General features: G+C 41.5%; 6 protein-coding genes and 1 non-coding gene across 68 annotated transcripts in view; 4 read left to right on the top strand and 3 right to left on the bottom strand.

The window, feature by feature from the left end:
* Tpm3 (tropomyosin 3) overlaps positions 1-1,165 on the bottom strand; it is a 27,674-nt gene extending 26,509 nt beyond the window's left edge. For 7 of the 8 annotated variants that reach the window (XM_075978320.1, XM_075978324.1, XM_075978326.1 and 4 more), the window contains exons 1-2: positions 960-1,150; positions 1-124 (exon numbers count right to left, since the gene is read on the bottom strand). The exon at positions 1-124 is cut by the window's left edge and continues 2 nt beyond it. In XM_075978320.1, coding sequence (XP_075834435.1) covers positions 1-124; positions 960-1,073 — 238 coding nt within the window. In that variant the 5' untranslated portion in view covers positions 1,074-1,150. Of the gene's footprint in view, positions 125-959 lie in introns of all 8 variants that reach the window. The other variant, XM_075978323.1, reaches the window with a different exon arrangement.
* A 7,247-nt stretch (positions 1,166-8,412) lies between these two features.
* Cfap141 (cilia and flagella associated protein 141) lies at positions 8,413-12,300 on the bottom strand. The gene is made up of 4 exons (XM_075979114.1): positions 12,224-12,300; positions 11,640-11,680; positions 10,326-10,455; positions 8,413-8,719 (listed from the first exon to the last, which is right to left on the bottom strand). The coding sequence occupies exons 1-4, from the start codon at positions 12,254-12,256 to the stop codon at positions 8,618-8,620; spliced, it is 306 nt and encodes a 101-aa protein (XP_075835229.1). The 5' UTR covers positions 12,257-12,300; the 3' UTR covers positions 8,413-8,617.
* A 572-nt stretch (positions 12,301-12,872) lies between these two features.
* On the bottom strand, positions 12,873-23,748 carry Ltap1 (lipid transport auxiliary protein 1). 6 transcript variants are annotated; one of them, XM_075978339.1, is made up of 7 exons: positions 23,479-23,748; positions 23,038-23,139; positions 19,861-19,978; positions 19,616-19,672; positions 17,029-17,195; positions 16,887-16,945; positions 12,873-13,937 (listed from the first exon to the last, which is right to left on the bottom strand). In XM_075978339.1, the coding sequence occupies exons 1-7, from the start codon at positions 23,542-23,544 to the stop codon at positions 13,742-13,744; spliced, it is 765 nt and encodes a 254-aa protein (XP_075834454.1). In that variant the 5' UTR covers positions 23,545-23,748; the 3' UTR covers positions 12,873-13,741. The 6 variants fall into 6 exon arrangements, with proteins under 6 accessions (XP_075834454.1, XP_075834455.1, XP_075834457.1 ...); XM_075978340.1 differs by having other exon boundaries at positions 19,616-19,669; positions 23,479-23,722; XM_075978342.1 differs by lacking the exon at positions 23,038-23,139 and having other exon boundaries at positions 23,479-23,699.
* A 226-nt stretch (positions 23,749-23,974) lies between these two features.
* Ubap2l (ubiquitin associated protein 2 like) lies at positions 23,975-81,517 on the top strand. Of its 49 annotated transcripts, none has more exons than XM_075978346.1 (29): positions 24,033-24,109; positions 28,546-28,675; positions 31,682-31,759; positions 32,754-32,864; positions 36,545-36,746; positions 37,111-37,206; positions 41,311-41,356; positions 41,810-41,922; positions 44,921-44,980; positions 47,574-47,626; positions 49,407-49,492; positions 51,996-52,167; positions 57,745-57,943; positions 59,748-60,025; positions 60,194-60,366; positions 61,930-62,119; positions 62,750-62,804; positions 64,306-64,480; positions 64,887-64,959; positions 66,254-66,449; positions 66,534-66,622; positions 69,407-69,460; positions 71,476-71,557; positions 71,989-72,206; positions 72,886-72,991; positions 78,032-78,099; positions 79,279-79,476; positions 79,888-79,938; positions 80,728-81,255. In XM_075978346.1, the coding sequence occupies exons 2-29, from the start codon at positions 28,586-28,588 to the stop codon at positions 80,821-80,823; spliced, it is 3,408 nt and encodes a 1,135-aa protein (XP_075834461.1). In that variant the 5' UTR covers positions 24,033-24,109; positions 28,546-28,585; the 3' UTR covers positions 80,824-81,255. The 49 variants fall into 49 exon arrangements, with proteins under 49 accessions (XP_075834487.1, XP_075834486.1, XP_075834461.1 ...); XM_075978351.1 differs by having other exon boundaries at positions 36,545-36,713; XM_075978362.1 differs by lacking the exon at positions 80,728-81,255 and adding an exon at positions 81,401-81,511 and having other exon boundaries at positions 24,057-24,109; positions 36,545-36,713.
* On the top strand, positions 71,266-71,401 carry LOC142855191 (small nucleolar RNA SNORA58). Its single transcript, XR_012911454.1, has one exon. It is a non-coding gene; the product is annotated as a small nucleolar RNA SNORA58 (small nucleolar RNA).
* A 1,351-nt stretch (positions 81,518-82,868) lies between the features above and the next one.
* Positions 82,869-86,635, top strand: Hax1 (HCLS1 associated protein X-1). 2 transcript variants are annotated; one of them, XM_075978399.1, is made up of 7 exons: positions 82,869-83,023; positions 83,547-83,803; positions 83,962-84,149; positions 85,797-85,848; positions 85,953-86,059; positions 86,154-86,244; positions 86,366-86,635. In XM_075978399.1, exons 1-7 carry the CDS (start codon positions 82,971-82,973, stop codon positions 86,449-86,451), a joined length of 834 nt encoding a protein of 277 aa, XP_075834514.1. In that variant the 5' UTR covers positions 82,869-82,970; the 3' UTR covers positions 86,452-86,635. The 2 variants fall into 2 exon arrangements, with proteins under 2 accessions (XP_075834514.1, XP_075834515.1); XM_075978400.1 differs by having other exon boundaries at positions 82,869-82,967.
* A 53,736-nt stretch (positions 86,636-140,371) lies between these two features.
* The window catches only part of Aqp10 (aquaporin 10), a 3,642-nt gene continuing 2,096 nt past the window's right edge, over positions 140,372-141,917 (top strand). The window contains exons 1-2 of the mRNA XM_075979208.1: positions 140,372-140,470; positions 141,257-141,383. Of these exons, the coding sequence (XP_075835323.1) occupies positions 140,372-140,470; positions 141,257-141,383 (226 nt within the window). The remainder of the gene's footprint in view (positions 140,471-141,256; positions 141,384-141,917) is intronic.

The raw sequence follows: 141,917 nt of genomic DNA on the forward strand, positions 1-141,917 counted from the left end.
CAGCCGCCTTCTTCTCTGCTAGCTCCAGCTTCTCCTGGGCATCTTTCAAAGCTTCAGAATACTTGTCCAGCTCATCTTCTGTTCCTTTCAGCTTCTTCTGCATGGTTGCTAATTCATCCTCTAGCTGCAGCAGCCCGAACAGTAACAGAGACATAAACATAACCACGCATGCTTGGACTCTTAAGACCTCTGAGCTCAGCCTCCACGTTATCATTCCCCCCAGAGAGACACACTTTCTGCAGCCACTGTTCCGTGTGTTAGGCTGTGGCCTGACGTCAGACCCTGACCCTAAGATGACCAAGTCTGTTGGATGGTAAACATCTAGCAGGGAAGATGTCAGTGATGCTAATGAAGAGAGGCCAAAAAAAAAAAAAAAAGGAACGTGGTCTTACCTTTCGCTCTAGAAGTCACACTTTCTTCATGGTCTACTTCCGCTTAAGTCAGCAGACACACTGTGTGGCACCAAAGAGGCCACCGGCTTTCTCAAGGTCATGTGGACAGTCTAAGGTGGATACCCTAGAGTAGTGGTTCTCAACCTTCAATGCAATTCCTCATATCATGGTGACCCTCAACCATAAAATTATTTTATTGCAACTTCATAACCATAAATTTTTCTGCTGCTGTTATGAATGGTAATGTGTTTTCTGATGGTCTTAGGCAGCCCCTCTGAAATCCAGCAGGGTCGTGAGCCACTGCTGGCTGAGAACTGGTGCCCTAGATGTTTTCTGCCCCTCCATTTTCCCATGAAAACAAACCACTTTCTCTCTCTCTCTCTCTCTCTCTCTCTCTCTCTCTCTCTCTCTCTCTCTCTCTCTCTCCCTTTCTCGCTCTCGGTCTTTCTCTCTCTGGCTGTCCTGGAATTTGCTATGTAGATTAGGCTGGTCTCTGCCTCCTGAGTGCGGGGTTAAATGCTCACCTCTGGTTTGTAACCAGTGAGAAAGGACCATGCCAGTGCCCACCTGTTTGCTTCTTTCTTCTGCTTGCTTTTGCTCAGCTTCAGCTTGCTCAGCCCGGTCCAGAACATTCTCCTTGTCTAACTTGAGCATCTGCATCTTCTTCTTGATGGCCTCCATCCTGAGCTGTGGCTGTTGTAGGCTCACCTGTGAGCACTGAAGGATGGAGGGGCTGCCACCCGAGTGACGAGATGCTCCCCGAGTTTGGACATTTATCTGTCGTCATGGCTCCACCTCCAGTTCCTAACATGGTCTTTCTAGCTCCCTCCTGCCCCATTGTTGTTCTCGTGGGGGAGCCCAGGGTCACACGCATTGATAGACTGACATCACCAGCAAGAAAAAAATATTGAGGGACAGCTGGGGCTGATTTTAGACAATGGAAAGTGGGGGTGGTGGGAGGCTGACCTTGAAACTTTCCACTCATTCTTGGCAGCTCTGTGGGACTTTCAAAAGCGGAGGGACAGGAGGAGAGAATGCTGAATGAAAGAATTCTTAGGCAGCACTAGCCATCAGAGGGTCCTAGCTGTCTTCAGCTCTCTCTTCCTGCCCTGGACTGTATTGGATATGGACCAGACTCTACTGGTTGAGCTTCATCTTTTGATTCCTGGTATTTTAGGAGTGTGAGCAACAGTGAAGAGAGGAGGTCACTCATGGGCCTTGACAATTCCCCTAGATTGCCAGTTGGAATTGCTGTGCTATTTTGGGATTCTCTAATTGGTGGGGAAACATCAGCCTGTACGAGCCATAGGACAGTGCAGAAGGCTTAGGATCTGAAAGGCTCTCCTAGGGCTTCGAGTGGGATGAGAAATAAGGAGGGTCACGGTACAAGATCACAACTTCTGTTTTCTCATAATGCTCTTAAACATGCCTCAAAGTCTGTGCTGCTTTCTGCTCCTTGTTTTCAACTGCTGCCTTTGTAAAGGCCTGCCCAGCCTACTGCTCACCATGCCATTATAATCATCCCCACCAGCTCTATTTTCCCAAGTGTAGTGCCAGCCATGTTCATAATTCCACTTGGACTCTTGTTATCGACAGGTGGCAATTGATCCCATACACAGTTGCCATATACCCAGATATGCCAGAGAAGTGGACACTGTTCAAGGTGACCAGAGCTAGCGAGGGGAAAATAGAAATGGTTCTTTCTAATTAGCTCATAATGTCAAGGACAGTTAGTGTCAAGGTTAAACCGCAGCCACATGGTAACTGAGTTAAGCATCAGGGGGGCAGGGCAGAGCTGTCTCACTCCAGGGAGCCTCCTCATGAGGAGCAGACTGCTCCATAGAGCATCTACTAACTGTTGGAGAAAAGCAAGGAAGCTAAGGGGCTGGAGAGATGGCTCAGTGGTTAAGAGCACTGGCTGCTCTTCCAGAGGTCGTGAGTTCAATTCCCAGCAACCACATGGTGGCTCACAACCATCTGTAATGAGACCTCTGGTGTGGGGGCATACATGGAGGCAGAATATTGTATACATAATAAATAAATTAAAAAAAGCAAGGAAGCTAAGCACTCCTACTTCCGAGGCCAATCAAGGAAAGGGGATAGGGGGAAAAAAAGAACCAGGGAGGGGCTGGAGAGATGGCTCAGAGGTTAAGAGCACTGGCTGCTCTTCCAAAGGTCCTGAGTTCAATTCCCAGCAACCACGTGGTGGCTCACAACCATCTGTAATGAGGTCTGGTGTCCTCGTCTGGCCTTCAGACAGAATATTGTATACATAATAAATAAATAAATATTTAAAAAAAAAAAGAACCAGGGAAAGATTAACATGGGCACCAGTTATTTCTCTTCCAGGGGAATTGTGGAGAGAAATTCGGTAAACAGACAGACAGCTAGTGGTAGAGCACTTGTCTGGACTCTGTGGGGCCTCAGGCTCAATTGCCAACATTTCAAGAAGCAAAACAGGGGCTGCAGAGATGGCTCAGAGGTTAAGAGCACTGGCTGCTCTTCCAGAGGTCCTGAGTTCAATTCCCAGCAACCACATGGTGGCTCACAACCACCTGTAATGAGATCTGGCGCCCTCCTCTGGTGTGAAAGTGACCATGCAGGCAAAACACTGTATATATAATAAATAAATCTTAAAAAAAAAAAAGAAACAAAACAACCCAAAAAACAAAAGACAACAGACACAGGGCATGGTAGCACATGCCTTTATACCTGGAAGCAGAGGCAGGAGAATCTCTGTGAGTTCAAGGCCATCCTGGTCTACATAATGAGTTCTAGGACAGCCAGAGCTACATAGAGACCCTGTCTAAAGGAGAAGGAGGAGGAGGAGGAGGAGGAGGAGGAGGAGGAGGAGGAGGAGGAGGAGGAGGAGGAGGAGGAGGAGAAGGAGAAGGAGAAGAAGAAGAAGAAGAAGAAGAAGAAGAAGAAGAAGAAGAAGAAAGGCAAACGTCTGAGAACCCCAGGGACTGAAGTAGAGGGGGTGGTGCCACGTCTCCTCACTGCTGTGAGAATATGTTTGACATTTAGTTGGTTCCTGATTTAACAACCCAATATCAAACATATCACACAGAAGCAGGTAGGTGAGCTTCCATAGTGATTCACCTTTCTCCCCGCTGTGAAGAAAGGTCAGGGAAGACAAACCAGAGCCCAGTCATGTACGGATGGGAGCCCATCTTCTTCAAGGGCACCCTCGCTCTTTCCCTCCCAGAACACGTTCTCGCTCCTCCGTCCTTCATGCCATTCCTGCCACGACCCCTCTTCCACCGTGTCTGGTGTCTGCTGGATCATGTTTGCCTACAGCAAGAACACTGGGCACAGACTCACATCTGGGCACTCACCACTTCCTTAAGCTCCCATATGAAGCTTCACGCTGTTCTGTGACAGCACCAGCTTCCAGAGGATCACCAGTGTCAACAGCTCCTCAGCGGCTCTGCCACCTGCCCCTCGGTGCCATCTGAGCTGCCCAGGACCTTCCGGGGGTAGGGTTAGGGGTTTGCAAAATGCTATTTTCTCCCTTTCCAAGCAAACTTCTAACCGCCCCAGATCTCTCCCACGAGACTGCTCAGTCTTCTCAGGGGACTCCGACTGCACAGCTTCTAGTACTGTGAGCAGTAGCCACGGGGAACTTCTGAAAGTCTGTGCTGCTACTTTTCCATCTCTCGTGCCTTGTCTCCTTCTCATGTCCTTTAGGCAACCTTCTTCAAGTTATCATTGGGTGTCCAGAATAGAAAAGCCGCTTCACTTGCAGGTTTCAATCTGGGCTCCGCACAAGAAGACTAACAGCTTCTCTTGCCTGGTTAAATTGAAACTAAGGCTTTTAGATCGAGAGCAAGAGGGAGTTGCTTCTGCCAGGAAGTGGCCTGCATCCCTCAGGAGCCCCTTTTTTCTGCCGTTTCTTTCTTTCTTTTTTCTTTCTTCCTTCCTTTCTTTCTTCCTCCTTTCTTTTTTTTTATCACCAGAACTCTTGGGCTGGTTTCTTCAAGGCTATTCCTTCACAGGAATTCAACCTGATTTTCTCTCTCTCTCTCTTTTTTTCTTTTGGAGAGAATTGGGTCTATGCAGCATCATTTGGCAGGCAGATGTTTCATTCACTGTGGTAGAAACTAGCCCAAGTTACAGCTGTATGGAGGGTGGGGGATTTGTATGGAAGTGTAGGGAGGGTGGGAGGACAGTTTCTATCAGTCCCCAGGCATGTTCCGTGTGTCCTTGCTCCAATCGATCCTGACATCTCCCTCCCACACACACGCACTCCACAGTGACTTTGATCTAGATCGATAGCTTGTCCCATCACCAAGTCAATTCCTATCGTGTGGAACTTGCCTTCCAGGGAAAGACTAACAAATGGGCCTAAGGCCCCATAGGCACGTGTGGCCATTTTTTCTCTTTGGTGTCCCCACGTTTGTGTGGTGAATACAGAGTATTTCCGTCCTTGCCCTCTACTCACTCAGCTCTCACCTTCCAAGTTCTGTTTTTTTTTTTTGTTTTTTTCTGAAGCCTTGGTCACAATGGGAAAACAGGAGGAAGGAAAGAGCTGGACAGGGACTAGAAAGAATGGAAGACTTGCCAAAAGCGGAGGTGATTCACATCTTTAATCCCAGTACTCATTCTTTTTATTTATTTATTTATTTATTATGTATACAATATTCCATCTGCGTGTATTCCTACAGGCCAGAAGAGGGCACCAGACCTCATTACAGATGGTTGTGAGCCACCATGTGGTTGCTGGGAATTGAACTCAGGACCTTTGGAAGAGCAGGCAATGCTCTTAACCGCTGAGCCATCTCTCCAGCCCCCTAATCCCAGTACTCAGGAAGCAGAGGCAGGTGGGTCTTTGAGTTTGAGGTATCCTGGTCTACATAGTGAGCTCCAGCGCAGTAGGACTACACAGAGGCTCTGTCTCAAAAAAAAAACAAAAATCAATAAGAATTGAAAACACTAGTGTTTAGGGTATAGAGGAGCAAAGAAGCCTGGGAAGACACAGCAAGCCTGATAAAGTCATTTTAGTGTTCCCTTTTTTAAAAACTACACTTATATATATATATTATTTTTTAAAGATTTATTTATTTATTATATATAGTGTTCTGCCTGCATGTATGCCTGCAAGCAAGAAGAGGGCACCAGATCTCATCATAGATGGTTGTGAGCCACTATGTGGTTGCTAGGAATTAAACTCGGGCCCTTTTGATGTAGGAGGGTCTTCTATCTGTCTGTTGTTTCATTGATTAATAAAGAAAACTTCTTGGCCTGATAGGTCAGAATATAGGTAGGTGGGGAAGACAGAAAAGAATGCTGGGAGAAAGAAGGCAGTGAGGCAGCCGCCATGGAGCCAGCCGCCAGGTCAGACATGCTGAATCTTTCCTGGCAAGCCACCAGCTCGTGGTGCTACACAGATTATTAGAAATGGGTTAATCAAGATGTGAGAATTAGCCAATAAGAGGCTAGAACTAATGGGCTAGGCAGTGTTTAAAAGAATACAGTTTGTGTGTTGTTATTTCGGGTGTAAAGCTAACCATGTAGGAGCAGGGTGGGACGAAAAGCAGGTCTGCCTGCAGCTCCTTCTACACTCTTTGGAAGAACAGGCAGTGTTTTTAACCTCTGAGTTAAATCTCTTCAGCCCACACTTTATATTTTTGTGTGTGGTTGTGTCATTGTGCCTCTGTGAAGGTCTTTCCCCTCCTTTAAGTATGTGGAATTTAGCTTCAAGCTCAGGTCATCAGGCAAGTACCTTTACCCACTGAGCCATCTCACTGAGCTCTGGGTGTGGGTGGTTTTTTTTTTCTTCATCTATTTCAAATAGATCTAAGTTCGTCTAAGCCGCAAGAGCAGAGTATAACATCAGTTATAGCAGCATCTGGCTGGAGGGGCACAATTGAGTGATGTCATCAGAGCACACAGCATCGGCAGGGAGGGTCAGGGAACATGGGTGCTATCGTGGGCCAACCTGCCAATAATAGAGCCAGCCCGGCATTGACGAGCCCTGAGGTAATAGGCCAAGGTCAGAGATCCATGCAGAGGGGATAGGGCATCCAGCGAGTCCAAATGAACAGAGAAACCAAAGAGGTTGGTTACAGAGAGTAGTGGGTGTGGAAGTAAGGGAGAAAGTATCCTGGAGCAGCAAGACAGCATCATGGCTTCCTGTTTACATTACATATTAAGTGTGATTTCTTCTAAGTGACTTATTTAATTCCCACAGCAACCCGATAAGGTAGAGATTGTTTTCATTTTATAAATAGGCAACCAAAACTCAGACTTAGATATTTTATGTGCATAGGCGTTTTGTTCTGCGTGTCTGTCTATGTACCATGTGCATGCCTGGTACCTGCAGAGGATCCTCTGGAACTAGACAATCGTGAGATGCCATATGGATGCTAGGATTCCAGTCTGGGTTCTCAGCAGGAGTAGCCAGTGTTCTTAACCATGAGCCATGTCTCCAGCAAACCACCCGCCCCAGCCCCCAATATTAAATGTGCACTTGGCCAAACACCCAGGAAGTGGCAGGACGAAGACAGAACCAGACCTGTGCACTGTTCTCTACTCCAGGCCATAGTACCTGTGAAGGAAGGAAGCTGGGAGAGATGTGGGTGACAGAAGAAATGGAAATTCAGTCTTGTTTGGTGTCAAATCCCAGTGAGGTGTTTGTGGCTTCATCTCCTACAGAACTCACACTGCACCTTGAATTACTGTTCGCAGCCTGTTTTCCCCACCAGCCTGGGAGCATCATTTCATCTGAAGTGAGTATTCATGGCTGGTTACTAATGACGAGGGCGGGCGAAGAGGGAACTGTGTGTGGGTTAGCTACAGGACACCAAGACAGGGCTATTTTAGGCCAGTCTCTGGGCTTGTGCTCTCCTGACAACAGCCGGTGTGTCAGTCCTCTCCAGAAGAGGGTCCGATACTGTGACCCCATACCTGGCCCTCAAGCCTGTGCTGTCCTCTTTGTACTTGCTGCCTCTCCAAGGTCTTCCTGGGTGGGATGTGGAGGGGCTGGAGGTAGCAGCTTCCGGAGGCTAAATAAAAATGCAGGCTTTGGCAAGAGACTAAGGATAGAGATGGGCTGGAGGGGAGACAACGAGAGTTCTGCAGCAGGAAACGATCCCGTGGCACAGATGAGGGGCCAGTGGCTGCTGCTGAAAGGTGAGCATGTAGGGGAAAGTGTTAGAAATCACATCAGAGCACATATTCTCCTGGCAGCTTCTGTGAATGGGGATCTCTAGATGACATGTTTTCCTGAGGCCTACAGATGCACATGCTGTTACTTTCTAGAATTTATAGTGTCCAGTACCTTGAGAGCGGGCATGCTTTCTGAGCCCCTCAAACCCACCATTTGATACTTCACACCCACTGCAGTGCACACCCAGTGCCCGGAGGAATGGAAGTCTGGAATCTCTGTTTTGTAGAGTAGCAACTCAGGCCTAGAACAAGCCAATCCATGTTTTCACAATAATGAGATAGCTTCCAAACATTAAATCAGCCCCTGACACCCAAGCACCACAGTGCCTATCCATTAATAACCATGTTTAATGCTGTTTGTCCACAAACTCAGGAAAGACCAGTGAAACCGAGGTCCGAGGCTGTCTTACTTAGCATTTCTTTTGCTGGGACCAAACACCATGGCCAAAAAGCAAGTAGGAGAGGAAAGGGTTTATCCAGCTTACACTTCAGCATTGCTGTTCATCACAAAGGAAGTCAGCACAGGCACTCCAACAGGGCAGGAGCTGATGCTGAGGCCATGGAAGGTGCTGCTCCCTATGCTTTCTCATAGAACCCAGGACCACCCACCATGGGCTGGGCCCTTCCCCGGGGATCACTAGTTGAGAAAATGTCTTACAGCTGGATCTCATGGGGGCATTTCCTCACCTGAGGCTCCTTCCTCTCTGATAACTATAGCTTGTGTCAAGTTGACACACAAAACCAGCCAGAAGAGAAACAGTGCTCAGAATCTAGGAAGTAAAATTAAGGCAGCCAAGAACAAACCAAGACTCAGGGCTGATACTAAACCCTGTGGTCTAAATCTAAATCTTTATTTGTTAAACCAAATCAGGATTTCTTTAAACCAGACATTGTGCATTCGCTCCTCTTACAACGCTGCATATCCCACCCTGACCACAAGGTGTCGCTCTTGTTTTCAGAAGCAACAGTCCCAGCTCCAGGCGTGTTTTGGGAAGCTTGTGGTAGAGACTAGAGGCGGGTTGGCAGGCATGACGAAGAGCAGTGTCTGGGCAGCGTCACAGTCTCTCCTCATAAAAAGCTTTGCCCAGCTGACTGAGCTCCTGCTGGTACTGCTGATGCTCCTTTGCAAACAGTTGGTGTAAGGCATCTTGACGGACCTGGCAGGGAAGGCGGTAAAGTGTGGTATTGGGTGGTTAATGCTCCTTCTCAGTCTCGGGTTGCCTTCCCCGTCCCTGGGTTCCCTTGGACCTAGCCTTAGTAGGGACATAAAAAGGAGGTAGAAGAGAATAAGTCAGCGGAGGGAAGCCTATCTAATTTCCCCACCCTTGGGCCAAGACTCATTGTTAACAAATATTTTGCCGAGAATGCACCATGAACTAAGACATCTGCCAGGTACACAGCAATTGGCACCTCAGGTGGAGAAGGGTCTCACCTGGATGAAAAGAACAAAGTAATGCATTGGGAACCGGAAATGTGTCAGCTGCAGCTGGGTGATGGGACATGGCTATAATTTCAGCATAAAGGAAGCAAAGACAGAATGTTTGCAAGTTCCAGGCCATCTTGTGATGTAGAGCAAGACTTCGTTTCAAAAATAAACACATATGAGTGAGTACATGTGATAATTGTCTTTCTGGGTATGGGTTACCTCACTCAATATGATTTTTTTTAAAAAATATATTTATTTATTTATTATGTATGCATTTTTCTGTCTGTGTGTATGCCTGAAGGCCAGAAGAGGGCACCAGACCTCTTTACAGATGGTTGTGAGCCACCATGTGGTTGCTGGGAATCGAACTCGGGTCCTTTGAAGAGCAGGCAATGCTCTTAACCACTGAGCCATCTCTCCAGCCCCAATATGATGTTTTCTAGCTCCATCCATTTGCCTGCAAATTTCAAGATGTCATTATTTTTCTCTGCTGTGTAGTACTCCATTGTGTAAATGTACCACATTTTCCTTTCCATTCTTCAGTCGAGGGGCATTTAGGTTGTTTCCAGGTTCTGGCTATGACAAACAATGCTGCTATGAACATAGTTGAGACATGTCCTTGTGGCATGATTGAGCATCCTTTGGATATATACCCCAAAGTGGTATTGCTGGGTCTTAAGGAAGGTATATGTGGTTTTTAAACATAAAGCAAAGAAAACCAGCCTACAAATCACAATCCCAGAGAACCTAGACAACAATGAGGACCCTAAGAGAGACATACATGGATCTAATCTACATGGGAAGTAGTAAGTATAAGATCTTCGAGTAAATTGGGAGCATGGGCACCTTGGGAGAGGATTGAAGGGGGAGGTGAGAGGCAGGGAGGGGAGCAGAGAAAAATGTATAGCTCAATAAAATAAAAATAAATTAAAAAATAAGATGCCAAAAAAATTAAACATAAAATAACCCCCTGGCTGGGGGTGGTGGTGGTGTACTATAATCCCAGCATGTGGGAGGCAGAGGCAGGTAGATCTCTGAGTTCAGGGAAGCCAACCTGGTCTACATAGCAAGTTCCAGGTCATCTAGGGGTACAAAGTGAGACTCTGTTTCAAACAAAATCCAACCCAACCCAAGGAACCCAAGACAACAAAACTTTGTTAAACCCTATCTAAACAATGCAAACAGTGTGAAAATTTACAAAACTCACTTCCTGAAAAAGAGCTTTGACATTTGATATGTTCTGATGAAAATCTCAGATGTAAACAATATGGTTAAGTCGTGACAGAGCAGGGACACAGCAGGAAGGGGAGACTCCAGGCTGCCCTCCTAGAACTCACCGTCAGCAGCTGCTTGTTGGACAGGGCTAACTCCTGTTCCATATCGCCCTGCATCCTTAGCGTAGCATACAGGTTCCTCCGCTGGCTTAATGTCATCTGCCACATGCAGTGAGTATGTGAATTCTGCCACCTGTCCCAGGTTTAGGGTGGGGATTAAGCAGGTGAGAGTCAGGAGGAGAGGTAAATCTGTACTAAAGCAGTTCCTTTGTGACCAGAACCTCTGTCACTGTCAGAAGACTGCAGTTCTTGAAAGGGTGGCCAGAACACACGCAGAATCGAGGGTGTTAAGTGCACTGTTACCAACAGAGGCAGAGCTGCTGGCTGTTTCAGCACACACACTGCTGACAAAAATAGAAGAGGTGTGCAGTCGGGAGTGGGGGTCTCAGTTCACTGTTCCTAACCAGTGCCTTTTCCCCCTTTTCCCTTTGTTTCTCTGTGTAGCTCTGGCTGGCCTCGTACTCAGAGATCTGCCTGCCTCTGCCTCCTGAGTGCTGAGATTAAAAGTGTGCCCCACCGCCCAGCTACCTTTCTTAAAAGACAGTTTCATATGGCATAGGCTGGTCTCCAACTCACTTGGATGCTCCTGTCTGTATCCCCTGAATGCTGGGAAATAAACCCAAGCTCTGTGCATCTAGACAGTCTACCAGAGAGCTACCTTTGCCAGCTCCCTTCAATAATGTCTTACTATATAACCCTGTGGAAGTATGCAGACTAGCCTGGGCTCAAACTCAAGAGATCCACTTGTCTCTGCTCTCTCTAGTGAAGCATATGTACCATATTGGGTCTCCCTCTGGGAGTTTTAAAGAGTGCACCAATCATACCTGTAACCTAGGCTGGCCTTAGACTCATGCTCATTCGAGTACTGGGATTATAGGTGTGAGCCCCCATGCCCTGCTTCTGCCAGAATTTAGAAAAAAAGCTTAGGGTTGGAGGTATAACTGGTGGTGGAGCACCTCCGTGCACAAAGCCCTGGATTCAACACCCCAGTGCCCAGAATGAAACTCTCAGCAGGTGAAATGCGCAGTCCAGTCTTGTGGGTAACCTGTCACTCGTTCACCAAATACCTGCTATGTAATTAGTACAGAGGCAGGCAGGAACAGAGCCTGGGAAGCAGTCAGAGAGAAACAGGCCCATCTACTAGGCACTGGCACAACTCCTTTTGGAGCACGGATTGCTCCACAGCAAGGCTGCCCCGTCTGCTCCATTTCTTTCTTTCTTGGAGTGAGTCCCCAAAGGAGAGCTGATCTGGGCGGTGGTTCTGGAGAGGAGAGCCGAAAAGACCAACGGATGGGAGAAGATGGAAACACAGATTACCTGTTGACCATCTTCTTAAGTGCCACGGCTCTTTGCAAATTCTGCAAGAAAAGGAGTTCCGTTGATTTGCCTTGATTACTAGAATCTGACCGTCAGCACCTACTCTGAGGAATGAAGAAGTTTCCTATGGGAAAGTGAGAAAGTTCTTCATTTCTCAGAATAAACTGAGAAAATATAGAGGCCAGAGTGGGACATATGTGAACAGCTACTGTTTGAGACGTGGTTCCCTGTCTTTGCCTACTCTCCTGTCCTCTTCCAAGGGCCTCTCTCAGGTAAACTTTGGGTAAACCCACCTGGAAACCACATCAAGGGAAACTCCTCCCACTCCTGACTGCACACCTCTCCTGCACCCCCACTCCTAACTGCTCCTTTCCCGCCCCCCCCACTCCCGACCGCACACCTCTCCCGCCCCCCACTCCCGACCACACACCTCTCCCGCCCCCCACTCCCGACTACACACCTCTCCCGCCCCCCACTCCCGACCACACACCTCTCCCGCCCCCCCCACTCCCGACCGCACACCTCTCCGCCCCCCCCCACTCCCGACCGCACACCTCTCCCGCCCCCCACTCCCGACTGCACACCTCTTCTATTTCTGTCATCTTTTCCGCAGACATATCTACAGACGTTTGGTGTTTCTGAGGCTACTGGGAAGGCTCTCCTTTCTGTTTAGTTTGGTCACCAAGGTTTCAGTAGTTATAGCAACATTTAGGCGTCCAACAATGACCCTGGTCCTGGTCACTTGGCCTGTTGCCCTAGTGACCTAAAGGGAATCCTGGTTCTCCAGCATTCTATTAGGAACCAGGTCAGGCTATGAGCATGAACTACACAGTCCCTATTTCTGTTAGGATTTCTGCTGCAAATGCTTACTGTTCTAAAGTTCACTCTAAAGAGATGACTCACGGCCGGGAGGGGGTGGCACATGCCTTTAATTGCAGCACTGGATGCAGAAGCAGGTGGATGTCCATGAGTTCAGGCCAACCTGGTCGACAAAGCACATTCCAGGCCAGCCAGTCTCTACAAAGAGAAACCCTCCAGCCGGGCAGTGGTGGCGCACGCCTTTAATCCCACACTCGGGAGGTAGAAGCAGGCAGATCTCTGTGAGTTCAAGACCAGCCTGGTCTACAAGGGCTAGTTCCAGGACAGGCTCCAAAACCACAGAGAAACCCCGTCTCGAAAAACCAAAAAAACAAAAAACCCAGAGAAACCCACAACAGAATAATAATAATAAAATCACATTTAGTAGTTAATTTTATTAATTTGTGAACTGAGACTAATACACTGACATTAGAAGAAACCACTTCACATCTCACCAACTTGGTTATGCCAAGTGCCAGAATGTTCCTATTTATTCATCATAATAGTATTAGGTGACGGCGGGACAGATCCCTCCACTTCAAGAAAGTCGTGTTCATGTCTTAATACATCTGTTTAAATGGAGCACCAAAATTCCAGAGGACATTCTACCCACTTTCTCATTCCCTTTTTCTCATGAGGTCCTGCCTGACTTCCACCAATCAAATCTGAGATGCTCTAAACCCAAATATTTCTATTCAACTGAGTGCAATAGGCTAGACCTCAGTTTACATGTTTGGGACTAAACAGCATTGAACAGCGTAGGTGAATTATAGCCAAAAACAAGTGGAGGGGCTGGAGAGGTGGCTCAGAGGTTAAGAGCACTCTGGCTGATCTTCTGGAGGTCCTGAGTTCATTCAATTCCCAGCAACCACACGGTGGCTCACAACCATCTGTAATGAGATCTGGTGCCCTCTTCTGGCCTGCAGGCATACAAGGAGGCTGAACACTGTGTACACAATAAATAAATAAATAAATCTTTAAAAAAAAAAAAAACAAGTGGAGATTTTCAAGGAAGCTTTGACAGAAACATTAATGACATCTGAATTCAAATCCAGAAAAAGTGCTTTTGGGAAATACCGGGGTCTTAGCCAGTATTTGAAAATGCCTCTAAGAAAGGACTGGGGAATGACCCTTCATACACAGTTCTGAAGGAGCTCTGGCCTCAACAGAAGCTTTGGCTGGCAAAGTCTGGGCCTGCTGAGCCAGACGGCATGAAGGCTGCACAGGTGGCGTCTGCAGCTCCATCACAGAGTACTCTCCAGCGTGTTGTAGTTGTCTTTAAAGCTCTTCAGTTCGAGGAAGTGCTTAGGACGTTTGCTCTTCTGACTGGAGGGGAGGTATGTGACCTGGATGGTTGTTGGCGACATTTCAGGTGACTGAGTTAGGTCTTTGGCTGCCGATTGGTGTTGTTTCTGAGAGCTCCCAATTCGTGCTTTGACCCTGAAGAACACACAGAAGACATGGACAGAATGAGAGCTAGCAGAAAGGGGCTGGAGAGATGACTCAGTGGTTAAGAGCATATACTGCTCTTCTAGAACCCAGAGTTCAATTCCTGGCAACCATGTCAGGTGCCTATAACTCTAGCTCTAGGCCAGTGTACACATAATTAAAACTAATAAAACTAATCTTTAAAACAGAATACAATACAGAAATTATCCCACCCAAAACATGCAGCTACAATGGTCTCTGATGTATTTTACCAGTTACTAAACCAGGCATGGAGGCATACACTTGCAATTCCAAGAGGCAGGATTATTATAAATTCAAGGTCAGTCTAGCCTAATGATGTTTGTCCGTCTGTTATACGCCCCCCATGACCCACCTTCACCGCCAAACAAACTAAAACCACAACAAAAACCCAAACAACTCATTACTAAAATCATTTGATGATTTAGGTATGACAGGAAAAACAAATTTTAAGTCCTTATTTCCATTATAATCTTTTCTTTTTTGAAGTGTGTGGAGGAAGAGGGGACAGAAAAGGTCTTCACTATTATACAGGCTAGGCTGGCCTTACAGGAAAGTAGGCCATCACACCCAGCTTCAACAACAAAATATCAAATGAAACACACAGGAAACATTTCCCATACAGGGTTTCTCTATGTAGCCCTGGCTGTTTTGAAACTCATTCCACAGACCAAGCTGGCCTTGAATTCACAGGTCTGCCTGCCTCTGCCTCCTGAGTGCTGGGATTAAATATGTGCTCTCCCACGATGGCTGGAGAAACAGGTGGACTATTTTAAACTATAAGCTTTGAACTGTTAAGTACAATCACAATGTTGGACTGCCAACCTTCAAAATGTTTTGCATTTCCCATAACTAATGTTTTTTTTTTTTTTTTTTTTGGTTTTTCGAGACAGGGTTTCTCTGCGGCTTTGGAGCCTGTCCTGGCACTAGCTCTTGTAGACCAGGCTGGCCTCGAACTCAGAGATCCGCCTGCCTCTGCCCCCCCGAGTGTTGGGATTAAAGGCATGCACCACCACCACCCGGCCAGCTACACATAACTAATGTTTATGTTGATTAAATAAGGCTTATCTTCTCAGGTCCTAGCAACTACCATTTTACATCCTGAGTCTTGTAGTATGGAAGAGCAGGCTGCATCCCGCTGCCCGGCTAGCCTAACCCCCAAAATAACCACAAAGAAATTATATTAACTTAATTACTGCCTGGCCCATTATATCTAACCACTTCTTGGCCAACTCTCACATCTTGATTAACCCATTTCTATTAAATCTGTATGTCACCACGAGGTCGGGGCTTACCGGGAAAGATTCAGCCTGTCTAACCTGGTGGCTGGCTCCATGGCGGCAATCTCTGACCCTGCTTTCTTCCTCCCAGAATTCAGTTGTCTATCCCGCCTACCTATGTTCTGACCTATCAGGCCAAGCAGTTTTCTTTATTAATTAACCAATAAAAGCAACACAGATAGAAGAACCTCCTACACCAGAGTCTGACTACTTAGACCATGTAAGTGAAATCAGCATCTTTCTTTCTTTCTTTCTTTCTTTCTTTCTTTCTTTCTTTCTTCCTTCCTTCCTTCCTTCCTTTCCTCCCTCCCCTTCCCTTTCTTCCTTCCTTTCTTTCTTTTTTGAGACAAAGTTTCTCTGTGTAGCTTTGGCTATCCCAAAGCTTTACTCTGTAGATCAGGCTAGCTCAAACTAACAGATCTGCCTGTCTCTGCCTCCTGAGTGGTGGGATTACAGCATATACCAACTCACCCGACCCAAGTGAAATTTTATCAGGTTTCCTTCCTAGCTTCTTTCAAGACTTTTCATTTGTGTGTATGTGCACCACACATGTACAGGAGCCCAAAGACATTAGAAGTTGGCATTGTATCCCCTGGATTGGTCACTGTGAGCCACCCGATGTGAGTGATAGAAAACAAGCCAGGCACTCCAGAAGAGAAGTTCTCTATCGCTAAACATCCCTCCAGCTCCTAAAGGTTTATTTTAAATTTTGCTTTATGTGTGTACATCTATGTGAATGTAGGCTACCCGTGTGTAGGCCAGAATAGGTGTTGGATCCTCTGGAGCTTAAGTTACAGGAAGTTATGACTATCTAACATGGATGCTGGAAACTAAACTCTGGGCCTCTAGAAGAGTAGCAAGCACTCTTATAAATGCTGAGCCATCTCTCCAGACTCCTTGCCTAAACCAAATGTTCTTTTCTAGGCTTTTTTTTTTAAGACTTATTTATTTATTATGTATACAGTATTCTCGGTATTCTGTCTGCGTGTAGAAAGGTGCTGGAGGGCTGGAGAGATGGCTCAGTGGTTAAGAGCATTGCCTGCTCTTCCAAAGGTCCTGAGTTCAATTCCCAGCAACCATATGGTAGCTCACAACCATCTGTAATGAGATCTGGTGCCCTCTTCTGGCCTGCAGGCATACACACAGACAGAATATTGTATACATAATAAATAAATAAATAAATATTAAAAAAAAAAGTGCTGGAAATCTTCATTCCTTTGCTAGCTATACCATTTTTTTTAAGGTTTATTTTTATGTAGTGTGTATGGATGTCTGTGCTCTACATAAATGCTAGGTTCCTATGGAGGCCAGAAGAGAGCTTCAGCTCCCACTGGAACAGGAGCGGCAAATGGTTGTGAGGTCTCATGTTGATGCTGGGGATTGAACCCTGGTCAACTGCAGGAGCAGCTGGTTTTCTTAACCTCTGAGTCATCTCTTCAGACCTTTTGTTTTTGAGAATGAGTTTCTTCTATGTAGCCCTGCGTGTCAAGAAATTAGCTATGCAGACCAGGTTTCTATCCAACCTACAGAGATTTGCTAAGTGCAGGTGTTAAAGGCCTGCACCACCATGATCAGATCATTTTGACATTTTAGTGGGTTATACAAAAAAACAAAACATGACATGCCCCACCGTACTACTCACACAGTGGCTAGCTCACTCAAGGCCTCCTGATACCGCAAATACTCACTCTGGCCAAAGACCTTAGGAAAGAGAAAGGAAAAATCAGTATCTGTCTGGAGCATTCCATCCTTTAGTTCTCTGGAGGAAAAACTGTCCAACTTACCCCTGTCCCATAACGCGCGGTCTCATATCCATCCAGGAGGGTATCAATAAGGGTCTTGCGGACACCCTTGAAAGGAGTGCTAGTGTTTCGCAGATCCAGCAAGTAGGAGCGGAAATTCTTACCCATTAAAGAACAGGGGTGCCGGCCTTCAGCATGAAATGGGATCTCTGAGAAGACAACAGCATTAGGATACCTCTTCTTCCTTTCTTTTTTTTCTAGTTAATTTTCCAAACTTAGAAATAACTTTTATTAGCCAGGCGGTGGTGGCACATGCCTTTAATCCCAGCACTCGGGAGGCAGAGGCAGGCGGATCTCTGTGAGTTCGAGACCAGCCTGGTCTACAAGAGCTAGTTCCAGGACAGGCTCCAAAACCACAGAGAAACCCTGTCTCGAAAAACAAAACAAAACAACAACAACAAAAAAAAACAAACAAAACCTTTTATTAAGTCTGGTGTGAAGGCGCACACATTTAATCCTAGCACTCTGGAGGCAGAGGCAGACAGATCTGAGTTCAAAGCCTGCTTGGTTCAAGTTCCAGAACACTCAGAGCTATAGAGAAACCCTGTCTCAAAAAAACAAAAAATAGCTGGGTGGTGGAGGCACATGTCTTTAATCCCAGCACTTGGGAGGCAGAGGCAGGTGGATCTCTGAGTCCGAGGCCAGCCTGGTCTACAGAGTGAGTTCCAGGACAGACTCCAAAGTTACACAGTGAAACCCTGTCTTGAAAGAAAAAGAAAAATGACAACAAAAACAAAAAACTCGAACTAACTGAACTAAAAACCAACCCCCCCCAAAATTCCCAAAACCACCCCACAAAGTTGAAAAACAAAAATATCTTCAATTTATCATCATGAAACCTTTCTTTTTTTAAAAAAAAGATTTACTTATTTATTTGGTATAAAGTGTTTTATCTGCATGTATGCCTGCAGGCCAGAAGAGGGCACCAGATTTCATTACAGATGGTTGTGAGCCACCATGTGGTTGCTGGGAATCCAACTCAGGACCTCTGGAAAAGTAGCCAGTGCTCTTAACCTCTGAACCATCTCTCCAGCCCTATCATGAAACCTATCAAGCAAAGTTTATATACACTAATAAAAAGACAACATCTAATGACATGAATGAGTTGAAAAAGTTTCTAATAGAATTAAGATCTGAGGAACACAGCTATGTTCAAATGGTCATTTGGTAGTGGCTACACAATTCTAAGCTCTATGCATTGACATTCTTTTATACGGTTCTACTTGGCCACCTGGCTTTAAGATATTAAGATATAAACTTTAAGACAAGAACATGCAGGTAGTCACATAATGTGAAAAAACCCTTTAACTATCTCTTGTGGACTTAGTGAGAAAGCAGATTCTTTTGTGAGAAAACAATTATCATCACTCAATTCATGAAACTTGAGATCTCAGTAAAAAAAACTTAAAAGCATAAATGCTAGGTGTAGTATATTGGCACATACTGATAACCCCAGCATATGGGAGGCTAAGGCAGGAGGATGCTGAGTTCAAGGCCAATCTGAGCTACAACCTGTCTCAAACAAACACAAACAAACCTCAAGCCCACAACCATACGCCGGGGGGTTAGAGAGATGATAGCTCAGCACCTAACAGCCTGACTATGACTGTAGCAGAGCTGAGTTTCGAGGCTTACAACCACCCGTAATTCTAGTTTCAGGACATCTGATGCCCTCTTTGGTCCCCCGCGCACACAGTACATATAAACTCACGCAGGCACATAATACACAGCATAACATAGTAATTAAGGGCAGATGTGGTGTGTGTGCCTTTGTCCAGTTCTGGGGAGACAGAGGTAGGGGGATTCTGTGAGTTGGAGGCCTCCCAGGGCTAATATTGAGATCCTGTCTTAAAAATCCAAACAAACTAACAGTTCCCCCAAACACACAAAAACTAAAATGAAAGAAAGAAACCATAAACTGATCCGGGGATGTAGTTCAATTGTTTGCTTAGTTAGCATACCAGAAGCTCTGGCTTGGGTCCTCAGCACCAAATAAACTGGGAGTGGCAGCAAAATGCCCACAATCTAGCCCTGGGAAGTGGAAGCAGGAGACTCAGAAGTTCAAGGTGGAAACACAGTAAGTTTGCAACTATCTCCAACTTAAAAAAAAATTAACCAAAAACCCAAACCAAAATAAGTCAGACTCTTGGGAGAAGAAATAATTTACCACTGGGTGGTGGTGGCGGCACGCCCCTTTCATGCCAGCATCTGGGAGACAGAGGTAGGTGGATCTCTGAGTTTGAGGCCAGCCTGGTCTACAGAATGAGTTCCAGGTCAGCCAGGGCCACTAAGAGGAACCCTGTCTTGAAAAATCATAATTAACTATCCAAGGTGATTTATCTCTTTTGAAACACTGTCTCTCTTTGTGGCTATCCCTGGATGTCCTGGAACTCTGTTGTAGACCAGGCTAGTCTTTAACTCACAGAGCTCTGCTTGTCTCTGTCTCCTGAGTTATGATGAGATTAGAGGTGTGCACCACCACTCCTGGATAAATGTGCACATCTTAATAAGGTGGCTCATTACTGTTTCCTAGTTTAGATTCTAGAGTATGCCTTATCAGCTAACTTACCCGAGGCACGAATGGCATCTAGAGCTTTCATCCTGTACAGATAGTTGTAGCAACCTGCTGGGGAAAAAAAAAAAGACCAGTGTCAGCTATTACTCTCAAAACACCCCAGATTATAGTAAATTAGCAAACTGTCTCCTTGTATCTGGCACATATTTGATAACTGAGGTGCTGAGGGCTCTAACAGTAGAGGGTCTAAAGCTGTGGATATCTCTGCACTGAAAACCCACCAGGAGCTTGTCACATACTTTGATTCCCCTGGGATTCCAGCTGCAGTAGTCTTGTATCATCATCTGCAAGGAGCTGGGGTTCATACTTGATGTCCTGAACCCTGGATAGTCTAATATCGATCTCCTCTTTTAAGTCCTGTGCATTCAGAAGAAACAAGACAGCATCATTACCTTGTATTCTGCTTCCTAACAATCTGTAACAGATCCAGAGCATGTAAACTAAGATGAAGCGAAGAAATCTAAGAATAGCTTTGAGATCCTCTGACATACAGCTCCAAGCAAATCTCAATCTCTTGATTTTTGAGATATGGTCTATGTAGCTTGGTTGCCCTGAAGCCCATTATGTAGACCAGGTTGACCTCAAATTCACAAAGAATCATCTGCCTCTGGAGTTCTGGGATTAAAGAAATGTGCCACCTCACCTGGCTCGTCTCTTTTGAAGACTTGTGTGTCTGTGTATGTGTGTGAGTTGTACATGCACCTGAATGGTTATGCATGTATCGTGTTCTCCTCTATCACTCTCCCCAGCCCAAGGGTTTGGGTTTTCTCACGGAGGCGGAAAGTCAGCAAGCCCCAGCAATCCTTTAAGTCTCTGCCACCTTCAGAGCTGGGGTTACAAGGGTACAGGGACCCCTGGTTTCTAACATATGTGTTGGGCCAAAACTCCAGCAAGAGGTCTTAACCAGTGAGCACCTCATCGGCTTCTAAGCCAGACCTTTTTTTAACTTGTCAGAATTTCTTTAGGCTGAACACCAACGTGATTTCTGATTTTAAGTCAGACTAAGAGGAATCTTGTTGTAAAGAACTTTATCCCACATGGTGTGCCAGAAAAACTTTGAGAGCTAAAGTGGGAGGGCTGCTCCAAGTTCAAGGTCAGTGTGGCCTAGGTCCAGTTCCAATCTGGGCTACAGCATAAGACCTTGTCAAGAAAAAGGAAAAAAAGTACTAAAAATTACTTAATGTGGCAGTTCTCACACATTTAGAAGTAACCACCATTATCAGTTTTGAACCTATCTAACCTTAGGGGATGCCAGAGTCCAAAGAAATTTGTTCTATTCTAGGACAGAATCTTAGGCCAAGGATTAGACAGCTATATGTACATTCTGGTTTTGTCTTTTGAGACAGGGTTTCTCTGTAGCTTTGGAGCCTGTCCTGGAACTAACTCTTGTAGACCAGGTTGGCCTCGAACTCAGAGATCTGCCTGCCTCTGCCCCCGAGTGCTGGGATTAAAGGTGTGTGCCTCTTCCACCTGGCATATATGTACATTCTTATTACATCATGCCCAACCATTTCCCCAAGTGATTTTATTAATCTATGCTTTCAATACCAGTAGATAAAAACTTAGATTTTCTTTTTTATTCTCTCTCTATATTTACCTATACATACATGAATAAGTTAAAAGAATGTTGACATTACATAGTCTAGAGGTTACTAAATAGCTAAGTTTTAACTGGTCATCATGTGCTAGAAACCAACCCCTGTGCTCTTTCATATGGCCAAGTGGAAAGAGTCCTGTTGACATTGCAGTCCACTGCATCTTTCTTCAGACTTTCCACTGTGCCAGAATAAGCACATGGGAAATAGTATTGTTAAGGAATGAACACACTCTAGGATTAAAGGAATCATGTGTTAGTATTAGTTCTACTATTACCCATTTTTTTATTAAATAAAAATTTGACTACCTCCTATTTATAGAACCTAGTGTGATTGAGATACACCTCCAATGTGTCAGAAACCTTGAGATTTATATCAACAAAGAAAGCACGTTTTAACCAACATAAAGGGCAAGCTGGTATAAGAAATTCAAAGTACCATAAGAATACAAAGAAGCTTGCATTAAAATATGTAATGTGTTGGTTGTGGTATTTCAGGCCCTTAAACTCAGCACTTTGGGAGGTAGAGGTAGGTGGATCTCTTCCAAGTTCAAGGCTGGTCTGGTCAATATAAAGCAAGTTCCAGGATAGCCAAGGCTATTACACAGAGAAACCCCGGCTCAGAAAAACAAAAATAAAATAAAAAATATACAATATGCATTTTTCTTTTGAGTAAATAACTTTTAAACTGAGATCTAACCTAAGGAGTTGGGTAGTGCCATGCAGGCCTGTAATTCCAGCACTCAGGACTTCAAGGCAACCTTGACTACACAGTGAGTTCTGGAGGTCAGCCTGGCCTACAAGAGACCCTAGTCTCCAAATAATCACAAAGGAGTGAATGGGCAGCCAAGTGAAGACATTTCAGGTCAGTGACAGTGTGTGCAAAGTTATGAGATTCAGGAAGTAGAGCTTGATGCTGGTAATGGGGAGAGTCAGAGAAGGAAGCTGGTAAAGTCAGCTGTCTCGACTACAAAGTGAAAGACTGAAAAGTACGAGGATGCCAACGGGGTACCAGGGATTCTGGTTTAGAGCTGGGGATGTTAGCTCAGTTGGGAGAGGGCACTTGTCAATCATGCGCCAGGTCCTGGGTTCAACCTCCAGCACCACCTAAACCGGGAGTGGTGGTGGCCATCTATATAATATCTGCACTTGGTGGCTGGAAGCAGGAGGATCAGGAGTTCAATGTCACGTTTACTTAGCTCTAGACCACCAAGAAAAAGACTTCAGAGGAGATGGGGGGTTATTAATGTTTTCCCTCTTCCTTTTTCTAGTGTCAGGGATCAAACCCAGAGACTTATGTGTTCTAGGCAAGCACAATGGGCATTTTTTTTTTTTTTCGAGACAGGGTTTCTTTGTAGCTTTGGAGCCTGTCCTGGAACTCCCTTTGTAGACCAGGCTGGCCTCGAACTCACAGAGATCCACCTGCCTCTGCCTTCCGAGTGCTGGGATTACAGGCGTGCGCCACCACCGCCCGGCACAATGGCCATCTTTCAGATTCTGCAAAGGCAATAACGATTCCACAGCAGCAGTGAACTGTAACCATTCCCAACATCACGCTAAAGGAAAGCAGCACGAAACACTTGGTGACTTAAGATGGGCATGAGATACATTTTACAGATGAATTGGCTTAGCTCTTTGACATGTGCAGCAGCAGTGAGCAAGGGAGCCAAGCCCGCAGTTAGTTTTGCTTAGTTTGTGAAGGGGAAAATGAATTGGACATAAAAATATATGAATTAAGTCATCTCTTAAAGTCAGAGCAAGTCTCCTTGTGCCTAAATAGCAAAAGAAAGAATCAGGTTTACCTTGTGCCCCAAGGACCTACCTTGGGAGCATTGTGTCCCACAGGGACATGCGGTCCCCTTCTAGATTTCATTGCAAAGCGCATGATTTGTCTCTTCACAAAAATAAACAGTAATACAAAAACCTGCCCAAAAAGATTAGAATCATCTTTAATAACAACATAATTAAGTGAAAAAACATTCCAAATGCCTGGGCTCAGGCTCTCAGAGCAGAATGCTGTGGGATAAAACTTAGGGCAAAGCCAGGTCGCTGAGGATAGGGTGGGTGTAAGGCTAATAGCAGGGAGGCGTGATAGCTGGCCCTAGAATTTAAGAGGGTTTTCAGTCCGGGGCGGGCAGTCTAAGGACACCAGGCAAAAGCCTAGATACCGAGCAAGTGGCTGAGGAATGGAACCAAGGAACAGCTCCCGAGGGTCTCGGCTGGGACAGACGCCACAGCAGGAATGGAATGGGGATCTCCTCACCAGGCTCCCGTATGCCATCACAAGCACAACATTCACTCCGGACAGCCAGTTACTGCTAGACGCCATCGTCTCTCTCCGCGAAGACCTGCTAGTATATTCCCGCCGCGCTTGCGCGTTAGCCCAGCCTCAGCCAGGGCGCCTATGATCCTTGGAGTTCCCGGCCATTTCCATTTGGTTTTGGGGACAAATCAAACTAGAAACGGCCAGAAAACATGGTGGATGGGGGGCGCTAGTTAAGCACAACGCCTTTCCGCCCCACCCCCGTCACGTGACCCCCGTCCGCAAGGAAACCTGGGAGTACCGGGTGGAGAGACGCGGAATTACGCCAGTAAGAGGAAGCCGAGGCCGTCCGGGAGTCACGTGATGCAGGAGGAGCCGTCCAGGGCGGGGGCGGGGGCGGGCCGGGCGCGCGGAACTCCGGAGCTGTGTTTCGTGGCGTGGCGGCGCGCGCACGCTGACGTGCACGGTCCTTTCGCGTCACGTGCTGAGGGACGCAGGAAGGCAAGTGGGAGGGGGGAAGGCGCGAGAGCGAGCGCGAGAGGGAAAAGGAGGGAGGGGGTGGGGAGGAGGGAATCTTCGATCACGTGACAGGGGCGGCGCGGCCCGGGGTGTCAGTGTGGAGGAGACTGAGGTAAAGTTGGGAGCGCAGCGGCGTTGGCGGCGGCGGCGGCGGCAGCGGCAACGCGGCGGGGCCGGGTATTGTCCGCGGCCCCTTTAAATCCGCGATCCCCTTCTCCCCTCCCTCCCTCGGCCCTGTCCCCTCCGTACCCCCTCCCGCGGTAGGCCCCCCCACGCCGTGTGTCTCCCCGCTGTACACCCTTCTAGTTTTGCGAACCCGGGCTCCAGCCTCCCCCCACCCCCCGTGTTGGCCGCCGGAGGTTTTGTTTATAGTTGGGTTCGCGGCCTACTGGGCCGCGCCAGAGCCGGGGCCTCGATTTGGGAGCGTGGCCGGGGCGGGGCTTGGGGCAGCCGGAGGGGGGGGCATGCGGCTAGAGCCTGAAGGGGGAGAGCGAGAAAGAGCGCGGGCGAGCGAGGCCCGGGCCCGGCCTGAGGTAGGGTTCTCTACTAGGGCCAGTGTCTGCGGAGAAAGCCTCCTCCCTTCCCAGTCCTCTACGGGCCTCTGATCCGGATCCGGCCTGGTCTGGGGGCGCGGAGGGGGGGCGATGGGGTGGAGCTGCCCTAAACTCCCCCATGTGGCCCTCAGTTTGGAGTGCGGAGGATTAATTTGTTCCGGGTGGGAGGTAGAGAGGCGAATGGCCCCATGGGCTCTTGATGTGGCGCGGAGGGGGGTGAGGCTCCCATCCTCCGCGCGTGGGCTTCTGTCCTGTTCGTTTCCAGCCTCTTTGTCAGCTCCTCTTCCTCCCCTGCCTTCTTTCTTACCGACCCTCACCATGGAATATATGTTTAGCGGCTGTCTTTAGCTCCCTGTTGTCTTTAGTGTAGTTTTGGGTACCCCAGCCATTATATTATTTGGGAAGCTGGGCATAGAGGCCCCCATGGGTTGTATTCCGCCCGAGGGACGTCACTAAGTCACTGGGCATTTGTTCATCCTTCTCATAATGGGAATGGAATTCCAGATTTCTTGAGACCCTTCACCTGCTGGACAGCCCCTAAATTGTTGTGCAAAGTGATGTCACAAACAAGAGACTGCTTTTCCACGATTCTTAAAATTTAGCCACCTCTGGTGTTGTGGAAAGACACCACAGTAAAAGGCGATTTTGTTGTTAACGTTTTTTGTCTTTTGCCTTTGACTCGCTGTGATTATTAATTGGAGAAATCCCTTTTTGTCTCCACCTCCCATATTCTGCGTTGGGGATATCTGATGTGATTGCTGGGAGGGGATGTGGGTCAGTTTGACAACCAGCATTACTAGAGATTAAAACATTTTGGATGTGTATCTGTTGATAAAACTGTGTTGTGGTCCTACACCGTTGTTTTTAATTATTAGATTATCCCAATGATTGTTTCTGTTGAGAATGGGAGACACTGCTGTCGTGTAAAATAGTGACTAAGGGCCAAATGTACTGCTCCCCGCCCCCAAGTGTTTCTAACTCCCGGAGGCTCCTTATTAGAGTGAAGGTGGTTGGGGAATGGGACACAAGTCTTTGCAACTAAGCATCTAGGGATTAGTTGCTCTGTTAGAGGTGGTAAGCCTAACCATCCCAGTCCAACTTTAGAATGTCTGAACTGTTTCTCAAATTAGATTGTAAGCTCCCTGAGAGCAGCAACTAAGTCACAATGCTTTTGTATTTCTTGAAGTATTGGACACATAGTAGATACTCAATAAATACTTATTGTTTATTTTTTTCAGTAAAATTTCTCTGGCTATTTTTTCAAGTAGCTGGCTTTCAAAATATAGTCAAGGGCACTTCTTTGTTGAATCCTGTACTTGTTCCTGTAGCGTTCTCTTGGTTTCCAATACTTCTTTCTTATCCTATTTCCCTTAAGTACTTTTTTTTTTTTAGGAGTTAACAAACATGGTCATTCACTCCCACTGTGTAACTCTGGGTAATTTGTCTTTGTTTGTTATTAAAAAGCTATTAATTCTGTGCCCTTAAGTGGTCTGCCCAGATGATTTACTTTTGACCTGTTGCTCATTGTTACTAATACGGAGGTAAAATATTCTTAGTTTCACATTTCGGTGTATTACCAAAGAGGGAAATGAAAATTAAAAGCAAGAATGATAAGGATTTTTTTTCCTGCTTAGTTACGTATTTTTTAGTATGACTTTGTAATATATTTCCATCTAGCTTATAATGTGCAGTGGTTTATACAGCTAGTCTTACAGCTTGTATTTATGGTGTAATTCTCAAAAATTGATATTATACATGGAGTAGAAATCATTCAACATTTTTAAGCTACAGGAGTAGGTTGGCATTATCTTACGGCCAATTTTAAAATATAATAGTTAAAAAGCCCTATGTTGATGATAAGGAATGTAGTAGAAATCTTTGTTCTTGATCACATAAAAAACAAAGATCTGTGCAATCTATTGACACTACTTGGTGAAGGATTTATCCTCAGGAAAGTCCTCTTTCTCTGTGTTATCCAAAAATAGGTGAAGTTCATGTTCCTAATATTTAGTCTTTGTATACTTCTTTAGAACTTTCATGACTTCAAAATCTTGTGTCATCTAGGCAGCCTGAAATTACCCTGAGTAGTGTTTTCGCTAGTGAAAAAAATGTAGAGCAGGAAAGTATAAATTTGTCTCCTTTCAAAAGGAATAAAACAATGAAAAGTAACCTGATTTTGAGCCCTTTATCATGGTGATGAATGTTTTCTTTGTTTACTCAAAGCAGCCGCTGAGATTACATTATAAAACTATATGAACAAAGGGAACTTGAATTTAGTAGACCACTTAACTTGATAGAAACGACAGAAATTTATGTCTAGTTTTGGGAAGGTTCTTGTGTTCTATGTTTCTTTAAAGAGTGAGATGAGTCTGCAAATAGTAACTCAAGTCATTTCCTAGAAGCCCTTTCTGATAAAACTTGGTGATAGGAGCATTTGATTGGGGGCAGATTTGGGATTCTCTTTGTATTAAGGTGAATGGTGGAGAGTAATTGTCATTCTGTTTACTTGAAAGTGTACGGGAGACCAACTGAAGCGGCTGCAAAGGCATGTGTTGGAATTATCTAGAAAATGGATTCTGGGTAGTCAGTAGGACTAACACATGCCCTAGTAGAGTCATGAAGAGCTGAAACTGGAAAGAAAAGGCTAGTTATGAATTTGACTTTTCCCAAGTAGTAGAAGTCACACATAACAGTTGTAGGCTATGTAAGGCTATGGCTTTTAATGTATGCTGGGTATATTGTTTTTCTCCTAGCTCCCTGTTAACGGTTATAAACCAAGGTCCTTAACTGAGTCATGCCCACAGCTCCTAAAATATTTTAAATTGTAATTACTTTGACTTATAGACTAACCTAGAAGGCTTCCCTTTCTTTTCTTCCTCCCTCCCTTTTCCTCCTTCCTTCCCTAGCCCCGTTTCTCCCTTCCTCCCACCATTCCCTCTTTTATGTCTGTCTTGTCTTTTGTGACAGGATCTTACTGTGTTGCCCAGGCTGGCCTCAAATTTGCAATCCTCTCTGGTCAGCTTTCCAAGTGCTGGGATTACAGGTATGTACTGTGCCCAACTCCTGGAAGGCATTTATTTTCTACGGTTCGTTAATTATTTTTTTTGTCAAAGACACTTCAGTTACTTTCATATGTATGGAAAGCTTTTTAATATTGATGTTTTTGCTAATTTGCAAGATAACAGTAACCAAATTATGTTCTTAATATCTTTTTAAAAATAGTGACACAGAGCCGGGCGGTGGTGGCGCACGCCTTTAATCCCAGCACTTGGGAGGCAGAGGCAGGCGGATCTCTGTGAGTTCGAGACCAGCCTGGTCTACAAGAGCTAGTTCCAGGACAGGCTCCAAAACCACAGAGAAACCCTGTCTCGAAAACAAACAAACAAACAAACAAAAGATAGTGACACAGTCCAGCACCTGGGAGGCAGAGGCAGGAGGATTGCCTTGAGTTTGAGGCCAGCCAAGGCTACATAGTGAGACTGTCATTGAACAAACATTACACATGCTTTATATACATTTTTGGATTCAGGATTTGTTGATCTAACCTTAGACCTTATGTATGCAAAGCATATGTTTTATCACTGAGGCACACAAAAAAAATGGATTAACAGCCATATTTAAACAGCAACATAAAATGTCTCAGTGGTACTCACCTGTAGTTACAGCACTTGGAAAGTAAAGATTAGGTTTTCAAGGTCAGCATTGCTACATAGTGTTTGAGACCAGATCAAACTAAAACCTGAATGTATCTCAAGAAGGGAAATCTTGAGTTGAGAATGTAGCTGAGTGGTAGAGAGCTTGCCTAGCATATAAAAAGGCCTGATTCTGATTTCTCAGCACCAATAGAACTGAAATTCAGAGTGGGTGAAAAAAAAAAAGTGAATTTCCTTCGTTTGTTCCTTTGAGAAAAATAAAGTGATTGGTGGTAAAGTTCTGATAAAACAGAATTAAAAACATTTTACCTACATTTAACCATCTCTTTTTTCTTCTTCAGTATTCTTCCTTGTAAATACTGTTATTTGTATATACTGTAAATGATGACGTCGGTGGGCACTAACCGAGCCCGGGGAAACTGGGAACAACCTCAAAACCAAAACCAGACACAGCACAAGCAGCGGCCACAGGTAATGAACCCAAGGATGTGAGTCCCTGAATACTAGCTAGCTGTTGGTTTCCATGAAATGTAGCATCATTCTGAACTCTGGACTGGTTATTTAGGTCCCTTAATCTTGTTATCTATTCCTTGGCTCTTTTAGTTTCAGGCCTGTGACATACTAAGATATAGCACATTTACTTTTTCGTTGCTTAATATTGTGTGGCTTAGGGCTTCATTTTGAGTACTGTGTTAGGTATGTCTAACAGTGTTTTTCATTTGGTATCTGAGCTAATTAAGTAGTACATTACTTATTACTTACTTTTTAGTCCTATGTTGTGATTTCTAAAGTATCTATTATGATATCATGATATATATATATATATTTTGTAAATTTAATTTTATTATTTCTTAAGGTTATTTATTTATTTATTATGTATTCAGTGTTCTGCCTGCATGTATGCCTGCAGGCCATTACAGATGGTTATGAGCCACCATGTGGTTGCTGGGAATTGAACTCAGGACCTTTGGAAGAGCAGGCAAAGTTCTTAACCACTGAGCCATCTCTCCAGCCCCCATGATATATTTTTTTTTTGGGTGGTTTTCTTTTTCTTTTTTTTCTTTTTGGTTTTTTGAGACAGGGTTTCTCTGTGTAATAGCCCTAGCTGTCCTGGAACTAGTTCTTGTAGACCAGGCTAGCCTCGAACTCACAGAGATCCGCCTGCCTCTGCCTCCCGAGTGCTGGGATTAAAGGCGTGCGCCACCACTGCCCAGCCAATACCTTTTACCTCAAAGATTTTGACTTATGCTCTTATTTTCTCCTAAGGTCTTGAGACCCTACCTGAGTTTTCCTTTTCCATGAGAAGCTAGGACTTTCACTATAACCTTCTAAATTAACAAATGAGACACCATAGAGCAGTGGGTTTTTTTTTGTTTTGTTTTCTGTTTTTTTTTTTTTTTTTTTTTAGTAATTTACTTTTATTTCATTTGCCTGCATGTATGTCTGTGTGAGAGTGTCAGATCTTGGAATTAGAGATAGTTGTGAGCTGCCATGTTGTGGGGACCTAACCATAAAAATATTCATTGCTATTTCATAACTAATTTTGCTGCTGTTATGAATTGTAATGTAAATATCTGATATGCAAGATATCTGGTATTCAACCACTGTGAAAGGGGCATTCTATACCCAAAGGGGCAGGACCCACAGGTTAAGAACCACTACCATAGACCATAGTAAGTCTTAGAAAAATAAATTAACCTTGGGTATTAAGTTTGATTTAGATGTGCTATAAATCACAAAATCCATAATTAGTGTTATGTGTGTTGGTACCAATGTGAGTTAATTACTTGAATTGAGCTATTTTCCAAATATATTGAATACATAAGACAAGATTGAAGGTTTCTCCATATGTTCCTTGACTTTATTTTTCCCCTGTCCCTTTTCTGTTTCCTGGCTTCCTTCCAGTCTTGCTATGTAACCTTGACTGTCTTGGGACTCAACTATGTATTCCAGGGACCTCAAACTTGGAATCTCTTGTGTCTCAGCTTAGACATGTGCCGTCATCACGATCTGCTCCCTTTTTTCTCCTTTTTTTCTTTTTCAGAGGCTGGGTTTCTCTGTGTTGCCCTGTATGGCCTTGAACTGACGGAGGCAGGCAGATCTCTGAGTTTGAGGCCCTCCTAGTCTACAAGAGTTTTAGGACTGCTAGGACTGTTACACAGAGAAGCCCTACTTCAAAAAACAACAACAAAAAAGCTGGGTGGTTGTGGTACACACTTTTAATCCCAGCACTTGGGAGGTGAGGCAGGTGGATCTCAATGAGTTTGAGGCTAGCCTGGCTTACCAAGCGATTTCCAGGACAGCTAGGGCTGTTACACAGAGAAACCCTGTCTTGAAAAACCAAAAAGTAAAAATTAGAGTAGAAAAGAGAAACCCAAATACTTTAATGTGAATTAATGTCCAGGTATTTCAAAGTGATAATGTAATTTCAAGATATAACTTGTCAAGATATAACCAGTTCATTGCCTTTCGAGTTATAAAATAGTACTTCACTCTGTATTTGCCATTCTTTTTAAGTATCTTAAACATTACTTTATTATTTTGGTTTTTTTAGGTAGGGTTCTCTATCCTGGCTGTCCTGGAACACACTTTGTAGACTAGGCTGGCCATAGTCTCAGATCAGTCTGTTTCTGCCTCCTGAGTGCTGGGATTAAAGGTGTGCACCATCACTGATCTTTGTTTAGTTTTTTGTTTTTGGAGATAGGGTTTCTCATTTGTAGACTAGGCTGGTCTTGAACTCATCGAGGTCAGCCTGCCTCTTCCTCTCAAGTATTGGGATTAAAGGTGTATGTCACTACTACCCTGCCTTGTTTAATTTTTTATGTAAGTTTTTGTGGTGCTGAGAATTGATCCTACAGCTTTGAGTAGTCTGGGTGAAGAGATTCATTGGACTGTCTCCCCAGCCTTGTTTTTATTTACTGTTTTTGAACTTTGAGACAGGATCTCATAAAGTTGTCTAGACTGGCCTAGAACTCATTCTGTAGTCCAGGTCAGCCCTGAGCTCTTATTTTCTTGCCTTCACCTCTCAAGTAACTGGGATTACAGACTTGAATCAACAGACCACCTTTTTTTGCAGGGGAACTTGCATTGCTGAGGATTGAACCCAGAGCTACCAGTTGAACCTAGCTACTTGCTAGGCAAGTGCTTTACTGCCGAGCTACATCTACAGTTTACTGCTTTTTGGCGGGGTGTGGGGAGGTTTGAGACAGGGTTTCTCAGTGTTTACAGTTCTAACTGTCCTGGAATTCAATCTGTAGACCAGGCTGGCCTCAAACTCACAGAGATCCAACTGCCTCTGCCTCTGGGATTAAAGATGTGCTACCACTGCCTGGCTCTTTTATTTATTTCATTTCCTTTTCTTTTATTATAAGAAAAAAGAAACTAGGATGCTAGAGAGTAAAAATTTACTACTTAGGTCCCTCTTAGTTAATTTCTTATCTTTTAATTAAAGTTTCTTGATTCTATCTCAATTCCTAGGCTACTGCAGAGCAAATTCGGCTTGCACAGATGATTTCGGACCATAATGATGCTGACTTTGAGGAGAAGGTGAAACAAGTGAGTATCCAACTAGTTTTCTTTAAGCTAAGAAAATATCAGAATGGAAGTAGTATTAAATGTCATTGATGCTTACATTGAATAAGTATATATACATTGAGTATAATTATCCTGGGTAGGGAGATGGCTCAGTGGGGAAAGTGCTTGAGAACCAGGCTTTGAATCCCATAAAACCTGGTAAACCATTTATAGGAGCACACATCTGTAATCCCAGTGCTTTACTGTGAGATGGGAAGTGGAGACAGGAAAATCTGAGCTTTTTATACAGTGGTGAACAACCAAAGACAGGCTGTCCTCTAACCTCCACATATGGACTGTGAAGAACATATTCCTGCTACATACATAGAAATTTAAGTACATATGCACACACGGAAAAATAATTACATTCAGTGTTAGCTTAGACCATTAAATAATGGTTTTCATTGCTTATATACTGCATCCCTTTGAATAATTAATCTTGTCCAAAAAGTTTTATCTTAACAGTTTTATTCTGTGTGTGTATTCTGATATACACAGAATCTTGTGAATACTAAATTGAATCTATAAATTCAATTTAGAAAATGATATCTAGAATAGAAGCTCGTATGTTATAGCTTGATTCTCCATTTGATGTTTAATTACTTTGAATATTTTTTACCTCATCCCTAAGCCACGAGTTTTAAAATTTTGCTTTTCATAACATTTGGATATGTTTGTAGGTTTCATGTTATGATACTCAGTGTGGAGGCAATATGATAATTTGTGGGGGTTGGTTTTCTCTTCCTATCTGTAGGTCCTAGGGATTGAACTCCAGTTGTCTGACTTAGTTGGAAGTACCCTTACCTGCTTAGCCATCTCTTAGACCTTAAAAGTTTTTCTTTGGAAAGTATAATTATGTTTTACATATGTTGCTTTTTAATCTTGTTTCTTTAAATTGTAGCTGGTGTCTTCTCCCTTCATCTGGTTTCTTTTATGGAGTATAACTTGCTTATGGTTACTGATTTTTCTCTTTCAGTTGATTGATATCACAGGCAAAAACCAGGATGAATGTGTGATTGCTTTACATGACTGCAATGGAGATGTCAATAGAGCCATCAATGTTCTTCTGGAAGGAAATCCAGATACGGTAGAGTGCTAATACAGTGTTTAGAGGGGGTCCTGGGTTGGGAATCTAGTAATTCTACAAACATCCAGTGGGCAGATGATCTTAAACCAACATATCCTTTCGCTAAATAGAATAAGAAACTTCCATGGAGATTGTGGTAGATTACAAATATTATACTTTATATATACATATACATATCCTCTTCATGAGAATCATAGGAAAGCAAGTGAAGTCTGGAATAAGTTGTTCATTCCACAAGACTGATTTCAAGGCTTATAAGGCTTGGGTTGCTTTGAATTAGATGTATTACTTACAGTCTTGATTACTAATCATGGAAGATTTCTGTTTATTTTAGTTGCTGATAAAGAGTCACAAATTGCTAGATTCTAAATAGAGGACAAGCATGACTTGTGTTGGAATTTAGACAAACTGCTCTCATATCTCCTTCCCACCTAATAAGACTTTTTCTTTTTGTGTTTGTCATGTTTTTAACAACAGAACACTATCACATTTGTGATATTGCTACAGCACTAGAGAACTTTTATGTGAGAAGATCATTTTGAAACATTTTCACTATATTGGTCTTACATTGAGTATTTTTATTGGGATAGATTTCATCCCTTAATATATCATTTAAAGATGTTCATTTGTTTTTCTGAGATAGGGTTTCTCTATTCCTGGTTGTCCTGGAACTCATTCTGTCGACCAGGCTGGCCTTGAACTCAGAGATTCACTTGCCTCTGCCTCTAGAATGCTGGGATTAAAGGCATGCATCACCACCACCCGACTCAACTGTTTAAAGATATCAACTGTCAGCAAGCCACTAAAAAATTATTAATTTCTTTGGGTAAAAGCAAGTAGTAGGAAATGGGTTTACTTTTATTTTTAATTTTTACTTACTGTCTCACAATTTCTTTACATATAGTATATTTGATCATATTTCCCCCATTAGCCTTTCTTAGCTTCTTCTGCCTCCTGCCAAATTTCTTTCCAACATGTCTTGCTCCTATTTTACTGCTTATGTGTGTACCTTTAATTAGACTTGGGTGTGTGAAAATGGGTTGGGAGTTGCTTACTTGAGCAAGGGTAATTTTTCAGTGCTACATCACTGAGTAATATGATTCTCCCTCTTCCAGCAACCATTAACTGCCTGTATCTCCTTAGGCAGGGGTGGGGCCTTTTGAGCCCTTCTCCCATCCATGATGGAATGTTGATGGACCTAGTCTTATGCCAAGTCACCACTGCTGATAGGAGTTAATGGTTACTTGCCATGTCATATCCAGAAGATGCTTTTCACAGCACTCTGTCCTATCCTCTTTGGCTTTTACATTCTTTCAGCCATGTTCTGACATGCTCCCCCAGTCTTGGGAGGGGTGCTGTAGATACCCTACTTGGGCTGAGTATTCAGCATTTACTTATTCTCACCACTGTGATCAATTAATGAGTCTATCAAATAATGCTCACAACAAAAAGAAAAAAGAATTTGTTTAGAGCTTAATGTGATGCATGCTTTAATCCCAGTACTGGGTAGACAGAGGCAGACAGGTATCTGTAGGTTCTAGGCCAGTTTGGTCTACATAGTGAGTTAAAAAATAGGGCTGGGGCTGGAGAGATGGCTCATCGGTTAAGGGCATTGCCTGCTTTTCCAAAGGTCCTGAGTTCAATTCCCAGCAACCACATGGTGGCTCACAACCATCTGTAATGAGGTCTGGTGCCCTCTTCTGGCCCACAGGCACACATGCAGACAGAATATTGTATACATAATAAATAAAAAAAATATTTAAAAAAAATAGCTAGGGTTGTGTAAATCTTGTCATGAAAAAGGAAAAGTAAATATTTAGAACTCAGTTTAATACCCTGTTCATTTAGTTGCTTTCTCCTTCCTTCCTTCCTTCCTTCCTTCCTTCCTTCCTTCCTTCCTTCCTTCCTTCCTTCCTTCCTTTGTGTATGTAAGAGGGTTTTAGCGTGTGTGTGTGTAACGGTTTTAGCCTTAAATCAATCTTCTGCCGTAGTCTCCTGAGTATTAGTGTTTTCAGTGTGTGTTCATATGTGTGGTGGGGCAGGTACAAGTGTGTGAGACTAGAGAGTATCCTCCAGTGTTGTTCCTCAGCCATTTATTTTGTATTATTAAGATTATTAAGACAGGGTTTCTCTGTAGCTTTGGAGTCTGTCCTGGAACTCTGTGTAGACCATGATGTAATTAAACTCATCGAGATCCACCTTTCTCTGCCTCCCAAGTGCTGTGATTAAGGGCGCCACTACCTCCCGACTGTTGTATTTTTTGAGACAAGGGGCTCTCTCAGAAGATCTGGAACTCAATTAGACAAGCACCAGGGATTATAAGTATATGCTACCATGTTGGACTTTTAATGTGAATATTATGGCTCAAACTCAGGTTCTCATACTTGTGTGGTCCAGCACTTTAACTACTTGCTGTAAATGGAGATTGCTTGCTCCCGGCCGCCCAGACCTGAATAATCACACAGAAGCTATATTAATTACAACACAGTTTGACCTATTAGCTCAGGCTTCTTATTGCCTGCTCTTAAATATTAAAATAACCCATTTCTATTATTCTGTGTATCATCATGAGGCTGTGACTTACCAAGTAAGATTCCCATGGCCATCTCCTTTGGCAGCTACATGGTGTCTTCTTGACTGTACCTACTCTCTCTCTCTGTCTTTGTTTGGATTTCCCACTTGGCTTTACTCTGCTAAGCCATTGGCCAGAACAACTTCTTTATTACCAACGGTAATAAAACATACTCACAGCATTACAAAGGTGAATCGCACATCAACTTGCTATCTCTCGAGCCCTGTACATTTACAGGAGTGAAATGTAAACCTCAAACTTGATACACTCCTGCTTCAGTTCCCACCGCCATCACTCCCTGGTGCTGGGATTACAAGTGTAGACCACCATGCACCATGTCTGGCTTAAAATATTTATTTTTGTTTATGGGTAGTCTTGTTTTACTATTATTTTATATTTTTAAAAAATTTACTGATTTTTTTTTTTGGTTGTGTGATATGTGTAGGGGTATATGCATATGGAAGTCTAGCAGTTGGGTTGGTTTTCAAGGCAAGTCTTCTTACCTGGGAGCTTTCTCACTGGTTGTCCTCATACCTTTTAAAAGTTCTTACATTTTTTTTTTATAGAAATTATATTTTGTTTATTTTGTCTCACCTTGTGGCTTTTGTCTAGTGCTGTAAATCTGATCTCACTATATCAAAAAGGGGAAAAAAGCTACAGAATATAAGCTTAGGGCATATTTAAATAGCTACAATAATAAATCAAATGGGGAGTCAGTGCTGGTGGTGTTGAATAGTTTTTAGTGGACGAGATCATAAAAACCAGTGTCTAAAGATGATCAGAGTAGTAATGAGTAGTTCTTTTTCCTTCCAGAACTCAGCCTGGTGCCTGAAGCTAATAGACACACAGATTTTTTTTTTCAAGACAGGGTTTCTCTTGTGTAGCCCTGGATGTTCTGGAACTCACAATGTAGACCAGTCTGGCCTTGAACTCAGAGCTCTGCCTTCACCTGCCTCCTGAGTTCTGGGATTAAAGGTGTGGGCCACTACTGCCCAGCTCAAAATTTCTTAAGCTGTTGATCCTGAGAAAATAATTTTACCAGCTTTCACCTCTGGTGTACTACTTGTAGTCCATATCGATCAGTCACGAGTGCTCTACCTTTCTTTAGCATTCCTGGGAGATGGTTGGGAAGAAGAAAGGAGTCTCAGGACAGAAGGATGGTGGACAAACTGAATCAAATGAAGAAGGAAAAGAAAATCGAGACCGTGACAGAGACTATAGTCGGCGACGTGGTGGGCCACCAAGACGGGGGAGAGGTGCCAGCCGTGGACGAGAGTGTATGCATGGGGCTTTATCAAAACCAGCTGTGGGTCAGTAATGTCTAGACTCCAGGGATGTGTCAGGCCCCTGCTAGGCAGGACCCTGGAACTGTTATGTCACCTGTTTGCTTTTCTTGCCACCCATCTGTTAAGGTCTTGACATCTTTTGCATGTAGCCTTTCCTATAACAGTCACTAATACATCCCTAAAAAACCATGTAGTCATTAGTAAAAGTTACTTGACTCAGCTCTCTGTGTGTCTCATCACTATTTCTTTAGTAACCTTCATGTTCCATCCTACCAAGTCATGTTCTCTTAGTTTTGTCTCCTTGACACTATTCAGTATTATGTATATATCAATATAAAGCGTGTATCTTCATTGACCTTGTTCTGGCTATGTATGTTTTATATTTCAGTTCGGGGCCAGGAAAATGGATTGGATGGCACCAAGAGTGGAGGACCTTCTGGAAGAGGCACAGACAGAGGCAGAAGAGGCCGTGGCCGAGGCAGAGGTGACAGTTTGGTGGGGAGGTGATAAATAGGCATTTACCTTAGTATGGTTAACAGGCAGATATGTACTAGTGTATATATTTGTGCTGGGTAGGATGGGAAAGAAAGTAGTTAGTCTTGCTATGTAATACACTTGTTTGAAGATTCAGCAGTGTGTGTGAGCATATTGTGTGTGTGTTTGTTGGTGGATGGGGAACCAGAGGTCAACCTTAAGTGACAGTGTTCCCCAAGTACTTTTTATTTTCTAGTTTTTCATTTTTTTAGTGTTACTCTATTTATTGTTTTTAAATGAGCTATGCATTTTTCCCTACTCCCTTCATTCTTCCCTCTCCTCTTACATTCTCCCTCCTGCTCCCCACACTCCCAATTTACTCAGGAGGTCTTGTCTTTCAACTTAGGCCTTTATTAAACCTTTCTCCCCCCTCCCCAAGAAAGATTATATTTGCATGATGATAAACAGTGCGTTCAGGGATTCTAAATTTCTTTTTTCACTCTACTTCTTTCTCCTACCCATTTCCTTGACTCTGTTCAAAGTTTCTGAGAGATGACTAAAGGGTTTTTTGTTTGTTTTTTCTGTTTTTTTATTTTGCTTGTATATGCTGAGCAAGAACTCTAACCTTGAGTTATAACCACAGTAGAGGGCGTCAGATCTAGATTTAGAATTACAGACTGATAGGAACTACTGTAGGTTCTGGAAACCAAACCCAGATCTTCTATAAAGGCAGGAAGCATTCTTAACCACACTGAACAATTTCCATTTAATGTTAAAAGTAGCATTATTTTGTCTTTATTTACTTGGTTTTTCGAGGCAGGATTTCTCTGTAGCTTTGAATTTACTTTGTAGATCAAGCTGGTCTTGAACTCAGAGATCTGTCTGCCTTTCCCTCCTGAGTGTTGAGATTAAAGGCATGCACCATCAGTGCCTGGCCTTCAAAGTACCATTGTAACCAATCCATAAATTTTAAATGAATGATTATTTATTTATTTAGGATAGTGTTGAAAAAGTGACTTAAAATGCATATGGCTTTAAGACCTTTTTTCCTTGTGGCTGGGAACTGCTGGTAAATGTCACTCCATTACTTCCCAGCTCAAGGTCTGCCCCACCATCTTACTCCATGTTAAGTAATATGAAATCACTCAATTACATTTTTATTTATTTTGTGTGCATATATGTGTGACACATAGGTGGATGGCAGAGGAACTCTCTTTCCACAATTGAGTCCTGAGGATTAAATGCAACTCATTAGATTTGGCAACAAATATTTCTACTGCATTGAGCCATCTCACTATTCCTGTTTGTTTGTTTGTTTTGTTTTTTTTTTCGGACATGGGTTCTCTTTAGTTTTGGAACCTGTCCTAGAACTATCTCTTGTAGACCAGGCTGGCCTCAAAGTCACAGAGATTCACCTGCTTCTGCCTCCCCAGTGCTGGATTAAAGACGTGAGCTACCACCACCCAACCCTTTTCTGCTTTTAAGACTTGTATGCTCTAGTAAGTTTTTTCTTTTTTCTTTCTTTTTTTTTTTGTTTGTTTGTTTTTGAGACTAGGTCTCACTATGCAGCCCCTGGCTATATAGACCAGGCTGGGGCCTGAAACCCACAGAGATTACCCTGTTTCTGCTTCCTGAGTGTTAGAACTGCAGATGGTGTGCCGCCTGCCTTGATGTGTTCAGACTTTTAATGTCCTTTACTAAGTAATTATTGTAATAGTTTAGGCAGACTTACCAATTATTCCACTCCAATTATATCAACACAGTTGACTTGGTTGTTAAAGATGAAACAAATTATTATGGACCATAAACTATTAGATTCTTAACACATTTCAGAAATACCACATTAAAGAAATAAGGAGACATAGTACTGGTAAGGAAAGAAAAATTAAAATTCTAAAAAGAAAAAGAAAAGCCCCTCAGCTTTTTATCAGTAAGCATCAGAAATGCTTCCTGTAAAAAGTCAAAAAAAACCCAAAACAAAACTGGTGTTGAAGAGCGTTTGCTGTTCTTGCATGGTGTAACATGAAGGCTGCTTTTTTTGTCCTGGCCACCCAGCCCCAAAATAATTACACAGAAACTAAACTGTATTCATTAAATCACTGCTTGGTTGGTCCATTAGCTCTCGCTTTTTTTTTTTTTTTTTTTAATTTATTTTCGAGACAGGGTTTCTCTGTGGTTTTGGTTCCTGTCCTGGCACTAGCTCTTGTAGACCAGGCTGGCCTTGAACTCACAGAGATCCGCCTGCCTCTGCCTCTCAAGTGCTGGGATTAAAGGCGTGCGCCACCACCGCCTGACTATTAGCTCTCGCTTCTTAATGGCTAACTCTTACATCTTAATTTAACCCATTTCTATTAATGTGTATATCACCACGAGGTCATGGTCTACCAGCAAAGTTTCAGCGCATCTACTTCCTGCCACAGATCCATGGTGTCTCTTGACTCTGCCTTCTTCCTCCCAGCATTCCATTGAGTTTTCCCCTCCTAGCTCTGTTTCCCTATAGCTCTGCTATAGGCCAAAACCTTTATTCGTTAGCCAATCAAAGAAACACATAGAAGAACCTCCCACACCACCAGAGAACTTGGGTTCTGGTCCCAGCATCTAGGTAGTGCCTCACAACCATTTGTAACTCCTGTTTTAGGAGATCTCATGCTTGCTTTCACCTTCTCAAGCTCTTCTCGCACATGCGTGATGCACATATAAAAACTTTGGAATGGTGTTCCATTTACATAGCATGTTCAGTTCTGGCAAGGCTGTATGTATATAGTGAGACCATGTTTCTGAAGAATAATCAAATAAAAATAAATATTTTTTTTAAGCAGTCAAAAAAGTCACCTGGATGGTTGGTCATTCGGCTTAATGGCAAGGCTGGCCTAGCATGCATTAGGTTTGATACCTTGCACTGAGGTGGGAAAGTGCAGTATTTATATAAAACAAAGAGTTTGACTAAATTCACATTCATGGATAAGCATGGCAGTCTGCTTATTTTACCAGATTTTGACCAAAACACCACCACCAACAAAAAGCCCTAAATGCTTTGTACAGAACAGCGACAGTGCCAAGGGAAAGGGTAGTCTACACTTTTTACTAAGAGTCTTTCTCTCTGGCCGGGTCAGAGGGGGTTTCAAAATTGCTTCTCTAAGGTCTTCAGTGCTGTTGTCAGCCACCTCTGGCCATTTTTTTCTGAATAACATCAATTACGTTATCTGTTAATGAGACATTGGAGGAGAAAATTTGCACAAAAAACAACGAACAGAAAACCAAAACAACTTTGGGTTCAAGATTAATTTCAAAACTTGTAAAGATGATACACTTTTGTTACGTATGTATTTGTTCTGAGTTTGGCTCTAGTAAGCTTTGGTAGAAAGCTCTGGTTTTAATTGGCCTCTTTCTCCCTTTTGTTTCTCTTCACTTGCTGTTCCTTCATCTTAAACAGTCCTACTTTGTATTTTGGGTGAATTTTCTACTTTTGAAAAGTTTGCAGAGTTATTTGGGAAATTGATCTCTATGTACACTTCACAACATATGTACACAGCATATATTTATTCTTAGTGCTTCGTTGATAATGGAGCACTAATGATAATTGATCATTGATAAAGGACTCAAGGTGGTAGGGTGATTAGCACTGTTTCTCATCTCTCCTGTACATTCAGACCCACTGATTCAGAATTGTCAGTTGCAATTTCATAAACCCAGTTAAAGGAACAGCTTCTATCAGCCAAAAGTGACACAGAATTTTTCTTGCTTTCTTGCTGGACCAATCGAAGCACCTTGGTCTTTTTTTTTTTTTTTTTTGGAGACAGGTTTTTATTGGCCTGGAGCTCACTAGTAGTCTGTTTGACTGGTCAGTGAATCCCAGGGATCCATCAGATTGAGGTTCTTATGCGTGGATGTCAAACACTTTGTTAGGTCTCCCTAGCCTAAGACTCAGCAGTCAAAGACTTTTAAGCAGCAAATAAACAGCTGTTGACAGTAATAATTGTCCTGGGTTAAATTAACTGGTGTGTTCCATAGGACTGAATGAAAGAAAATTTGGTAGCAATCACTTGCTATTTTTGTTTCTGGGCTGGTTAGGTGTTCAGTGTCAACTTTTAAAATATGCCTATTTTTTCTGCAGGTAGCTCTGGTAGGAGAGGGGGAAGGTTTTCTGCTCAAGGAATGGGGTAAGTTTCATTGATTTCTAATTTTTCACCCTAAGAATCTTAGCCAGAATAAGATCAGAATGTTTGTAGACTTGCTTTTTGAAGAGAGCTCTGCTTTCTTACTAACCTGAGCTGGCTTTAAGCTCACAGTCCTCTTTGCCTCAGCCTCCCAAATGGTGGTATTATAGAGGTGTACTATGATACCTGGTTGATTTGTAGATGAATAAAAAAGTGTAGATTTGTGCTCTTTTCTCAGATTCAGGCATTTACCATCTGAGTCACTTATGTATAGCTTAGCTTTGTTATTTTGCATTGGCTGATAAGAAAAACAAGCATGTGAGATTATAGAAGGGGCAGTGAGTAACTCATCTCCCTTAGGAAGGAAATAGTTTTATTCTGATTGTTTTATTTGAGTTAACATTTGTTGAATCTGCTAATGCAGTTAGAAATTCAAAAGCTTTTTTTCCCCCCCAGAACCTTTAACCCAGCTGATTACGCAGAGCCAACCAATACTGATGATAACTATGGCAATAGTAGTGGCAATACGTGGAACAACACTGGCCACTTTGAACCAGATGATGGAACAAGTGAGTGACTTTTCTGTCTTTGGGATTTTTTGGCATGGTGCTGTGGATTCAAAAATCAGGGGCTGTGCATAATAGGTAAATGCTCTACCATGGAGATGTACTCAGTCCTGGAAATAACTTTGTTTGAATCATTTCTGTTATTTTAAGGTTATACTTAGATTTAAAGGCAGAGAGCACCCAGACAGTGGTGGTACACACCCCTTTAATTCCAGCACTCTAGAGGCAGGAGCAGGTAGATCTCTTGAGTTTAAGGCCAGCCTGGTCCACATAACGATTACCAGCACAGCCAGGGATGAACAGAGAAACTGTGTCTCAAAAAGCAAAATAGAAAAAACAAGACCAAAAAACTCAAAGTGTAATTTTTAAGACCTGAAATAGAGATGATGATATAGGGATGAAGAGTTATATAAATGTTAATGTGTATATTTTTGCTTAGCCATGGTTTTGTTAACATATCTTGATCACTGTTTTATGAAGTAGCCTGCATGGTGTTGTGCTTCCTCTTCCCCCTTATTATTGTTTTGTTTTTAATATACTTGCAAGCTGGCCTGGAACTCATTTTTTTGATTTCGCTTCCTAAGTGCTGGCATGATAGAGGTGTGTCAATCAATACACCTGACCTGATATCAGTCCTCGCTTAAGAAAATTTTGTGCATTTTGTTATTGACAAGACTAGATCTCCTGCTATAAACTGTGTAACTGAGGATGCTTTGAATGAATTCCTGGTCTTCCTGCCTCCACCTGTCTAGGAATTATATATAGGTGCATACACTATAACTGGCTTTAAAAGAGACTTTATCATCACCATCTTAATGATAAAGCTTAAGACTGAAAAAGAGATTATGAATTTACTTGTATTTGAATTCAGAACTATTTGACTCTAAAACCTTATATTCTTTGCATTATTTCATATGGCTACTTCTATCTCTGAATGTATTTCTTTTAGTGTTCTTTGTTAGAGTAGTTTCATCTTTTGTGTATAATTAAACCAATTAAGTTACTTATTGTCAAGATCAACAGGGCTCAGAATCAAAGTCAACACTATTGATTTGTTTTCTGATAATAAAATAGAAATATTTCCTTATTTCCCCTAAGGTTTTATTTATTTGTTTTTTGTTTTTTGAGACAGGTTCTCTATGTAGCCTTGGCTGTCCTGGCACTCACCCTGTAGACTAGTCTCGTCTCACAGAGATCTGCCTGTCTCTGCCTCCAGAGTGCTAGGATTAAAAGTGTGTACCACAACATCCAGTTTGGAATGTCCTTTTTTTTAAAAAAAAATAAATTTCATTTTTTGATGTATCTTAGTATCATATCAAGAAGAGTACTTCTGGTTTTCCATTAAGTGGTCACTTGTTAGAGTATTTATAGGATTTGAATAAAACCACATTTTCTGGCTGACTTTTGTACCTCCTCTAGGTATCATGTAAATGTTTAATGATATGTTTAGGCTTATGGGACACACCAAGTTATGTTCAATGGCAAAAGACAATGTGTTGTTTAATGAGAGCAGCTCCGGAATCTTTAAGAATGTCTTAGCTTTTGTTTTGTTTGATATCTTCATGGTGCTGGGGATTGAACCAGGGGAGTGTGCATGCTCAACAAGAGCATTGTCCTTGGCCTCTAGGGTGCCTTCTCTTTTTTTTAATGTTATCTAACTTTTCCTGTCTGAACTGACACATGAGAACTTGTTTTTTTCCTGTTTATAAAAAGGTCCGGCCGTGTGATGGTGGCACACGCCATTAGTCCTAGCATTTGGGAGAAAGAGGCAGGTAGATCTCTTGAGTCCGAGGCTAGCCTGGTCTACAAATTGAGTTCCAGGATAGCCAGAGCTACGTAGAGAAACCCTGTCTCAAAAAGAAAAAAAAAAGAGGTCTCGGTTTAACAGGGGCCTGAAATTTGTTTGTTGACATGTTACCATTAAAATTTTAAAATTTTACTGTGTGTATATATGTGTATACACACATACATATATGCATATATATGCATATACATATATAAATATATAAATGTTTTGAGTGTTTTGTTTGTATGTATGTCTGTATACAGTATGTGTTTTTTGCCTGTAGAGTCCAGAAAATGGTGTTAGTTAGATCTCTTAGAACTGGAGATTGGATAGTTATTTACTGCTATGTGGGTGCTGGAAATTGAAACTTGTTCCTCTGGAAGAGGCCAATGTTCTTAGTCGTGGAGGCATCTTCCAGACTTTTTCTTTTTTTTTATCTTCCAGACTTTTAAAAAGTTTTAATATTTACCATGGGTGAAGGCAAAGTTGAGGTACTGAAAAATTGTGGTCATCTTATTAGGTTTTCCTATCAATTGGCTATAAAATGATGTTTTCACTTAATACATTGTATAGACTTTAGAATTGTTCTTTATTCATTTATTAGTTTTGTAGAGGCACTGGTAGCTGTTTCAATAGAATAAAACATTACTTGTTTTTAGTTATAGTGTATTCTTAAATATTTAGCTTTTTAATCTTGGGAAGAAGAGATAGTGGAAATGAAGTGACTGTCTTTTAGTTTAGAATAGAAAACTTAAAAAGGTGTGTGTATGTGTGTGTGTGTATCAGGGACCAGGGTGAGGAAGAAATGATTCCCAGTCATTATTCATAGCTATCTTTAACTAAGAATCTGGTTAGTAAACAAGGACTATTGTAATGATTAGAAAAGGTCAGATTTTTGAAGTCTGAAGTCATAAATCAATTATGTGTGGCTAGAATGAAATGAGCGGTGATGCCACTGTCATCTTGGTGCAAAGAACTGCTGGTAGCTTCATAAGCTCCTTTTGTCAACTTCATGATGTGACATACCTTTATGCATGATCTCTTTTATGTTTTCATAGAACAAACTTCAAATTCCTTTTTTAATTTAAGAAATAATTCAAATCTACCCTTAAAATATCCACAGGTACAATGGGAATTATGTATTGGGGGCAGATGTTCTCATTCACAAGCAAAATTTCACTGGTTGTTTTTCTTTTCTTTTCTTTTTTGTTTCAGGACTTGATTTCATTGGGGTTGAGGGGTCAAATTATCCCCGAAAATTTGAGACTGCTCCTGGTATGATACATCCAGGCGCCTAATTGCCCCGGATATTTTTATAGATTTTTATGAACTGAAATATCTGTGGATATGTCATTTTTCTGTCTTTCTGCTTTTTTTCTTTCTGCCTTTTTCTTTCATTTTCTGTGCCCACTTTTCCCTCCCCAAAATATATTTGTTTTATAAATGTTTGGCATTTACATTGCCCGAGCTTTGTGCTGTGAGAATGCAAACTTGAATCTTTGTAGAACATTTCATCTTGCTGTTCCTGGCTTCCTTATCCATGATTATACTTCCAGTACAAGAAAGCATCAAGCACTAGTTTTTTTTTTGTTTCTTATCACATCAATTAACCAGAGTGTAGAAAGAAAATTCTTGCACAAATCACCTAGTTTAGGCAACTTTTTAGTCAGGATTATGTTAAGTGCTAACTCCTTTGGGTTAGCACAGGTGTCAATGAGGAGAAAGAAAAGAACCCCCGAGTGAGAGGATATGATTTGTGATTTGTATTTCTCTGTAGAATATTATTAAGTGCTTTGAAATTTTTAGGTTTTTTTTCCTCCGGTGTCATTTTTTTCCTTTTTTTTCCCATAAGGTGGGATTTTACTATGTAGACCAGATTGACCTCAAAACTTGTGTGTATACACATTTTTGTCTGTCTGCATGTGTAAACGTGTGCACAAGAAGCCCGGAGGTCACTGTTGGGTTCTTCTTCATTCTGTCGCTGTCCAGGAAGCTCTAGTAATTTTTTTTTTGCCTCCCTGCTATAGCATTAGTCTCATGCTTGGTTTTGTTTTTGTGATGTTAAGCAAATCATGCTCCCATTGAGCCAAATGCCAACCCTGTACCCAACTTCTATGTGGTTGTTGAGAATTGAACTCAGGTTCTCATGCTTCCATAGAAAGACTTTATCATCTTTCCTTGCCTCATACTGTCCAGTTTTGGATGTTCTTGCGTCGCCGTCTGTGTACTGGGAGGAGGCATACTCAACTATTTGTTAATTATTTCTTATTTTTAGCTTGAAATTTTTTATTTTATTGAGACAGGGTCTTACTGTGCAGCTTGGGCTGGCCTGGAATTTGCTATGTAGAATAGACTGCCCTAGAACTTAAAAAGATTCTCAACCTCCTGACTTGTGATATTAAAGGAATTTGACATCATGTCCAGCAATTACTTGCTAGTTCTTGTAGAAACTTTCTTTAGATAGGCTTCAAGACTTACTCTATATATTTTGATTTCTACAGTTAAAAAAAAGAGTAAGTTCTAGTTTCTGGTACAGATATATTCTTACATTAGTCTTTTAGTAGAAGGGAAGAATCCTATTTTTCAAAAATGTCATATTTTTTCTCAGATTATATGTGAGACAAAAATTCTGAGGATAAAGAGTGTTAGAGAATGTATAATGCTCTTGCTTTTCAAACATGAGAACTGGCGTTTGGATCCCCAGCACCCACATAAAAACCAGGCAGATGTAGAGGCCTGCATATAACCCAGAACTTGAGAGGAGGAGGTGGCATCCCCGGTGCAAGCTTAAGCTGGACTACCCAACATGCTCAGCTTCTGGTCGAGCTAGAAACCCTGCCTTAGTCAAACAAAGTGATAGGGAAAGATTCCTGAAATCAACTTCTAGCTTCCACATTCATCTGAACACCTACCAGCACAAACGTGTTTACACATGTGAACATAGCCACAATGCACACACACACACCAAAACACAACAAAGGTGCCAGGTAAAGTATACAGAAGTGGGTTGATTGTACATAGAAATTTTCAGTGTACACTTTTAGCTTAAATAAGTGGAAAATGTACAATGACCTTGGCAGGTCAAATTTTATAGTCTCTACAAGTAGGATTAGAACAGTAACTGATGTACATGTTTGATTTAATTTTGTCTTGTATCTCCCAAAGAAGCAAGTCTATGTAGAGTTCCCTAGAGTTATCTGGTTTAAACCAGTAATATGGCTTAAGAACTTGACTTGTGATGATTGAGCTGTTGTTCATTTCTAGTAGCAGATAGGTCTTTTTGTGTGTCTTATGTTCAGCTTTCAAACCTACTCATTCCCCTTTCACTACACGTATGTCAACCTTTTATAGTTCTCTACCATTGGTATTATTTCTCTTCAGATTACCTTGGTTTTTGTTGTTATTTGTTTGTTTTATACAAAATAAATAGATGTAGCTTGCATGTTCTGCTTTGGATTAGTTGCAACCATCTCATTAAATGGCCACTAAAACAAAGCTGAGGTCCTTAAAGATACTGCATGGCATGCTGAATCTTGTGGGATGGAGGTAGGAAAGGGTCTTAGATGTGTGTATGTATGTATGTGTATTTATAGTATGTTCTTTTATCTGTTTCTTCAACTCCTGTTGCAGCCCTGTAACCCAACTGAAAGTGGCTATGAAATAATCATCATAATCTTATTAAAGCCCTTTTTACTTTGGTGTTTCTATGTAGTCTTTCCCTACTTCTGAAGTCAACAAATTCTTTCTGATTACTAAATTCTAATCATGTTATTGCTTGTCAAAATGTTAATGTAGTAGTGTTATCTGAACATGTTTTATAATGACACTTAAATTTATTTTGTCTTTTTTTTTTTTTTTAAATTCCTAGGTGCATGGAGAACTGCAACAGAAGAGTGGGGAACTGAAGATTGGAATGAAGATGTAGGTATTCCTGGTCTATGCCTTTCCTAATGTGTTCTATCCCTAAGTCATGTTTAGGGATAGAAAATGGATGTGATTCTACTTTGTAAAATGCACTTCTAAGATTCTGACCTAAAACTTTTACATCCAAAATAGTGTTCTGAGCCAGAACATTTCACATATGTTATATGAAGGAGACTGGGCATGGACAGGACTCTGGAACCACACTATGGAAAGGGCAAGTTCAGGTGTGTAAGTCCAATACCTGATTCTCAGATTGACCCAGGAAGATAGAGTGGTTGGGTAGGGTACCAACAATGGAATTAGGACTGGGAACAAGCTAAGTCGTAGGATGCTTGAATGTGTGAAATCTTGCATTCAAATCCCATCACTGCAAAAAATTGTTTTAGTTAGGCAGATAGTAGGGGTAGTACATTGTATGCTGATGGCATACAACCTACTTGAAGTTGTATTATTTGTTATTAAGTCCTATAATGAATTGGCAACAAATAGAGATTTGTGTTATCTAAGCCTCAAGTCTGTTCATTGACCACGAGACTCTAGTTCTGCGATTGAAATGACTATCCAGTTAACTTTTTGCCAGCTTGACTCAACTTGGAAAACTCGCAGATGATTGGTTTGTAAAGAATTTTCATTAGTGTTACCTAAGTAAATGAATTTTATGTTTTCTGGTCACAGTCAAACTTTTACTTGGAAATTGTTTTCAGTGATTATGGATAAACTTATTTTAATATTTTAAATCTGCTTCCCTTTATATTGGTAGGTAAGGTAGCTTTGTCAGATTATTTTGATTGTCAGTCTTAGGTTCCTAAAAATTCCAGTGTTAACAGCATCAAAGGTTAATGATTTTTCTCTTTTGTTTTTATTTTTGTTTTTTCGAGTCAAGGTTTCTCTGTGTAGCCATGGCTGGCCTTGAACTCAAAGACTCAGAGATCCATCTACTTCTGCCTCCCAAGTGCTTGGATTAAAGGCATGTGCCACCACTGCCTGGATGGATGGATGGATATATATAATTTTTTTTTGTTATTTTTTTTAAGGCAGACCTTCACTGTAAACCAGAGATCTACCTGTCTTTATAGCTGTGCTAATCTGTTCTGTGAATATGAACAAGTTCTATTTTCTAAAATTTGGTTATGTTAGTAAGAGTTATATTTGGGAAACAGTGGGTTTTCTGTTTATTAGAGATTTAAAATCAGGAATCCAAATAAACCTAAGTCAACTCTTAGGAGGAAGAGTTAGCCCCTATAATTGATTACCTAGTTATAGTCCTCATAAGTCTAATATAGTCAATGCAAAAGTTGAATATAGTTAAAATTCCTGAAAAGATATTTCTTGACCAACACTTGGACCTGAACTCTTAATAGCCAGCAATTAATCTTATTTCTTTCTTCGTCTTGGTCATGCTTTTCCTTTCAATGAGAGAGAGAAAATGGTGAAAGATAAATAGATGTCCTTTGGGTAGAGGTAGGAATTGGGATTTGTAATGAAAAAAAAAAATAAAAAGAAATTTTCTCAATATATTTTACTAGCACAGAGATCCTTCCTGTGAGTTGAGTATGTGTATGATGTGACTATGTCTTAATTGCATTTCTTTATTCTGTTCTTTGCTTGGATAAAGCTGTCAAGTAGACTTGATATCAATTCATTCAGGATTCCTTAGGGTAGATAGTCTTTTCGTACAGTTTTTCCCTTTTTCTTGGTGTTGAATTTATATTACCTGCGGCAAATTTCTGCCTTTAACCTTTCTGACACCAGAAGTAACTGATTACTCTCTTTCCAGCTTTCTGAAACCAAGATCTTTACTGCCTCTAATGTGTCTTCAGTACCTCTGCCTGCGGAGAATGTGACAATCACTGCTGGTCAGAGGCAAGTGTGTAGTAAAATTGAGTATCTTTTTAAAACACATAGGTTTCTTTTGTTGGATTTAAGAGTTTTTAGTGTACTAAATAGAAGTTCATATGCTGTAGTATCAAACTTGGTTCATCCCTAAAATAGTTATTTTATCTTTACATGTGTATGCCACATATGTGGGTGTTTATGGAGGCCAGAAGGGGGTACCAGATCTCCCTTATAGTTGGAGATATAATTGGTTTTGAGCTGTAAGATACAGGTGCAGTGAACTAACTTGAGTCCTAAAAAAGCATCAACTGCTTTTACTTAACCACTGAGCCATCTTTATAGCCGCTAACCTAAAATAGTTCTTCAATTACATAGATCAGTCAGTCTTATAACCAGCTTTGAGTATGTAACTTGTTTCAAAGTAAACCAGGGAAAGAAGATTTAAGGAATTTTTTAAATGTAATTTTGAATTTTGCAGCACTATTTAGTAGCTTACAATAATTCTCTTTATCTACTCAGGTCATTAAGACAAGCTCTGTGTTTGTGGGTTCTTCATCCATGTAGTCAACTAACTATAGTTTCAAAATACTGAGATGGCTGGGCAGGGTGGTGCATGCCTTTAATCCAGCCCTTGGGAGGCAGAGGCAGGTGGATCTCTGAGTTTGAGGGCAAACTAGTTTACAGAGTGAGTTCCAGGACAGCCAGGGCTACACAGAGAAACCTTGTCTCCAGAAAGAAAAAGAGAAATGAAAAAGAGCCATATCTGCATTGAACATATGCACACTTCATTAGACATTATAAGTAATCTAAAGATGACTCAAATTGTTAGAGAGCTGTGTGGTGGTACTTGTCTTTAATTCCAGTGCTTGGGAGGCAGAGGCAGGCAGAGTTCTGAGTTAGAGGCCAGCCTGGTCCACAGAGCTGTCTCCAAAACAGCAACGATAAACAAAAAAGTTTAACAGGACTGGAGAGAGAGATGACTCATTGGTTAAAAGCTCTTGAGGGCTAGTTCACAACCACCTATACTCCAGTTCCAGGGTTTCTGAAGCACTCTTCTGGCTTCTGTGGGCACTGGGTATGCATATTGTACACAAACATAAAGAGAGAGGGATAAGAGGAATAGAATGTTGGGAATGTCATCAAAAGAAATAATACTGTATTTTTTTTTCCATAACCAAATGCATGTTATTCTCAACAATTGTGCAAATCTGTGATACTTGTTCAGTGTTCAGGAGTTTTAGTTTGTAACTAGCCAGTTTATATAGACCAAAAAGCTTGAGGTCTCTGCCCTTTAAGACTGACCTACCTTTGAACCTCAGTAGTCTACTTGCCAGTTACAAACTCAGGTTCCCATGATCTTCCTCAGGTTTGATAATTCACTGTCATGACTCAGTAAAATGTTTTACTTATTCACTATTTTATTACAATCTCAGAAATAGCCAAATGGAGAAATACTATACAGGGCAGTGAAAGACAGAATGGATGTGTAAGCATGTTTGTGTGTGTGTGTGTGTGTGTCTAGTGGTGCAAACAAGCATCTCTTCAGACTTCTAGAAACTCTCTAAATCTATTTTTGAGTTTTTAATAGATGTTTAACTAATTTAAGTAGAATTTGCTATGCCATTGGCCATTGGTATTTTAATTTATAGCTCATTCTCCTCCCTAGGACATGGATAGAACTTGGATAAGCTGAATATTCTGTCTTTCACTTTTAGTTTTCTAGTGGTCATACTCATCCTTACATTATCCTGGGTCACTACCTGAGCATAAACTCAGGTGCTATTGAAAGAAGCTTCTTGGATAGTGTCTTGAGAGTTTTTTCTTTTCTTTCTTCTTCTTCTTTTTTTTTTTTTGTGGTTTGGGTATTTTTTTGTTTGTTTATGTTTTTTGTTTGTTTTTTTGAGACAGGGTTTCTCTGTAGCTTTGGAGCCTGTCCTGGAACTCTCTGTAAACCAGGCTGGCCTCAAAATGACAGCAATCTGCCTGCCTCTGCCTCCCGAGTACTAGGAGGCAAATGCAGGTATATCTTTTAAGTTTGAGGCCAACCAGAGCTACATCTCTACATTTTTATCTCAAATAAATAAATAAATAAATAAATAAGAAGAAAGTAAAAACAGAACAACAACAAAAATGCAACTGGATATGTATCTTGGCCCATGCTTATAATCTCAACACTTGGGATACTGAGGCAAGAGAGTTGTAAATATGAGGCAAGCCTGACTATATAGTGAGACCCTTTTTCAAAAGGAAAAAAGAAAAACCAAACTCTGAAGATTGCTATTTAATTTAATTAATGCTATCAGTAAATTAAATATTTAATTATTGTTATTGGAAGCACCAGTAGGATTTCCCTGAATGCTGTAGTGGCTCTTATACCTCAGTTATTTTGGTTAACATAACATATTAAACTTTGAGACTCTAGCATCAGAAAATAACCTTCATATTGATGTAACCATGATTCAAGTTAGGTGCAGGAAATGTCAGAATGTTCAGTCATTATTCATAAAGATCCCTTTCTCTCCCAAATTAGAATTGACCTTGCTGTTCTGTTGGGGAAGACACCATCTTCAATGGAGAATGATTCCTCTAATCTGGATCCATCTCAGGCTCCTTCCTTGGCCCAGCCTCTGGTGTTCAGTAATTCGAAGCAGAATGCCATATCACAGCCTGCTTCAGGAAATACATTTTCTCATCATAGTATGGTAAGTAGGAAATAAACCATCACAGTAACCCCCAAAAAACACATCACACAGTCATTCCTTTGTCAAGTACTTATTTTATATTCTCACTGTGTAGGCTGAGGAGAGGTCTGCCTCTCGGGTTACAAACATGAGCACTATGCCCAGCTGCTTGCCTTATTTTCAATCCTTACTTCATTCCCTAAAATGGGAATAAACATTCCAATATTCCAAGCAAAGTTTCTAGGTTTGTTTGGATTTTTGAGGCAGTCTTTCTTAGTAGGCAGGCTGCCCTTATACTCAGCAAAACTCAGTCATGCTTCCAGATTATGGTGAGCCTCCTCTCTACTGGGTGCTGGGACCACAGGTATATCATGATGCCATGAAAAAGGGTGTTTTATATACAGAAAGGGACTGATAAAAATATAAATAAGCTGGGCAGTGGTGGTCACATCTTTAATCCCAGTACTTTGGAGGCATCGCAGTCAGATTACTGTGAGTTCAAGCCCAGCCTGGTCTACAAAGTGAGTTTTAGGGCTACATAGAGAAACCATTTCTCGAGAATCCCCCCCTCACAAAATAAAAGAACAATAACAGAAAAAAAAATTCGTTCTTTTGAAGTAATTTTCCTTATGAGTTCAGTAGACAGAAGAATAGAAAAGTAATTTAACCTGTTCTTTTTCTACAGAAGGGTTCATGCTAAGGAACTTGATTATTGTTCTACTCAAAATCACCCTGCTTAGGAGACTTGGTTCCTCTGATTTTTCAGGTTTAAGGACAATTTGCTTTCAGTTGAAAACTTGGGAACTTAGAATAAATTTTGATTTTTGGTGTGATCTATCTGGGTACATAACATTTTCAAAAGTAGCCAAGGTTTATAGCGGGATAAAGCCTCTTTGTCACCCTTAAAAATAGCTTCATGGATAGAGATGATGTTGGCTAATAGGTGGTCTAGCTCTAGGTGAACATGGCTGAATTGTTTTATGGATTGAGATATATTTATTGAATATTTATAGTATTGAACCTTTTCCTCCTATTACTCCCTCAACAGAAAGTGGTGTTAAACCTGTCAAGAAGTTTGTGTTCTTTTTGCAGTCCTCACTAAACAGATGAAATTGTAGCAGTTTCCTATTGCTAGAAAATTGCATCATATTTTTACTTGCATACATTTGTAGACCAGACTTCCAAAAACCTAAGGTCTTTCTAGATCTGCCCGTTAGTATATGTATAGTCTCCACTTGGCCTTTAAATGGAAATTAGAGTGTTTGCTTGTCCTATCTTGTTAGACCTTAGGAAAATGAGTAAGGTAATAGATACCAGTAGCTAGCTGTTCATTGTTTTTTGAGACAGCTTCTCTTAATGTAGCTCTGACTGACCTAAAACTTACTGCATATCCCAGGTGACTTCAAACCTGAAACAGTTGATTAGAGGCATGTGCACCATGCCCACCCTAATTTTTGCTTATTTACTGTGGCATGGTCTTTAATGTTTCCGCCTGGCCTCAGACATTGTATATAATATAATAATATTGTTATTATAGTTGTATAGTGGAGGATGATCTCTTACCTCTGCCTCCTAGGGAATGGGATTACAGACCATTACAGCCAAAACAGCCTGTTTTATATATACTGCTGATGATAATACACAGTGCTTGTGTGTGCTTGGGAAGCATTCTAGCAACTGAGTTAGCCTCCTTATTTTTCATTGAGAATACGTGTTAAAGGATCAATTTTCCTTAAAATTTGATAAATCTTAGCTGGGCAGTGGTGGCACACCCTTTTAGTCCCAGCATCCAGGAGGCAGAGGCAGGTGATTCTCTGAGGCCAGCCTGCTCTACAGAGTAAGTTCCAGGACAGCCAAGGATACACAGAGAGACCCTGTCTTAAACAAGCAAAAAACCCACAAAATTTAATAGATTTGTATCATAGGCTTTTGTTTATTTTATTTGTTGGTGTACTGATATCAGAAAAGGAAGGGATAGGTTATGGGAACTGGAGTTTTTGATTTCTTAAAGAAAGATCTACATATTCACATACTTTCTTTTTTTTAATTCGTTTTTCTTAGACATATGTGTGTGCGCGCGCACACACACACACACACACACACACACACACACACATATACACATACACGCACACATACACATATATACACATACACGCACACACATACACACAGTCTGGTCCTGAACCTAATTTTAAAATTCCTCCTACTTCTGCTATGAGAGTGCTGTAGTTACAGATGTGAGACGTGCCTGGCATTCTTCTGTGTTTTTGATGCTTTCTATTTGAAGAATGTTTCTGGAGAGTTGAAGTGATGGTTTAGTAGGCAAGAGTGCTTGTTACTCTTCCACAGGAACCAGCGTTCAGTTCCTGGCACTGTAAGCTTCCTGTAATAAGTTCAGTTGTTCTTTCTTAGGTTCTGTGGACTCCCACATCGAAGGTATTTACTTACACATACAAATGTATATAACTAAAAATAAAAATAATTATTTTTCAGAAGTTTGATAATAATTAGTTGTGTGAAGCCATCTCTTTTCCACAGTTTCTTACTCTCAAATAGATTTTTGAGGGGTTTTCTACATTTTTTTTTTAAAAGACTGTGCTTATTTGTTGTTTGTGAATTTGCATCCGCACATATACCATTATATCTGTTCAAGCACATGTGGAAGTAAAAGGACAACTTGTGGCATCCATGAGAGTCGTGGAGTCAAACTCAAGTCATCAGTAAACACTTTACCAGGGAGCCATCTCAACAGCACAACTTCTGAGATTTTTGTTTGCAGTCTTGATATAGTGGGAAACAAATATTTTTTCTTGTGTTAGTCATACATTTTTGCTTTCACAGAATACCTGACTAAATCAACTTAATGGAGGCTAATTTTATTTTGGCTTGTCATCTCAGAGGGTTCCATCTGTGATTGGTTGGTTGGTTGGCTTTGCTGTGGGGATTGGAGAGAACTGTTAAGAATAAATTGTGTGGGAGCTGTAAAGCTGGCTCAACGGTGAAGAACACTGGCTTGGCTTCTCTTCCAGAGGACCCAGCACCTACATGACAGCTCACTAACTCCAGTTCTCAGAGATATGACACCCTCACACAGACATAAATGCGGGCAAAACATCAATATACCTGGAATAAAAATAAAGAAAGAGAAACCATGAAGCACTATATCATGCACCCATTGTACACACCCAAAACAGGCCAAGTTGGTGTGGACTTGGTGATCGTCTAGTGTAAAATTGGGGATGACCCCTCTTTTGTCTTAGCTAGTTAATAATATTCAAACAAGGTTCCAGTTGGTTAGTTTTGATTGTTGTTTAATGAATATTGATTTTATTTTTAAATATGTTACCAGCGTATATCAACTTACATTGTAGACTTTGACATTTACATATGTATAATTAGTTTTGGTTATATTTGTTCCCTTTCTTTCTCTTGACACCCCCTCTTATTCGCCCTCTTCCATTTTTTATTTGAGCTCTCTATGTAGTTCTGACTGTACTGGAACTCCCTATGTAGACCTGACTGTCCTCAAACTTACTGAGGTTCTCTTACTTCTGATTCCTGCCTCCTGCTGAGATTAAAGGTGTGCCTACCATGCCCAGTTTTTTTGTTTTTTTTTTGTTTTTGGTGTTTTTTTGTTTTTTGAGACAGGATCATTTTATTAGCCCTGGCTGTGTTGGTTCTTACTATGTAAACCATGCTGGTTTTTGATGCGTGCTCTGAGTGATCAGATGGAAGATATGCACCTCCCCACCCTCACCCCTTTGTCTGTTCTCTTTCCCTTTTCAACTTCTTTTTTTAACTCTTCTTCTTTCATGTCTTTTACCATCCCCCATTGCAGGATGCTTCTGACTAAAACAGATAGCATACATAAAGTTCTTTATTTTGTCTATTTGTTTTTTCGAGACAAGGTTTCTCTGTGTAGCTTTGGAACCTGTCCTGGAATTGACTCTGTAAGCCAGGCTGTCTACCAACTCACCTCCCAAGTGCTGGTATTAAAGGCACACACCACCACCACCATCTACTGTACAGTTTTTTTTTTTTTTTTTTGGTTTTTTTCGAGACAGGGTTTCTCTGTGGTTTTTGGAGCCTGTCCTGGAACTAGCTCTGTATAGACCAGGCTGGTCTCGATCTCACAGAGATCCACCTGCCTCTGCCTCCTGAGTGCTGGGATTAAAGGCGTGCGCCACCATTGCCCGGCTTACTGTACAGTTCTTTAGAAAAAAAATTGATAGGCACAGTATATCCATTTAGCATAACAGTTGTTCTTCCCCTTTTTTCTTTTTTGAATCAAGGTCTCACAGTCCAAGGTAGCCTGAACTTAGCTATACTCAGGTAGTGTAGCTGAGGTTGACCTTGGATGGGTTTTTTTTTTTTTTTTTTTTGTATGTTTGTTTTGTTTTTGAGACAGGGTCTCATTGTAAAGACCTGGATAGCCTGAAACTCACAAAGATCCTCTTGCCTCTGCTTCCCATGTGCTGGGATTAAAGGCAATATATGTCATCATGCCTGAGGACCTTGAACTACTGATCTCCCGGTTCTTAGCTTTCAAGTATTAGTATTCCAAGCATGTGCTTGGTTTATGCAGTGCTGGAGTCCATTTCCAGGGCTTTGTGCACTGTTACACCTGGGGCATATACTTCATGTTAATATAATACTCAAGTATTGGTTGATTTGAAAAATGTGAAAGTTTGGAATATTCTCCACTTACCCCTGTTTATCCCTACTGGTAGTATGGTGGTAATAGGTTTTAATGGCTCTCATTCATTTTGTCTCTCTGTATCTCACACTGGCTACAAGCTCATTATTCTCTTAACTCCCAAGTGCTGAAATTTCTTTTTTTTTTTTTTATTCTTTCGGATGGGGTACTGCCATGTATTGTGTGTTCCTTCTGCCTCAGGATTTTTTTTGAGTAATTTAATTTCAGACATATACCACCATGCTTGTCCTTAGATTTATTTTGTAACTGATATATGAAGTACATTTTTTAGTGCTTATTGTGTACCGTGTATGCTATATTTAATACAAATGATCCATCTTCCTACAACTTGATGTGTATTACTTTTATTCCTATTTTAGTTTATGAGTAATTTCCCCAAAAAGACAAACTCAGAATTTGGATATAGGTGCTGTGACTCTAGAATGTGTGCTCATAATAATAATAATAATGCAGCATATTTACTTGGTATGGTAGCTCTTTTTTTTTTTGTTTTTGTTTTTCGAGACAGGGTTTCTCTGTGGCTTTGGAGCCTGTCCTGGAACTAGCTCTTGTAGACCAGGCTGGTCTCGAACTCACAGAGATCCGCCTGCCTCTGCCTCCCGAGTGCTGGGATTAAAGGCGTGCGCCACCATCGCCCGGCGGTATGGTAGCTCTTAAGGTTTTTGTTGTTGTTGTTTTGTTTTGTTTGTTTTGGCAGCGTCATACTGTCTTGTACATGGCTGATCTTAAACTCTTCTTTATTAGCTGGGACTATAGGTATTTGCCATCCTCCTTTGCTTGGTAGCATTCTTTATTTGAACTATGGGCTTTTGGTCTGTCTTTGTGTAAGGTGAGCAAGATTACTACTATAAACTTCTAATCTCTTTGTTGATATACAGGTGAGCATGTTGGGGAAAGGATTTGGTGATGTTGGGGAAGCTAAAGGTGGTAGTACAACAGGCTCCCAGTTCTTGGAGCAATTTAAAACTGCACAGGCCCTGGCTCAGCTGGCAGCTCAACATTCTCAATCTGGAAGCAACACCACCTCCTCTTGGGATATGGGCTCAACAACACAATCGCCATCACTGGTGCAATATGGTAAGATGATGAGTGACAGATCTTTTACACATAAATTTGTTGTCTAGAGCTTTGCAGGGGGCTGTTTAATACACTCTGGAAAATTACATGGTAATAAAATTTGAGGCTATATATCGAGTTTAGCTTTAGTTCTGTGTTTCTTTATTTACCTGTGATTTTTGAGAAAATTCTCTTTAGATTTTGTGTTTTTGTGATGGCTCTGGCTGGTCTAGAATTTCTTGCATAGACCAGGGTGGCTTCCAATTCACAGAGATCTTTCTCTTTCTGCCTCCTGACTGCTGGGATTAAAGGCTGACTGCACTAGATCCTCTTATCGTGTTCAGGTGGTCTCTTAAGGAACTTGAACCTTGTTTCAGCTGAAAAGCCAGCAAACCCTAAAGATGCTTTTGTGTCTGCTTCCCCAGCACTAGGATCATAGGCGTGTGACACTGTGCCCATCCTGTTTACATAACTACTAGGAGTTGAATTAGGTCCATATACTTGCACAGTACTTTACTGACTGAGACTGCTTACCCAGCCCTAAATTCTTAGATTTATCTTCAGTTTTGAAAGTAATATTTCTTTTGGTCTCATGGCTTTGATTGTCTTAAAATTTTATACTTTAAACTTGGATGATTTGTACGTGTGGCTCTATACATGTCTTTAATTAAACACGCAGAACAATGGTATGTATTGATTTTTTTTTTCCCTGTGTGTTTTTCAAGACAGGGTTTTTCTGTGTAGCCCTGGGTGTCTTCGACTTGATCTGTAGACCAGACTGACCTCAAACTTAGAGCTCTGACTCACGAGTGTTGAGAGTAAAGGCATGTGCCCCCACCGCCTAGCTATTGATTTTATTGGATGTACTTCATTACTCAAATTACTCAGTGATTATCACCTGTAGAAGTAAAATGAGATTCTGTCCTAAAAGTTCCTGATTATATGCAATTTGGGTGGGTTAGTGGGTGGATGGACAGATTTGGGGTGTGTATATGCCACGGTACATGTCTTAGTTTGCTTCTGATGGTGTGATAAAGACACGACCAAAAGTAAATTTTGAAAGAGAGTTTACTTGGCTTAAATGTCCTCCTGATCATGGCTATTACTGAGGAAGCCAATGCAGTAACTTGAAAGTTGGAACTAAAACAGAGACCATCTAGGAACACTGCTTACTGACTTGCTCCTCATAGCTTCTTTAGCCTGCTTTCTTACACTATCCTCTCACGTCAGTTATTAAGAAAATGTGGACCAGGTGTGATGCATGCCTCTAATCTCAGACACAGAGGCACGTGGATCTTTTTACGTTCAAGGCTGGGACAGCATGGTCTATACTAGGAGTTTTAGGGCAGTCAGTGCTACAAAGAGACCTAGTCTCAAAAAGACGAAAGAAGCAAAAGAGAGCGCATGAGAGAAAATGCATTGTTTGGAGAGGTGGCTCAGTAACTAAGAACAGTGACTGTTTCAGATGACCTAAATTCAATTCTAGCACCCACATAGTGGCTCACAACAATAGGTAATTGCAGCCCCAGGGTCTCAGAGGAAACCATAGACATGTGCAGACAAAATATCTATACTCATACAATAAGTAAATCCTCCCTTTTTTTGGTTTTTAAGAAAATGCTCTACAGACTTGCCAACAGTCAGTCTGATGGAGATATTTTCTCAACTGAGGTTCTTCCAACATAACTCTAGTTTGTGTCAAGTAGCTAGAATCTTTTTGAACTGAGCCATTTTGCTAGCTGGAGTCTTGAAACCTGAAGGCCTTGTTTTTAGTACTAGTATGGAACAATATCTCTGGCCTCTTAATTTGGATTTCTTCTTGCAGATTTGAAGAGTGCAAGTGATTCAACAGTGCACAGCCCTTTTTCAAAACGCCAGGCATTCACCCCATCTTCAACCATGATGGAGGTGTTCCTTCAGGAGAAGCCACCTGCAGTGGCTACCTCGACAGCTGCACCTCCCCCTCCCTCTTCTCCTCTGCCAAGCAAATCCACCTCGGCTCCACAGATGTCTCCGGGGTCTTCAGACAACCAATCCTCCAGCCCTCAGCCGGCTCAACAGAAACTGAAACAACAAAAGAAGAAAACCTCTTTGACATCTAAGGTACTTAAGCTTTTCAGAGATTGTTTTAAGGCAGGGAAGTTATGGGATTTAAGGAAATACAGTCTAAGGGTGTATTTGGAAATTTAAAATTGAAAGAAATAATTTTTATTCTACAAAAAGATTGTATTAAACAATTACATCACCTCCCTACCCCCCCTTTCTTTGTAGATTCCTGCTCTGGCTGTGGAGATGCCTGGCTCAGCAGATATCTCAGGGCTAAATCTGCAGTTTGGGGCATTGCAGTTTGGGTCAGAGCCTGTCCTTTCTGATTATGAGTCCACCCCCACCACGAGCGCCTCTTCAAGCCAGGCTCCCAGTAGCCTGTATACCAGCACGGCCAGGTAGAGGAATCATCACCCAGGAGACCTCTTTTGGTAGCTTAGTTTTGTGCTTATTTCTTCATCTGGAGAGGCCATATCTCTTTGACTGGATAAAAGTAGTCAATCATATCATTTTGTTGTGCGCTTTTAAAGAAATACATTCTTACTATAAGATTATCTAAGACTTCAAACATTTAGCTAAATGCTATTTAGGTACTTCTTGAATGTTCAAGCTCAAGTTTTTTCATGTGTGCATGTGCACTCTCTCATGTGCATGTGTTCTCTATCTCTCTGACACACTCACTCACTCATACATCCTACCTGGAGGCTAGGGGTCCACATCAGGTGTCTCTCTCACTAACTTACCACTTTATTTTCTAAATTAGGATCTGTCACTGAACGTAGAGCTCACTAGCCCAAATTGGCTGGCTCGTAAGCTCCAGGAAATTTCATGTCTCCAGTTACCCAGTGTACTGAGAATATATGCTGTCTTCTTCCCAGCTTTTATGTGGGTGCTCAGTATTAGATCAGGCCTTTACTGTTACATGGCTAATGCTGTACTAACTGAGCCATCTCCCTAGATCCTCAGTCTTTGTTGGTTTTGAATCATACAATAGGGCACCTCTAACAGTACCTTGGCATATGCCACACTGAAAAGTACTATGGGACTTTGCCTGCGAAAAGAAAAATAATGAACTCAGGAAGCATTAATTTAAAATTATAAGTAGCCATAAGAGGAAACAAAAAGGACCGTTTCTATCTCCTGGCAGTAATCAAGGAAACCAGTCTTACACACAATCTTAGAGGAATATGAAAGGAACAAACATTTTTTCCTTAATCCTTGGAATTTAAAAACACAACTATCTGACTTTGGTCTAGATCAACTGAGTCATAATTTCACATAATGCATGTGAAGTTTTATTTAAATTTTCTCTGGGAGACAGTTGTGGTTCAAAAAGTGGAGAAGGGGAAGTTTTATGATAAAGCAGGTGAATAGTGAAGATCTGCTGTTGGAATAAAAACAATTCAATTGAAAATAAACTTTCAAGAAAGAAAGGCTGGGCATGGTGGTGTGCACATTTAATCCCAGCTCTCAGGAGGCAAGTTCATCTCTGTAAGTTTAAAGCCAACCAGAGGTATCTAGTGATATCCTGCCCCCGAAAGGGGTCTGGAGAATGGGCTAGTGGTTAAGATAACTTGTTAGTCATATATAGGCCTGGGTTCAGTTCTCGGCACCCACATGTTGGTTCACAATCATCCATAACCCTACTTACAAGATTCACATGACACTTGGGCATGCATGTGAGCCAAACACTAATAAACATAAAATATAATAAAATAATGTTTATTTCCCCCTCTGGAAAAAAAATCTACCTGTAATCTTTGATAAGGTTGTCAGGATTCTAAAACTCACAATAGCTTAAAATAAAATTGATCAAAAGATGGAGTGCCTAATTTTAGAAATTAACTTACTTATTACTTCCTTATTAATCTCTCTCTAGTTTTGTTTTAATTCAAATTATTTTATTCCAGTAGTAGTAGATCTCCACCATTTCCTAAGGTTTTTCTTTTCATTTCCCACAGTGAGTCTTCATCAACAGTTTCATCTAACCAGAGTCAGGAGTCTGGCTATCAGAGTGGCCCAATTCAGTCAACAACTTATACCTCCCAAAATAATGCTCAGGGCCCTCTATATGAACAGAGATCCACTCAGACGCGGCGGTATCCCAGCTCCATTTCTTCATCACCCCAAAAGGACCTGACTCAGGCTAAGGTAGTAGCTTAATGATTCCCTGGGCCTTGGTTAGCAAAGTAGTGGGTAAAAGTCCCTTGAATATTACTGTTTCACTTTTCTGGAAATGGTGCTACAAAATCTTGAAGGTGCTGACTGAGATGCTGACAAAAAGCACATTTCTGTGATTGGGAAACTAAAAGTTCCTTTCAGCAAGTGAAGAACCAAAACATTTGTCTTTGCAATAAAGATTTGTTGGTTATAGCAAAAACTGTCTCAAATACCTGTCCTTTTCTCATGGAAGATCTGATTGCTAGGATTCAGGATGCATATATATATATTAGTAAATCTACCTTCCTCTGGTGAAAGGGATAGCATATATCAAAGGTGGTGTAGAGTACCTGTCCAGCAGGATAGGTCTTAAGGATTTATTTTAAATTACTGGGTAAGGGGAGTGGTTATGTGCACATGAATGCAGAAGCCAGAGGCAAATGCCTCTGGAGCTGGAGTTCCAGGTGGTTGTTATCTGTCCAGCATGTGTGCTGGGCACAGAGCTCAGGTACTCAGATGAGTTATCTTTCCAGTTTCCCTAATATATGTTTGACCAAAATTAAACTGACTGATAACGTCTCTTTTACAAGTTTGTCTGTTCTTGCTCATTTCTTGCTCCAGAATGGTTTCAGTTCTGTGCAGGCCACGCAGTTGCAGACCACGCAATCTGTTGAAGGTAAGTGTTTTCCAGGCTTTTTTCGTTTTGGTTTCGGTGGTTTTTCTCAATGCTAATGTGGATTTGTTTTGTTTTGTTTTTTGGTAAGACAGGGCCCTGCTGTGTAGACTAAGCTGGCCTCTAATTCACAAGAGATCTACCCTCTTCTCCTAAGTGCTGGGATTAAAACCTTGTGCCACTTGCACCCAGCTTGTGTGTTTTATTTTCCGTGTACATGTGCACCACGTGTACCTGTTGCCGTTAAGATGCCAAAAGAGAAATTGGATGTTCTAGACCAGATATTGCAGACAGTTGTAAACCATCATGAAAGCCAAGAGAAACCCTTGTTACCCTCTGAGCCATTTCTCTATTCCCTTATTTAATTTATGAAGTCTTGCTTGCTGTAAAACAAACTGGCCTTGAGTACCATAAATGGTGGGATCATAGCTTTCAGTTTCTCTATGAGTTTTTTTTTTATGCATATGGATTTTTTTTCCTGTATGACTGACTGTTTACCAGCTGCCTGGTGCCTGAAAAGGTCCAAAGAGAGTGTCAGAGCCCCCGGAACTGGTTGCAGATGCCATGTGGCTTGTTGGGAATAGTTTGTCTGCAAGAACTGAGTGCTCTTAACCGCTGAACCATCTCTTTAGCCCCGTGTCTTTGTTTCTTTTCCTTTTTTTGCTTGCCTTGAACTCAGAGATCCTCATGCCTCCACCTCTCAAGGTCTAGGATTAAAGGTGTGCACCACTACCGCCCGATTTAAAATTACTTTTTATGTGCATTGGATTTTAGCCTGCATTTATGTCTGTGTAAAGGTGCCAGATCCCCCACAACTGAATGTGGGTGCTGGGAATCAAGCCCAGATCCTCTGGAAGAGTATCCTTTGTTTTTAATTCTTGAACCATCTCTCCAGCCCCTGTCTTTGGGTTTTTGAAACACATTTTCATGCTGTAATCACCACTATCCTTATAATCATGGTGATTCTTCTATGTTAGGTTGCCATGAGCTAGATTATAGACATGATCCACCATACATAGCAAGCTCTTTTTTGTTTTTTTAAGTCTAGGATTAAATTTATTTTGAGTGTGTTGTGAGCACAAGTATGCACATGCCACAGCACTTGTGGATGCCAGATAACTTCAGGAGTCTTTTTTTTCCCCTTCATTTTCCACTGGGGTCTCGGGAATCAAACTCAGGCCATCAGATGGTTTATGTGGTGCTAAGAATGGTACCCAAGGCCTGATTTATGATTAAGAAAGCACTCTACTACTGAGGTATCTCTCCAGCCCAAAGTTTTTGGTTAACTTTTTTCCTTTCCCCCTTAAAAATGATAAATCCACTAATTTCTTCACTGGGCAAATGAAGTGTGTGTTGTTAATTGCCTGAAATTAAAAAGTTATTCTCAGTGAATAACTCCTTTTTTTTTTTTTAAGTAATTGAGAGCTGTAAAAATTGTAGTTTTTCTTTACTCATAGATAGTGTCCCTGTTTTTTGATTAAGGGAAATCTTTTCTTATTTCTAGGTGCTACAGGCTCTGCAGTGAAATCCGATTCACCTTCCACTTCTAGTATACCCTCTCTCAGTGAAACAGTACCTGCAGCTTCCTTACTGACGACAGCCAATCAACATTCATCCTCCTTAAGTGGCTTGAGCCACAGTGAGGAGATTCCAAATACTACCACCACACAACACAGCAGGTGATTTGGGGTGAAATTTTCAGTTGGGATCGTGAGTTTCAGTAGCTGAGCTAGCTGTCTTGTCTTATCTTAATCCCTACTTGTCGAGACTACAACAGTCCTGCTTTTGTGGGAAGTAAAGACAAAGGAAAAGTACTTTCTGCTTTTCCCATCTGCTCTTGCTATGATTGTTCACAACCCTGAAAACTGGCCATTTTACATGTCAATATGGTCTTAATCTTGGTCTTGTATTCTGCTTTGTGTGTGTGTATAAGAGAGAGAGAGGGGGAGAAACTGGCTATTGAACATGTCAATATGGTCTCAGTCTTGCTTCTGTATTCTGCTTTGTGTGTGTGTGTTTCATAACTCAAGCTCCAGCTTGCGTAACCATAGCATTCTGTTAATGCCAACCTTTCTCCCATTATAGTGCGTTATCTACACAGCAGAATACCCTTTCTTCATCAACATCTTCTGGGCGTACTTCGACATCCACTCTTTTAGTAAGTATGATGCTTGAGAGAAATAGAAACTTAGATTTCTAATCATAAGATTGCCCCAAGAGGAAGTTACATAGTTTTTTTGTTTGATTGGTTTTCCCTCTCTCGAGAAAGGGTCTTGCTATGTAGCCCTATGTGACCTCAAATTCATGGGTAGTTCCCCTTGCCTAGTGTTGGGATTACAGGGTTGCGTTTAGCACACCTGGCTCACTAAGTAGGGAATTCTAGGAATTTTCTTCAGAACTTAACTGAGGTTGTAGGAAAAGTAGTAAAAGGATATTGAGAAGTCAAAAGAATCCAGATGTTTTGCACTAATGAAACATAATTAAAAGTCTCAGGTTTTTTGTTTTTTGTTTTTTTTTTCCCACTGAAAATAGGCCGGGGCTTTGTGTTCTCTAATAAGTGTAGAAGAACATACACCTTTTTTAAAAATGGAAGTATACTCACAGCCAGTGGTGGCACACACCTTTAATTCCAGCACTTGGGAGGTAGAGGCAGGCGGGTCTTTGTGTTGAAGGATATCCTGGTCTGCAGAGAGTTCCAAGACAGGCAGGGCAGTTTGGAGGTGTAGCTCAGTGATAAATTACATCATTGGCATACAGAAGGCCCTGTGTTAGATTTCTAGAACTATAAAAGCGTGGGGGAGAAAAAAAGCTAGCAACATAATAACACAAAAAATCATCTATTTTAATTGGTAGAATGATTCTTAGCCTGGGAAATGCTGACTCAAATAAGAATCAAAGTGTGGAAAAGAAGCAGGACATCGTTATCAAAGTGTATTCAGATGAGACCTCATGGTCAAGGAATTACTTTATGGTTATAACTTCTTTTGTGTGGAATTATCCTAGGATTACCTAGGGAGCCTAAGGGAGCTGGGGTTACAGGAGTGCAAACTTTCTTACGAGTCTTAAAAATTACACAATATCAGTTTAAGTCAGAGTCTGTACTTTCTTCTAGCAAATGAATTAGTCTTAAAAGTTGAACTAGTGAATCAAAGTGTGGAAAAGAAGGCTGTGATACACTTTTAGTTCTAAGCTTTATCCCCCTACTAACAGATGTTGGTCCCTATGGAATTTATGCCCTCACTTACTTTGCTGTTTTTCTGAACAGGTTGATGTTGGTCAGCAGGCAGTTGCAAGGAGCATGTAGCTAGAGATTTCCTTTTGCATTGGCAGAGGGAATTGTACCTTGGGTTGGCTTTTTTAATTGCAAATTTGATGAGAAGATCATAGATCCTTATCTTTCCCATCTGTTGCTAATGTTGTTTCCTTCTGTCTTCCACTGCTCCCCTTTGAAGCACACAAGTGTGGAGAGTGAAGCGAGTCTCCATTCTTCCTCCAGCACTTTCTCTACCACATCCAGCACTGTCTCTGCACCTCCCCCAGTGGTCAGTGTCTCCTCCAGTCTGAATAGTGGCAGTAGTCTAGGCCTTAGCCTGGGCAGCAACTCTACTGTCACAGCCTCAACTCGAAGCTCAGTTGCTACAACTTCAGGTAGCTTTGCATAGGTGGGTGGCATTTCCTCTGGGGTGGAGGTGATAATAAATTGTATGACAACAGAAAAATGTTCTCTTTTAGGAAAAGCTCCACCCAACCTTCCTCCTGGAGTCCCGCCATTGTTGCCTAATCCATATATTATGGCTCCAGGGCTGTTACATGCCTACCCGGTAAGTGGGGCTGAAGGATCTTCTCTACAAAGCCAGGACGGTGTGACTATTCTTTGTAGCTTCAGTTTCAGATGGAGTACAATAATTAAAGCAGAATAAATGGTATCCACATACAGGCAAACAGGTTTTTAATTAGTCTGTGTACCTGCTGTGTGCTAAGATCCGAAGGAACTAGACTTTGTTCTCCTTTTCACCTTTATACAGGTTCAAGTTAGGCTTGCATGGTTGGGTGGCAATCACTAGGCAAGAAAAGTAACAGGGTTTTTGTTTACATGTATGTCTATACACCAAAGCATGCCTGGTGTCTGTAGAGGCAGCTGTAAGCACCCCCATGGGAAACAAACTTGGCTCCTTTGGAAGTATCCTTTGAGATAGTTCTCTAGGCCCTACCCTCCAAATGTAGTAGTTTTTGTAGAGGAAGGGCTGAACTTTAACAAGGTCCTTTGCTGATCATTTGTTCTATGTGAAATATGGTTTCTGGATCTTGAGCATCAACAGCCAGAATGTGTAGTATATGTTATTTCCCATGCTTTTGATTCCCTACCTCCATAGTTCTTTGCTTTCTTTGACCTTTTCTTTTACAATTCAAATCTAGAGCTACCTGAAAATAAATGAGTGACAATAGTAGTATTTTCTCTAGTGTCTTCTGTCACCTTCAAGTAGTCAATACTCACTGAGATGGGAATTAGTTATAAAAATTCTATTCAAAAACACCTATCTTTTCTGGGTGTGTTGGTGAATGCCTTTAATCCTGGTACTTGGGGAGGCAGAGGCAAGTGGATCTCTGTGAGTTTGAGGCCTGCCTGGTCCACATATAACGTGTTTCAGGACAGCTAGGACTGTTACACAGAGAACCCTGTCTTGAAAAACTAAATCAACTCAAAGGAAAAAACTACCTGTTCTTGGGTCAGGTGTGGTAATAAATACATTTAATCTCAGCACTATGGATGCAGAGACAAGTATATCTATCTGAGTTCTAGGCCAGCCAACACTATACAATGAGACTCTGTCTCAAAACAACAAAACAAAAAAGCCACCTACCTATTTCTACTTTAGGGAAGAAGTTTAGATAATACATATATCCAAATCGCACTCTTAAACTTTTTAGTCTTTTGAGTTAGAGTCTCACTGTGTAGTTGGCCTGGAACTCTTAGAGATCTGTCTCTGTTTTCTGAGTGTTTGGTTTAAAGGCCTCCAGGCTTGACTGCTTTTAAAAGTTTTCTTTTATTATTTGTTTTAGTAACTTTTATTAGTTAGCAATTTCATACATAGGTTTAATATATTTCGGTTATACCACCCTTCCTTTTTTTTTTTTTTTTGGTTTTTCGAGACAGGGTTTCTCTGTAGCTTTGGTGCTGGCCTCGAAATCCCAGAGATCCGCCTGCTTCTTCCTCCCAAGTGCTGGGATTAAAGGCGTGCGCCACCACCGCCTGGCTTCTACCCTTCCATTTTTTAAATTGTCATTCTTTTTCTTTTTTAAATATGGTTGTTCTATCTATGCATAGAGCCTATATGCTAGGAGAGAAGAGCGCCAGATCTCATTATAGATGCTTGTGAGCTACCATATGGTTGCTGGGAATTGAACTCGGGGCCTCTGAAAAGAGTTGCCAATGTTCTTAACTGCTGAGCCATCTCTTTTGCCCCTTATTATTCCTTCTTAAACTCCCCTTCTTCCCAACACTTCCCCCTTCTTCTTAAATATCTTTTTTACATTGTATACTTTTTTAAAGAATACTTAATTTATTCATTTATTTTATGTATATGAGGGCTCTGCATATATGCTTCTATGACAGAAGAGGGCATTCGATCTCATTGTAGAGCTCTAATGTAGTTGTGAGCAACTACATGGTTGCTGGGAATTGAACTCAGCACCTCTGAAAGTGCAGCCAGCGCTCTTAACTTAACCCCTACATTGTGTACTTTTAAAACTTTTTTTTAAGGTGTATAAATGTTTTGCTTGCATTTGTATATGTGTGCCATGCAGAGGTAGATACTTATGGAGGTCAAAAGAGAGCATCTGGTCCCTTGTAACTAAGAGTTTCTCATAGTAATGCTGGTGCTGGGAACTGAACTCAGATCCTCTAGAAGAGCAATTATTGCTCTTAATTACTGAGCCATCTCTCCAGTCCCACATTACATACTTAAGTGTGTTTGTGTCTGTCTGTGTGTGTTTATTTTTATTTGTATGAGTGTTTTGCCTGGGTGTATTTATGTTCCTATGTGTGTACTTGATACTTTTTCTTCTGGAGGCCAGAAAAGGGAATTGGATTCCCTGGAACTTGTATTACAAATGAATGTACACCACTTTGTGGGTTCTGGGAATCAAACCTGGGTCCTGAAAGAGTAGCCAGTGCTCTTAAGTATTAAAAAAAAATTTTTTTGGCATACTTTTTAACGTTTCCTGGAAATATGGGTAAATAAACAAAAAAAAAAGTGAGTCCTAGAAAAGATAAATTTCAATCTAAGCTTTAAGGTCTGCCAGAGATAGTACTTGCTCAATGGAAATAAAAAGCCTGCTGTTCATGTACTTAAATCTATTAATTCTTCCTTACAAGTGCCCTAATGACAGCCTAGTCATTACATATATATAGCATGTAGTTTAAGGGACGCTTTAAGACCTTTCATGAATCATTTAATCTCTTTGTACTTTATTGCTTTCCACATAAAGAAAACAGAAGGAAATAATCTGTCGTGAGAATGAGAATGTTATTTTAAATTTTTTCTTGTCTTTTCTACACCATCATGACTAGTTCCTCTTAATGTTGTTAAATGTCTTTCTTGCAGCCACAAGTATATGGCTATGATGATTTACAAATGCTCCAGACAAGATTTCCATTGGTGAGTATGCGGGATTGAAATCTGGAAAAAGAACACTAAACTACGGATTTTTGAGATTGGTTTTCACTATATAGACTACCCTGTCCTGGAACTTACTCCATACCAGGCTGGCCTCAAACTCATAGAGATCCGCCTGCCTCTGCCTCCTGAGTGCTGGGAGTCAAAGCATATGCCACTACTGCCCAGCAAAAGACATTAAAATTAATGTTAAAATCAGTTGTGGCTCTTGCCTGTAATCCCAGCATATGAGAAGCGGAGGCAGGAAAACTGGGAGTTCAAAACATGGCTTGCCTGTATAGTGAGTTCAAGGCCAGCTTGACTACTTTCTTTGAAAAAAAAAAAAAAAAAGCCAAACAAAATTGATAAATAAATTTTCTGATGTTCAATATCCTAGCCTTTTCTCAGTCTTTTTCCCCATATACTTTACCATATATATACATACACACTAGTAATTTGAATTAAAATACATGCTACATAGCTGCAGCTCAGATGGACTAATAAAACTATTAGCATACTTTATGTCAACATCAATTTTCTGTTCTGCTTTTTTGTTTGATTCCCTTATGATTGAAAGTAGGACTTTATGTGTGTTAGGCTGAATACTGCTGAACTATATTCCTCCTGTTTCATTTTAATAATGGGAGAGTATCTCACCCTGTTTTTCAGGCTAGCCTCAAACTACTGGACCTCGTATTCTCCTGCCTCTATTTCCTAAGTGTCTAGGACTGTCACTGACATATATCATTACCCCTGGCTCTTTTGTTTTTGGTGTTGAGTCAGGGTCTTTCTACGTAGTCCTAGCTGTGTATACGGAGTATTGGACTCAAAGGCATTCACCACCACACCCAACCTCCCTGGCTTTTCTTCATTTTTTGTTTCTCTGTGTCATCTCTTTTATCTTTCTTTTTTACTAATGAGTTTCCCAGAATCCCCAGAATGGGGTACTTTAAGCATTTATTGTCCTAGGCAGTTTACAAGAGTAATTGGAATTTAGTGGGAGCTCTAGCCAGCTTATTCAGATGGTCAGGATATTTTTAATGTCTTAAGATTTTTTTGTAGTTCTTGGGATCATACCTAGGGACTCTTGTATTTTGACAAATACTCTATTTCTGAGCCTTTAGTTTCCTAAATTGCTCAGGTTGGTGTTGAGCTCTAGACTTGACTTGTGTCTCCAAGTAGTTAAATTACAGGCTTGTGTTAATGGGTCCAGCTTTGTTGTTTTGAGACAGACTCTCACGTAGGTTATGTAGTTTAGTCTGGCCTTGGTGATTGTCCTGCTTCAGCCTTCCAAATCTTCAAATGCTGGAATTATTGGAGCACCGCCACATGCAGCTTTTGTTTTGAGACAGTAGGCTGGGTGTGCTGGCACATGCTTTTATTCCCAGCATTCATTCTATGTAGTTAGGACTATATAGCCTTAGCTGGCCTAGAACTTGTTATATAGAGGCTGATTTCAAAAAACTCTAGAGAGCCACTTGCCTCTGCTTCCTGTGCATCACCTTTTTAAGAGTATATGTGCATGCAGGTGCCAGAGGAGGATATTGTGTATATCCTGCTTTCTGTTCTGACCCATCCATAGACTCTCCATGTTAGTATTACGGGCATGTCCATGATCATATCCATGGCTTTTTCATAGATGCTGGAGGTCAAAGTAGCAAGCACTCTTACCTACTAAGCCAATTTCTCTGGCCCCACAGCTTAAGCACTTTGGCAGAAAGAAGAACCTGTTTTCTCAAAATTAGCTAGAAGGATCTATGTAAGATTAAACCTTGTTTGTCCTGCTAGACCTTGATGTGTATTCCAACAAGCATATCCGTAGACCTTGTCTGACTCTTACTCATGGCCAGGCAGGGGGGACAGTGTATGCAAGATTAATTGGTGTTCATGTGATCACTAACCTGTTTAATCAGTAACGTGATAAATTGCAGTACTCAAACATTCTCTTGCTTCCTCTTGTGGTTTCCTTGCTGGGGAATGAGTGGAATTTAATCTCTCCTCTTTTATTTTGGTTCTAGGATTACTACAGTATCCCGTTTCCCACACCCACCACTCCACTTACTGGGAGGGATGGTAGCCTGGCCAGCAACCCTTATTCTGGTAGGATTGGAATAGAGCTGAATACAGGGAGATGTGTAGATAGAAATGTGTTTAGTAGCAAGAAGAGTTCCATAATTAAGATTTTTAGCAGAAGTGTGATTTTTGTAGGGGTGGGGTGTCTGTTAGTCTCCACCTTTTTCTAGGAAGTTTGATTGAACTGCTCTTCTGTATTCCCTTGTGCCACTTTGCCCTGTGTACAGTGGCAATCTCATTGCCTTGCTAGTCCTTAGGTTTTTGTTTATGTATAGCTGATCATTGTCTTCTCACCTTCCCTTAACTATTGTTGTCCTTCAAGCCCTTGGAGAAGCAAGGTGTAGGAAAAGGATGGGATGGAGATTAAAGAAAACAAGTTGGCAGAGGAAGATGGGGATTTTTCATTTGGGGATCCCTTTGCACATTATAGAGTATGCAGCCAGACCTTCTCTTCTTAGGTGACCTCACCAAGTTCGGCCGTGGGGATGCCTCCTCCCCAGCCCCAGCCACAACCTTGGCCCAACCCCAACAGAACCAGACGCAGACTCATCACACCACGCAGCAGACATTCCTGAACCCGGCGCTGCCTCCTGGCTACAGTTACACCAGCCTGCCATACTATACAGGGGTCCCGGGCCTCCCCAGCACCTTCCAGTATGGGCCTGCTGTGTTCCCTGTGAGTAACTGACTGACTGGTCTTGTTGTGAAGGATCCCAATTCTGGGCATCATTCTAGCTGCTTTCAAGGCTAAATGACCCCTTAGTAATAAATGAGGGACAACTTGTACTTTTGGCCTATTTCTGGTTTAGGAAGAAGGGGTGTGGGATTTTAATTGGAACAAGGATTACCTGATCTTAGAGTTAGCCAAAGGAGGATTGTGATACATTATATCTTCGCCACCTCCTCCTTTCTCTGCTACCATTGTCTTTTTTTTCCCCCCTACAAACTATCTCTTAACTGCTCAGGTCAGTTCTGAAGACTTTAGTGTTCTAGTTATTTTTTTTTTTGTTGTCATTTTAAAATAACATGACCAAAAGTACTCACACAAGAAAAAGTTAAGTTTTGGGGAGAGTCCATAATGGCATGGTGCCAGGAGTAGGAGGTGGAGAGAACAGGAAGATGGGTACACTCTCAGATCCTATCCCACTCATGTTCTTCCTTCAGTAAGGCTCCACCTCCTGAAGATTCTATAATCTCCTCAAGCATTTCTCATTCAACACAATCAGTAAGGATCAACCACTGGCCAACCTACTTTAGGATGATAACTACCTAAATGTCCAATCTTTGGAGTAGAACAAGTGAGACAGATGTTGTCTGTTGCTGTTTCATTCTATTCCTGTCCTTTTGTTCTTCAGGTGGCTCCTACCTCTTCCAAGCAGCATGGTGTGAATGTCAGTGTGAATGCCTCGGCCACCCCTTTCCAACAGCCAAGTGGATATGGGTCTCACGGATACAACACTGGTAAGTTCCCTTTGGCCCTTGTTCAGTGGTCTGTGTGGGATATTACTAGGTGGAAGAAAGACTTGGTATTTGAAAGTGGGTCATTGAGATAAGCTAACCCTCCACATGATTGTTAATTGTTTGGTTGGCTTAGGGGTCTAAGAACAGTACCAACAAAGAGCTTGTACTAGGGCGGGCATGTGTCCACTATTCACAGTGGGAATGCTCAAACGGCTAATCTGAGTTTGGGCGAAAAATGGCAGGGGCCCCAAGATTTCACTGAAATATCACTGGGGAAAATGGTAGTATGCATGGCACCAAGAGTGGAAGAGTACTGAAGAAAGGTTTAGATATTTTTCTAGCTAGCGGACTATGTATGATAGGTTTGGCATAAGTTTGTAGTACTAATTTTGTTACATGACTTCCTTTTTAATTCCCTAGCTAGAAGATCTACATACAATGTGGAGAAAAATGAGTAGACACGACTGACTACTCTTGGGAGTGAGGCTTGAACCCTTAGGTTTCTTCATTTGTTTAGCTAGTCTTCTTGCACAGACTTGTTGCACATCTGATAACAGGGAAGTAGTGTAGGGATTTTATGGACACATGTAGCCTAGCCCTTGCTTCTCTAACTGACATTGTTGCTTTCTTTTTGGACGATAGAGATGAAAAGAAAATTTTGCTTTTGTAGATTTTTTTAAACTTTAGGTGTTTTTTTTTTTTTTTCTCGAGACAGGGTTTCTCTAGCTTTGGAGCCTGTTCTCGAACTAGCTCTTGTAGACCAGGCTGGCCTCGAACTCACAGAGATCCGCCTGCCTCTGCCTCCTGAGTGCTGGGATTAAAGACGTGTGCCACCACCACCCGGCCTAACTTTATGGGTTTTGTTTTTTTTCCCGTCCCACTTTATGGGTTTTTAAAATGTGATTTTGTTTTTGTTTTTTTGAAACAGGGTCTCTTTATATAGCCCTATCTGTCCTGACACTCAGTATGTAGACTAGGTTGGCCTGGAATCCACTCTGTCTCCAGAGTGCTGGGACTAAGGGTGTGCACCATCATATCTGTCTTACTTGTTTTCTTGTTTTGCTTTTGAGACAAGATCTTTATGTAGCCCAGGCTTGCCTCTAATTTGTAGCAGTCTTTGCCACTGTTGAGCACTGGGGTATATACCATACCTGAGAGGGCTGAAAAGAATTCCATGTAATTTTCTTAATGACTTTCGGGTGAATCTGGGGAGGTGATTGCTGCAGTTAATGGGTTGGACTTGAGGGTTGTCTTTAAAAGCTTGCATCCTGGTTACAGTTCTATGGGATTTAGAGTTACCAATAAGTGTTCTTCATTCTTCTGTGGACTCTGTGGGTAAATAGCCAAGCTTTATAGTAATTAGAGAACTGAGCACAGAAGACAACAAATAGGCTTAGGTATTAATAGACAGATGTTTGAACTGTGACCTATGAAACTGGGTCATGATACACATTTTCAAAATCTTGAGGAACCTCTGAGATTTAATGCCCATACTCCTTATGGCAACTTTCTTAATAACCAAGGCCTACCCTAATCTTTGGTTGAGTATAGAGATAAAAGCTTTTTGACTTAGAATGGCTTCACCTCCCAAATTTACCGTTAGGTTTAAGTACTAAGTGGTCCAGAATCAGATTGGAATCTGATTTTGAAACTCTTAGCTTCTTACTTACCTTAAAATTTCAGAAATCTGCTATAGCAGCTTTTTGAGAACCCCCAGTTGCCAACCCCCAACAGAGGGCTCTTGTCATTCTGTTCCTCATCAACCTCTAAATTCATTTATTTTTATGTATTTGATTCCTTTTAGGAAGAAAATATCCACCCCCTTACAAGCATTTCTGGACGGCTGAGAGCTAATTTGGCCCAAGCCTGGGGGCTATGTTTTGTGTGTGTGTATAAATTTGCACTGAAGTCTTGTTTCAGAAACCAGACCACTGAGGAGAGCCTGCTGAGCTGAGGCCATGGCCTGCGTGGCTTGGGGAAATGAGTTGGTGGATACCTTCTGGGCTTTTGAACTTGCCCCCCTCCCCATCTCCCTTCTCCCCCATGTGTCTGACCCTGTCTTACCCATTTCGAGTTCGAGTGGTGCAGCAACTCCGAAGCATCAATGCACACGCCTGCTGTTGCTTTTGATTTCTGGAAGGCATGTAGTTCCAACTTGTAACAAAAAATATTTGTAGTCTTCAATAAACTGTGGTATTTCTTTAGCTAACTCTGCGTTCTTTCCGTGCATGTCTTTCTGGACACTAGGAGCCAATGCTGTATTGTGGATAAAGGGTGGAGGGCGGTCTTTTCAGTCAATCCCTAGTATAGCCAAAGAGCTGTTAGTGTTTCAGTAGAGTTAAAACAGCCCGTTTCCAGCCTGTTGATTGGTTGGTAAAGCTATTACAAATAAAAACAACAAAACTGATTTCCCATGCTTTTATGTCTTTACTTTTTCATGTAGATCCTCCCCTTGCCTCTGACTCAAGCTGAGGGCAAGGGACAAGAAGTTAGTGTCATGTCATAGTGAAAGGCTAAAGCTGTTGTTAGGGAAGTATCGTCCAAGGCTTAATCTCTACATCTGGTTCTCAAGGTTGACTGTCTGATTAATATCTTATCAGGTTATTAGTGATCACTTAGTTGATGGCTCGGGCTTTGTGGAAACTGCTAGCCTGGAACACTGTTCGTGGTCCTTTGATGGCTTTTCAGAGATTGTGAATTTTTAGTCTTTTTTTTACTAGTGGATGTAGCCAAAGCTATGTGAGAGATGTTTGGTCAGACATCCTGTTGGGAAGTTTGTCCTCCATGCACTCACTAACCAGTACACCATCAGCTGTTGGTTTATAGCAGAAATTTGAACAATTAGACAACCACCCTTGGTTAATCAGAAACCATATACTCAACTTTCCTTTAGTACAGTTCCTTACCCCTCTGGTCCTCTGGAGTTTAACCAGTTTTCCAAGTTGCTGCCACGCTAAGTAAGAAATGGGTTTTTTTTTTCTTCTGTCTACCACCTACATTGTTTTGTAATTTTTTTTTTATCACTGTTGGGTAATTGGGGTAGGTAGGACATGTGGGATGGGAAGGAGAGCAAAACTTTAGTCTGAGGATCTCTGTAATAGCTAGTAAAAATTGGGAAATCAAAGCCTGCTATTTTTTTAGGTTTTCTAATACTTACATAGAGGCTATTTTAGCCACTATACAGGATTCTCTTTTTCCCTGTTGCATTACTGGTTCTTCTATATGATTTAAAACTTGAACTAAACTTTTTATGTAAAAATTAACAAGGTAGGAGCTTGCTAGCCCTAATTTCTCCTTACCACCCAGTGTGGCTCCAGTTAAGTAATTTCTCCCACCCTGTGTAAGCATCCTAGCTTCTCTTGGCAAGAGAGTAACCAAGTCAGCTGTAGGCACTTATCTATTAAAGATAACTCATTGTCTCTTTGGTTTTGTCTTGAAAATATTCTGTAACCTGGCTCATTTCCCTTCCCCATCAAACCTCACTAGCATTAGTCCTTTCCATATCTGAACTTAAAGTTATGCCTGCAACCCATTGTTCTCTCAGCTAGGCATCTGGGGTTTGAAAAGAAGAAAAATCTCTGCTACCTCTAAAAGAGTTTGATATACTGTTCCCTTTGTTTACTTTGTGCCTTCAAAGTATGCAGTTAAGGCTTTGGAGATAGGAAGTATTTTTTCATGCTTTATTTCTATGCTTCTTTTTCTTCCCCTAGAATTGTATTTGTTCCTTTTGAAGGGTACTATCTGGACTTAGGATTGGTAGGGTTTTACGTTAATTTTTTTCTCTTGGTGCTAGTGGTCAAACCCTGTTCCTTGTGCTAGCTAGAGAAGCACGTAATCACTGACTATATCTAAAGTGATTGTGAACTTAACTCCTAAAGGCTACCTTTCTTTTAGGCATTGGTTAGGAGAATTTGAGTTTCTGGAATTTGTATGGAGTGAATGGAAGGTTCCTTGTGATTTTATCATTAACATATCGCTTCTTTAAAAAAAAAAGCCAAACAAAGCTCCGTCAGAGTGCTTCTCAAATAAAAGAATAATGTACTTCTGGAGGCAAGAATCTAAAAGCATAAGATGTAGTTTTCTGGTTTCCCTTTTTATTTTTACAGGAGCTAATAATGTCTATTTTTACAGGAGCTAATGTTTTTTTTTTCAATTGTGAATTTCTAGTTTAACTTATTTTCCACATTTTGTTTAAAATGTCTCTGGTGACATGCTAGGTTATCTCATGGCTTCTGTCTTCTTGATTCATTGACCAATACTGTTAGGAAGGAAGAGTGTAGTAGTATGTTTATTTTAGCCTGAGAACAAATTAAGATGGATTATACTACTACAGGCTACTTTAAACTGTGGTGGCAGGAAAATTTTCAAGAGGAAACATGAGTTAGATATGGATTAAAACTGTTACTTGTGGGCAAGCTGAAGTAATGAAAATGACATTGCCTCTATGTTTCATATAGGTGTCCTCCCCACCCTCATACCACTAGAATTATAGAACTAGAAATTCATCTTGTGCAAGCCCTTTAAGTCACAAGGATATAAGCCTAGCATTCGTACGACCAGAGAAGTGAGGTTCATGAAGTGAATTGAGGCTCTGAGAATAAGCACTGGGGCCTCTGCGTTGAACTGTTCCTAATACTTAACAATGTAGGTTTAAGGATTTTGAGCCCCAATGTGTCATGTAGAACAGTAAGAGCCAAAACCGAGTGGAGTTTGAGTAGACTGATTCACAGAGGACATTAAATTTATAATACCCTTTTGCTTTAAGATCATGCTACTGAAATTTTGCTCATACCCTTTGTGCCCCCATCAAAAAGAGGTTCACACATGTGCTCCACACATATTATCTAGAAAGGGCAGAAGACCTCCTAGGCAGCATTTATGTTATGAGTTCTAACATCTCAGCTGATGTAATGGAAAAAACATACCAAAATTCTTTTGCAGTGCCATAGCTAGAAAGGCTGCAGACATCACGTTGTCCTAGGAACAGAGACTAGGCTGATAGCAGACAGAGCTAATCCTCTCTGTTTCCTCCTCCCCTAGGTGTATCAGTCACCTCCAGTAACACGGGCGTGCCAGATATCTCGGGTTCTGTGTACTCCAAAACCCAGGTAGGTGCCTGGTGTGGATGAAAGTAGAAAAGAGATGGAGGTGGAGTTGCAGTTAGAACAACCCTCAGGAGAGGTGTCCGAAACCCATTCTACCTTTTCTAAATGAGTTATCTGTAGACTTCAGTTTATCTAGGACTTTATGAGAAATGTCATAGGAAGGTCAAGTGTTGTAAATTATAATTTAATGTCATTTATTTACTGTGCAAATGGTTTTGGCCCCTTGACCTATCCACTCAGTATTTTCATAACTTTGCAAGAGAATAAATATGGAAATGAAGGGAAACTAGTTGATTTCATTCTTTGTAAGTTCATAACCATGAGTGGAAAGGAAGTGAGTAGTTTGTTACTGAGTTATCTATAGGTATGTGTTTTCATTTTTATGTCCCAGAACCTTTCATACTCAAGATATCTCTTCAGTTTTTTATTCATTTCTTCAGAGATATCTACAAAGTTTTAATTTATGCTAAGCCACAGAGGCAGGAATGTACAATTTTATTTTTATTTATTTATTTTGAGGAAGGGTTTTATTCTTTAGTCCTGGCTAGCCTGGAAGTCACTGTGTAGATCAGGCTAGTCTCAAACTGTAGAGATCCATCTGCTTCCCAAGTAATTAGAATTTAAGGTGTGCAGTATCATGCCTGACTAATGTAAGATTTTATGGGTGCTTTGACAGTCATTTTTCTGCTTGATCCTTGTGACAAGAAGTCAGTAGTAGCTCGCGCTCTCTCTCTCTCTCTCTCTCTCTCTCTATATATATATATATATATATATATATATATATATATATATATATATATATATATATATATATTTTGAGGCAGGCTTTCTCTGTGTAGCCTTTGTTGTTCTTGGCTGTCCAGAAACTCCCTCTGTAGACTAGGCTGGCTTTGAACTCAGATTCTCCTGCTTCTGCCTCCTGAGTACTGGATTAAAGGTTTGCACTGCCATTGCCTGATTTATCTCTTTTATTTTGAGGAAACTGAAGCTGAGTGGTTAGTTAGCCTAGGATCATGGAGCTATGAACAAAAAAGAAGAACTGGGACTAAGACTTTTGAATGTTTGACTTGAGGTGTGCTGTTGTTTCTGACCATGCTGCTTTCTGAGGATAGAGATACTTGGGCTCAGTAAGTTTTTCTGATGATCCCTTTTACTCTTTCTCCTCCTGTTTTCCTGGGATAGCAGTCCTTTGAGAAACAAGGGTTTCATTCCGGTACTCCTGCTGCCTCCTTCAACTTGCCTTCAGCCCTAGGAAGTGGAGGGCCCATCAATCCTGCCACAGCTGCTGCCTACCCACCTGCCCCCTTTATGCATATTCTGACCCCCCATCAGCAGCCACATTCTCAGATCCTTCATCATCACCTGCAACAGGATGGCCAGGTAATAGCCCTTCCCCCTCTCTCCTTTCCCTTCATCTTCCTTCCTATCCCTTAAAACTGCCTCCCTTTTCCTTTTCTTACCCTTCCTTACCACCACCTTCACCCAGCCCTCCCAGTGCCAGCCAGGGGCACAGCACATACAGACACAAGCGCACATAACATGAGCAGTTGGCAAAGGAAACATGAGAGAATGGGCCAGACTGAAACCCTTTTGCCCAGTTCCTTTGGTACCTTTCTCCTCCACCTCCCGTGGCACAGTTGTCCTCATCCTGTCAGACCTGGGTCACACCTTCCCTTGTAACCTCTCCCAGCCTTCTCCCTTCCCTGACATTATAGCTTTCCCTTCTAATGGTGGAGTTCTATTGTCAAAAGTTTGTCCCTTTATTTTCCATATATCCTGGTTCTGCCTCAGCTACCATATTTGCAGATGATTCTCTGTTGCCAGCGCCAGCAGGAGGAGCAGGTAATGAAACTGAATGATAATATGCTTGAACCAACTTCTTTTTAGTCCCCATTTCACCTCCACGGCCTCAGATAACTTGAAAAGCCTACCCAATCACAAATCGGATACACAAACAGAAACACTATGCTAAGCTCTCTGGCCTCCCCCATCCTCTCTTCCTTCCCTCTTCAACACCCTCTTTATCTTTCTACCCTTCCCCAACTCTGGAAAACACTTGGTTATCACAATGGAAAAGATTCCAGGGGCAGCATCTGGAGCCTGGTGCCTCAGGTCTTTCCTTTGTTTGATTGGTTTCACATTAATTAATGTGTGGTGGTGGGTGGATCTGAATGGTGGTAAAAGAGACCACTTAAGAACTCCAACATAGGTGGCTGGGCAACTCTCTTGCCCTCAAAGCTTTCCATATTGAGGCATTCACAGAGGTGAGTGAGAATGTAATCATCTTGTGATCACTCACTTAAAAAGGCCAGAATTCTCATAGTTGTTTAGGCCAGGACAATAGGTAGTGGGGAAGACAACTGACAGGAATGGAACCAACTCACCATATTATCTCCAAAGTGTTCTTGTCCATTTTTCCTGTACTTTAAGGTTAAAAAGAAAAATGTCGCCTTGTAAAAGAGGCTATGTAGAATCAATTTTCTATGCTTGAAATGTTGGCTTCATAGTCGGCTCTAAGTAAAGGAAATGAGAGAGTAGAACTATTTTACACATTTCCACGTCAAGATGTTACAGTTTGGTCCCACTAACTAGACACCTTTCTCCTCCCCCATAACCCTCCCATCCCTGCAGACGGGCAGCGGGCAACGTAGCCAGACCAGCTCCATCCCGCAGAAGCCCCAGACCAACAAGTCTGCCTACAACAGCTACAGCTGGGGGGCCAACTGAGGCCCTGACCCTCTTCTCCCGGTCCCATCTTCTGAGAGGGCTTCTCAGCCTGGAAACTATGGAAACAGCATCAAAGAGAGAAAAGAATGTGGGGCGATTCCGCTGCTCCACACCCCAGCGGCCCATCCCACACCTCAGCTTCATGTCTGTCCCATTCCTATACCATCCCACCCTGTTGTATGTATTATAGGATTTGTATTTTCTCTCCCCCCCACCCCCTTCCTCTTTGCATTCAAGATTATGAAACTTTGCTCTGGGCCCTGCCTTTCCTTCACTTCTTCCTGTTCACCCTGGTGGTGTATGGATGAGGTAGGGAGGTACCCCCCAAATATATATCAGCCCAACGGCCCTAAGTCTTCTCCTTTATTATTAGGAAAACCAAACAACACACAAAAAATGGCGTCATAAATATGAACAGCATTGTCATATGAATTAGTTGAAGTGTTTTTTTTTTGTACTGTGTCCTCAAACTTAATGGATTAATGTGTCTTGTATATATATACATATATATATATAAAAAAGGAGAAAAAAAACCAAACCTCTACCTTCAGCCTCTGCCCATTCTTGCTCCGTCTAGGATATCCTCACTCTCGTCGATGACCAGCTTGGTGAATAAGTATTATCGTACCAACTGGGCCTCTCTAGCAGGCTCGAAGGCTGTGGAATAAAGTGAAATCTTTGCCCTTTAAGAACTCTCACCTTAATGTGCTAGTGTTTTGCCCTTAAGGGGATTCCCTTTCATACCCTGTGACTGGAAAGAACCACTACAAATCTTCATTTCTCCTAGAAACTGTCTCATCTACAGCAAGTTTCAGGAAGTGAAGCGGGGAGGAGTAAGAACATTTAAAGGATAAAGGACTGGGAATCCGAGCGTGCTTTTAAAAAGGATGCTGCAGTGTGAAGCCAACAGTAGCTGTTGACTGGCACGACTCAAGCTTAGGCCCTTTTCTCTTTATAGAGGTAGACTACAGTACTTGTCTGAACTTTTTTCAGTCTTACTGTGTAACCCTGACTGACCTCTAACTTGTATGGAGACCAGGCTGGTCTCAATTGCAGAGGTCTGCCTACCTTGCCTATTTTACGTGGCTTAGAAATGCCCAGTTTCTGGGAAAGGGGTGGATGGGGTGAGGGCATGGTGTGGTAAAAGGTTTTGAACTTCAATTACATGGGAAAGGGAGTTTTATTTGCTTTATAAGAGCCTGAAACTCATCATATTGCCAAGGATTCAAGAGATTCTGCCTCGGACTTCCCAAACTGCAAGTATCCTCCTGGCTTGGGTGGGGAGGGTGTGTGTTTGAGTCAGGGTCTCACTAGGTAACTCGGTCTGGCATGAAATTGTATACACCAGGCCGCATATAGAGTTCCGCCTGCCTCTGCCTCTGGAGTGCCGAATCTCAGTTACACACTCTTTGTTCCTTTCCTTTTGGGGGTGCTTCAGTAGTTTCTCTTCCCTGCCTAGTAGAAATCCTACCTTGTTGGTTGCAGTCTGTTTTCAAGTTTAGGAGTGCCTAGGCGCGAGGGAGGCAGAGCAGGCAGTCTCGTCTAAAGAGTTCCCAACAGCCAGGGCCACGCAGAGAAACCGTGTGTTGAATAAACACATTTAATTTTTTATGGCCAAAACTAATTCTCTACTAGCTCAGGAGGTTCTTGGTATCCTTCCTCTTCTCTGTTGAACAGTAAGGAAATTGCTCTGGAGGGAGCTTGGTAAAACACTGCCCAACAAATAGTGTTGGACGTCACTTAACATCGGTCTAGAAACACAAAGTGGGGGTGTTTTCTGAGGCAGGGCTCGGGACAGGCTACTCCCTCTGGCGGCTTTCTCGGAACCATAAGGAGTAACAAAAACATCCGTTAGGACCTGGCAGATGGGCAGGAAGAAGAATCACCTAGAAGGAATACGATCTCGGGCCGTAGGGATTCCACATGCCCACCTTCACTCAAAACTGAAAGGTGGCTTATGAGAAAGAAGCTTCGCGTCTGAGGAGCGCCGCCAACCCCGCCTCTTCCTTCTCCGGGTTACGGCCTTTTTACGACAATGCCGCGTCGCAGTCTTGATTTCCGGCAGCGACAGCTGAGCCCGAGCTGTACCTGACAGGGTGTTCGCTCATGTCCTGCAGAAGTTTGAAGTTTCTAGTGCCCCTACGGTAATGAGCTTCTTTGACCTTTTCCGGGGCTTTTTCGGCTTTCGTGGACCTCGGAGGTGAGCGTAGTTCTGGGCTGAACATGAGGGAGGGGCGTTCTTTGGGGACGTTTGACCCCTTCGCCATATTTTTGGAAAGCTTCCTTCCCCGCCCCCTTCAACTCCTGCTGTGAGGATAAAAATCTCTACCTTGAGTACTCGCTTCGCCACAGTGACCAAAGCGGTTCTGAAGAGAGAAACAGTGCCTGTCTCCAGTCTGGGGTGATGCAACAGGGACCTGGGCGGAGAAGACAATGGGGGTCTGGGGAAGAGGACAATGAGCAAGTGAGCAGGACCTTGGGCCAAAGGAGTGGGCAGTGAGACACTGAAGAAAAATCAGAGAGGCGTTTGCGAGATGTCGGGAGGTTGGGATAGGCTCTAATTAGAAACACACAAAACCTGAATAGATTCATCAGCGTTGTTTTGACTTGGAAGCCAGCCCTCCGGTGTTTTCTTCAGCTGCCTAGAGCCTTAACCTTGTCCCATTTTGCTGGCCTTGGATTGATTTTATTGCTTAGACAGGCTTGTCTGCCTCCACTCGCAGCCACAGAGATCCCTTTTTTGGAGGGATGACTCGAGATGATGACGATGATGACGACGAAGAGGAGGAAGACAGAGGCACGTGGGGTCGAGGGAGCTATAGGTTTGATGGTTCTCAGCCTCCGGAGGAATTCGGTTTCAGCTTCAGCCCAGGAGGAGGGATGCGATTCCACGACAACTTTGGCTTTGATGATCTAGTACGAGATTTCAATAGCATCTTCAGCGAGATGGGGGCCTGGACCTTGCCTTCCCACTCTCCTGGTGTGTAGATTTCCCTGAGGGAGAACTTACTGGGTTACTGGGTGAAATACAGACCTTGTAGAGTAGTTGGGGATGGAGAGTGCAAAAGCTGATTTCACAAAGATTTAATGTGTCTTAAGTCCTTTCCTATCCCAGTATCACCTCCCAACTTTCTGCAGAACTTCCAGGTCCCGACTCAGAAACACCTAGTGAGAGACTGCGGGAAGGGCAGACGCTGCGGGACTCAATGCTTAAGTACCCTGATAGTCACCAACCCAGGATCTCTGAGGGGGTCTTGGAGAGTCATGCAAGACCTGAATCCCCCAAACCAGCTCCAAATTGGGGGTCTCAGGGACCTTTTCATTGGGTGAGTACTCTGCACCTAAAGTGCAGTGACTAGACCCTTTCCTGGAATCTGAGTTGGAATTCTAGCTCCTCTAATTAGTGCATTTATCTGAATTTTCTTCTTCGTTGGGCTTTTTGTTTTGAGTCTTGGGACCCACTGTGTAGACTAGACTGGCCTCAACTTTAGAGACCTGCCTCTGGGTTAAAATGTGCTAGCACACCTAGCCTGAGGCTTATTTATTTTGTTTTATACGTATGGGTGTTTTGCCAGCTTGTTTGTCTCTGTACTGCATGTGCCTGGTGCTCACAGAGGGCATTGAATACCCTGGAACTCAAGTTATAATGGTTGTGAGCCACCATACCGGTACTGGGAGCTATAAACTATGGTTTCCTGCAAGAGTGTTCCCTACCCTCTCTTTTATTTTATGTATGTATATATGTATGTATGTAAGTACGTATGTATTTTGAGACAGGGTCTCTCTGTAGCCTTAGCTATCTTGGAACTTGCTGTGTAGATCATGCTGGACTCAAACTCAGGGACCTGCCTACCGTTGTGTTTTTTAGTTTGGTTTTTTGTTGCTGTTTGTTGTTTTGAAGATTTGTTTTTTTGCTGGGTGGTGGTGGTGCACGCCTTAATCCCAGCTCTTAGTAGGCAGAGGCAGGTGTATTTCTGAGTTTTAGGCTAGCCTGGTCTGCAGAGGGAGTTCCAGGACTGGAGTCATAACTACTGAAGAACCCTGTCTCAAAAAATGAAAAAACAAAAAGCCTTATTTATTTTGTGTATGTGTGCCTGTGTGAACTTTTGTGTACCATGTGGGTGAAGGTGCCTGCATTATGAGGTGTTGAATCCCCTGGAGCTCTGAGCTGCCTGATATCCTATAGAAGAATAGCAGATGTTCTAAACCTATGGACCATCTTTCCAGCCTATTGCTTCCATTTCCTTTTTGCAGTAGAGGAGAATAGAATACAAAGGGAAAATGGAAATATTCTGCCCATTTTTCCCCCCATGAGACAGGTTTTTTCATGTCATTCTGGATGTCCTGGAATTCTCTCTATAGACCAGGCTGGCCTTGAACCTGACTCTGCTTTTTTTTTTAATTACTAGTTTTAATTTTTTAATTTAATTCTTGGTTAAAAAGAGGTCTTGAGGCTGGGCATGATATTGCATGCCTTTAATCCTAGCACTCTTGAGACAGAGTCAAGCCAGTTTCTGTGAGTTCAAGGCCATCCTGGTCTACACAGAAAAAAACCTGCCTCGAAAACAAACACACACACACACACACACATGAAAGAAAGGAGAGGGAGGGAGGGAGGAAGGAAGGAAAGAAAAATAAAGGAAGAGAGAAAAAGAATCTTAAGTTGGACGTGGTGGTGTACACCTTTGATCCCAGCACCAGGGAGGTAGAGGCAGGCAGATCTGTGTTCGAAGCCAGCCTGGTCTATTGAGTATGTTCCAGGATGAGAAATTCTGTCTTGAAAAAAAAGATCTTAAAGATGCAAGGTGCGGGAAAGTATTTCATGAAGTCAGTTGGTAGAAGTCCTTATGGAACTGCTGAAGGTGTATGAACATAAGCTGCCCAGATGGAAGTGTTTGGGGTTTGGGAATTTAGGAGTAGTCTGGGCCTCTGACCCTTCAAGTTTCACCAACTCTGTGTGGCTTCCTCTGCAGCTGGATGATAAATGGCCTGTCACCCCCCGTTCTAGAGCCAGAGAGGACAACGGTGAGTCTGGTGGGAGGGCACACTTGCCATGTCCTCCGCCTCCAGCTCTCTCAGGAGACTTCTCCTCTCACTCTCTCCTGGCTGTTATCTCTCTGCCTTTTCAGATCTTGACTCCCAGGTTTCCCAGGAGGGTCTCGGTCCACTTCTTCAACCCCAACCCAAACCCTATTTCAAGAGCATCTCTGTGACCAAGATCACTAAGCCAGATGGGGTGAGTTGAGAGAGAAGAGTTTAAAACTGGCTAGAAAATGCTCTGAAAAGAAGGACTCAACAGTGGTGTTGTTGATATGCGGATCTTCTTGCAGGCCGTGGAGGAGCGCCGCACTGTGGTGGACAGTGAGGGACGGAATGAGACCACAGTGACCCACCACGAAGCACATGACAGTTCCAGCAGTGGTACGTTAAGAGTGACTCAGAAAGGCCCATCTCTTAACTCCTTGGGGAAAGGCTATGCCTCCTTACTGACACTTTCCCTCTGTCTTGTTTATTCTGTCAATATGTATGATTTCTTTCTTAGATCCAGTCTTTGAAAGATCTTCAGCTCTGGATGATCCCTTTTCCATCCTGGATTTGCTCCTTGGACGTTGGTTTCGGTCCCGGTAGCTTTGTTAATAACCTTTAGAAGTCTTCAGGTCCTTTCCACTCCCTTCAAATTGCCCATTGCCAATAAGCTTAGCTTTGTGTGTCATTCTAAGGGTTGTAAGTGTGAGTGAAACAATGCATTGAGCTTGTGCCCGTCTGTCATTCGTCCAAACTAACCAATAAAGCCTTTATTTATGCTAAAGGTCTTGGTTTTGTCGAGGTTCTTTTGCTTTCTTTACCCATCCAGGGCTTCCAAAATTATCTTGACTTACAATTTTATATTGTGTGTGTACACAGGAGTGGTGTGCACATGTAGAAGTCAAGGCTACGTGTGGGAATGAGTTCTCTCCACTGCGTGGGTTCCAACTCACGTTCTCAGACTTGGCAGCAGTTATTCTTACCAACTGAGGTGTCTCTCTAGCCCTTCATTATTGAATTTTTTAAATATTTTTCCATTTCCAAATCAAGACTTAATAAATTAGATGAAAGAAGAAAATGATTTTATGACTAAGGAAATAACTAGAGGTAATTCCAATAACATTTCTAGAAGAAGGGCGTCTCAGACCGCCAAAAGGCGTTGGCAGGGAACTAGGGTAGCTGCTCCCTTAAGTATAAGACCCTTAAGTATCTCCTGGATGTGGGAGATAGACAGGTCTCAACTGTGTTTTTTCTGATCAGCCTGGAGTGCCCTGTGTAGACCAGGTTGGCTTTGAACTCAGATTTTCTGCTTCTGTCTCCTGAGTGCTGGGATCAAAGGTGTACGTCTGTCTCTCTCTCTCTCTCTCTCTCTCTCTCTCTCTCTCTCTCTCTCTCTCTCTCTTCTTTCTTAGGAATTTTTAAGATTTATTTATTTACTTATGTATGCACTGTTCTGCCTGCATGCATGCTTGCACTCCAGAAGAGGAAACCAGCTCTCGTTACAGATGGTTGTGAACCACCAAGTGGTTGCTGGGAATTGAACTCAGGACCTCTGGAAGAGCAATCACTGTCTTAACCTTTGAGCCATCTCTCCAGACTGCTTTTATTTCTTTATGTTTTAATTTATTATTTTTTCCTGTTTAATTACTATTTATTGGTTTTAATTAATGTTAAAAATATACCTAGCAGAAACAGATTTTTTAAATTAAAAAATCGTTTTAGTTAAGCTGAAGTTTTTCTTTTTCTTGTTAACTTTTTTGAAACAGGGTCTGACTATAGACTATGGCCCATCTGACTTAGAACTAATTATGTCATCCCAGGACAGTCAAGGCTGCGTAGAGAAACCCTGTCTCAAAAAACCCATAACTCTGTCTCGAAAAATTTTTTTAAAAAAGCTTTATTTTGTGTATGTGTGCCTGTGTGAACTTCTGTGTACTGTGTGGGTGAAGGTACCTGCATTATGAGGTGTTGAATCCCCTGGAGCTCTGAGCTACCTGATATCCTGTAGAAGAATATCAAGTGTTCTTAACCTGTTGGCCATAACAACAAAAATATAACAATCAAGGACAAGAGATAGTAGTTTAAAAAAAATCTTTTGAAGATTGGGAGGGATGGTGGTGCCCACCTGTAGTCCCAGCAGTTGGTAGGCAGATCTCTTAAGCCAGCATGGTCATAGAGTGAGTTCCAGGACTTCCAGGGTCACACAGAGAAACCCTGGTATAAACAAACAAAATCTGTTATTTTGTTCTCTTATTTTTGGTTGGTAGAACTTTTTGTCTATTTTACTGTAGCCAAAGTTATCTTTGGATATTAAACTCTTTGTTTAATGTGCATTGTTTGTTTTGAAATCTCTTCTAAACCAAGATTAAAATGATATTCCTCTGTGTTAGCTGCTAAGTTTTTTTTTTGTTGTTGTTATTGTTGTTGTTTTTGGTTTTTCGACGTGGTTTCCTGGTGCAACAGTCCAGGCTGTCCTGGAACGAACTCACTTTGTAGACCAGGCTGGCCTCGAATTCACAGAGATCCACCTATCCCAAGTGCTGGGATTAAAGGCGTGCACCACTGCCCAGCTATTGATAGTTTTGTTGTTCTGAATGTGTCAAACGAACTGGGCATGAACCTTGAACCTGAGCCATATTCCCAGGCCTGATATAATTTCATACTAGTATTTTTTAGGTTTTTAATTCTGAATTTGATCTTTATATATGGCATAAATCCTGAAAAAGGTTTGTTTTATTTTATGTATATAGGGTTTTTTTGTGTCCATATATGTATGAGCACCATGCGCATGTCTGGTGCCTGTGGTGGTCAGAAGTGGGCATGGGATTTCCTGGGCCTGGAGTTACAAACAGTTGTGAGCCACCCCATGTGGGTACTAGGAAGTGAACCCAGGTCCTCTGAAAGAGCAGCCAGTGCTCTAAGCTGATGAGCCATCTTCCCAGCCCTTCTTTATAACACTCTTAAATATGATAGGGCCAGGTATAACCTGTAACCCCAGGCAGAGACCAGGCTGGTCTACACACTGAGGCCCTCTCAAAAATACAACTGCTATCTTGTCTCTAGTAGGTGATTTCCTACTAGTAGGGATACAGTGGATTGTCTGATGTGCTTTTCAGTGTTTAATCATAAATATTAAGCCAAAGATCACCAAATATAAGGAAATCTCACACGAGTAATAGAGCTTTATACAAACAAAAGTAACTTGGCACAAACTCTATACAAAGAGGAGAACCTGACAAGTAAACAAGTCTCTGTGGTTTTTGAAATATGAGATAATAATATATGAAAATGTCACAAAGGAGCTACTAAATTGTCTCAGTAGATAAAGGCATTTGCTGCTCTAGTTCCATCTTCAGGACCCACACGGTAGGAAAGGACTGATTTTTCATGAGCTGTCTTCTGACCTCCAACAATGACATATGTGCCCATACACACATATAGATGTAATAAAAAATTAACATAATGATCCAACAAGATGATTCAACAAAACAAAATAAACACTTGCCACTGTGGCTGACAAGCTGAATTCAATCCCCAGGACTCACATGATGGAAGGCGAACCATCTCACAGATTGCCCTATGACGTCTACACTGGCCCTACGGCATGTGTTCCAGGTAAAACAGATGAAGCTAAGTGTTCACTTAGAAAAGTTAACAAGAAAAACAATGAACTGGGCTGAAATGCATCGGTAGGTGGGGTGGTTGTGCAAACATGAGGCTCGGATTGCATCTAGCACCCACATAAAAAGCTGGGCGTGATGTCACGGACTTGTAATCTCAAGGCTAGGGACATAGGAAGGAAGAATCTTGGGTCTGCTTACCAGTCAATCAAGCAGAATTAGCTTCAGGTTTGCCTTAATTCTGTTTGAAAAAGTGAGGAAAAGGGGGAAAGCAATTGAGGAAGTTGCCCATTGTCAACCTTTGGCCTCCATACACACGCATGCTCACTTCTTACCTCTGGCTCCATACACACGCATGCTCACTTCTTACCTCTGGCTCCATACACACGCATGCTCACTTCTTACCCCTGGCTCCATACACACGCATGCTCACTTCTTACCCCTGGCTCCATACACACGCATGCACACTTCTTACCCCTGGCTCCATACACACGCATGCTCACTTCTTACCCCTGGCTCCATACACACGCATGCTCACTTCTTACCCCTGGCTCCATACACACGCATGCTCACTTCTTACCCCTGGCTCCATACACACGCATGCTCACTTCTTACCACCCACTCAATTTTTTTTAATAGAAAATAATATTGCATGGACTGGAAAGCATTTGCTGCTTTTGCAGAGGACCAAGTTCATGTTCAGTCCTCAACACCCATGTTACACAGATTACGACCACCTGTAACTCCAGTTCCAGAGGATGCATACACACACAGATACAAGTGGAGGCCAGAGCAAGACCTTGACTGTCTTCCTTTATGGTTCTGTTGTCACCTTGAAACAGTCACACACACACACACACACACACACACACACACACACTGAGGGGAAACAAGTCAACTATGAGATTTTGAAGGGCTAGTGACATGGCTCAGCAGATAAGGCCACTAATCACCAAGCCTGGCAAGCTGAGTTCAATCCCCAGGACCTACAAGAGTTTAAGGTTATCCTATAACCTCTATATGGGTACTGTGACACCTGCCCCCCCCAAAAAAAAACAAAAAGAAGAAAAATTATTTTGAAGAAAAAGATGAGGAAATCTTCCTTGCAAAGTATATGTGAGGAGAGATGGCTCAGCAGTTAAGAGCGTTCTCAATAGTTAAGAGCATTTATTGCTTTAGGAGGGAACCTGGGTTTGGTTCTCTGCACCCACATAGTGGTTCATAACTATCTGTAATTCCAGTTTCAGGGGTAGATAGGCCCTTTGACTTCTGCAGGTACCAATCTTGAATGTGGTGCACAGAGTTACATGCCAACAAAACACCCCAATAGAAGCGTGGCAGTGGTGGTACACACCTTTAGTCCCAGAGGATTAAACTCAGAGGCCTAAGTTTTGAGCCAGCCTGGTCTACAGAGTGAGTTCTAGGACAGCCAGGTTTACACAGAGAAATCATGTCTCAAACAAAAGCACTACTACATACAAATATATTTTTTAAAAAATTTAAATACTCAGTATAAATCATTGAATTTTTTAAAAATTATTTTAAGTGTATGAATGTCTTGTCTCTACACCACTTTTGTGGTGCAGTGCCCTCAGAAAGCAGAAGAGAGAAAGCGTCAGGTCCCCTGGAACTGTAGTCCTAGGCTTAAAGGCATGCTCTGTTGTGGAGTAATCTTTTTGTACGTTGTGAAGATGTATTTTTCCCAAGGCACCTTTTGATTGGTTTAATAAAGAGCTGAATGACTAACAGCTAGGCAGGAAGAGATTAGGCAGGACTTATAGGCAGAGGGAGAGAAAGAGGAGATGAATTTAAGCATGAGAGAGACACCAGAGAACATGAAAGGAAACAGGAGGTACAAGATGGGAGAAAGCTGGTGGCTTCCCTCCAAAAAATCTACACATGGCACCCAGCATCCGGCCACATATATCCTCATAAGGCCTGAAAAAGACAGTATATATCTCTGCAAGTCAGAAGAGGGCACCAGATCTCATTACAGATGGTTGTGAGCTACCATGTGGTTGCTGGGAATTGAACTCAGGACCTCTGGAAGAGCAGCCAGTGCTCTTAACCTCTGAGCCATCTCTCCAGTCCTGGCATTTAATATCATAGGACTTTCCATACCAATGAGACACATTTGTTCCTGGTAGCACTGATCAACTTCATAAAAGGATGATGGGCATCAAAGAACCTCCATATGGAGTTTGCTTTCATTATGGCAAAGTTAGTCATTTGGGCAAGAAACTGCCCCTTGCCTCAACTGCTGACAGAATGCTGTCTAAATTGGACAGGCAGGACACAAAGGAAGACAACTGCCAAACTTTGCCAAGACAAAGTATGAGTTCTTCAAAATTCCTGCTTTACAGAAAAGTCTGTCAGATAGTTTAGGCCCACAGGCCAAATATGGTTGCCCCAACATTGTAGAGGAACCTTGGGTGACTGTCCAGGCAGCCAGATGTCTCTTGTCATTTCTTAGTTTTGAAAGTTGTTTGCTTTACACTTCCTGTTTAATCACATAATAGTTTATTCTTCTCAGGGCTCTGATTGAGTTGAAGATGAGATAGGATTTTTTGTTGTTGTTGTTGTTTTTTCAAGACAGGGTTTCTCTGTAGCTTTGGAGCCTGTCTGGGAGCTAGCTCTTGTAGACCAGGCTGGTCTCGAACTCACAGAGATCCGCCTGCCTCTGCCTCCCGAGTGCTGGCATTAAAGGAGTGAGCCACCACCACCTGGCGAAGATGACATAGTTATAGTTTTCTTTGTTACCAAATACAGAAAAGAAACTTACAAGAGAGATGTAAAATGTATAAGGTTGAGAGACATAAAAGCTTAAGTTGTTTAAGAAAATGTTTTAAGGTCTAAAAAGGTATTTTTAGGTTGGTTAATAGAAGCTATGGTTAAAAATGGTTTAGGTATAAAACTTCGGACTCACTGAGATAGGATAGATAATACAGTGCTTTCTCCAAATTTGCCAAATACATATGGGCAGGACATTTAAATAACATTCTTACTTGAAATTTGTTTTTATTGTATATAGTTTTATGTAGCATGACTTTTTCATAGTTTACTTATTTTATTTTTTGCATGTCAATCCCACTTCTCCCTCCCTCCTCTTCTCTCTCTCTCTCCCTCCCCCCACTTCCATCTGCTCCTCAGAGAGGGTAAGGCCTCCCCTGGGAAGTCAACTAAGTCTGCCCCATCACCTCGTTGAGGCAGGACCAAGGCCCTCCCCTCCGTGCCTAGGCTGAGGGGAGTAAAGTATCTCTCCACAGAGAATGGGCTCCATAAAGTCAGTCCATGCATTAGAGTTAGATCCTGGTCCCACTGCCCAAGTCACACCACTGTCACCTGTATTCAAGGGGCCTAGTTTGGTCCTATGCAGGTTCCCCAGTCTGGAGTCAGTGATCTCCCACTAGCTTGGTAAACAGATTCTGTGGGTTTCCCCTTCATGGTCTTGACCCCTTTGTTCATATTATTGCTTCTCACTCAGTTCGATTGTACTTTGGGAACTCAGCCCATTGGTTCAGCCATTGTAGATCTCTGCATTTGCTCCCATCTATTCCTAGAAGAGGGTTCTAGCTTCTCTGGTGTTGTGGACTGTAGGCTGGTTATTCTTTGTTTATGTCTGGTATCTACTTATGATACCATATCATATCTTTCTGGGCCTGGGTTACCTCACTGAGGATGTTTTTTTTCTAGTACCATCCATTTGCCTGAAAATTTCAAGATGTCATTGTTTTGTTTTGTTTTTTTAATTTTTTACCACTGAGTAGTACTCTATTGTGTAAATGTACCAGATTTTCTTTATCCATTCTTCGGTTGAGAGGTATCTAGATTGTTTCCCGGTTCTGGCTATTGCGAATAATGCTGCTATGGGCATAATTGAGCAAATGTCCTTTTGGTGTGAGTACGTCTCCTTTGGTATATGTACAAAAGTGGTATTATGGGGTCTTCAGATGGACTGATTCCTAATTCTCTAAGAAATCACCATATTGATTTCCACAGTGGCTGTACAAGTTTGCACTCCCACCACCAATGGAGGAGTGATCCCTTTACTCCACATTGTCTCCAGCATAAACTGTCATGAGTATTTTTGAACTTAGCCATTCTGATCTGTGTAAGATGGTGCCTTACAGTTGTTTTGATTTGCATTTCCCTGATGACTAAGGATGTTGAACATTTCCTTATAATTGTCTTTCAGCCATTTGAGATTCTTCTGTTGAGAATTCTCTGTTTAGATCTGTACCCCATTTTTAAATTGGATTATTTAGTAGTTTGATGTCTAGTTTCTTGAGTTCTTTGTATATTTTAGAGATCAGCCTCGGGGGCTGGAGACATGGCTCAGAGGTTAAGAGCACTAATTGCTCTTCTAGAGGTCCTGAGTTCAATTCCCAGAAACCACATGGTGATTCACAACCATCTGTAATGAGATCTGGTACCTTCTTCTGGTCTGTAGGCTTACATGCTGGCAGAACACTGTATACGAAATAAATAAATAAATCTTTTTTTTTAAAAAAAAAGAGATCAGCCTCTGTCCCATGTAGAGTTGGTGAAGATCTTCTCCCATTCTGTAGGCAGGTGTTTTGTTGACCATGTCCTTTGCTTTACAGAAGCTTCTCAGTTGCAGGAGGTCCCATTTCTTAATTGTTGCTCTCAGTGTCTGTGCTGCTGATGTGGGAGTTGATGTATGCTGTGAATATGTTTTATTGCCATTGGTTAATAAAGAAGCTGCTCTCAGCTAATGGCTTCACAGAGTAAAGCAGGCCAAAAGAGATATATAGAGAAAGTAGGCAGAGTCAGGGAGAAGCCATGTAGCCCCTGTTGGAGACAGACACTGGATGGAACCTTGCTGGTAAGATATAGCCATGTGGTGATGCCCAGGTTAATGGAGATGGGTTAGTTTAGGATATAAGAGCAAGCTAGAAATATGCTTAAGGTATTGGCCAAACAGTATTGCAAATAATATAGTTTCTGAGTAACTATTTCATGGTCTGAGAACGAACAAATGTCCTCCCCCCACATTGCTACTGTTGTTATATTTAGGAAGTAATCTTCTGGTAGCACAAGTTGTAGTAAGTCTTAATAATAAAAGCCTGGAGTCACATATTGGGGAAAATGCTGAGAGATCAGAGAAACCAAAGGAGCAAAACCACAGCCACTTTACCAACTTGCCAGCTGAAAAGAGATTGCTCCTGTCTCCTCCTTATCATTTTCTCTCTCCATCCAGCCATATCACTTCCTGTCTGTCTGTACATACCTCCAGACCTCTATGGTTAGCTAGTGGCTAGCTCCACCCTCTGATCTTCAGGCAGGCTTTATTTGTACAAACAAGATATCACCACATTTACCTTTTTTTGTCTAAAGATTAAAAAGAAAGGGTATAGCTAATATATATAAGAAAATGTACAATAAGTACAAAAAATATATACAATATATATAAATAATGAATACATCAACAATGTCTAGTCCATTAACAATGAACAACTTCAGAGAAAATACTCCGTGTCTATCCTATCTTGGTGAGTCTAAAAGTTGTACCTAATTCACTTTCTATTCTGACTCTCATTACAAAAACTATCTTTATGTTTTTCAACCTTATACACGTTACATTTCTTTTTTGAATTTTTTCTGAGTCTCATAATAAGGAAAACTATAACTATAAAGTCTTCAAATCCATCAGAGACCCAAGAAGGAAATAATATTGCCTGCATAAGTCAGAAATGTGAACAAGTGACTTCCAAATTATGTGAGAAATGACAGAAACAGCTGGCTGCCTGGACAGTCATCCCAGGTTCCTCTATAACATTGGGGCATCCACCTTTTTGCCTATGGGTCTAGCATATCAGACAGCCTTTTCTATGAAGCAGAATATTCTGAAGTGCTCTTCTACCTTGTCTTGACAAAGTTCAGCAGTCCTTTCTTTTGTGTCCTGCTTGTCCAATTTGTACAGCATACTGTCAGCAGTTGAGGCAAGAGTACTTTTTTACCCAGTGACTAACCTTTGCCACAAAGAAAGTAAACTCCATGTGGAGTTTGTTTGAAGCCCATCCATCATCTCTGAATTAGATTGGTGCTGCCAGGTGATGTGGGAGTCCCCTCTGTGTGCTGTGATTACCATTGATGAATAAAGAAACTGCCTTGGCCTGTTGATAGGGCAGAACTTAGGTAGGTGGGGGGCGGGGAATGGACTAAATGCTCAGAGAAAAAAGGGTGGAGCCAGGGAGATGCCATGGATCTGCTGCCAGAGATAGACGTGCTGAAATTTTTCTGGTAGGCCATGACCTCGTGGTATATATAGATTAATATAAATGAGTTAAATTAAGATGTAGGAGTTAGCCAATAAGAAGCTAGAGCTAATGGGCCAAGCAATGATTTAATTAATACGGTTTCTCTGTGATTATTTCAGGGCTGAGCAGCCGGGAACCAAACAAGTGACCCCCTCCTCTAACAGCCAGGAGTAGATATGTCTCATTGTCATACAAAAAAAAGAACCTATGCTATTAAAACATCTTAAATGCCATTTTTTGTAGATCTCTGAAGTGTTTGAATATGACCTGTCTATCTAAAATATATGTTTGACCTTGAAAACATACCTAATGTGACTACAAGTTTGATTGTATAGGCGATTAACTACTAACCTGCATTTCCTCATTATCCTAAATGGTTGCTAATAATAACTAACTTTTGAGGACTAGAAATTTGCATTACATTGTTAAATGACTTGCATAGGCACCATGTCATGACCAAGGTTAGAAATGTATGTATAGTATGTTCTAATAAAAATAATCTCAACTTTGTATCATTACACAAAAAAGTCCAAGTCAATGTAAAATATTTAAAACTAGTAGTTGCTTTTTTGGTTTAAAAGTAGATCTAATAATCTACTTTTTAATCCTATTTCTATATCCCTTATTTTTTGAAATTAGATTCAATAATCTACTCTTATATCCTATCATAACTATATCCTCTCCCATTTTTTCAAAACAAGAACTCTGAATCTAATCACCTTTGTTCAACTTTCTTCCTGACCATAACAAATAACAATTTGTAACCTCTAAACAATGACAAATATTCATAACCCATTGAACAATCAAAAACTACCCACTCCACCTCTTGGGAATGTGGGTGTCACATTCTTCCCGCTGTCTGAGGGCAGCACCATCTTTATGGGATCCTGAAAAGAAAAATTGGGGGTAACTGTCAAGTCCTGGGAGAGGTAGCTGTATCATTTGTTGTCCAGTCCCTGCATAATGGGAAAGTGCAGGGCTTGTCTCTAGTCTAGGCTAGAGTAGTCCGTGAGACTGGAACATCTCAGCTAGCCACCTCAGAATTGTCCTGAGCAGTTTGGAGTCCAAAGCCAATCTTTAGATGGTGTTTTTCAACTTAGTAATGTTATCATAGTCCTGATGGAATCATCATTATGGGGACCCATCCTCCTTTTGGAGACTTCGGAGGTCACTGTTAGTCATGGTCATGGTTCACTGCACAAAATTTAAGCATTTTAAATGTCATATGCAGCAGATCTTAAAGAGGTCTAAGGATCAATATTATGTACATCCAGAGTATAAAAACTTAATACCTAGTTACCTGATACAGACTCAAACCTGAAATCATGTACAGGAAGCTAGCTAGATGAGGCCCTTTTCTAGGATTGGTTAGTACTCTATATGACCATTAATATCATGATAAAACTTTAATATATATATTAATCTTATAAATATTTAGATAATATTTATGCCTCAAGAAAAGCTTCAAAGGGACTGGAGAGATGGCTCAGAGGTTAAGAGCATTGCCTGCTCTACCAAAGGTCCTGAGTTCAATTCCCAGCCACCACATGGTGGCTCACAACCATCTGTAATGGGGTCTGGTGCCCTCTTCTGGCCTCCAGGCATAGACACAGACAGAATATTGCAACATAATAAAATAAATAAATATTTTAAAAAAGAAAAGCTTCAAAGACTCAAAGAGCCAACAGATATGAGATTAGTGGTGATAAAATAGTCCTTTAATTTTGTTTTTCTTCTGTTCTGTATCAGGCGTATCTTCTGACATGAGATAGAAATTTTGGATTTTACTTAAACAAGCATGCTTGGGTTTAGAGACACAGAGAGCCACACTCCAGCTCCAAAGCCAGCTTTAGTCTTTAATTGGACTGGAACTACAACAGACCATTTGTATTTTATGTCTGTAGAGAACAGCAGAAACAAACATTTGGGGAGATTTATGCAATTTTATTCTGTTGGAAATGTGATATACCAACAAGCCAATTTACTCTTTTTCTTGCTACCTCTTTTTTTTTCTGATTTGTTCTTTTTCTTCAGATATCTCATTTGTCCAGTGTCTTTGGATTCCTTAGCTAGATGTTAAGGAATGTCTTCTGAAAAGACAAAAACAAAACCCCTTCCCAACCCTAATTTTTGGAAGGTTATCTTATAACAAGGTATATCTGATCAAATGAAAAGCATTTGTTAGTTTTAAAGTTAGTTTAGATTTTGAATGGCCTCCAGAAGTTTGCGGCTGGCTCCTCCCACAGGCACTGTGGCCAGCATGAGAGACTAAAGACCAGAAAGTAACATTTGACTCTGTTTCTTGTGCATTCAGTGAATTGGGATTTCCCCCACCAAAGTGGCACTCCAACGTGTGCCAGTTAAATCCACATAAAACCTGAGAAAGCTTAAAAAGTAATAAAAGAACAGAATTAAGCATGGCTTCTTGGTAGCCAGCATTTTGTTGGTGGTGTGCTCCAGCTTCTTTAAGAGAGGTCTTACTGATTTGTCAGTAGCAGAAACAAAGCCACACAGTTTTGAAATGGCAACTTCCTGGGCCATGATGCCAATACAGACTCTGACAAGGTCCAGCGATGGAGCCTTTAAATGGGTTTTGTGAGCAATATGCTACAGCTGCTTAACGGCTCGACAAAGATCCACTGCATACTTGGAACTGGGGCAGTGTGTTGGCTTGCAGAGGCATTGGACATGCCTCCACCATGCTGGACTGGGTGAAGCAAGCATATATATGGTGGTTCGGGTCAGAAAAAGATTACAGATATGCAATAAGGACATATTCAGACATAAAATACCTCTAAAAGAGACATAGTGTATTAAAATTTGTATGTAGGCTTGGGAGAGAGAAAAAAAAGAGTAGAGAGAGTTGGAAAAAGAGATAAATTGTTTAAAAAAATAAAGCAAAGTCTTTAAAGAGTACAGACAGTCATAGATTAAAAGAAGTAAAGAAAAATAAACCACGTAAAGATGGAATATACACAGAGAGTCTGGATTATGTATATTATTGTGTTTTCTTTGAATTTTTTGACTGTGAAGAAGCCAACTAAAGAGAGATATTTCATTGTATGGGCTGCTAAGCTAAACCAGAATGTATATTATAACAGTATCTTGATTTCAAAATTTAGGTCTAAGGATTTGTTGCTTTGGAAAAGAGGTTCTGCTTTTGTTTCCACAGAAGATGAGAACCTGTAGAATCATTCCAGACTAATGTAGTTTGATGGATTAAGACTTCCCAAAAGGTCACTGTGAACACCCCCAGAAATACTTTGCCCAATAAACATCAGGAAGTAGATTGGAGAGAACTACGCCCAAATTCCCAAATATTGTCTATAAATGTTTCTTTACATTTAAAAGGGGGTATGCTATACTTTGCATTGGTATGGATCCTCACCTATTGATACATATTTAAGGTCAATTTTGTTATATGTATATTTCTTCTCTTGATTAAGGTATTGTGTTTGTGCAGCTCATTTAAAAATGTAATGTATAATTAAGAAATATAGGTTAGGGGGCTGGAGAGATGGCTCAGCAGTTAAGAGCATTGTGTGCTCTTCCAAAGGACCCGAGTTCGAGTCCCAGCAACCACATGGTGGCTCACAACCATCTGTAATGAGGTCTGGTGTCCTCTTCTAGCCTGCAGAATATTGTATCCATAATAAATAAATATTTAAAAATATATATAAGTTAATAGAGAATCATCTATAATAGTCAAGCTCATAGTCATGTTAGGTTTTCTAGATATATACAAATATGTTTTAGTTAGATAGATACTCTTCAAACCTTTCAAAGACCTTCAGAATATGGCATTTAAAATGTTTTAAGAACTTAGGACATTTAATGATAATGAGACACATCTGCTTTTTTGGCAGTACTAATCTACTTCAGGAGGGAGATGGGCATTGAAAAGGCTCTTCAGGGACTTTGTTAGCCATTTGGGCAAGAAACTGCTCTTGCCTGGACTGCTTGATGTTATGCTGTATGAACTGGACATGTGGGACCCATATAAAAAATGATTGCTGAAGTTGCCTAAAGAAGGTAAGACAGTCCTTCAGGGTTCCTGCTTCATGAAAGAGTCTACCAGACATTCTGCATGTCACAGAGGAAAGCAACTGATGGACTTTGCCATTATAATGCAGAACAGATCTTCAAATTTCCTGCTTCATGGAAAGTCTGCCAGATACTATGGGCCTGAAGGCTGTGATGGTATCCCAATGGTACAGAAGAACTTTGGGTGACAGTCCAGGCAGTGAGATGTCTCTGTCAATTCTAGAGGCTTGGAAGTTGCTTACAAAGCACTTGCTGTTAACTTAGGTAATATTATATCCATCGGGAGTCTTTTATAGAGTTGAAGAGTATATAGTTATAGCTTTCCTTAGTTATGATAAAAGATAAAGTAGATATAAATATTGTAACTGTAATTCTTGCTTGACACCTGGTTTGTTATATGTAATTTTACTATGTTAAAGTTAAAACCTTTCTTTTTATTTAAACAGAAAATGGGAGGTGATGTGGGATTCCCTTCTATAGGCTGTGAATGCCATTGGTTAATAAAGGAGTGTCTTGGGCCTTCACAGGGTAGAATAGAGGTAGGTGGGAAAAAGTAAACTGGATGTTGGGAGAAAGAAGGTAGAGTCAAGAGATAAGCCATGTAGCCCTGCCGGAGACAGACACCAGAACTTCACCTGGTAAACCACAGCCACATATTGATACACAGATTAATAGAAACGGGTTAAATTAAGATGTAAGAATTAGTCAATAAGCTGGGCGAATGTGGCACACGTCTTTAATCCCAGCACTCGGGAGGCAGAGGCAGGTGGATCTCTGTGAGTTCGAGACCAGCCTGGTCTACAGAGCTAGTTCCAGGACAGACTCTAAAGCCACAGAGAAACCCTGTCTCGAAAAACAAACAAACAAAAAATAGTCAATAAAAAGCTACAGCTAATGGGCCAAGTGGTGATTTAATTAATACAGTTTCTGTTTGGTTATTTCGGGGCTGAGCAGGTGGGAACCAACAAGCAGGTTCCTACAAGTTAGAATCTTTTTTATACTTCTCCAGGCTTTATGTGGATGTATGTGGCCCTGGACATTGGGAGCCATTTGAAGGTAGAGTTTTCCTGTCCTGGCAACACCCCTGAATAACCACATAGAAACTTAATATTAATTGTAAATGCTTGGCCAATAGCCCAGGCTTATTGCTAACTAGCTCTTATAAATTAAATTAACCTGTTTCAATTAATCTATGTATTGCCACATAGCTCATGGCTTTACCTGTCTTCCAGCATATTTTTCTCCCTCTGTGTCTCTTGGTGACCTCACTTACTTTACCCTTCTTCCTCCTATCATTCTCTGTTTGGCTGTCCTGCCTATACTTCCTTCCTGGCAGCCAGACAGTCAATTTTTTATTGACCAATGAGAGTACGATATATTCACAGTGTAAAGAAGGATTATTCCACAGCACAGATTCTCTGGAATAGACAAGTTGTGCGCTACCATGAACATGCTAGGGACTGAACCTGGGTCCTCTGCAATAGTAGCCAGTGCTCTTAGCCAAAGAACAATATCTCAAGTAATAAATAACTTTTGTAATAATTTTTTTACTCCCAACAATCTATTTTAGTTTCTTCTTGAACCTTGAATCTGAGACCTTCCATAATGATTCCCCAAGCTATGTCATAAGACTTCATAGTCCAGGTCTTAAAGTGCTATATACTTGGTTTTTAGTTGTGTCCATTAGTACAACTATCATAGATATCTTTTTATATAAACATTTGAAAGCAAAGGTTTTGGTTTTGCTCAAAAACATACAGAGATACCTTAAAATTTATGGTGTTGGTAAGTTTTAAACATATCCTCTCTTTTACAAAGTATTTGAGATAACTAAACTCTGAGATGCAATGTGACTTCACGAGTTCATTTGTTTATTAAGAGATGGAAGATCTGGGTCTGGAGAGATGACTCATTAGAAGAGCCCTGACTGATCTTCCAGAGGACCTGGGTTCAGTCCCCAGCATGGTGGCTACAACTGCCTGCAACTCTAGGATCAGGACTGCAGACTCTGCATGCACACATGCATGCAAAACACCCAGATGCATAAAATAAACAAAGATTTCAAGAAAGGAGATGTAAAGTGAGCCTTTTGTGAAGGAGGCATTTTTATTTCTTTTTGTTTTTTTTAAGACAGGGTTTCTCTGGGTAGCCGTGGCTGTCCTGGAACTCTCTCTGTACACCAGCCTGGCCTTAACTCAGAGATCTGCCTGCCCCTGACACCCGAGTGGATGAGCCACAACCCTGACAAGAAGGCGTTTTCAAAAAAGATTCTCACATGGGGCTTTGTTAAAGGTTGTTTGCAATATAGTTATAATTTAATTATAATTTCTAAGGTCAAAGTTCTGTCATACTGAGATAAAATTGGTGCCTGATTCTCTGGTCACAATAAAGGCTTCTTGAAAATTTATCATATGATACTGGTGTTCACAAAAAAACTGGCATAGAAAACAAGGGATTTTACTTGATCCTTTTCCTGAGAAAAATATTTAAAAACTTGTGGTTAGATTTCTCCAAATAAGCCTTCCCTTGCTAAACGAACCCTGTCTTAAAGGCAGAAAAAATAGTGTTACAAAGAAATATCCCTGGTTAAATCATTCAACTAAGTTATATAATGATCTTAAACTTATTTTGCTGTGACAAAACTTAAATCTATATAAATTTTGCTTATAATACACAAGTTCATTGAGTCTATGATCCCCTGTCATCTGGATTAAGAGTTATGTCAACACCTCCCACTATTTATGTGAGTTCCACTGTAAACTCCCAGAGAGCAGTGGCTGTGAGTGCTCCACCATAAACTCCCAGAGAGCAGTGGCTGTGAGTGCTCAGAGCAGTGGCTGTGAGTGCTCCACCATAAACTCCCAGAGAGCAGTGGCTGTGAGTGCTCAGAGCAGTGGCTGTGAGTGCTCCACCATAAACTCCCAGAGAGCAGTGGCTATGAGTGCTCAGAGCAGTGTCTGTGAGTGCTCCACCATAAACTCCCAGAGAGCAGTGGCTGTGAGTGCTCCACTGTAAACTCCTCTTGATTTTGTTAGGACTACATAGGTGAAGATGAGGGATGGAGAGATGGCTCAGCAGTTAAGAGCACTGGCTGCTCTTTCAGAGGATCTGAGTTCAATTCCCAGTCCCCATGTGGCAGCTCACAACTGTCTGTGACTCTAGCTCCAGGGGATCCAACACCCTGACATACACATGCATGCAGGCAAAACAGCAATGTATATAAAATAAAAATAAAATTAAAAAAGACTAGAGGTAAAGATGATACCATCTCCTTACCTTGATCCTGTTTTTGATTTGTTTGCTCACATACAACTACCTCAATTAAGCAAAATTTTCATGTTGTAAAAGACTGAAATGCTTTCATGGTCTTTGTAAAATAATTTTCTCTTTCAGTATAATTTGGGTAAAAGAGATCTGCACCTGTCTTGGCTGCCCAAGGTGGGTTCGGTGTAGACCCAACCCGGTGTAATGCAGAGGCTGGATGAGACGTCTGCCCCAACCCAGAGAGCAGAAAGGTGTGGAAGTTGAAGTTGAAAGCTGACTTGTTTTTGAGACACGGTTTCTCTATGTAGTCCTGGCTGTCCTGGAATTCAATCTGTAGACCAGGCTGGCCTCCAACACAGAGATCTGCCTGTCTCTGCCTTTAATGCTGGCATTAAAGGCATGTGCACCCACTGCCTGGCTAGATAAGAGGAGCAATGGGGATAAGAGAGGGAGCTGAGCTGTACCAACTGGATCACAGGTTGGCCACATGAACTTATGATGCCACTGCCATTACTTGACCTTCTCTGCAACAGCCAGTGCCACCATCATCCTGGCCTGGGTGGGCTCAGCACCTGTGTAGGATTAGGGAGGTGGAAAACAGAAGATATGTGTCTGCAAGGATGCCTGCCATGGTCACAAGTCACAGCTCAGCTCTCACAGCCCATGCCCAAGCTGCTGCCAGTGCAGACAGGAGTACCTCATGCTGGAGAAAGGAATCTATACACATATACCGCCAATGGTTTGGCCTGAGTTAACCTTCCATCCGCGTGTCATTCAAGGGCTAGAGAGATGGTCAGCAGTTATGAACACTAGCTTTTCTGGGACAGGACCTGGTTGGTTGCCCAGCACTCATGATGGCTTACAATCATATGTAACTCTAGTTCAAGGGCCTCTGTGGACACCATGCATAGAAGTGGTGTGCAGATACGTGAAGGCCAAACACCAACACACACACACACACACACACACACACACACACACACACACACACACACATTTTGAAACAGGATTTCTCTATGTAACAGCAGCCCTGGTTGTCCTAGAATTCGCTTTGTAGATCAGGCTGGCTCCAACTCACAGACATTTGGCTGTCTCTGCCTCCCGAGTGCTGGGATTAAAGGTGTGCGCCACCAGTCCTGGCTAACACAGTTTTTCAATTAAAAAAAATAGATGTCATTCAAATGGTAAGCTCAGGAGCAATACAAACTTAGGGACTCTGGTGTATGTGCACTGTCCCCTGCTGCACTGAGGGGAAGTGGGGTCCCCGCCCCACAGAAAGAAGGAATTACAAGGAGGAAACCACCACCACCACAATGCCAACACTGCCCACTTGACCAGAGGGAGGGTCCATCCGTGGCAGCCTCCAAGCCTGCTAAAGCTGTAAATTTGGTATGAATATACATTACCAAGTCAAGATAGCCAGGTGTGGTGGCACATGCCCGTAATACCAGCATTTGGAAAACAGAATCAGGAGACTCTGTGTGTTCGGAGGCCAGCCTGAGCTACATAGTAAGTTCCAGTTCACTCTGGGGTTCATAGTAAGCTGACATCTCAAATAAAGTAACGAATAATAAACGAATAAAGTATAAGGGACAAATAGCCAGAATGCATTTAAAATTTTGTTTTTAGGGACATCAAGATAGTTGAGTGGAGAAAGGTCACAAAAATCTAGAGGCCTGAGTTTGATCCTTCAATTCCAAATGAAGGTGAAAGCGAGGATCAATTCCACAAAGTTGTCCTCTGCCGTCCACATGCATGCTGTCACACACACACACACACACACACACACACACACACACACACACACACACACTATACAGAGTAACAGCAATAAAAACAACTATACCGTCAATAGTGGGGACTCGTGAAGCCGCTGAGAAAGGGTGATTGTTCAAGTTGTTGCTGCTTGGGGCTGGGGAGGAGGCTCAATGGCTGCTCTCCCAGAGGACTGGATTCAATCCCCAGCACCCACGTGGCAGCCCACAACTGTCTGTAACTTTAGTTCCAGGGGATCTGACACCCTCATACAGAAACACATGCAGGAAAAACACCAATGCACATGATATAAAAATAAATATATATTTTTTAAAAAAGTTGTTGCTACTTGAGAAATAATCTGTGTACTTCATTCAGTATTTCCCTGCCGGAGACCTGAGGAGAACATAAGGCAGTGTGTACTCACAAACAGTTGCCTGCCATCTTCTCAGTTTTTAAATTGAAGATTTAGTAATAAACTTTAAGACAAAGTCTTACTATGTAGCCCTGACTGGTCTGGAACTCTGTAGACCAGGCGGCTTTGAACCCACAGACTCCTGAACGCTGAGATGGAAGGTATGCCCCGCTGCTCCTTGCTGGGTTTTGATTACTACGCTGGGTTTTGATTACGCGTGTATGGGTCCTGCATGTGAGTGTGATGAGGTCAGGGAGAGGGCATCTGATCGCTCGGAGCTGCAGTTACAGGATGCTCTCAAGAACCCCTCCGCTTCCTCTATCAGAGGGTGAGCTGGCCGGGAAATCCAGGAGGGTAAATACACAAGCCACCACCCTACTTCTTTCCTGCTTCAGCGTTACCTCATTGATTTTCTCCCTCCCTGTTCTCAGTCTGAAATTTGCTACCATGCCATATACAGGAAGAGGAATGCTTTTTCTTTTCTTCTATTTTTGTTTGTTTGTTTTTTGAGACAGGGTTTCTCTGTGTAGGTTTGGAGCCTGTCCTGGAACTCACACCATAGAACAGGCTGGCTCCGAACTCACATAGATTCGCCTTTCTCTGCTTTCCGAGTGCTGGAATTAAAAGCATGCACCACCATTGCCCGATTTAGGAAAGGGTATTCAGATACCATCTCCTTTTTTAAAAATATGCTTTTGTTGTCTGTGTCCCTACATTCTCTAGGTTAGAGGGAATTAAGCCAAGATGTAAAATACAGTAAAATACGGTGAAGTTCTTCTCGTGAGGCTGCCCGACGGATCGCCCTCCTTATTCATTCCGTTCTAGCATGCCGTCTCCCTACCAGACCGGGGAATGTAACACTGGCTCACAGATATGAATTCGACAGGACAAAGGTTCAGCGCGAACGTCTAAGGAGAAGATTAGAGGTTCCAGACTCGAAGTGAATAGAAACTGGCTGCCTTCCCTAACATGGAGGGGACGAGCACAGGTAGGGTTAGAATTAGCCAGGGGAAATCAGACTTCTTCAAAGGCCACTCATTTCTTCTGGTCACTCACGGGGACAAGTAGACAAGGGGATTTCCTGATGATGTTCCAGATGGTGCCCCGCTGAGGAGGCAAAGGATGTGGGAGAACATAACTTCCCTTATCTCACAAGTAGGCAGCCATCCCTCTTTGAATGAGGCACCTTAGACTGTGCCCACCCACTGGGATTACTTTCATCTACAGATCTTGAAAAGGAAACCTCTGACATTTTTCTATACTTGAGCCTGGTCTGAGTATAAACTGGAGGATGGAAAAAAAATGGCCTCTAGAGGAAGTAATACTTGTATTTTATTTATTTTTTTTCAAGACAGGATTTCTCTGTATTTTTTGTTCTTTTGAGAAAGGGTCTTTATATACAGCTGTCCTGGAACTCACTCTGTAGACCAGGCTGGCCTCAGACTCACAGAGATCTGCCTGCCTCTGTTCTGCAAGTGCTGGGATTAAAAGTGTGTATCACCATGCCCAGCTGAAAGTATTACTTTTAATACCATTCTCCTAATGTTTATGCTATCATTGAGAGAACATTTTCTCCACGACTTTTTAAAGTAGATGTATTTTTAAATGTAATTTTATTTTTTATTTTATGTATATGAGTGTTTGCCTACATGAATGTTTATTTGTTTTAGCTTTTGGTTGTTTTTCTTTTCCTTTTTAAAATACATAACCTATTTTTATTTTATGTTCATTGGGGTTTTGCGAGCATGTGTGTCTGTGTGAGGGAGTTACAGACAAGTGTGAGCTGCCATGTGGGTGCCGGGCATTTGACCTGGAGCCAACCAATGCTCTCAGCCACTGAGCTTCTCTCCAGCCATAGTTGTTTCTGTTTACTTTGAGACAAGCTCTTGCTACGTGGCTCTAGCTGTCCTGGAACTTGCTTTGTAGACCAGGCTGACCTTGACCTCATGGAGGTACACCTTCCAGTGTTGGGATTAAAGCTGTGTGCCAGCTCATTGCCTGCATGCCTGTACAGGCGTCCATGGAATGTGCCTTCACCCCCCAAACATCCCATAGGCACTGTTCTATGTTCTACCATCAAAGGACAACTTTTTGTATCCTTGGAGGCAGACATAAACCCAGAGGTCTGACAACTCCAGGGAAGAATGGCAAAGCCACTATGCCAATTCAGGCTTATCTTAAAGACACCATTTTTATTTTCTCAAAAGAAATTAACAGGGCCTGCAAAGACGGTGCAACAGTTTAGAGCACTTATTGCTCTTTAGGACCTGAGTTCACGTCCCAATACACACAAGGTGGCTCACAACCATCCATAACTCCAGTTGCAGGAGACCTGACACCCTCTTCTGACTTTTTGAGGTATGAGGCACACATGTGGTACACATTCATACATGCAGGTTAAATGCCCATATACATAAATGAGTCTAAAAATATTAACAATTATAGATGATAATCTGAAGGCACGAGGTCTTCTTAAGTCCTGCAATATTCCCTGCACCATCTCATAACAGGGGTGCAGAAACCTAAGAAGCAACTGGAGTAATGAGGTTGTGGTTCCAATCTACCCTATACTCTGTTGAGGGCTTGTCCCCAATCTGTACACTCTGTTGACTCAAATTTCTCAGGGAACTAAATGATCCACAGTTCAAAGGGTAAGGTTAAAGTTAAAAGTTCCTTCTTTTACATTGTAATGCACCTTGGCTGCCAATATCTTTTTGCCTTCCAGGATCCTTCAGGTGCAGCTTCCCAGGGACTTGGGGTGTGTTCTGTTGTTGTAGCAATTTCCTCCCTGGAGAAACCTTCCATCTCCATGGGAGATGTGTCAAAGTAAATAAAATAAAATAAAATGGCCCCTGATTGAGGCCCTTGAGCCTCCCAATTGAAAGACTGTTCAAGATCTGTGTGTCAGGAAGAAAAGAGATGGTTTTGGGGGTCCTGCCCATCAGCCAACTAGGAATTTAAGTAGAGCATCTAGATCTAATAGCCAAGGCTTTAACAGCCTGCCATAGGGCAGGTGTGCCAGCAGCTCTCTTGATCCCTGAAGTTACTAAATTAACTTTGAGAAGCAACCTATGGACAATCTTCATGGTATGTCAGACATGTTTTCCTGTAATGAACATTTGTGATTAAATGATAATGCCTAAGATAATGCCTAAGATATGAGGCATCCCCTCTGGAGGGGCCGGCCATTCAGTTAAGAACTTTCCCCTTAAGGTTGGAGAGATGGTTCAGCAGTTAAGAGCACTAGATGCTTCTTCAGAGGACCTGGTTTCAATTCTCAGCACCCACATGGTAGCTCACAACCATCTGTAACTCTGCTTCTGGGCATCCAATGTCTACTTCTGGCCTCTGTGGCCTTTAGGAATGCAACGGTGCACAGACATACACAAAAACAAAAAATCAATACATATAATTTTTTTTTTTCTGAGACAGAGTTTCTCTGTGTAACCCTGGCTGTCTGGAACTCTGTCTGTAGACTAGACTGGCCTTGAACTCAGAGATATGTAACAAATATCCAAATTGTTCAAGTACAGTAAAAACTCAGGAGTCAGAAATTGAGACAAAGATCTGATAAATCCAAGGACGGGAGACGCGATTAGCTGACCCTCTCTCCACATTTTTCTCAAACTACCTGCTCTGAAAATCCCCTGGAAGCTCTCTTTTCTCTTTTTGTCTTCTATAGCAGACCTCCTCAGTCCTCTAAGGACTCTACAGCTAATTCTGGCCAGTCAGTCCTTGACTCTATCCTTTGATTTAAGTTGACTTTATTGGCACAGTGGAATAGCTTCATGAACAATTTTCACACATATTTTTTTTCCTTTTTGTCTAAATAAAAAGGAAAGGTTTTAACCCTAACATAGTAAAGCTAAATACAATGAGAATAATTATCTAGAAGAAATACACTTACAATGTCCAGTCCACTAGTATTTGGCAAATTCAGAGAATATACTCTATTATCTATCTCATCTTGGTAAGTCCAAAGTTTTGTACCTAATTTACTTTCTATCATAACTAAGGAAAACTGTAACCATAACTATCTAATCTTCAACACTGTCAGAGACCCAAGAAGGATATAATATTACCTTTGTAAACAGGAAGTGCAGAGCAAGCATCTTCCAAAACGAAGAAACAAGAGACATCTGGCTGTCTGGACAGTCACCCAAGATTCCTCTGTAATGCTGGGGCATCCATCTTTGGCTGAGGGGCATAAAATATCTGACAGACTTTTCTGTGAAGCAAGAGTTTTGAAAGACTCTCCTACCTTGTCTTGGCAAATTTGGCAGTTGTTTTGTTTCATGTCTTGTTTGTACAATTTGAACAGCATAGTGTCAGCAGTTGAGGAAAGGGCAAGGTTTTTTGGCCAGTGCTAACTTTGTCACAAATGAAAACAAACTCCATATGGAGGTTTTCTGATCCCAATCATCCTCTTATGGAATAAATTGGTGCTGTCAGGAGCAGACATGTCTCACTGTCATAAAAAGCACTATGTTATTAAAACATTAATATTTTTATGTCTCTAAAGTGTTTAAAGACATCTATCTATTTAAAATGTTTCTGACTGCCCTTAAATATACATCTAAAATGACTACAAATTTGATTGTTATAGATGACTAACTACTAACCTATATTTTTTATTATCCTAAATAGCTTTCAATGACTAGAACTTTAATTACATGTTTAAATGAGCTGTAGAGGTATAACACCTTAAGCAATAAATAAAAACATATAATACAGTATAACAAAAATAACCTTAAATTTATATCAATATACAAAAATATCTTAAACAAGAAGAGAAACATATATACAGTCTAACAAAAGCCCCTTAAATTTGTATCAATATACAAGAATCTATACCAATGTAAAATATTTGAGACTAGTAGTCATCTTTTTGATTTGAAAGTAGATTTAATAATCTATCCTTTATACTATAGTTTCTTTTTTAAAAAATATTTTATTTTTTATGTGTATTGGTGTTTTGCCTGCATGTATGTCAGTGTGAAGGTACCAGATTCCGTGGAACTTATGGGACAGTTGTGAGCTGCCATGTGGGTAGTGGGAATGAACCTGGGTTCTCTGGAGAGCAGCCGGTGCTCTCAACTGTGGAGCCATCTCTCCAGCCCCTATCTTATAATTTCTATATCCCCCTGTTGTAGAATATTATTTTAATTTTGTAAAGGTATATTACATTTGATTCTGCTGCTTTTGTTAACGATGCAGCAATGTGTTACGTTTGTTTTATTAAACAAAATTAACCTGGGATCAGGAGGACAAGTCAGCAACTAGTGGTAGGGAGGAGCTAAGTGTAGTGAGAGTTCTTTAGTGGCTGTTGAGCAGAAGGACAGCCCTTTGTTCAGGAGACATGAACAAAGAGAGGGTAGCTATTTGATACTCAGTCTTTCTAAGCTAGGAGGAGTTCACCTAAAAAAGGGGGAGTATATAGGGATGATAAGATAAAAATGTAGATTACAGAATCCACTTTAAACTAAAAAAACAACTATTAATCTAAAACATTTTGTATTGGTATGGACTTTTGTATATTGATACAAATTTAAGGTAATTTTTGTTATTACACACTGTATATATGTTTCTATTCTTGTTTAAAAGATTTTTGTATTTTGATACAAACAAGGTTATTTTTGATACAACAAATTGTATATAGTTTCTACTCTTGTTGAAGGTATTGTACCTATGCCATTAATTTTAAAATGTAAGGTAAAGTTCTAGTTTTTGGAAGCTAGTATTATAAGATATTTAGGATAATCAAGAACCACAAATCAGTAGTTAGTCATCTATAGCAATCCAGTTTGTAAATATAATAGGCATGTTTTTTTTTTGTTTTTTTCGAGACAGGGTTTCTCTGTGGCTTTGGAGCCTGTCCTGGAACTAGCTCTGTAGACCAGGCTGGTCTCGAACTCACAGAGATCCGCCTGCCTCTGCCTCCCGAGTGCTGGGATTAAAGGCGTGCGCTACCACCGCCCGGCTAATAGGCATGTTTTCAAGATCATACAGAGATATATTTTAGATAGGTAAATGATCTCCAAACACTTCAAAGACCTATAGAATATGACATTTAAAATGTTTTGTTAACATAGGGCTTTTCATGACAGCGAGACATGTCTGTTCCTGGCAGCACCAATCTACTTCATAAAAAGATGATGGGCATTAAAGAACCTCCATATGGAGTTTGCTTTCAATGTGGCAAGGCTAGCCATTTGGGCAAGTGTAGCTGGCTATGTGGCTGGGTGGCTGGCCCCTGGCACCCTCCTCTCTTCCCTTTCCCACCCTAGCTCTTCTCAGTCCTCTTATTTATTCTCCCTGCCTGCCAGCCCTGCCTGTTTCTTTCTCCTGCCTAGATATTGGCTGTTAGCTCTTTATTAGACAAATCAGGTGTTTAGACAGGCCAAATAACACAGCTTTACAGAGTTAAACAAATGCGAAATAGTTGAGATTAATAGCTGATTCTTAGTTTAAAGGAGATTCGGTAATCTACCTGTTTGTCCTATCATCCCTACATCCCTCTCTTTCTTGAGGTGAAATCATCCTAACTCAGTGAGGCTGAATGGCAAATAGCTAGCCTCTCCTTGTTAGAGTCTCTCAAGCAAGGGCTGTCTTCCTGCTCAGCGGCCACTACAGAACCCTTGCTACACTTAGCTCCTCCCTGCCAGTTAGGAATAACAAAGGAAGAAAGACAAATAGAATAAAGAAAGATAAAAAGCCCAGAGGCAAAACCTAGAAGAGAAATGGGATAAGTTAAGTTAGAAAAGCTGGCTAAAAACAAACCAAGCTAAGACCAGACATTCATAAATATGAATAACTCTCCATGTATTTATTTGGGAGCTGGGTGATAGGCCCTCAGAGAGGAAAGAGTATTAAAAACCAACCACACCCCCTTTTTCTTTTCAGAATGAGATCCTGATTCTAATTTTGTTTTTTTTTCAGTTCCTTTCCTGACCATGACCAGTAAGAATTTGTGACCAACCCCCAAACACTGACAAACGTCCACTGAATGACCAAAAGCCACCTCTTGGGAATGTGGACATCGTGTTTTTAAAATTACTTTTTGTTGCCTGGGGGCAATAGTGTCTTTAGGGGCCCCTGAAAATTGAAATAAAGATCAAGTTTAGAGAGACTTGGCTGTTGTCCACTCTGGGTGTGAGGGGAGAGTGTAAGGCTTATCTGCAGTCCTGACTGGAGTAGTCTATGAGGCTGAACCATCTTTAGCTAATTGCTTTGACGTCGTGAGCAGTTTGTAGTACAAAGCTGATCTTTGGGTGGTGGTTGTCAGTTTAGTAACGTTATCAGAATCAGATTCATCTTTGTGGGTCCCCAATATCCTTTTGAAGACTTCAAAGGTCACTGTTAGGAATGGTCACATTCACTGTAGGAAACTATTGAGGGCTATTGAGGGCCAACTTCAACGCCCTCTCAGATTCAGATTAGAAGCTACAAGAAGTGAAAAGAACTTTTTTCCTCTGGCTACCTGAAGGCAAACTAACAAATACTTCTTCCATACTTCTTTGAGCCAGTTTCTTTATTGTTCTGCAGTGCTGCAAAGTCTCTGGTTTACACACACACACACACACACACAGAGCAATTCTCTGGTAAAAAGCAAGGTTACAGGGCTGGAGAGATGGCTCAGCAGTTAAGAGCATTGACTGCTCTTTCAGAGCTCCTGGGTTCAATTCCAAGCAACCACATGGGAGCTCACAACTGTCTGTAACTCCAGTTCCAGAGGACCCAACATCCTCACACAGACATACATACAGGCAAAAACACCAATGCACATAAAAATAAATAAATTTTTTTTTAAAAAAAGAAAAAAAAGTGAGGTTACAAGGCCCAATTTTCCCAGGGTCATAAAACAGATATAAGCACTGCCCAAAGTAACACTGTCAGCATCTTTATGGCCCCAAGGAAGCAGCACTAAGAGGCAAAAATGCTGAGTTAGGAGGCTTTACCTTTTAATAAGGGAGAAGGGGAGTCCAGGCATGATACTCCATTCCCAGGTTAAAATCTGCATCAGTAAACTGAAGTGAGGATAGGTGTAGGGAATTCATAGCTTTTCTAGGGTTAGAGCTGGGGTCAACTGGGGTTAGCACTTTCCCAAGTCAGCTGCAGAGAACTTGGGACACCCAGCCTCCTTATCAGACATCCCCTGTCTTTGAAGGTTCCAAATGTGACCTATTTGAAAGACTCCTCTCCTGACTAAATGCCCTGATAAATAAAAGATAATTGCAGGGAGCTGACTTCTAAGTTGTATCTCAGAGAATGAGCAGAGACTTGATTGTGGGAACCAAGGTTTTTGACTGTGTGACTAAATTTTTTCATCAGGGGTCCCACAGAGTGGAAGGAAATTGCCCAATAAGCAAAAAGTACAAGGAGGCTTTTAAGTATTCACAGTCTTGTGGGACAAATAGATCTAGTTATGAAGCGTGCCCCAGTATATATTCTATATATTAAAACTATATAGTTAAATGAAAAGTAATCTTCCTGACCACCCACAGATATATGTACCCATAAGAATGAGATACAATCTTGAGATTTTATATATATATATTTACATGAGATTACACACTACAATGCAGGTATGGGGAGACACCAACCTGCTAATGTGAGCAACAGTTTCCAGAGTCAATGGCCCTGCAGGCCTTGCCAGGACAGGATTAACCTCCATCAGATAACCACTCCTCTGGTGGGCTGACATCTGAGCACCAGTTGTCACCGGCTGCGACTCTCATGGCCCCTGACAAAACTTAAACATTTTAAATGATACATGCAAAAGATCTCTGAGAGGTTAAAGGACCGCAGTCTGTTAAATACTAGGTACACCAGTCAGACTTAAGCCTGAAATCACATACAGGAAGCTAGATGAAGACTATTTTTAGAATCAGTTAGTACTCAATATTACCATTTAATATCACAACAAAAGGTTTAAATATATATATACACACACACAAATAAAATCTTTAAAATTCTGAGATAATATTTATACCTTCATAAAAGTTTTAAAGAGTCAAAATAAAACTAAAGGATTATGAGACTAGTGGCAATAGAATAATTCCAAATTTTGATTTTTCTTCTGTTCCATGCCAGTTGGCTCTGCTGACATGAGACAGAGATCTTAGATTTTCATTTAACACACATGCTTGAGTTTAGAGTAGGAGAGAGCCAAACTCCAACTCCAAAGCCAAATGTAATTTTTAATTGAATTGGGACTATGAATAGACCATTTGCCTATATGTCTGTAGAGAATAGTAGAGACAAACATTTGGGAAGATATATGAGATTTTACTGTGTTGGAAATATGCTATATCAATAGACCATTTTGCTCTTTTTCTTGGGGCATTGTATAATTACAGAGTCAGCAGTTGTCCATGGAGATTCTGAATCTATGGTATGGTGCACATATTTAAATTTTCTACACTCTGTAAAATGATATACTTCCATTTGGCATTTTTTTTTAGAACCTTGGGTTACTTCCTGTAGGTAGTGGAGTTTGGTTATACAAAGAAAACATAGGACATTTTTTTATAATTTTCTTGGCTTTTTGCCAAGTGGTAGAAAAATTCTCTTTAAAAAAACTTTGTTGTTATAATAGTGTATTTTTTAATGAAATTCTGAGGTTTCTAGCACACTCCCTAACAATAGCTGATCAATTTCATCATTATGTTGTAGACTCATATGGGATCTGATACTGATATGTTGTATATACAAGGGATGATTTTTTATTATTTCTTTTATTTTCTCTCTTTCTTTCTTTCCTTCCTTCTTTCTTTCTTTTTATTTTTTCTTTTTCTTTTTTCTTTTTTTTTTCAAGACAGGGTTTCTCTGTGGTTTTGGAGCCTGTCCTGGAACTAGCTCTTGTAGACCAGGCTGGTCTCGAACTCACAGAGATCCGCCTGCCTCTGCCTCCCGAGTGCTGGGATTAAAGGTGTGCTTGATTATTTCTTGCAACTGAATAAAGGGCTAATTTAATTTTGAAGCATCTGGAAACATTCAATGGTGTTAATATGTAAAATAACTCTTTTTGCATATTGAGAGTCAGTAACTATATTGAAAGGCTTTGAAAAATCTAATAATACCATGAGAATATGATATAATTCTGACTTTTGTATGAAATTATAAGGGCTTTGAGTCACTTTACTTAAATTTTCTGATTTACAACCTGTTTTTTTCTGATTTTTTTGTATCAGTATAGGATGTAGGGGCTCCAGAAATTGGTGTTCCTTGAACAATGTGAGGAAGAATCCAATTTGTTTTATGTGTGTGTGTACATACACACACACACACACACACACACACACACACACACACACACATAAACTGAAGTCTCTTGTTTTGAGGATATTTGTGGCTATCTCTCCCAAAAAATTACTGCAAGCTCTTTGTCTATGTTTATTTTCTGACCAGAATGAGGAAACGTGGTAAAAGGTACTACAATTTCTGTTGGGTCTATTCTTGCTAATTGACGAGGTTTCACTTTTCCTGTCATAATCAATTTAGAAAACTTTTTTACATAGTTCTTTAATTTTTATTCTGTTTGTGTGGCAAAAACATTCTTTCTAAAGTATTATCTTCTCTCTGCATAAGAACTTCTGTAGGGGAATGTGTAGAAGGTAGAATAACAGCAAAGCACAGTCAAGCTGTGGATCCAGACAATCTACATGTGCATCCTGTAACTTCTTTTTAACCAAACGTAATTTTTTAGCTGCAGATGATAATTTTCTTGAACTATTTAAGTCCTTATCATCTTGTTAGGTTTGAAATAAACTACTTAGTTCTTCAGTTGTTAAGCCAATTGTGGGCTATAGCTAGTTAGTATCTCTCAACAATTTTTAAAAATCATTAAGATGATCTCTCCTCATTTGTACTTTCTGTGGTTGAATCTCTCGTAAACCTATTTTATATCTTTCTAAGTAATTAACAGAATCTCTTCTTCATATTTTAGGAGCAATTTATAATCCCCAATAAAGCAAACTTTTTCACCTCTTTAAATATTTTTAAGGTATCTGAATCAGGTAGTAAGATATCATCCATATAATGGTAAGTTATAGATTGAGGAAACTCACTGCAAATTATTTCCAATGGCTGTTGTACAACACATTGACACAAGGTGGGGCTGTTTAACATCCTTTGTGGAAGAATTTTCTACTGATACCATTTAACAGGCTGGGAATTATTGTAAGTAGGCACTGTAAAGGCAATTTCGTTCTATCCTGTTCTTGTAAAGGTATAGTTTAAAAAAGCAGTCTTTTAGATCAGTCATGATAACAGACCATCCTAGACTGTAAAGATCCCACTGGTGGGATCACCTTATTTATCCCTCTTAAATCTGTTAACAGTCTTCATTTTTTAGACTTTCTGAATGACAACTATAGCAGAATTCCAAGGGCTGGCTGATTCTTTCATATGTTGAGCATTTAGTTGAGCCTGTAATTTTTTGATATCAAAGGCCACGGTTCCATTTAACATTAAATGGCCAGTTAACTATTTTAAAGGTAGGATTGGCTCCCCAGTCCTGTCCAGACACTGAAGAAGAAAGATGTGACCTGTCCCATTAAAAAAGGTACTGAGCCATGTGGCTAACATATACTAGAATAATGGGTTAATATAAGTTATAAGAGTTAATAAGAAGCCTGGGCTAATGGGCCAATCAGTTTATAACTTATGAAAACCTCTGTATGATTTTCTTTGGGACCTTACCAGCTGTGGGAACTGGGCAGGACAGAAACCCCAAAAAGCAGGCCCTCATGTTACAAATGGTGCCAGTGTGTGAACAACTGCATCCATATAAAGCCTGACAGAGCTTGAGAAATAATTCTAGAGAAAGATAACAACATTATGCATGGTTTCCTGATAACAGCAATTTCTCAGTTCTGCTCTGCTTGCTAGAGGCAAGCAAGTGCTCTTATCTAAGAGAGGCTTCCTGACTCAGCTTTAGCTGCAAAGCCTGCAGCTCTCTAAGAGGTCCTGCCCTGAAACACTTAAATGGTGTTGATAAAAGCTGACCACATGCTTGTTGGTTTCCAGCCATAGCAGAAAAACGCTGCACCATTTTAAAATGCCGGCTTTCTGGGCCATCATGCCAGGGCAAACTCTGACTCTTTCAGGCAGGCAGTCCAACTATGGAGCATTTGAGTGTTGTTTGTGAGCACACTGCTGCAGCTTGTTTACTGGCAGGGACCTTGAAACACCATAGAGTTGTGGCAATAAACATGGCTCTGGTGGTACCTCCCCCATGAGCCTGGAATCTCATAAAGCTAAGGAATGGGATGGATCCAGACATCAAAGCTACGGCTTTAATCCTCTACATATTGCCTAGCAAATTAAAGACTCATGTGGTCAGAAAAAAAAGAGAGAGATACAGTAAAGAGAGAGTCAAAAATGAAGAAAATCTCTAAATGTTTTACATTGTATTAAAAATACATTCAGGGAGGCAGAGGCAGGCGGATCTCTGTGAGTTTGAGACCAGCCTGGTCTACAGAGCTAGTTCCAGGACAGGCTCCAAAGCCACAGAGAAACCCTGTCTCGAAAAACCAAAAATAAATAAATAAATAAAAATACATGCAGGCTAAAGGTTAAGGTCATTAAAATAAAAAAGAAAGAAAGAGAATAGTTGGGTGTGTTGGTACATGCCTTTAATCCCAAAGCTTGGGAGGCAGAGGCAGAGAGACCTCTGTGAATTCAAGGTGAGGTGGTGCACACCTTTAATCCCAGCCATTGGGAGGCAGAGGCAGGCAGATCTCTGTGAGTTCAAGGATGGTCTGGTCTATAGAGTGAGTCCTAGGACAAAGGTGCACAGAAACCCGGTCTCGGAATAGGCAGGAACCTGGAACCCCTGCGGGTCCAAGCACAAGTCTGACACCTGTGAGGAAGTAAGCAGGTCCTCTGCAGGTTCGGGCGCACCTGATCCTGGGACCTCTGAGGCTGTAGATCAGAACCAGCAATCTTTCCAGGTCCAACTCCAACCTAGGGGCTTCTGCAGGAGGGAATCCAGACCAGGATTTAGAGATACAGGTCAAAGCTGGTAACCTCAGCCAAAGTTGCCCTGAGGCAAGGAACTCCACCTTGGGCAACAAATTCCACAGGACAGAGAGGGCCAGAGGAAACAAGCTCCTCCAGGAGCAGAAGCCAGGAGCAAATCCAGCCCTGGGAGCCAACCCAGTCCTGGGACACTGGCAGACCATGGTCTTGTGGCCAGCTGCCCACTGCCACTTTTATATATTTTTTTAAAATGTTGCAAGATCCCTGACGGCAGTAGGCAGCAGGAATGCTGTAGGTCCCAAATGGTGGTAGCAGGCCATGTGGTGGCAGACAGAAGGCTCTGGGGGCAGCCAGTCCCAGGCAGGGGGACACATGGCAGGCGGGCAGGAGACAGAGACATGGATAGACACGACTTGCAGAGTGAAGTTGAATGTTTATTCAGGGGGTTTTGGAGGGGGTTGTGGAGGGGAAAGGGGGAAGGGGGAAGGGGGGACAGAGAGAGAGAGAGAGAGAAGGAGAAAGAGACAGAGAATGGGGGAAGCAGAGAAGTGGGGAGAGAGGCAGAAGCAAAGCTGCCTCTCAATGGGAAAGAGAGCGAGCTCAGGCCGGAAGCTGAAATCAGCCTGCCTCAGCGGATGGGGGAGGGAATGGGCGTGGCTTGTCTTTTAAAGAGACAGAAAACCATAACAGCCATCACTTGGGGGACCTGTAGCATTTTATTTTTACCATAACAGTTACCTTGCCTATCTCTTGTTGATCTGCATTCATTAGTCCAATGCCAGGCTTTTCCATACCTCTGCATACCTCAGAAGGCTGGGGCCTTCTGTTTAGATTATTTCAAGAAAATGCATTGATTCTAGGACCTTGTAGATGACAAAACATCTGACATTTGGATTTTTAAACAATTTCCTAGAAATTACTTCTGTCAAAGCAGCTTTATAAGTGTGAGTTCTAATATCAGCTATATTCTTAATCCATTCATCTATTGGTGCTAATCTTGCCTTCAAAGGCCTAATTACCCTTTTGCATTCTGAATTAACATTTTCAAAAGTCAAAGATTCAATATCTGTCTAAATTTCTGGATCTGATATCATTCTATTAACAGCTGAAGTAAATCTTTGTAAATAATTGGTGAAGTCTTCTTTTTGGTCTTGTATAATTTTAGTAAATGACTCATACAACTTTCCTGATTCTTCAACCCTGTCCTAAGCACTCAAAGCTGCTGTGCTACATAGAACCAAGACGTGATCGATCACCAAATGTAATCTGTCTTTGCAAATCAGCACACTGGCCTCAACAAGTAGCTGATTTGGGGAAAATTCAATACTTCTATTCTTATGTTGTTCTATGACCCTATCTTCCTCTCTTCACCATGTTTTCCATTGTAAATGAGGACCAGCTTCCAATATTGTTGTAACTAAGTCTTTCCAATCTTGTGGAAAATTTCTATTCCTAGTTGCATACAAAGGGTGCATGCATACCTTATGAAATGACTGCTTCCTTAAATCTCTTCCAATCTAACATTTCTACAGGATCCCCATTAACTTCTGCATAGTCATGGGGATGCCTATTATCTGGAGATTGTTCTTCTATGGACTCTGGATAAATTATGTTTCTTTTTTAAAGAACCCTATGCCATTCCTCTTCAGTTTCATAATGTAACAGTATAGTGGCCTCTGCTCTAAATTCCACTGTCTGAGTCTGAGTGTTTTCTTATTTTTATTAGTAGGTCTTTCTGAAGCTTAATCTTATCAATAGTAAGTCATTCTAAGGTTTGTATCTTATCAGTCAAATTTTTCTTATTTTCATTAGCCAATCTTTCCAAAGCTTGTATCTTATTAATAGTAAGTCTTTCTAAAGTTTGTATCTTGTGAGTCAAATTTTCATATTTGGCAGTTATCAAACAATTTTTAAGGATAAAATATGAATTACCAACGTGACAATAATTATGGCCAACATTATGTGAATCCCAGCAAAGTTATTTAGTTCCTCATTTATCATTTTGTTCCATTTTAAGCCATTCATAGTAGCACTAAACAGGATCATAAGTCCCTGCTTTATATTTTTGATTTTTAATATAGGAAAGATTTTTCTCTTTAAAAACTTAATTGCTGTGGGAGCACAATTAATTAATTGCTGGTATCCTAAAGCCAATAGCCTTTAGGATACCAGCCCACTTGGGCGTGGTCTCTGATACTGTTAAAGCGGCTGTAAACATGCGTCTATTCTCTCTTGCTTCCGGCTCCCTCCAGCTGCTAGACTCTGTTCCTGTTCACACAGAGAACTGTTATCTAGGACAGTGATCTCTAAGTTTTCCCCTTAAATAAATAATCTTTTTTTTTTTTTTTGGATTTTTCGAGACAGGTTTTCTCTGTAGCTTTGGAGCCCATCCTGGAACTAGCTCTTGTAGACCAGGCTGGCCTCGAACTCACAGAGATCCGTCTGCCTCTGCCTCCCGAGTGCTGGGATTAAAGGAGTGCGCCACCACCGCCCGGCATAAATAATCTTTTTATTATTCATAATTATGAACTGGTATGTGATTGTTTTTTGACTTACATCATCATCTGGCACCCAATGTTCAGTTTTAGAAATCATGGCTCTGCTTCATGCTCTCAGGCTTCAAGCATGCCTGATTTGGCATGAGTCTTCCCTCGGTCTGCCTCAGCCATGGCCTGTGCTTGGAGCCAGCAGTTCACATGGAATTCTTGTGCAGTGGCTTTTCTTGCTACAGATCAGCTGTGGTTCTTTATATTATCTCATTACACACCTCGGAGCAGCTTCAAGTCCTCACACGCTGATCCCGGTGCCTAGGCCCTGCCACTGCGCACCATGCGGAAATTCAGACAGGATACAGGCGAAATTCAGACAGTCCCAGGTGACTTCTGTTATCTTGTTTTCCCTGTGCTCCTGCAGTTGCTGACCAATCAGGGCCCACTGCAATCCATACAGTCTGTGATTTCTATTAAATAACTATTTTTGATCTAAGCATATCTTTTAGCATTTCACTCTAAAATCCGATTCAGACCAGTCATGTGACTCCAAGTGCTGGGCTGCTGGGCCCAGCTGAGTTCGTTTTGTAGGTGACCTGCAACACCTACTGGCATGTAATGATTATTGCACCTAATCCAGCTAATAAACTGCAGGTAAGATTTAAAATATAAAATATAAATCATAAGTTTCTAATTTAAAAGGGCAATATGTCAGACAACTGTCCAAGGTTTCAATAGCTTCTTACATCATGTATGAGGTTTTACAAGACTTATATTATGTCCATTCTACATCACTATTTTTGATTCTGGGGATTAGTCTTGTCCTCAATATTTTTTTCTTAAAAATATTGTTTGACAATAGGGCTAAGAATGAGGCTTTTTTGAAATGGTACATTATTTACTGACTGATACCAGGCTTCTCAAAAAAAAAAAAAAAGAGGTTGGAACTCTGGAGAAGGATACGACCAATTTAACTAACAAAACTCAGTCAACTGAGGTACTTTTAGAAATGGCACAGATTGACAGTAATTTATTTAAAGGAAGATTCAGCACTCTGGAGAAGGAAACAGCCAATTTGGCACATAAAACCTAATCAATGACAATGGGTGCTGAAAGATCATTTGAAAGAATTCACACCATTGAGTGTATTAATCAGACTCTGTCAAAGGAGTATGACAGATTGACTGATAGAATGTCTATCCAGGAAGGTAATATGCATGCTATGAAGATTATGTCCAACAATGAGACATTATCTCTACTGGACAGACTTCATACCCTGGAATCCTCAATGTGGGCATTAGAACAGAACACTGGACAGGAGATCCAGATATTGCAAAAGGCAGTGGTAAACAGACTTGCAAAGATTGAGGAACTTATTGAATTTGATGACCAGGGACAAAAGGTACAAAAGCAAAATTTAACCTTGTTGGTATGTAAAAATCTCCAGGATAGCTTCCCCAGAGTTCTGCCTGCCTTTCCAGTAATAACATCAGAAAAAGTATCTGGCCCCAAGTACCCTAAGGTTGTCAAAGAATATACATGGGAGCCCATATGTATGACTGATCTAAAGGAAGTTAAACAAGCAATTGTAGCTTACAGACTACATTCGTCCTTTGTTAGGGAAATGGTCAAAACGTGGTATTTCAGTAACAAAGCAAAGCCTCAAGATTGGGCTCAGTTAATCTCAGCAGTCCTAGAAAGTGAACCGCAATTACTTTGGAGGTGCTTTTTAAAAAGGAAGCTAGAATTTTAGAGCAACAGGAAAAAGCAAAAGAAGTTGAGATTTCCCTAGATCAAATTCTAGGCAAAGGACTTTACTCTGATTCTCAGAATCAAGCTCTTTATGATGACCACACCTTGTCCCTATGTAGCACAGCAGCTTTAAAGGCTTGGGACAGGATTCAGGAACAAGAAAGAGAGTTGAATCATATCTTAGGTTTAAACAGTGTCAGAGAGAATCTTTTAGTGACTTTTTGCAAAGACTAACTAGGGCTGTACAAATAGGGTTAACTGCCCAGAAGCTAGATGTATCATAATTGAATCTTTAGCTTATAAGAACGCCAACATAGAATACAAAAGGATCCCTGGGCCTTTAAAGATCAGATCAGCACCCATGGATGAATGGGTCTTGCATGCAATGAATGTTGAGACACTTGATTATTGTACTGAAGCTTGGGTAGGAGAAGCAATTTTCCAATGGCAAGAGAAGACATCAAAATACCAAATTTTAATTGTGGAAGAATGGAACATCTGAGAAGGGATTGTAAACAATGGATTCCTAGGAATGATGCCTCCACTGGGAATGGCAGAAATAGGGGGACTCTCAGCCTTCAGGTATATGTAGGAAGTATGGCAAAGGCCAACATTAAACCAATGAATGTAGGTCAACGAAAGATAGACAAGGCAACCGATACAATCAGGAAACACTGTGGTGAAGGGGCATAAACGACAAGCAAATAGGATTAACCAGGCTAGCTTTAATATCAGCTTTAATAAGGGGAAGAAGGGGGAGCTTACAAAACCAGGGTTCCAGCGACAAGCAGGAAACAAGTGCACATGGATGGTTTTATAGGCCGTTTGGGGCCCCGGGGCAAACACCCCCCCCAAACAAGGTGAGTGGTTGAGATGCCCCATTACTGTGGGGTACCTTTTGCAGGCCCCCAAGATGAATGTGATTCAGTCATTCCCAGTTACTGTCTCACCAGGAAAATTTAAAAATTCCAATTCCTGCTGTTAATAATACTGGTCTGAATGATGGGTTATAAATGTGGAGGATGAGTCAAAAACTCCAGTGGGACAGAGAAAACGTATATTCTGGAAGACTTCTATAAATGGTCAAAGACCAAATCTAAGAGTGTGTATAAATGTTTTTTTATTGAAGGCTTATTAAACATGGGTGTGGATGTAAGTATCATTACTCCAAAATCTTGGCATCCAAATTGGTCTCTTCAAGAGGTAGATGTTCAGTTCCTGGGAATTGGAACCCTATCTCGGGTAAAACAAAGCATGAGATGGGTTGAATGTATAGGGCCTGAAGGGCAACTAGGAAGACTAAGGCCATATATAGCCAATATTGCAGTGAATTTTTAGGGTTGTGACCTATTGCAGCAATGGAATACCCATATTAACATTTATGCAGCCTCAAAACTTATGTTTCTAAGGAAAATATTAGAAGATATTATAGGCGATGGACACCAGTCATTCAGGCTATACATGAGCACAAAGCAATTGATAAACCTTCAGAGGTACCAACAGCCCTATCTTTAAAATGGTTAACTGAGAAACCAAAATGGGTTAAGCAGTGCCCTCTTGCTGAGGAAAAGTTGCAGGCTTTAGAACAACTGGTATAAGAGCAACTAGATGCTCGTCATATTGAAGACTCAACCAGTCCTTAGAATTCTCCTGTAATTTGTTGTTAAAAAGAAATCTGGAAAATGGAGAATGGTGACAGATCTAAGAGCTATCAACAAGGTTATTCAACCTATAGGCCTTCTACAGTCTGGAATTCCTCTGCCTTCTCTGTTACCAAAGGACAGCCTCTCATAGTTATTGATTTAAAGGATTGTTTCTTCACTATACCTTTACAAGAAAAGGATAGAGAAAAGTTTGCCTTCACAGTGCCTAGTTATAATAATTCTCAGCCTACTAGAAGATATCAATGGATCATCCTCCCACAGGGAATGCTCAATAGCCCCACACTGTGCCAATACTTTGTCAGCCAGCCATTGGAAATAATATGTAAGCAATTTCCTAAATCGATAATCTACCATTACATGGATGACATTTTGTTATCTGATTCAAATACAGATACTTTAGAAAGGATGTTTGAAGAAGTAAAGAAAGTCTTGCCTAAATGGGGATTACAAATTGTTCCTGAAAAGATTCAAAGAGGAGATTCTCTTAATTACCTAGGTTACAGAATAGGATTACGGAAAATTACAACACAAAAGGCACAAATTAGGAGAGACCAATTGTGGACTCTTAATGACTTTCAAAGTTTATTAGGAGACATTTCCAGTCTATGACTGGATGTTGGGATAACACCTGATCTAATAATTCATTTAAACAAAACCTTAGATGGTGATAAAAACTTGAATAGTCCAAGAGAATTAACAGCTGAAGTAGAAAAGGAATTGACAATTGTTGAGGAGATATTACAGGAAGCACAAGTGGACAGGGTGAATCCCAATCTTAATTGTATTCTAGTCATATTGCCTTCCAGAATTTCTCCTACAGGAATTTTAATGCAGAGGGATGATATTATCTTAGAATGGTTCTTTTCACCATATAAACCAAGTAAAAAATTAAAAACTTACGGAAAAGATCTATGAATTAATTATAAAAGGTAAATTGAGACTTCATCAATTAGCAGGTATAGACCCAGCAGAGATTATAGTACCTTTTATTTCTGATGAAATAAAAGTTATGGGAAGACAATGAACCCTGGCAAAGGGCTTATGCTTTTTTTTGGGAGAAATTAATAGCAATTATCCCCAAATTGATAGACTTAACCTTATAAAGAGAACTTCTTGGCTTCTTCCCTTAATTGAACATGATGCACCAATAACTGGAGTGCTTACATTTTATACTGATGCAAATAAATCAGGGAAGGCAGGTTACAAATCAGAAGAATTAAGTAATGTGGAACAAAGACCTTATAATTCTGTCCAGAAGGCAGAATTGTATGCTATTCTTATGGTATTAAGGGATTTTAAGAACCTCTCAATATGGTCACAGATTCACAATATGCAGAAAGAGTTGTCTTGCATATTGAAATTGCTGAGTTTATACCAGATGATACAGAATTGACTTCATTATTTATCCAGGTGCAAGACATAATCAAGAATAGGCTTTGTCCTATATACATAACACACATCTGATCCCATATGAGTCTGCCATGTCCTCTAGCGCAAGGTAATGCAGAAATTGATCAATTATTGATTGGAAGTATGTTTCAGGCCTCTGAATTTCATAAAAAAATCATGTCAATAGCAAAGGTTTAAAGAAAGAGTTTTCTATTACATGGCAACAAGCTAAGGAGATTATAAAGAGATGTCCTACTCGCTCTTTCTATAACCAAACACCATTGCCTGGTTACTCAAAGGAATGAAATCTGGGAGATAAATTTGTTCCACTTTACAGAATTTGGTAAATTAAAATATGTACACCACACCATAGACATGTATTCAGGTTTTCAATGGGCAACAGCCTTGAGCTCAGAAAAGGCTGATTCAGTAATCACACATTTATTGTAAGTTATGGCCATCATGGGTATACCTGCACAAATAAAAACAGACAATAGTCCGGCATATGTATCTAAGAAAATGAAATGGTTTTTGCTTATTATAATATAAAGCATGTTACAGGTATAACAAAGAATTCTACATGTCAGGCAGTTATAGAAAGGTCAAATAGTACTATAAAGAATATGCTGAACAAACAGAAAGGGCTGGAAAATACCCCCAGAAATAGATTGCATAATACTTTATTAACCTTGAATTTTCTTAACACTAATGAGAAAGGAACAACAGCAGCAGAGAGGCATTGGATAATGGAAAAAACTTCTGAATTGAATCAACCAGTATATTTCAAGGATGTATTGACCTCACAATGGAAACCAGGAGATGTGCTATGTTGGGGAAGGGGTTTCACTCTTGTTTCCACAGAAGAAGAAAAATTGTGGATACCATAAAATTTAATAAAGATTCACTTTGAAAAGCAGAAACCTATTGAAACAAGAAATGACAGCTCATCCACAATGGTGACAACCATATAGGTGGTAAGAACAGCCATATAGGGTTTGGGCATGGTTAAAGAGACCCCAAATGTTTGAATGCTGACAGAAGGAAAAATAACTATCCACTAAGGATCTAGAAAACTAAATATGGATTATGAATCCAGGTACTGGTTACACTTAACATTTACATACACACACATATACACACACATTAATATATTCAGCTTGTTTTGGAGTTGGACAATGGCTCTGTACTTCTCTAAATCCAAGCGTGTTGTTAAAAGAAACATTCCAAGTTTCTGTCTCATATCAGGAGCCATCTGGTATGGGACAGAAGTAAGACTTTAGGAAAAATTTTACTTTCTCCATGCCTACTTTGTCTATATCATATTCTTCACTGAATGTATGTTTATATTGTTGGGTCCAGGGGAGTCACGCAAAGATGGGAACACTACCAAGTCTAATAAACCAGAAGCAAACTTTATTCCAGAAACCAGATCCCAGGAAAACCAGAAGCAAACTTAAAAATAAAAAAAAAATAAAATAAAAAACACCATGGGGCACAGAAGCTTATCAGCTAGCTAAGACCACAGCTAGAGATGGTATTTGTTAGGCTGTGACAAAAAGCTAGTTTCTGAACACACCTTTTATAGCAGGGGCACCAAGAATTAGATATGAACAAAGAAATTTTTATGATCTTGCCCCCAACCCACAGATCAATCAATGTAGACCCTAAGGAGGGGAATGAGGCCTAATGTCCATGGGTAACTAGGCAGCTATCATGAAGTATATTTTAGAGTAGTTTACAGCGAAAGTCACTAATTGCAAGAAAACAGGTGTCTTTAGCAATTAGTCAGAAAAGGAACTGCTAGTAATACCAGAAAGTTAATAAATTAGAATTAATTGGTTCTAAAGCTGAGAACTTAGAAGATAGCAGAAAGTTCTTCACACTATCTCAAGGTAAAACTCAGACACAGACTGCCACATTTTACAACCTCCATTATCAGAGCTCATTAGTTAAACCAGGTGTTTGCACCATGGTCACTGTTTCTCCTGGTTCCTCCAGGCAGTGTGTACTGAAGCCCAAGTCTCCCCTTTGATGGTGCCAGTTTCCCATAACAGAGACAGTGCCTACCCGAGAGGTCATGCATCTCTGTCTCCTAAAGATTAACTCAGTTCATATCTGTCGTTCATCAGGGATGGCCAGGACACTACCCTCTGTTTGCAGGGAGAAGCTCTGCCCTGTAAATAGAACAACCAGTTGTAAAATGAAATGACCTAAGCTGTCAGAGGCTTCTTAAGTATCTGAGAAAATAGCTCACTGTGAATGACTGATCCTTGATCTGCTGAGAAAGCTGCTGATAGTCTGTTCTTGTTCTCCTAGACTTATAACTTTATATTTCTTTATTTCTACATTTTTATTTCTGGAATCTACATTTTTATTTTCTTATTCTTAGGCTCTTCAATATGAATGATGTTTAAGTTTTCCATGATGAACAATAGATTTTCCTACAGATCCTTTTCTTGAAGTAATCTTTGAAGTTTCCAGGAAGAAGATGGGGCCCCACAGCAACAACTCCACCCAGTTTAGATGACATTGTTATGCAGACAGTGCCACTATAAGACTGTTTTTTTTTTTTTTTTGGTAACAGCTGCTGAAATGGTGCACCTCCTCAGGAAATTATGGCCAGAACTCCAAATAAGAACTTTGAAAAAACAAAACAAAACAAAACCCTATTGACTGCTCAGAAATTGTTTGCAACTATACTAGACAGTAATTTTGACACCTAACCATCACTTTACTTTTGCAGGATCCCATTAAGAGAACATCGCCCCCATGACAGCAGGAAGCAATTCTAAAGGATGATGCCCCTATCTCAAAAAAGTTTGTCCTTAGGGTTGGGAACACTGTTTAGGGGTTGTTGATTATTACTCATACTAGATAGAGGGTTGAGATGAAAACTGTATTTGTTCAAAAAAAAAGGATAATAGTGGGTAATAGAGTGAACACTTGTGAGCTATTATTTATGCATAATTTGCATTACATTGGTATGGTTTTGTATATTGATACAAGTTCAAATTATATTTGTTGTTTTCGTTTACATTATTTGTACACCTATGCAAAGTTATTCTGTCAGATTGTATATATTCATGTTTCTACTTCTGTTTAGGACATTTTGTATATTGTACAACTTTTAGGATACACTTTCATATTGCATTATATATTACTCTCACCTCTGATCAACATACATATAGATTGTTTACATTTTGAGGTCATTGTCCTCATTTGTTGTACATTTGTTTACAGATTATTTAATATTCTAACATGAAATTTTAGTCTTTAAGTTATACAGGTATTAATTATTATAGGTCAATAATTGTATGTTTGTTGTACATACAGTTAGATCAATTAGGTTCTTTAGATACATAGAGATTGTATTCTATCTAGACAGGTAATCTTCAAGCACTTCAAGGATCTGTAGAACATGGTATTTAAATAATTTAGGGTTCTGTTGACATGAGACATGATTGCTCCTGACAGTACCAATCTATTCCTGAGAGAATGTTGAGCACCGAAGACACTCCACTTGGAGCTTGTTTTCTTCTTAGTAAAACTGGCCTTTGGGCAAGGAAATAGCTAATTGTCTCCATCATATATTGCTCGCTTTGACAGCTGCTTGATTGTACTTCCTGCCTGCTCAAGTAATATTATCTCCCTTCTCAGACCTTTGATGGGGTTGAAGATTAGATAGTTGTAGTTACTGTAGTCTTATGATCTAGCCAAACCATTTCCTTTCTTTCTTTCTTCCTTCCTTCCTTTCTTTCTTTCTTTCTTTCTTTCTTTCTTTCTTTCTTTCTTTCTTTCTTTCTTTCTTTCTTTCTTTCTTTTCAAGACAGGGTTTCTCTGTGGCTTTGGAGCCTGATCTGGAATTGGCTCTTGTAGACCAGGCTGGCCTTGACTCACAGAGATCCGCCTGCCTCTGCCTCCCTAGTGCTGGGATTAAAGTCGTGCGCCACAACCACCTGGCACCATTTCCAATATAAGACTTAGACTCCATAGGATAGAATGTTTATTAAAATATTTTTTTTTGGTTTTTCGAGACAGGGTTTCTCTGTGGTTTTGGAGCCTGTCCTGGAACTAGCTCTTGTAGACCAGGCTGGTCTCGAACTCACAGAGATCCGCCTGCCTCTGCCTCCCGAGTGCTGGGATTAAAGGCGTGCGCCACCACCGCCCGGCTTTATTAAAATATTTAGCATATGTTCCTTGCTTAATATTGTTTATGCTGGTTATAATTCTAATTATACTTGATATCTGTTCCTAGTGTATATAGTTTTGTATTGGGTTTGGAATTCTCTTATTTAAACAAAAGAGGGAGGTGCTGTGGGAGCACATTCTGCTCCTTCAGTCAATAGCCTTTAAGATATCAGCCCACTGGGGTGTGATCTCTGATACTGTAAAAGCAGCTATCAATGTGCGCCTATTCTCTCTTGCTTCCTGCTCCCTCCAGCTGCTAGACTCTGTTCCTGTTCATGCAGGACTGATAGGACAGTGATCTGTAAGCTTTCCTGTTAAATAAATAACCCTTTTATTATCCATCATTCTGAACTGGTGTGGGATTGTTTTGTGATTTAAGTGTCTCACCAGTTCCGTTGCTGCTGACAGTACAGGTAGAGATATGCAGGGTACTCAGCTTTTGTGGTGATGTCCGATTGCACTGGCCCAGAGGACAAGGGCAACGGGGCCTCACTGTGACAGCTCACGTGCCAGGCAGAAAGGAAACCATAGGAGAAATCTGTGGGGCTGGCATGGGGCACAAGACCAGACCACCTTGCCTGTTTCTAGTGGCAGCTAATTGTGACTGCTCAGCATGGCTGGGTAGGAGACCCTGGTGGTTCAAGATGGGGCCCTTTGGCAGCTTGTAGTGGCAACAGCAGTAAAATCCTGAGCCCTGATTGGTCTCAAGGTGGCTGAGTTGACCTGAGTTGGCAGTCCAGTGAGGGAGGCTGGGGGAGGCCCACACGGTGGGAATTGAGGGCATAGCCAGTGGTGGGGCGGCTAACCCCGCGTTGTTTTAGGGCTGGGGACAGGCAGCAGCTGAAGGCTGCTGTAGAAACACTGCAACAGAAAACTCTCATATGTGGAAAAATAGGTGTGGATGTCCTGTGGGGAGGGAGACACAGCTGGCCGCTGGTGGCAGTGGTGGTGTGGTTTAATAATACCTCAAATTGGGCACCAGATGTAACAAATATCTAAATTCTTCCAGTATAATAAAATTTGGAGTCAGAAATTGAGATAAAGACCTGATAAATTCAAAGACAAAAGAAAGCCAACTGGTTAATTCTCCCTGTTTTTACAAACCACCTGCCTGGGAAATCCTCTTTCCTCTTCCTGTCCTCTCTAGGAGACATCCTCAGTCCTCCAAGAACTCTATGGCTAAATCCAGCCAGCCAACCATTGACTCTGTCCTTTGATTCAAGGTTCCTTTATTGGCACAGTGGAATGGTTGTATGAACAATTCTCCTGCAACAGAGGTCAGCCTGCCTTGGCTTCCTCAGTGCTAGGATTAAATTCACTGACCTGAATTTCCCTTAGTTCTGAAGTTCACATGATGAGAAAATCAGTTACACAAACAGTATGGCACCAGCTGCCCCTCCTTTAGCTGAAGAGACACTTGTGGTATTTTCAAGATTGAACGCTGTGTATATATTTCTGGTAATTCTGCCAATGTCTTGTCTACAGCAGGCTTTCTCAGACTGACAGTCCCCAAATCATGACATGGAGACTTATTAATAGTTACAAATGCTTTGCCTTATCTTAGGCTTGTCCCACTAGCTCTTACAACTTAATTTAACCTGCTTCTCTCTCTCTCTCTCTCTCTCTCTCTCTCTCTCTCTCTCTCTCTCTTTTTTTTTTTTTTTTTTTTTTTTGGTTTTTCGAGACAGAGTTTCTCTGTAGCTTTGGTGCCTGTCCCAGAACTAGCTCTTGTAGACCAGGCTGGCCTCGAACTCCCAGAGATCTGCCCTTCTCTGCCTCCCGAGTGCTGGGATTAAATGCGTGCACCACCACCGCCCAGCTAACCTGTTTCTCTTTATCTACATTTTGCCTCAGGACTTCCTACCTTTCTTTCATTCTGTACGTCCTATTCCGTATCTGCCTGGCTAGCTCTGGGCATTTCTCTCTCTCTCTCTCTCTTTCTCTCTCTCTCTCTCTCTCTCTCTCTCTCTCTCTCTCTCTCTCTCTCAGAGACAAGATTCATCCTTCTATTTATTTTCTCTGCCTACCAGCCCCACCTTTCCCTCTACTGCCTAGCTATTGGATATTTAACTTTTTATTAGAACAACTGGGTGCCACAGGCAGGAAAAGCAACACATTTTTTTTTAAGATTTTATTTACTTATGTATACAGTGTTCTGCCAGAAGAGGGCACCAGATCTCATTATAGATGGTTGTGAGCCACCACGTAGTTGCTGGGACTTGAACTCAGTGCCTCTAGAAGAGCAATCAGTGCTCTTAACCTCTGAGCCATCTCTCCAGCCCAGTAACACATCTTTATATCATTAAACAAATGCAGCTCGGAGTAACTCTAACCAAACATGTGGAAGACTTGTATGACAAGAACTTTACATCTTTGAAGAAAGAAATTGAAGAAGACACCAGAAAGTGGAAAGACCTCCCATGCTCCTGGGTAGGCAGAATTAATATAGTAAAAATGGCAATCTTACTGAAAGCAATCTACAGATTCAATGCAATGCCCTTCAAAATCACAGCAAAATTCTTCAAAGACCTTGAAAGAACGGTATTCAACTTCATTTGGAAAAGCAAAAAACCTAGGATAGCCAAAACAATCCTGTTCAATAAAAGAACTTATGGAGGCATCACAATCCCTGACTTCAAACTCTACTACAGAGCTATAGTACTGAAAACAGCCTGGTATTGGCATAAGAACAGACAGGAGGACCAATGGAACTGAATAGAAGACACAGATATCAATCCACACATCTTCAAACACTTGATATTTGACAAAGAAGCAAAAAATATCAAATGGAAAAAGAAAGCACATTTAACACATGGTGCTGGCATAGCTGGATATCAACATGCAGAGGAATGAAAGGAATGGACTTTCCAGGAAGATCAAGGGTAAGGAAGCAGAGAGAACTTTCTTTCCTCTTTCTTGCCCTGTAGATAAGCTGCCACCTGAAAGTGACCCAGATTGAAAATGGATCTTCCCACCTCAAAGGTGCATCTTCCCACTTCAAATGAATCCCTCACAGGTGAATACAGCCACTTGGGTAGCCAGATGTAGTCAGGATGACACCAAGAGAGCCATCACAGGGTCCTTGGAAACAGGCAGTTTTGATTCTTGTCCTTGACCAGACGTTGGAAGTGTCCTTGCTTCTATTGGCAGCTTGGTCTGGCAGAGCCAGAAGTGCTGATCTTGTTCTGATCTCTGATCAATTTCCTTTTAACCCAGCAGTGAGAATGAGTATGGCTACCTGGAAGTTATGTGTACAGTATGACTGAAACCCTAGGCCCTGGCATGGAGCAGTCCACTGATACCTCATGGGTGGGGCAACTGGACTAACCACCTCACTCCCTTGCTTCAACCCAACAAAGCCTTATGAATTGCTGGACAGGGCCCCATGTGGCAGCCCATCTTTACGATATTCTCATGCTGCCAAGGAGCTCTGCTGGCTTTTTGCTCATGACATATGGGAGTTCTCACCTATGAACATATGGTAAACTCCTTTCTAAAACTCACTTCTGCTGCATTAAATTAATCTTTGAATCTTTGAGACAAAGTACATAGAAGCCCCTTGATTTATTGACCTAAGGCAAGAAAGCCTTTGCTGCTCTCAGACGCTATGCTTTGCCCTATATTATATTATATAAGTGACTTGATATAAGGACTTTTTTTTCCTTTGAGGCAGGATTTCTCTGTGTAGCTTTGGAGCCTGTCCTAGAACTCACTCTGATATGGGATTTCTCTCTGTATGCTGTGAATAGCATTGGTTAATAAAGAAACTTCTTAGGCCTGTGCAGGGAATAGAGCTAGGTGGGGGAAACCAAACTGAATGCTGGGAGAAAGAGGGTGGAGTCAGGGAGAAGCCATGCAGCCCCACTGGAGACAGATGCCAGAACTTTACCCGGTAAGCCACAGCCTCATGGTGATACAACTATTAGTGGAGAGGGGTTAAATTAAGATGTAAGAGTTATCCAGTAAGAAGCTAGAGCTAATGGGCCAAGCAGTGATTTAAGTAATATAATTTCTGTGTGGTTATTTCAGGGCTGAGCAGCTGGGAACCAACAAGCTGCCTTCTACAACAAATTGGCACGACAATGTAGTCGATTAAAATCCACTTAAAACCTAAAATCTGAGAGAGTTTGAAAAGGAATTCTAGGGGGGAAAAATCAGAGTTGGGCGTGGCTTAATGTCCTGGGTCCTTTAAGAGAGGTTTTCCTGATTTAGTGGTAGCAGAAAAAAGCTACAGTTTTGAAATGCCAGCTTTCTGGGCCATGCTGCCAGTGCGAACTCTTTCTGGAGATCCATATATGGAGCATTAAAATAGGGCTTGTGAACAGAGTGCTACAACTTGCTTAATGGCAACATAGACTGGCTGTGCGCCTAAAAATGGGGCTGTGAGCATGGCTCTCAGAGGCAGCAAACAGCTCCACCATGCTGAGCTGGGTGGGGTAAGCAGGCAGTGCTATATATACCCTAGCAATGCCACAGCTTAGTGTTGGGGGCTGTAGACCCCCAGACCCTGAATTTTTTGTAAACAACTTGTTTTACCCTGCTCTGAGTGGCCTGCAGCTGAAAGATCCTGAGAGCTGGGGCGTGGCCAGAGCCCTATATAAGCTTCCCGGGAGCACAATAAAGTGGGCATTCTTGGCATTCTTGTATCAAGGATGACCTGTGTCCATGCCTCTCTCTGTCTCTGTCTCTGTGTTTAAATCTCCAGCTCCCTTGCCCGAGACTCGTGTACCATACTGTAGAGTGTGGAGCAGACACGGAGCTTCACAACTTAGGTTTTTAAGAAGCCCTTAGCATTTTAAGAAGCAGTCCTGGTCAGAAAATGATTATAAATACACAATAAAGACAAATTCAGATTAAAATGATCTCTAAATGGGCCATAGTGTTAGATAAATGTACATAGGCTTGGGAGAGAGAAAAAAAGGAGTAGGGAGTTATAAAAAGAAGTAAATGATTTAAAAAGGTAAAATCTTTAAAGAGGCAGAGTACAGACAGTCATAGATTAAAGGAGTAAATATAATAAAATAAATATTAAAAAATAATAGAGTAAAAACAAATAAGCCACGTAAAGATGAAATATACTCAGAGTCTGGATTATGTATACTATTGTGTTTTCTTTGAATTTTTTGACTGCAGAGAGACATTTGACTCTGGGGATTGCTAAACTAAACCAACATACATACTATACTTTAAAGGTATTTTGTCTTCAAAATTTGGGTCTAAGGATATGTTGCTTTAGAAAAGAGGTTCTTCTTTTGTTTCCACAGAAGATGAGAGCCTATTGCTCCTAGACTAATGTGGTTTGATGGACCACAACCCCCCAAAAGGTTGCTGGGAACACCCCCAAAAATTACTTCACCCAATAAACAGCAGGAAGCAGTTTGGAGAGAACTACACCCATATTCCCAAATATTGTTTATAAATATTTGTTTACATTTGAAGGGGGATATGCTATAGAGATTTGCATTGGTATGGATCTTGGTTTATTAATACAAATTTAAGGTCAAGTTTGTTATACTGTATATATATATATATATATATATATATATATATATATATATATATATATATATATTAATGCTCTTGATTAAGGTATTGTGTTTGTGCAGCTCATTTAAAATATAATATATAATTAAGAAATATAGGTTAATAGAGAATCATCTATAATAGTCAAGCTTGCAGTGATGTTAGTTAGATTTTCTAGATGGACAGAGATGTATTTCAGATAGATAGGCATTCTTCAAACCTTTCAAAGACAGAATGTGGCACTTGAAATGTTTTAAGAACTTAGAACTTTTCATGACAGTGAGACACATCTCCTGTCAGCACCAATCTACTTCAAGAGGAAGATAGGCACTGAAGAGGCGCCTTATGGAGTTGGCTAGCCATTTGGGCAAGAAACTGCTCTTGCCTGGACTGCTTGATGGTATGCTATGTGAACTGGACATGCAGGACCCACAGAGGAATGACTGCTGAACTTGCCTAAAGATGAGATGGTCCTTCGGGGTTCTTACTTCATGAAAGAGTCTGCCAGGCATTCTGTAGGACACAAAAGAAAGTGACTGACAAACTGCTAATGTAGGCAGAACTGTCTTTGCAATTTCCTGCTTCATGGAAAAGTCTGCTGGATACTATGGGCCTGTAGGCTGAAGATGAATGCCCCAACAATACAGAATAACTTTGGGTGACTGTCTAGGCAGTGAGATGTCTCTGTCAATTCTAGAGTTTTGGAAGTTGCTTATAATGCACTTTCTGTTTACTTGGATAATATTATATCCTTCTGGAGTCTTTGATGGACTTGAAGAATAGGTAGAAAGTAGATATAGTTTTTGTTAATTGTGATAAAAGACAAAATAGATATAAATATTGTAACTATAATTCTTGCTTGAAACCTGTTTTGTTATATGTAATTTTACTATGTTAAAGTTAAAACCTTTCTTTTTATTTAAACAGAAAAGGGGAGGTGATGTAGGATTCCCTTCTGTATGTTGTGAATTGCATTGGTTATAAAAAAAACTTCTTGGGCTTGTGCAGGAAATAGAGGTAGGTAGGGAAAACTAAACTGAATGCTGAAAGAAAGAGGGCAGAGTCAGGGAGAAGCCATGTAGCTCCACTGGAGACAGATGCCAGAACTTTACCCGGTAAGCCACAGCCTCATGGCGATACAACGATTAATGGAGAAGGGTTAAATTAAGATGTAAGAGTTAGCCAACAAGAAGCTAGAGCTAATGGGCCAAGCAGTGATTTAAATAATATAGTTTCTGTGTGATTATTTCAGGGCTGAGCAGCCAGGAACCAACAAGCAGCCTCCTTCAACATCACTCTGTAGACCAGGCTTGAACTCATAGAGATGCATCTGCCTCTGCCTCCTGAGTGCTGGGGTTAAAGGTGTGCGTCACCACCACCCGGCTGATATGTACATCTTCTACATAATGATGTTAACTGCGACTGACTTTTTTTTTTTTTTAATACAGGCTCTCATTATGTAGTCCTGGCTGACCTGGAACTGCTAAGACTAGGCTATACTGAGACCCATGGATAGCCAGCTGTTTCTGCTTCCCAAACATTAGAATTAAAGATGTGGGTTATCACATCCAGCCTGAAAGTCCCAAGGATTGCTGAACTACGTGAAGATGCTCCAGTAGTGAGCATTTTCTACTGGTTCCTCACACCAACCACCCTAAATTGGGCTCTCTGGAAACACATGAGGAGATACAGGCACGAGATTCGCTGAGGAGTGTTAGGACTCAAACACACAGTGATAGCTAGTAGTCTAAACTTGACAGACAAGTTCTCTAGGTTGATCTCTGGCTGTGCCTATCAGGGATTGTCTTGATTGGGTTAAGGCCTGCCCTGAGAGAGCAGTACCACCGGCTTGAGTCCCGGATGACGTGAAAAGGAGAAAGCTAGCTAAGCGGGAACATTCACTGCTCTCTGCTTTCTGACTGCAGACACAATACCCCCTATTGCCCCCATCCTCTCAACCAGGACCTTCTAGTCACAGTGGACTGTGACTTGGGTGGACTGTACCCTTGAACTGTAAGATAAAATAAGCCCTTTTCTCAAGCAAGAAGGTGGGTAAGCATAGTCGGTATAGCAAAAAATTATGCTGAGAGGTATCACAACATAACACCCATACTCTAAGTCCTCACCATGGTCCTCAGCCTGTCTCCCCAAGGCTGCTCACCTGTGTGTGGCACACTGTAACCAAAGTCTCTCATGGTAGTTTCCAGTTCAAGGATCAGGATCCCAGGGAGACTCCAGACACAGGACAGAGTGTCCCCAGCAGTCCTGAAGACAGCAGAGTGCTGCGTTGCTCTTGGTCTCCGTCTATATACTGTCTAGTGGGTGCCGTGGAGTTCTAGCCGTGTGTCAGGTGCAGCGGCCAGAGATAGTGGGGCTCCTGACAGCTATGTTCACATGTCTGAGAGGTATTTTTACTCTTGCTCCTCACACCCTTTCTCCCTCAAGTTGCTGTAGTCAGCTGTTTTATCACAGCACCAGGAAAAGAAACCACTGCAGTCTGTGAGGGAGTTCGGAAAGCAGGCTCAGGCCCAGGAGAAACTCAAAGTCCTATCAAAAGCCTTGTGTCAATGCAAGTTCCTGTCCCACCCTGTCCCACAGTCATTCGGCCCCAAAGAAACACAGAGGCTTATATTAATTATAAACTGTTTGGCCTATTATCTTAGGCTTTTATTAACTAGCTCTTACAACTTAAATTCACCCATAATTCTTGTCTATGTTTAGCCTTGTGACTTGGTACTTTTTCTCCGTGAGGCATTCTTATCTTGCTTCTTCTGCGTCTGGCTGGTGACTGTGTCTCTTCCTTTCCTCTTCCCAGAATTCTCCTAGTCTGGTCACACCACCTTTACTTCCTGCCTGGCTACTGGCCAATCAGCATTTTTATTAAACCAGTACAGGTGACACAGCTTCACAATGTACAAGAGCACTGTCCTGCAGTAGCCTTGGTTGGTCCTATTAACTGCACACTCTGGCGGGGGAACGGTCCTTTAGAGCTTCCCAAATAGAGGTAACAAAAGAAAGGCTACAATCACTGCCTCTTGACATGTGGGCCTTGAAGTAGGACATAAAAGTTTGGGTGGCTCAATGTCCTGTCTTGGAAGGCACTGCCCAGTGAGGGAGGGAACTGTGTGGTATCAGCAGCTGGTATTCCCAGGAGCTGGGTCTATTAGGAGTGCTGTTAAACAGCACACACCTGTGCTCTTTTTGTTTGTTTTTGTTTTTGAGACAGGGTCTCTTGGCTATTCTGGAACTTGTTCTGTAGACAGGCTGAGCTCAGACTCACAGAAATCTGCCTGCCTCTGCCTCCCAAGTGCTGGGTTTAAAGGTGTGCATCACCACACTCAGCCAAACCTGTGATCTTAACACTCAAGAGGCCAAGGCAGTCTGGACTACCTGGAAAGACCTTGTATTGCTCCTGGACCCAACTCAACAATCATTACCATAGCCAAAAGTCTTCAGTCCAGTGTCTCTATATAACTTTCGAGTTATCCAAGTAGCTCAGGCTATCACATTACATATGAGAAGCACTGAAAAAAACCAGACAGATAGACCTGGATTTGAATCCACTTAGCCACTGTGTGGTCAGCATGGGTCAGTATTTTCTTTTTTTTTTAAATATTTATTCATTTATTATGTATACAATATTCTGTGTGTATGCCTGAAGGCCAGAAGAGGGCGCCAGACCTCTTTACAGATGGTTGTGAGCCACCATGTGGTTGCTGGGAATTGAACTCAGGACCTTTGGAAGAGCAGGCAATGCTCTTAACTACTGAGCCATCTCTCCAGCCCCCATGGGTCAGTATTTTCATCTGTAGACTGGGATCTGTGGTTCTTAATGAGGAGTTTTCTCTAACTTTTTAGTGACCTTGACTGAAATCAAACTAGGATTCATGGTTTTGACACAGAAAAGAATTTCAATATGCTTTTAATCCCTGCACCAGGGAAGCTGATCCGCTTGATCTCTGTTCAAGGCCAGCCTGGTCTACAGAGTGAATTCCAGGACAACCAGGGCTAACAGAGAAACCCTGTCTGGCACTACTCCCTAGAAAAAGACAGGGTCTCACTATATATCCCTGGCCACCCAGCAACTTGATGTATAGACCAGGCTGTCCTCAAATTCACAGAGGTCTGTCTGTCCATGCTGGAATTAAAGGAATGTGTCACTATACTCACTGAGTTGGAGATTTTATTAAATATTTTTAAATTATTTTGTTTTTTGAGACAGAGTCTCACTTTATAGCTTCTTTCTGGTTGTCCTGGAAGTCACTACGAAGACTGAGCTGATCTTAAACGCAGAGATCCACATCCTCTGCCTCCCAGTGCTGGGTTCCAGGTATGTGCCACTATGCCTGGCTAGTAGATACGTTAGCTGGGTGTGGGCTTCTCAAATAGAGAGTCACAGAAAGTAAAGCATGCTTAGGTGTGGGTGTGGGTTCTTTACAGGAGAGTCATAATTCTCTGAGCGCTGGTTAATATGTGCATTTTCTGTGGTGCTCATGTTATATCTCAAAAGGTTGCTATAGAAACTCAACAATTTCTTTCTCTCTCGGTAAGCAAAGTTACAGCAGCAGAGGATTATTATAATAATCAGCAGAGGATGGAATTATAATCTGATAAAGTACAGCCAGGAGCCACCGAGGTTGTACAATAGTGTCCGGTTAGAGTCCTAGAAAATGAAGGTTTTTAGCTGGGAGGAGATGAGAGCCTTAAGCAATTGCTAATTGTCTTGGGCTCTTGCTGCTTGGTTGTTGAGACGCTCCAACTAGAATCCTGGGTGAAGGGCTGCTTTTCCCTCTCGGGCTCCCTTACTTTGCCTTTCTAGCCTACCTCAGCACTACTTTACAGTGTTGTCTTCAAGACAAGAGAACTCTGTGCGAGGAGGGTCCCCCCCATCAGCACAGGGGAAGCTAGTCCATGAGGAACAGGGGTGATTGCGAAGACAGGGCCTCACCAGCCTCTTACACTCTAGCGTCTGCCTGTCAGATAGAGCCTTTTTTTCTAGGTTACACGTGTCACAGCAGTAACTATTATTTCAAAGCTGAGATAATTGGTTTTAAAGTCTCTCCCTTATCTCTTCCTCTGCAGGCATTAATTGTGTGTGCAGCAGTTGTGTATCTGAGCAGACGGAGGGAGCAGTGAACAGAGACAGGGGCCCACCATGGCTCGCGCTCTGAGTGAAATCAGGACCCACCTCCAGATCCGGAGCCTCGTGGTCCGACAGTGCCTAGCAGAGTTTCTGGGTGTATTTGTGCTGTTGGTAAGTGGGGTAACTGAGGGAAGTGAGGGTCAGGGTTTCTGGCTCTTGGTGTCATTTTCCCCGGTAACCCACTCACTTCCTTTCGCCCCAGTTTCTTCTCTTTTCCTTCTCTCAATCTCTTCTTTTCTCTTTTACTCCCTCATCTTGTTTTTAAGGTCTTGCTCTGTATCCTAGGCTGGGTCCTCCACAAACTTCCCAGCGTAGCCTATTTTCACTCTTTTGAAAGTTTTCTTATTTCTATACTTACCTGGCAGGGGAAAGGCCATGACCACGAAGGTGATTTTCTCAGGGCAAGGCACCCCGGATGTGCTAAACCCTGAGATGTCCCAAAATGTGGGAAACTCAACAACTCAACTCTGTAATTTGTAATAGTGGTAACTCTGTTCATGCCGTCTCCTAAAGAAAAAAGAAATTACCTATTTTCTTACTATGTAACCTTGGCTGGTGTGGAACTTGCAGACCCTCCTGTGAGTGCCGAGACAGAGCGTGGCACCACCACCACCACCACACACACACACACACACACACACACACACACACACACACACACACGGCTGCTCCTTCTCCCTTTTGATTTTCCTCCTCTCATCCCTCACTTTTCTCCAATTCTCCTATTTCCTTCTTTCTGAGTCTCTCAGATTTGTTCACTTTTCCTGGTGGTTCCCTGCAGCTGTGCTCGCTCGCTCTCTCTCTCTCTCTCTCTCTCTCTCTCTCTCTCTCTCTCTCTCTCTCTCTCCACTTGGTCTCCTGGGTGCTCCCTTCCCCCATCGCCTCTCTCTCCACCAGCTCCTCACTCAGGGTTCTGTGGCCCAGTCTGTCACCAGTGAAGAAGACAAAGGCAACTTCCTTACAATGCTTCTGGCCAGCTCTCTGGCTGTTACAATAGCTATCTACGTGGCAGGAAATGTCTCAGGTGAGTAGGGTGGGGCCTGAATGTGGGAATGAGTGGTGGGAAAGGCAGGTACTTTTGATGACTCAGGACATGGGCATTACCTCCCTGAGCTTGGCCAGTGCCCGGGACTGAGATATGCCTTGGACCTCATCAAGTTCCTCTCCTTCTAGCTAACTTCCCACCAGGTCTTCTGTTAACTTGACACAATCTAGGGTTATCTGAAAGGAGGAAATCTGTTGAGACAATGCCTCCATAAGATCCAGCTGTAAGGCATTTTCTTAATTACTGATGATGAGGGAGAGCCCAGTCCATCGCGGATGAACCATCCCTGGGCTGGTGGTCCTGGGTTCTATAAGCAGGCTGAGCAAGCCATGGGGAGCAAACCAGTAATCAGTACACCCCTCCACGGCCTCCGCATCAGCGCTGCCTCCAGCTTCCCGCCTTGCCTGAGTTCCTGTTCTGACTTCCTTTGCTAGTGAATGAAGCGTGATGTGAGCCAAACCCTTTCCTCCCCAAGTTGCTTTGGTTATGGTGTTTGGTCACAACAACAGAAAT

This window comes from Microtus pennsylvanicus, chromosome 7 (assembly GCF_037038515.1).
Source record: "Microtus pennsylvanicus isolate mMicPen1 chromosome 7, mMicPen1.hap1, whole genome shotgun sequence".
NCBI classification, from domain to species: Eukaryota; Metazoa; Chordata; class Mammalia; order Rodentia; family Cricetidae; genus Microtus; species Microtus pennsylvanicus.

Excerpts from the sequence above, each read along its gene's own strand:
- Ubap2l (XM_075978346.1), top strand. The coding sequence starts at position 28,586 with ATGATGACGTCGGTGGGCACTAACCGAGCCCGGGGAAACTGGGAACAA. Across the intron at positions 49,493-51,995 it reads ACAATCACTGCTGGTCAGAG|AATTGACCTTGCTGTTCTGT; the intron begins GCAAGTGTGTAG and ends CTCCCAAATTAG. Across the intron at positions 79,939-80,727 it reads AGCGCCAGCAGGAGGAGCAG|ACGGGCAGCGGGCAACGTAG; the intron begins GTAATGAAACTG and ends CCATCCCTGCAG.
- Hax1 (XM_075978399.1), top strand. The coding sequence starts at position 82,971 with ATGAGCTTCTTTGACCTTTTCCGGGGCTTTTTCGGCTTTCGTGGACCT. Across the intron at positions 83,024-83,546 it reads GGCTTTCGTGGACCTCGGAG|CCACAGAGATCCCTTTTTTG; the intron begins GTGAGCGTAGTT and ends CTCCACTCGCAG. Across the intron at positions 85,849-85,952 it reads TAGAGCCAGAGAGGACAACG|ATCTTGACTCCCAGGTTTCC; the intron begins GTGAGTCTGGTG and ends CTGCCTTTTCAG.
- Cfap141 (XM_075979114.1), bottom strand. The coding sequence starts at position 12,256 with ATGTCTGCGGAAAAGATGACAGAAATAGAAGAG. Across the intron at positions 11,681-12,223 it reads AGATGACAGAAATAGAAGAG|AATTTGCAAAGAGCCGTGGC; the intron begins GTGTGCAGTCGG and ends CTTTTCTTGCAG. Across the intron at positions 8,720-10,325 it reads CCAACAAGCAGCTGCTGACG|GTCCGTCAAGATGCCTTACA; the intron begins GTGAGTTCTAGG and ends CTTCCCTGCCAG.
- Ltap1 (XM_075978339.1), bottom strand. The coding sequence starts at position 23,544 with ATGGCGTCTAGCAGTAACTGGCTGTCCGGAGTGAATGTTGTGCTTGTG. Across the intron at positions 23,140-23,478 it reads TGATGGCATACGGGAGCCTG|GTTTTTGTATTACTGTTTAT; the intron begins GTGAGGAGATCC and ends CTTTTTGGGCAG. Across the intron at positions 16,946-17,028 it reads CCGCGCGTTATGGGACAGGG|GTCTTTGGCCAGAGTGAGTA; the intron begins GTAAGTTGGACA and ends CTCTTTCCTAAG.